The 128,379-nt window shown below is 46.9% G+C and overlaps 35 protein-coding genes across 35 annotated transcripts in view; 20 read left to right on the top strand and 15 right to left on the bottom strand.

Moving 5' to 3' along the window:
• The first annotated feature begins 7,465 nt into the window (after positions 1-7,465).
• GGS22DRAFT_107229 (uncharacterized protein) lies at positions 7,466-8,986 on the top strand. Its single transcript, XM_047957843.1, has one exon. It carries the CDS (start codon positions 7,639-7,641, stop codon positions 8,665-8,667), a length of 1,029 nt encoding a protein of 342 aa, XP_047821125.1. The 5' UTR covers positions 7,466-7,638; the 3' UTR covers positions 8,668-8,986.
• Positions 8,987-14,392: 5,406 nt separating this feature from the next.
• On the bottom strand, positions 14,393-17,028 carry GGS22DRAFT_178474 (long-chain fatty alcohol dehydrogenase; the record flags this gene model as incomplete). Its single annotated transcript, XM_047963582.1, has 6 exons — positions 14,393-15,046; positions 15,105-15,190; positions 15,250-15,334; positions 15,399-15,835; positions 15,943-16,583; positions 16,658-17,028. The coding sequence occupies 6 exons, from the start codon at positions 17,026-17,028 to the stop codon at positions 14,393-14,395; spliced, it is 2,274 nt and encodes a 757-aa protein (XP_047821124.1).
• Positions 17,029-19,602: 2,574 nt separating this feature from the next.
• On the top strand, positions 19,603-21,729 carry GGS22DRAFT_107197 (GNS1/SUR4 family-domain-containing protein). The gene is made up of 2 exons (XM_047957842.1): positions 19,603-20,615; positions 20,674-21,729. The coding sequence occupies exons 1-2, from the start codon at positions 19,866-19,868 to the stop codon at positions 21,370-21,372; spliced, it is 1,449 nt and encodes a 482-aa protein (XP_047821123.1). The 5' UTR covers positions 19,603-19,865; the 3' UTR covers positions 21,373-21,729.
• Positions 21,730-26,230: 4,501 nt separating this feature from the next.
• On the bottom strand, positions 26,231-27,633 carry GGS22DRAFT_107179 (FYVE-domain-containing protein). Its single transcript, XM_047957841.1, has 2 exons — positions 26,949-27,633; positions 26,231-26,802 (listed from the first exon to the last, which is right to left on the bottom strand). Exons 1-2 carry the CDS (start codon positions 27,414-27,416, stop codon positions 26,425-26,427), a joined length of 846 nt encoding a protein of 281 aa, XP_047821122.1. The 5' UTR covers positions 27,417-27,633; the 3' UTR covers positions 26,231-26,424.
• Positions 27,634-30,817: 3,184 nt separating this feature from the next.
• GGS22DRAFT_107126 (molybdenum cofactor biosynthesis prote) lies at positions 30,818-33,394 on the bottom strand. Its single transcript, XM_047957839.1, has 2 exons — positions 31,687-33,394; positions 30,818-31,572 (listed from the first exon to the last, which is right to left on the bottom strand). Exons 1-2 carry the CDS (start codon positions 32,999-33,001, stop codon positions 30,845-30,847), a joined length of 2,043 nt encoding a protein of 680 aa, XP_047821121.1. The 5' UTR covers positions 33,002-33,394; the 3' UTR covers positions 30,818-30,844.
• Positions 33,286-35,607, top strand: GGS22DRAFT_107131 (uncharacterized protein). The gene is made up of 4 exons (XM_047957840.1): positions 33,286-33,394; positions 33,470-33,668; positions 33,777-34,630; positions 34,684-35,607. Exons 2-4 carry the CDS (start codon positions 33,644-33,646, stop codon positions 35,383-35,385), a joined length of 1,581 nt encoding a protein of 526 aa, XP_047821120.1. The 5' UTR covers positions 33,286-33,394; positions 33,470-33,643; the 3' UTR covers positions 35,386-35,607.
• A 1,603-nt stretch (positions 35,608-37,210) lies between these two features.
• On the top strand, positions 37,211-38,776 carry GGS22DRAFT_178468 (uncharacterized protein; the record flags this gene model as incomplete). Its single annotated transcript, XM_047963581.1, has 4 exons — positions 37,211-37,315; positions 37,399-37,537; positions 37,597-37,907; positions 37,973-38,776. 4 exons carry the CDS (start codon positions 37,211-37,213, stop codon positions 38,774-38,776), a joined length of 1,359 nt encoding a protein of 452 aa, XP_047821119.1.
• Positions 38,777-41,782: 3,006 nt separating this feature from the next.
• On the top strand, positions 41,783-43,418 carry GGS22DRAFT_156626 (uncharacterized protein). The gene has a single exon (XM_047960400.1). It carries the CDS (start codon positions 42,214-42,216, stop codon positions 42,733-42,735), a length of 522 nt encoding a protein of 173 aa, XP_047821118.1. The 5' UTR covers positions 41,783-42,213; the 3' UTR covers positions 42,736-43,418.
• Positions 43,419-43,953: 535 nt separating this feature from the next.
• On the top strand, positions 43,954-44,814 carry GGS22DRAFT_186115 (cleavage and polyadenylation specific factor 5; the record flags this gene model as incomplete). The annotated part of the gene is made up of 2 exons (XM_047964409.1): positions 43,954-44,491; positions 44,552-44,814. 2 exons carry the CDS (start codon positions 43,954-43,956, stop codon positions 44,812-44,814), a joined length of 801 nt encoding a protein of 266 aa, XP_047821117.1.
• A 145-nt stretch (positions 44,815-44,959) lies between these two features.
• GGS22DRAFT_107060 (uncharacterized protein) lies at positions 44,960-46,067 on the bottom strand. Its single transcript, XM_047957838.1, has 5 exons — positions 45,572-46,067; positions 45,447-45,451; positions 45,329-45,391; positions 45,225-45,258; positions 44,960-45,166 (listed from the first exon to the last, which is right to left on the bottom strand). Exons 1-5 carry the CDS (start codon positions 46,041-46,043, stop codon positions 45,105-45,107), a joined length of 636 nt encoding a protein of 211 aa, XP_047821116.1. The 5' UTR covers positions 46,044-46,067; the 3' UTR covers positions 44,960-45,104.
• Positions 46,068-46,245: 178 nt separating this feature from the next.
• GGS22DRAFT_107058 (zinc-finger domain-containing protein) lies at positions 46,246-47,178 on the bottom strand. Its single transcript, XM_047957837.1, has 3 exons — positions 46,822-47,178; positions 46,597-46,764; positions 46,246-46,493 (listed from the first exon to the last, which is right to left on the bottom strand). The coding sequence occupies exons 1-3, from the start codon at positions 47,110-47,112 to the stop codon at positions 46,431-46,433; spliced, it is 522 nt and encodes a 173-aa protein (XP_047821115.1). The 5' UTR covers positions 47,113-47,178; the 3' UTR covers positions 46,246-46,430.
• A 252-nt stretch (positions 47,179-47,430) lies between these two features.
• On the top strand, positions 47,431-48,752 carry GGS22DRAFT_156621 (uncharacterized protein). The gene is made up of 3 exons (XM_047960399.1): positions 47,431-48,062; positions 48,148-48,527; positions 48,587-48,752. Exons 1-2 carry the CDS (start codon positions 47,583-47,585, stop codon positions 48,520-48,522), a joined length of 855 nt encoding a protein of 284 aa, XP_047821114.1. The 5' UTR covers positions 47,431-47,582; the 3' UTR covers positions 48,523-48,527; positions 48,587-48,752.
• A 5,314-nt stretch (positions 48,753-54,066) lies between these two features.
• GGS22DRAFT_107026 (LuxS/MPP-like metallohydrolase) lies at positions 54,067-57,790 on the top strand. Its single transcript, XM_047957836.1, has 4 exons — positions 54,067-54,433; positions 54,493-55,347; positions 55,398-57,033; positions 57,092-57,790. Exons 1-4 carry the CDS (start codon positions 54,158-54,160, stop codon positions 57,400-57,402), a joined length of 3,078 nt encoding a protein of 1,025 aa, XP_047821113.1. The 5' UTR covers positions 54,067-54,157; the 3' UTR covers positions 57,403-57,790.
• Positions 57,791-58,943: 1,153 nt separating this feature from the next.
• On the top strand, positions 58,944-64,256 carry GGS22DRAFT_186110 (UCH-domain-containing protein; the record flags this gene model as incomplete). The annotated part of the gene is made up of 4 exons (XM_047964408.1): positions 58,944-58,991; positions 59,070-59,781; positions 59,837-63,391; positions 63,451-64,256. 4 exons carry the CDS (start codon positions 58,944-58,946, stop codon positions 64,254-64,256), a joined length of 5,121 nt encoding a protein of 1,706 aa, XP_047821112.1.
• Positions 64,257-68,207: 3,951 nt separating this feature from the next.
• GGS22DRAFT_156609 (uncharacterized protein) lies at positions 68,208-69,342 on the top strand. The gene is made up of 2 exons (XM_047960398.1): positions 68,208-68,435; positions 68,632-69,342. Exons 1-2 carry the CDS (start codon positions 68,260-68,262, stop codon positions 68,720-68,722), a joined length of 267 nt encoding a protein of 88 aa, XP_047821111.1. The 5' UTR covers positions 68,208-68,259; the 3' UTR covers positions 68,723-69,342.
• Positions 69,343-71,982: 2,640 nt separating this feature from the next.
• Positions 71,983-75,054, top strand: GGS22DRAFT_106976 (HD-domain/PDEase-like protein). Its single transcript, XM_047957835.1, has 4 exons — positions 71,983-72,313; positions 72,368-73,243; positions 73,297-73,892; positions 73,956-75,054. The coding sequence occupies exons 1-4, from the start codon at positions 72,172-72,174 to the stop codon at positions 74,925-74,927; spliced, it is 2,586 nt and encodes an 861-aa protein (XP_047821110.1). The 5' UTR covers positions 71,983-72,171; the 3' UTR covers positions 74,928-75,054.
• Positions 75,055-77,357: 2,303 nt separating this feature from the next.
• Positions 77,358-82,056, top strand: GGS22DRAFT_198635 (Pkinase-domain-containing protein; the record flags this gene model as incomplete). The annotated part of the gene is made up of 3 exons (XM_047966161.1): positions 77,358-77,596; positions 77,926-81,053; positions 81,117-82,056. 3 exons carry the CDS (start codon positions 77,358-77,360, stop codon positions 81,380-81,382), a joined length of 3,633 nt encoding a protein of 1,210 aa, XP_047821109.1. The 3' UTR covers positions 81,383-82,056.
• Position 82,057: 1 nt separating this feature from the next.
• GGS22DRAFT_106930 (RabGAP/TBC) lies at positions 82,058-84,883 on the bottom strand. Its single transcript, XM_047957834.1, has 6 exons — positions 84,659-84,883; positions 84,468-84,585; positions 84,257-84,418; positions 83,683-84,209; positions 83,477-83,619; positions 82,058-83,418 (listed from the first exon to the last, which is right to left on the bottom strand). The coding sequence occupies exons 1-6, from the start codon at positions 84,679-84,681 to the stop codon at positions 82,232-82,234; spliced, it is 2,160 nt and encodes a 719-aa protein (XP_047821108.1). The 5' UTR covers positions 84,682-84,883; the 3' UTR covers positions 82,058-82,231.
• A 56-nt stretch (positions 84,884-84,939) lies between these two features.
• GGS22DRAFT_156597 (uncharacterized protein) lies at positions 84,940-86,174 on the bottom strand. Its single transcript, XM_047960397.1, has 3 exons — positions 86,025-86,174; positions 85,852-85,939; positions 84,940-85,778 (listed from the first exon to the last, which is right to left on the bottom strand). Exons 1-3 carry the CDS (start codon positions 86,043-86,045, stop codon positions 85,087-85,089), a joined length of 801 nt encoding a protein of 266 aa, XP_047821107.1. The 5' UTR covers positions 86,046-86,174; the 3' UTR covers positions 84,940-85,086.
• A 248-nt stretch (positions 86,175-86,422) lies between these two features.
• Positions 86,423-88,573, top strand: GGS22DRAFT_156596 (uncharacterized protein). The gene has a single exon (XM_047960396.1). The coding sequence runs from the start codon at positions 86,560-86,562 to the stop codon at positions 88,432-88,434; it is 1,875 nt and encodes a 624-aa protein (XP_047821106.1). The 5' UTR covers positions 86,423-86,559; the 3' UTR covers positions 88,435-88,573.
• Positions 88,574-92,472: 3,899 nt separating this feature from the next.
• Positions 92,473-93,727, top strand: GGS22DRAFT_186104 (uncharacterized protein; the record flags this gene model as incomplete). Its single annotated transcript, XM_047964407.1, has 2 exons — positions 92,473-93,534; positions 93,590-93,727. The coding sequence occupies 2 exons, from the start codon at positions 92,473-92,475 to the stop codon at positions 93,725-93,727; spliced, it is 1,200 nt and encodes a 399-aa protein (XP_047821105.1).
• Positions 93,728-95,045: 1,318 nt separating this feature from the next.
• Positions 95,046-96,962, top strand: GGS22DRAFT_156590 (UAA transporter). The gene is made up of 3 exons (XM_047960395.1): positions 95,046-95,453; positions 95,533-96,326; positions 96,408-96,962. Exons 1-3 carry the CDS (start codon positions 95,242-95,244, stop codon positions 96,647-96,649), a joined length of 1,248 nt encoding a protein of 415 aa, XP_047821104.1. The 5' UTR covers positions 95,046-95,241; the 3' UTR covers positions 96,650-96,962.
• A 186-nt stretch (positions 96,963-97,148) lies between these two features.
• GGS22DRAFT_156588 (dual specificity phosphatase) lies at positions 97,149-100,569 on the bottom strand. The gene is given in 2 exon segments (XM_047960394.1): positions 97,149-100,350; positions 100,364-100,569. 1 exon segment carries the CDS (start codon positions 100,306-100,308, stop codon positions 97,867-97,869), a length of 2,442 nt encoding a protein of 813 aa, XP_047821103.1. The 5' UTR covers positions 100,309-100,350; positions 100,364-100,569; the 3' UTR covers positions 97,149-97,866.
• Positions 100,570-107,187: 6,618 nt separating this feature from the next.
• Positions 107,188-111,085, top strand: GGS22DRAFT_106849 (uncharacterized protein). Its single transcript, XM_047957833.1, has 3 exons — positions 107,188-107,484; positions 107,653-108,914; positions 109,110-111,085. The coding sequence occupies exons 1-3, from the start codon at positions 107,436-107,438 to the stop codon at positions 110,979-110,981; spliced, it is 3,183 nt and encodes a 1,060-aa protein (XP_047821102.1). The 5' UTR covers positions 107,188-107,435; the 3' UTR covers positions 110,982-111,085.
• An 841-nt stretch (positions 111,086-111,926) lies between these two features.
• On the top strand, positions 111,927-113,293 carry GGS22DRAFT_106838 (uncharacterized protein). Its single transcript, XM_047957832.1, has 2 exons — positions 111,927-112,271; positions 112,427-113,293. The coding sequence occupies exons 1-2, from the start codon at positions 112,047-112,049 to the stop codon at positions 113,177-113,179; spliced, it is 978 nt and encodes a 325-aa protein (XP_047821101.1). The 5' UTR covers positions 111,927-112,046; the 3' UTR covers positions 113,180-113,293.
• Positions 113,294-113,406: 113 nt separating this feature from the next.
• GGS22DRAFT_186099 (uncharacterized protein) lies at positions 113,407-114,477 on the bottom strand (the record flags this gene model as incomplete). Its single annotated transcript, XM_047964406.1, has 3 exons — positions 113,407-113,840; positions 113,924-114,123; positions 114,224-114,477. 3 exons carry the CDS (start codon positions 114,475-114,477, stop codon positions 113,407-113,409), a joined length of 888 nt encoding a protein of 295 aa, XP_047821100.1.
• A 627-nt stretch (positions 114,478-115,104) lies between these two features.
• Positions 115,105-116,362, bottom strand: GGS22DRAFT_198633 (uncharacterized protein; the record flags this gene model as incomplete). The annotated part of the gene is made up of 3 exons (XM_047966160.1): positions 115,105-115,766; positions 115,840-116,039; positions 116,142-116,362. 3 exons carry the CDS (start codon positions 116,360-116,362, stop codon positions 115,333-115,335), a joined length of 855 nt encoding a protein of 284 aa, XP_047821099.1. The 3' UTR covers positions 115,105-115,332.
• A 176-nt stretch (positions 116,363-116,538) lies between these two features.
• Positions 116,539-118,417, bottom strand: GGS22DRAFT_156576 (uncharacterized protein). The gene is made up of 4 exons (XM_047960393.1): positions 117,912-118,417; positions 116,748-117,847; positions 116,621-116,666; positions 116,539-116,561 (listed from the first exon to the last, which is right to left on the bottom strand). Exons 1-2 carry the CDS (start codon positions 118,111-118,113, stop codon positions 117,057-117,059), a joined length of 993 nt encoding a protein of 330 aa, XP_047821098.1. The 5' UTR covers positions 118,114-118,417; the 3' UTR covers positions 116,539-116,561; positions 116,621-116,666; positions 116,748-117,056.
• Positions 118,418-119,584: 1,167 nt separating this feature from the next.
• Positions 119,585-121,116, top strand: GGS22DRAFT_156575 (coiled-coil domain-containing protein 55-domain containing protein). Its single transcript, XM_047960392.1, has one exon. The coding sequence runs from the start codon at positions 119,688-119,690 to the stop codon at positions 120,903-120,905; it is 1,218 nt and encodes a 405-aa protein (XP_047821097.1). The 5' UTR covers positions 119,585-119,687; the 3' UTR covers positions 120,906-121,116.
• On the bottom strand, positions 120,989-121,545 carry GGS22DRAFT_106817 (Tim10/DDP family zinc finger-domain-containing protein). Its single transcript, XM_047957831.1, has 3 exons — positions 121,364-121,545; positions 121,131-121,289; positions 120,989-121,071 (listed from the first exon to the last, which is right to left on the bottom strand). The coding sequence occupies exons 1-2, from the start codon at positions 121,445-121,447 to the stop codon at positions 121,131-121,133; spliced, it is 243 nt and encodes an 80-aa protein (XP_047821096.1). The 5' UTR covers positions 121,448-121,545; the 3' UTR covers positions 120,989-121,071.
• Positions 121,546-121,789: 244 nt separating this feature from the next.
• On the bottom strand, positions 121,790-122,519 carry GGS22DRAFT_186094 (uncharacterized protein; the record flags this gene model as incomplete). The annotated part of the gene is made up of 3 exons (XM_047964405.1): positions 121,790-121,958; positions 122,035-122,258; positions 122,313-122,519. The coding sequence occupies 3 exons, from the start codon at positions 122,517-122,519 to the stop codon at positions 121,790-121,792; spliced, it is 600 nt and encodes a 199-aa protein (XP_047821095.1).
• A 1,018-nt stretch (positions 122,520-123,537) lies between these two features.
• GGS22DRAFT_106812 (kinase-like protein) lies at positions 123,538-125,094 on the top strand. The gene is made up of 3 exons (XM_047957830.1): positions 123,538-123,761; positions 123,823-124,797; positions 124,848-125,094. The coding sequence occupies exons 1-3, from the start codon at positions 123,675-123,677 to the stop codon at positions 124,962-124,964; spliced, it is 1,179 nt and encodes a 392-aa protein (XP_047821094.1). The 5' UTR covers positions 123,538-123,674; the 3' UTR covers positions 124,965-125,094.
• Positions 125,095-125,218: 124 nt separating this feature from the next.
• GGS22DRAFT_186092 (peptidase M76 family-domain-containing protein) lies at positions 125,219-126,111 on the bottom strand (the record flags this gene model as incomplete). Its single annotated transcript, XM_047964404.1, has 2 exons — positions 125,219-125,446; positions 125,512-126,111. 2 exons carry the CDS (start codon positions 126,109-126,111, stop codon positions 125,219-125,221), a joined length of 828 nt encoding a protein of 275 aa, XP_047821093.1.
• A 181-nt stretch (positions 126,112-126,292) lies between these two features.
• GGS22DRAFT_156568 (glutamate 5-kinase) lies at positions 126,293-128,249 on the top strand. The gene is made up of 5 exons (XM_047960391.1): positions 126,293-126,490; positions 126,616-126,660; positions 126,733-127,031; positions 127,090-127,360; positions 127,416-128,249. Exons 1-5 carry the CDS (start codon positions 126,466-126,468, stop codon positions 128,153-128,155), a joined length of 1,380 nt encoding a protein of 459 aa, XP_047821092.1. The 5' UTR covers positions 126,293-126,465; the 3' UTR covers positions 128,156-128,249.
• An 18-nt stretch (positions 128,250-128,267) lies between these two features.
• GGS22DRAFT_156566 (60S ribosome subunit biogenesis protein NIP7) overlaps positions 128,268-128,379 on the bottom strand; it is an 861-nt gene continuing 749 nt past the window's right edge. Inside the window, exon 2 of the mRNA XM_047960390.1 lies at positions 128,268-128,379. This exon is cut by the window's right edge and continues 390 nt beyond it. The gene's annotated coding sequence lies outside the window, so the exon portion shown is untranslated.

The raw sequence follows: 128,379 nt of genomic DNA, 5'->3' as shown, positions 1-128,379 counted from the left end.
GGGCATGTTTCGTTGCTTCCATACCCAGAGAGGTTGGTCAAACAAAGCCTCTCCTGGTACACGTTTCCCACCTGCCTAGGGAGGCATGCTCTGTAGGATTCCCCATCAGTGGAACCTAACTCTATGGCTCTCAGTAGGTGTCCCCTATTCACGATTTTGGATCCTAAATCTTGACCTTTCCTCCCCAACATCCGATTTGTGTGCCTATTATCCAACCAAGCGGACAGAAGTCTAAGATCAAGAGCGAGAGGCATCATCGGTCGCAGCAGCGTATATGGCACAGATGCCATAAATGGTTCTTAATAAGGCCACCTTGTCCTCATGACTCATCGCTTGTCGATATTTTACTGATATCTCCTCCTATGAACCCCTGGATCTCTTGGTGGTCATATGATCGCATTGGAAGAGGGGCGGTGAATACCCCAGGTAAGTTGGGTAAGTAGTTCTGTTTTGCTTCCCTATCTCCAAGAAGATCCTCAACCCGAAGCCCGAGTTCTGCATATTGGGCACTCTTGGGCAAATCAGCGAGACTCACCGGTTCTCTCCGAGCACAAGTCGCGATTGTCCTTCTGACTCAGAGGATGGCGCGACCTAACAGGCCAACCTCGGTAGCTTCGCGGCGCGTTTCGAACCAGTCCAAGGCCCTTGCTGTACGGTCTATTGATTACCCTGGGGTAAACCTGCCGGGGATCGACTGACGCGGCTTATATTGTGATATTTGGAGATAGCCAATCGATAGATCAAAATCACATGGATGCGCTGCAGACTCCTCATTCAGATCCTCCGAGGTACCCGACGTACGTTCCGAGCTCTCGAGTGATTTTAGTAGGCAAAACGCCGCCTAATCATTGCCCATCTTGTCCTTCTGTTGTGGAAAACCTCTCGTAGATTGGTGATAACCGCCATGTTGAGGAGGCCTCCCGGTGTGTCCTCGCCGCAGACCGGGTCAGGCCAGTGGGCCGTTGACACGACAGGGCCAGGCAAAAACGCAAATACGTCAAGATGAGGCAAAATGGATTTCGCTATTTCGTTGAAGCGTCCGAGTTAAACGAATTGACAAATCCATGAAGTTTGCAACGTGGGTCATTTCGTGTTCATCTTGGGACGTTACTCTGCTGAATCCTGTAGTCGGGTTCGGATGTTCCGCATCCTCAAGGGCCAAATGTCCCAAGGTATGAGGTCATCGCCTCGCTTATGTATAGATGCCGTAGCTTGAATCTGTTGAACATGTTAAACCTGCAAGCGTGGTGGAGAATAATCTAGAAATTCTAAATCTTTGAGTCGTCGAGTCGGTGTAACAGCTGCAAGAGTTGTGGCTAATAAGTAACGTAGCGATGTGTTGGCAGCTTGGATCAGGGAATCTTAAGTAACACAGCTACACAGCCACATGCCACATGCCACATCTTCCCCAAAGTCCAGGTTTGGTTAAGTCAAAGAAGGGGGTATTCGTATGGGGGGGGTATTCGGCAGCCCCACTTTTGTGGTGAGACCTCAACCAATGAGAAGTGGATGCAGCCAAACGGACCACTTTATTCGATGTACCTTTTTCTTTTTTTCTTTCAAGAACCTTCAACCAATCAAAAGGCTTAGCTTTATACGCTATGCCTTATAAAGCTCAAAAAAGTAACAGCCAATTATCTTTAATTACACTATACCAATCAGGAAATATGGATTTTTAGACCTTTATCGCAATTGGCCCTTACCCCTGACCAATCTTGGCTTGGCGCAGGCGTTTAGCCAATAGATCGCCATAGAATTATTCGGCCACGCTTTATTTTAGCCCTAAAATCCACGCTAGTCCCCGCCTAGTCGAGCTCGCTGATTGGTTCGCCACTCCCAAGATATCACGTGACATTATCGGGACTAAAAAAAACCTTTGTCCGGGTTAAAGTTAATTGGCCAGGTTCAAGTCAAAATGCGCTAAACCAAAAGAAGTTAGCGGCTAGCAAAATAGGATATTATGCGCGCTAAACAAGAAAGGAAAAAGCACTGAGCCCATCTGGGCCTAGTAGTAGAATCTAATTGGTTGCTGCTGAGAAGCTATACCCAGAATGGTAGTTTTAGCTCAGTGGACCAATAAAAGATTGAGAATTTATCTTTCAGCTCCCAATGTATTGCGCTATACCATATATGATTAGGGTCTCACCACAAAAGTGGGGCTGCCGAATACCCCCCCCATACGAATACCCCCTTCTTTGACTTAGTGGTCGCAATTAGTGGGGAGCCAGCCACCGTAGGTGTACAATTATGGATTTGTATTCTGTACATTTAATACTTTGGGTTTTATGATCAGCAAGACCCCGCATAGATATCCTAATATGCACCCATATGCACCTGCATTAATTATTTCAGCTTTTCATGGATTTAGCCCTTGACTGCTGGAGAGAGCTTGAGACCGTGACCAACTTGACCTGACGAAAGACACACCCATAGCTTCGGTAATAATCGCCTCAAGAATCATGTGCCCTAGGTACGCTATCATTTGTTTCGGAACATATTGATCCTGGAAAAGAAGCAAGATAGGGCAAGATTATTGGTAGCCGAGTTTCCTTTCTGGGCATTCCGTCACCCATGTGGCTTACCAGAACTCGCAATTCCCACGGGTCGGTAGTAACTACATACGCTATCTGATTCTATGATTCTATTTACGTGCGGAGTCGTTGACGCAAGCTTCCATGATCTTGGAAATATCCCTACAGGGAAAGCAAGGGTTTAATGTTCGTTGTTTCCGGTTGTTTCAATCAGTACCGAGCTTGCGCCACAGTCGTAAAGATCTAGTCGATTTCGTGTTCTTATCGATGTTCGAAAGAGGCTCGGCAGGCGAACAAGCCACAACTGATGCAACCCTACGCTGTACAACTCCACGTTTTCTAAGTTCTAACACCTTGTCCGCCCAGTCACTATTTTGAGACGGGGCAAGCGATGATTGCCGGAAAGTATGCAAGATATTTGCACGAGGCTTCACCTTGTAACTGTCATCACCTCGGGAGACGGGAGCTCGGTAAAGAGCGGCGGTAAGTCATATGGATGTGTCATATTGTACGTATGTAGAATTATATTATTTTGACCTTCTACTCGGCCCTTAATTAATTCCCCTTATTCGTATACGTACGCGTGTATTACCTATTGTAATGCGACTAGATTCACAGGCCATCATCTTCCTAGTAAACGCGATGTTGCGCCCAGAGCGCGAGCGCTAGAGGCTTGTCGCATACCATGTACCATATAAATAATTGTTCGTATTGCGCGTCCCTGCGGTAAAAAGGGTGTTCAGGGTGTTCTAACATGCCATTCATAGACCCAAGATCCAAGCTCTCATGGAATTGAACAGTTGACCTCTTCTGGCGGCTGCTCTTACAAGTCCCGAATCCCCACTAATGCATGATAGAACTTGCATGTACATATGCACATGTAAACTCGCAGCAATCTGCCCTTAAATCCTGAGTCTAACGCTAGATGGGATAGACAATGCGGGTCATGAAGGCTTCGCCGTTGGTATTGGGTTGCCTCTTTTCCCGGCAGGCTTTCGTGCCTCATGTCTGCATTTTCTATAGTCTGCGGAGTCTGTAGGCTCTAAAATGATATTTTGTTGATTAAGCCATCTGCACTCCTAACAGCTTACAGAGCTCATTTACCATTAAACATCGGGGCGGATTCAATGGTAGAGCGGATAAGCGCGCATAGAATAATAAGCGACGTGGCCTGCTGCCACCAAAGTACCTAAGTATTAGAATGATAGAAACATTTGAATATTTGAACTTCCAAGTTCCAAGTATTGAAGTGAGGCGGCAAAGTGCGGATCACGGAGAGGCCGTTTCTAACCTGCGCTTGCAAGTTGCACAAGCAGCAGAACAGGCAGACAGGGTGTAGCAATACGTACCGATACCCGGGATCAGGATCTAGAAAAGTTAAATGCACAGACCACAGACATGGGTAGGTAGTAGGTACCTAGGTACACCTAGTATCCGGACCTTACGGCATCAGTCAAGTGACTTTCGGCTTCTGTCCCCTCTCTCTTGAACCTCTTTCCCCAGTATCTTGTGTCTCCGTGTCTCCGTCTGCTCCGTGCATCAACCCCCAATCATTAACTTCAGTCAAACACCTCGCCTCTTCGGCCAATTGTATCGGATCCCCATAGACCTCGATTGACCGAACCAGGTAGTCAATATCTCCCAATGGCTATTAGATCGGCCGTGTTGATCCTGCCTTGTCTTTGATAATGGCTTCTCAATCGTCATCCACATGACTGATCCTCTGCAGGAGGAGCTTAGGCTCGGCATTATATGAATATGCAACACGAATCAAGTTATGATGCCCGCATTTCGAGGAGTATCTACTGCCGAGGTGGGAGATACCGCGTTATCCAACAGCCGTTCACCCTTGGACGCGTTTCCCGACGTGATGACGGAGTCTCAACTCGCCAAAGATCGGCTTAGTGGGGGGTTTCCAGTAGACGATAGGTCGTTTCGCACTGCATCAAGTGACTCATGGGATGGTGATAGAGAACCAAAGGATATCGTTCAGCCTTTTGTATGGCTTGGTCTGGACTCGGAGCGCACCCCAACTTTGGAAGTCCTATATTCCGGCACGGGAACTAAGTTTAGTGCAAGTCGGTGCCGTAACGGGCGATAGCCATATTCCAGATGTGGAAATGACCAGATAAAGATCTCAGAGTAAAAACGACCCCTTTATGTTTTAATCCCTGAGCCTCTTTTAATGAAATTCGAGTCGAATTAAATTTTCTTAAATTCTCATTCGCTTGATTCTACTTTAATTTTCGTTTCATTCACGTCTAGACGCAGAGATCCCCGGGGAAATCGGTTTGGTGGTTCCCTGATTCTGACGATTTTAGAACCAATGGAAATTCAACCAAGAACGATAATTTCTCCACCCTAATACTTTTCCGGCTCACAAGCATCAACCAATCAAGGCCCAGAGAAGCCAAATTGCGTCGACACACCTCAACTCACCTTCTGCCGCTAACATGGATTGCAACCTTGACATATGCCATCGACTGGCTCTCATTCAATCTCGACATCGTTCTAGTTCTGGTCAGATGGATTCACTCTTCTGTGCTCTTCTTCATCCGGTAAAACACACGCGCAATGTGGACTCGATCTTATGATGCCTCATATCTCGCCCCATCGACTAGCTCCTTGACGCTGTAAGCGCCTCCGCGAGACTGGAAGATTACTCTCTTCCCTTGCAGTTCCTGGAACTCGCTGATACTGTACCACAGGCACAGAACCCTCGAATGGTCCATTTCTTTCTCTAATACTGGCCGGCAAGCCACCCGATGTGAACATCGTGTCTGCATCTTGCTCGAAGGGGAAGACTCCAGCTAAGCGCTAGTCTACTTCTTTGAGGCATATGTAAAAGCTCATCTGCTAGGTTTCAGGATCTCAATCGAGGCGGCGTTCTATCGAGTTAAGTCCTACTCGTTCGTATGCAAGTCATCAGGAGCTCCCCAGTTACTAACATCCAGCTCCGGGATGTTGGTGTTCCTTACTGGTCGATAACCAGGGTGTATATATTATCAAAGGGATATCATCGGTCGATCGGCATCAGGCAATGTTTACCATTGATTCCCCATCTCCCCATCTCCCCATCCTGCTCAACTAGTTTCAGCTCTCTTCCAATGGATAAGGAATCGTAGGTCGCATTGATACGCCAATCTCCAGTAATGATGGGAGAACTCCAGACAATCTCCCGGCAACGAATTGGACTTTTTCATATCGTCTGCGCTCCCCTAGATCAGCCCGGCTACCACATGGGTATATAGCTCTTCCTCCTAACTGGTAGCATGCATGAGTGCAACGGCAAGGTCCCTTCGGTCATTACGAGGGCTTCTGCTCATCAACATAGCCGTAGCCTGCATGGGGAAGAGTAGGAAGAGGCTAGCCCTGCACGTACATACGTTTACGGTTCCTTGGGTGAGCCTCATGATGTTTTAAAGTTGAAGACTAGTGGAAATGTCACTGCAGTCATTGGCAGCGGAGTCCTTGTATCAAGGACTAGTAGCGATATCACATCTCGGAATTTATTAATGTGCTTATGTATTTACTTAGTATGTTGCAATGCGACGTTAATATGTGGAATATCACACCTCAAAAGAATCACCGAGAGAATGGATTAATATTTTACGAGTCTCAATATGGAACTAGTGTCTATTGCATATGAGACGATGGAATAACGGCGATATCGGTACGTGCTCTCGGGTGAAACGAACGTACATACGCATAGTACCTCGGTATACGAATGATGGATTACAAGTTCAATGTTGGAAGTAATATTGCCTTCTCATATAGTTCAAATATGTACCTAGTTGTCTCCTTACTATCTTTGGTATATTCGCATAATAAATCACATGAAAATCTTAAGAAGTATACTTAGTAGGAGAATTGCTTCTAAGGGAAATCAACAACTTGTGCCGTTTCATGTTTCATGATGACGAAGTTCAATGTTGAGCCTGTATTGTAATATTGTATGTATGTACATACGTAGTAGTATCAGGCATGGCACGGCATGGAATGGCCGATGGCTAACACCTGTCCAAAAGGAATAGGGGAAACTAAGAAAAATGGATATAGGTTTCCTGATCAAGTACAGGGTACCGGATTGGATTGAAAAAAAGCTACATGGATACTTCATCCATGGTATGGGCATTGGGCATTTTTTTCGGGCTCGAGCTTCTCTCCAAGGGGACCCCTCTTGTACCTTGGCAAGTACCGGTACAAGATTTAGGTACAAGCGACCAGTGGCGCTGCACTGGCCACACTGCAGCAGTTTTCAGCTCTCTCTGTTCAGTAATTCTTCTCTTATTTGTCTACAACCTGTTCGAAATATGCAAGTCGCAACACAGCCCACTCAAGTCGCAGTGCAAGCCAAAGGCCGCACCAAGACTTACAAGGGCTACCAAGGGCTACACTGGGTCCTCTTTGCCCTTTGCCGCGCATGACTGGGATGGTCAGGATGCATCGGCCGTGGTATCGGTGGATTATTTTTTTTTCTGGATGCCTACCAAAAAGGCTACATACTACATCCATACTACATACTACTTGCTACATGCTACATAGTCCCTGTACTATGCGTAGCGTGTGGTGTGTGCGTTGCGGTGCCTCGCCTGCGGATGCTACCTACATCTGCGTCTGCGTCTGAATGATGGTGGTGGTGTTCCTAATGCACGACGGTGGGCCGTCCATAGGAAACCAGAACCAGGCCTGATCGAACAGAGCTAGGCATGCTCCGAGAGGGATTAGATGGGCTTCTGACAGTTGGAGGATATAATCCATCGCACACAACCTACCTACATGGGCATACAAGGGGTAGAAAGCACCGAAGACTACCGGAGAAGAGTATTGCTATAACAAACCCCCACCACCCAGCAACACGAGTTTCTTACACTCCTTCTTTCTTCTTCACGAGATACTCGTCCACCGTTCTCTTCTTCTTATTTGCGGTCCAAGGCGTACAAGCTAATTCCCCAGTATTGGGAACGCCTAGTCCCGGGTGCCGTCTTTTTTATTATTATTCGTCTTTCCCATCTGACTGAACCTCTCTCCACCGCTTTTACAAAAATATTCCTTGTCACTTTTTTCCATCTCTGTCCCCCTACTCCGAGAGCCCTAAACTTAGACGATGCCCCCACAACTACTACCGGCTTCGGCCGCCGCTTTCGCCCCCCGAGCATCATCCGTCAATATTGTCTTGGGATCAAAGGTCGAACCGTGGTTGACGCAAACTCTCAAGCGCATTAACAGAGTCAAGAGGCCGTTGAACAGTATACCGCAACATCAAAGATGCTTGACCGAGACGTTGTCGTCACCGAATGCTATCTGGACCCTGACTTCGCTGATGCTGGACAAGGCGCCCGAGTCTGAATTGCGCAGGGATTCTAACCCGTTAATAGAGGCCATCTTCAACTACCAGATTATACATGTCGAAGCTTATATCGTTCACGTCGATATGGTGTTGAGGAATGAAGTCGCTTATAAGTTGACGCCCGGCTCGATAGAATCGCTCATCGAGTATCACAAGGAAATCTACTGCGTCAACGCCAAGGCTGATACTTATGACTGGCCCGAAAAGGAGCAGCATGCTAAGAAGTTACACGAAGACTTTGTCCAGGCCATCAACAAATTTGTTTTCAGGACCCACGTTTCTGCGCTGGAAGGATTAGAAGAGGAGGGAGCTGGAGAATTGCTTTGTGGGAAGAGCGAGGAGGTCAAGAATAACATCATGGGATTGTTGAATAAGCCCCTGCTACCGCCGCCGCCGAAGATCGTCGATGTTGTCCGCCAACCGCCATTATTACCTAGCTCGCCCATAGGCGCAAACATTTGGTCACAGTCTACCCCTTCGCCAGCGATGCCCGCACCGGTTGAGCCATGGCGCGTGCTGCCTTCCAGTCCTAACGTCACATCTTCGGTAGAGTCAAATACGCCGATATGGGCCAATATGTCGCTACACGAAATTCAGGTACCTTCGCCTCCCATGCAATATAGCCAACCGTTTTCTACGGCCGGGATGTATTATAGCTCACCGATGGTAACATCACCAATTCCGGCCTTACCGCTTCCTAGCATGCTGGCGTCGCAATGTGGTGTGGGTGTTGGATACGGCGGTTTTGGTTGGGATCGATATCAAGAGTACACGACGACCATATGACAACCACCGTCCACCACAGGGGATCACCACCCGGTGGTGACAACCTCGTAAACGATTTTGGTTCAAGATTCCCCCAATCCAAACAAGGGATTCGCGGCATAGACCCTATCGCACCCCCAAGGCATACCGGCGTTTTGCATCAACCAGGAGCGACTCCCGATCGTTTGGCATATATATTAATCTCGGTGTTTTCTTATTTCTTATTTTCTCTGTGTTTAGCAAGCGAGCGTCTGATTTTTACTGGGAAATATATCCCCTATATAACAACCGCCAGCTCGGTCATAGGCTGTATTCCTTTCACCTCATCATGTCAGGGACTGGGTGGGTTATCTGATTGCATTTACAAGTTGGGCAGTGCCTCGAGATATATGAGGTCGGATTTTCTTTTATACGTTAAAATAAGAGGTATACGCAGCAATGCAACCGATCATCGCCCGGCAAAGACCAGGACTGGACAAGTGGATTTTGGATACCACAATTTTCTTTTCCTCGTTATACGGCATAAAGCGGCTTTCTAAGAAAAGATACCCCGAATAAATAAACGCGACAATATGGACGATTAAATTCGATCCTTCGGTCATCGCGCTCGCTCCAAGAAGATTTCTTTTTTTTCTTTTCCCAGGCCTCGGTTTCATGAGTTACGATTGTACGAACGACCTAATAACGAATAATTTCCCAACCGACTTAATGACGACTTCCCACGACTGAAAGGACCACTGTTCAACTTGACGTTGAACATCCTCTTCGAGGTACGAAATCTCATTTAAGCGACGACGGACTATTCGAAAGGAAGAATGCAAAGGACCGGGTCCTATACTTGCATTTCTTACACGGTCGATTCTACAAGCGTCGCATAGAAACCGACATGAAAGCAGACACTGGTTGTCAGACATGCTCAGGCGTTTTTGAGAATTTCGCGATCCGAACTGTGGCAAGATCGGCGACGATCCGGAAACTCAATAGCTGGGACTTGGAAGCGAGAGGGGAAAAGATCTCACGATCACAAAAAAGAAGCTGGGCATAATATGGAAGTCCCCGCTGAGCGGGGATATGCGGAGCCCTTTACTCGCCGTCTTGCCCACATCATTCCTAGGACGATCACGACATACCCCGGAACATAGCCTCTCCTGGAGGCCTAACTAAGCGCCGCGTCGAGCTGGATGCAATACGCGGCAGCTCTGCCAACTCAAGAGTGGGCATACATTGCGCGGACTGCTAGATATGCAGGAAGCCGCAATAGCCGACGAAGGGAGATGGTTTGTTCCTCCGTGGGGTAGATGGCTAGGAATGATGTGCGGCAAATGTAGCACCGTCTCACTACTTCCGGATCCTCCCGGCGCGAATAAATGTGTTCCCCGGGCTAGAGTGAAGGTGAGCCACACAGGGATACATTGCTGCGCATTGTATCAGCCGGGTGGCATGAGATGCTGGATTATGGTGTAATGTCGGCGGTGGCCCTGGTGGTAGTCTCAAACACCGTCGACGATTGTGGAAAAAGCTCCCCCCTGCATTGTTTAGTTTGAAGTCACATATAGTACTAGGTAGCTAGTTAATTGGACATTTATCAAGTTCATAACAAGATGTGCCACATGTCTTTCTCCGATGGTGACTTGTTTTCTTTTTTACCTCTTTCTCTTTCTCTCTCTATCTTTTACGGTTAGGTTCTAATGCTTGGGGGCGTGCATGAGTAAGAAATAGGAAGGGAACGTAACACTTCGTTACATGCGCCGTGCCGCTTCGACTCGGCCGTTGGGATGGGGTGTTTGGGACTTTCCTTTCCGGTCGACTTGGTCCCCGTTTTGTGGTACTGCGACTCCAAGTAGTAAGCTCTTTATAATACCCATGCGTGTCAGCAACATGGCGGGAAAGGTAAAAAACATGCGCAAGAAAAGAGGGAAAAGTAGATAACTAGGTACTAGGTAGGTATCAGATTGCTAATCGCTTTTTTTTTTTTTGAGTTTTTTTTTTTACGACGGTACACTGCATATCGCGCGCGCGGGCGCTGTCGCACGGGGAGGGATGGCATGGGGATAGTTTACCCGGAGTTGCTGTCGCGAGGATCGCTGTTACCTGAGTATCCATGGCGGGTTGAGTGATACCGGAACAACGGCGGGCTAATTCACGTCGAGACAAGCAAGTGTTGGTGAGGTTCTACTACCATTTCTACTACTACTGCTACTACGACGTATCTAGGTATGGAAACATCGGATTATTCGAATCCACTTCTCGGTCACTGATCCTGTGGTTTTACTACTACCTACCTACCTACTAGTTAGGTAGTGATGTTTAGGACCTGTTCTTGCGATACACCACCTAACATACTTAGGTATGATATTCATGGTATCCATAGACGCTATACTAGTATTACCTAGTAGTATGGATTCTTTACGCGTATATAAATCCGTCTGCCCGTGGGTCCGATGCGGCGCTGATCCCGCCCATAGTCAATGTACCGAATAGGTAGGTACTCTGTTTAGTTAGGTGCCGAGGTGCTGTTTTATTTTCGTTAGGGGAAAATGTGGGGGATCTTCAGGACTCCCTTTTTTTCGGCCGGGTGCTGTGTTGTAGGTACACAGCCTGGGCTGCTGCGTGGCTCTCACGTTTCTTGGGGAATACCTACTTTCACATGTGTTTCTCTGCCCGCTGCGCCACGCGGACGTAAAGAGTAGGTCCCTTAGAAGGGGTGCGGTGCTGGCTGCCGAGATGTTTGTCTCTAAAACATGGTCCAAACAATGACTTTGATAAGAGGTTGTCATGGTGGGGTATGAATGCGGATGTAGGGCTGCGGCAGAGGGTATGCATCTAGCATGACAATCTGCGCCGTATTCCCTATAAGGGTCGTTGTCCAAGACTGCATTTCCTTATTCCTCACCGCGACATGGTGCGACTACGACGGTAGTAAAACAGCCAGCAGGTATATGGCGCGAGATCTCGGCATCATGCGAAAACCATCTCTCCCTTTCTCGATATGTATTGTAATTTCCGTGCTGCTGTGTAATGCAGGCTGGTATATCACGGGATCCTAAGCGCCAGGTGTGTTGTAACGAATACACGCGGCGGGAAAAAGATGAGAGAATTGGCGAAGGAGTCCGGAGTAAGTGTATCATGGAAATCTCATGACCTTCGCGCGATTCCCGCATAATACATATGCTTGCTTACCATCCCACCCTCTCTCAAGGTGCTGACCGTAAGATGCCCAGATGCCCAGATGTGTGCCATATGCATCCCATGCGGATGAGGCATATTACAAGGCGGGATCATCACAGCCCTATCAGCCATCTTCCCGTTTTCTTGGGAAGATGGGGAGATGGAATATAGCCTGTTGGTCGCCATCGTTAGGGGGGGTTAGTGCGGCTGAGTTCCCATCCATACCCTTCTACTGATACTAGAATCCTAGATAGAATTCCTCCTTTTCTTCTGTTACATCGACCAACTCAAAGAGCTAGGCCGGTTTTTCTTTCTTTCTTTCATAAAACCGCATTTCGGGGATATGATCACAGCAGCGGACTAGGACTGGTGTCAGCAATTCCTATTGGATATCGTACGAACAGAATCGCTCAGAGCTTAGACTGCTTAGTATATTATGTAGCACCTCTAGCTAGGATATGTACCAGGTATGTAATATTTAATATGGATGCTCTTTACATGTGGGAAGGAGCTATTGCCTATTAGGTAGTCCATGGAAAATTTAAGGGGCCCGGAAATAGAAATGCGGGAAGGGCCGAAAGTTAATCGGCCGTGCCGCTCCTCATTCCAGACTATCGGGAAAGTTTAATCGGTCGATTGTTTCATTTTCTTTCTTTTTTAACCCCTTTTCTTCTTCTTTTCTCTTTATGGGCTAATTCGTCTCAGGGACTTGGGGGGGAGACTTGGGGGCTAGATGGTTTCGTCGTGCGCGCCATGCGTGCCACGCAGTAATACGTAAGGCTCTAGGGCTCAGCAGATACCTAACTCACCTGAGTCTATAGCGCTTCGGGGGCTATGCCGCACCTCCGCATGCCAAGCTTCACCGCATGGCAGCCGTTGGCGTTGCCTACCTACACCTCGTCTTCTAGTACAACGTAAAACGTATAAGGTATAGTAGGTGGCGTCAGTATCGTCACATCTAGATTTCGCATGGGGACGGCGCAGTAGCCGCGAAGAGGAAAAGTCCAATATAACCAACATTAGAAGTATATCAACCTAGCTGCCTAGGTCCTACATGATTCACCGCTAATCCGAAGGCTATAGAATATGTAGGTAGGTTATGTATGTACGGACAACAACGAACAGGTGTTCCCGGACGGGTGGCCGAAGCAAGGCGTGACCCTTAGGCAGGGGCGTGGTATCATTTAGATCATGTAATCTACATGTATGTTAGTCCTCTTAGTCCTCTAGCCAGCCCTACTTACCGAAAGAGACGCTGACCGTCGCATCCTGTGTGGAGTGATCGACCATAATGCCTTCACATCGGCAGCTGAGCAAAGACAACAAGCTAGGTTCAATTTCTATCGTAAAAATAAGTAAATAGAAAAAGACAAGGTGCACAAGTAATGCTAACGTGTGCGACACTTCATCCGGGCTACTTACTAGTTAGACAGCCTTGATACCCAATCTGTAAGGTTACCCGGAATGGCTATTAGAAGAAAAGGGGGGTGGACGCAAGACGCACCACACTAATAACTGAGCCTCCGGGATGTGCGTATGACATCAATATTAGCTTTCGCCTTCGACGGAAGTTTCTCCTTCCCCGGCTCTTCTTCGTGCCACCCAATATCTCACCTACTTACTCTAGTTTACTCAGTCCTGCCGGCTAGTAAATGTCTGTTTCAAGCTACCAGGTTTCGCGAGGGTAGGACAGCATGAGGTTGGGGGGACACGACAGCCTGATTGTTTCGCGTCTTTATGACGTTATAGTGAAGCCCGTTACGGGGGGTGGTTTTTAAGGATCTCAGCCCCCCAACCCCTATCGCGAAGTTTGACCGCAGGGACCGCAGGGAATCGGCAAAGCAGGTTCTATGGGAGTCATGATAATTAATCCCCATTATTCCCCTCATTTTTCTCTGCAAGGTAAGCTGAGGAGTAGCAGTGCATTATTGTTGAATCTTTCGATTCTCCAACTGTACTGTAAGATCATCCTGTAAGCGGAACCTGGTCAAGTTTCCCAACGACCCCTCTTGTCGCGACATGGCTACCGGCCTAGAATCGATAATCTCACTCACAAACGCCGGTGGCGAGGCGCTATCTCAAAGAGAGTAAATGGTCCGCAAAGCAGGCTGATGATTAATCTAACTTTCCATGCAGGACCTAGATCATTGGAGGTCTTATCTGACAACGATTTGAGACCTGTCAAATTCTAGGTTTGCCGATGTATGTGAGACTTTGTGACACATGTGGCGCATGTGGGATTCTATTGTCATACTATGTGAGTGTTAAAAATATTCAACTCAGTATGACCTGAAAACTTGGGAATTTCTATCCGCGTGCACACGTTATAATCTTCCCTGTATAATTATGTAAGGAAGAAAGCCCCCAGTAGGTAAGCCTGCGTTGAATTGACATGTGCCTCTCTCATATGATGGTACGCATAGATGTGTACACGTAATCAGATAGGTATAGACTGCAACGACTAACTCAAAGGATATACAATTTTGGTAACTTTTTATGAGTTGAGTTGCAATGTCTTCCTTCTCCAGATATGTACCAGGTACTAAGGTACTAGGTAGGTAGATAGAAGTCAGACATCTTACAACGCGGCACGAATTCGACCTTCTCTCTTCAAGTCCCGTGAGATGCCTCTGGCAATCCAATCCGCGATAGCCATGTTAGTTATCATGGGGTTTACACCGCTTGCAGATGGGAAGACACTGGCGTCACCCACATACAAGTTCTGCGCCTCCCATACCCTACCTTCGGGGTCGACGACGCCGCGTGATGGGTGTGCACTCATACGGTTAGTACCCATCTGATGCGCCGAGGTGAATGTCGCGTCCGGAGAGCTCAGCCCAGTGTGCTCGAGTTTATCGATCCAGGCAGCGAATTCGGGGTCGTTAATCCCTTGATCAATGTCATCGTCTTCGCCCCTTTCCGTAGTAGGATCGGTCGGCTTGGAACGCCGTACGAACGATGGCATGCTGTGAACGAAGGCCCAGATTTCGGTCGCACCCTGGATGTAGCACATCTTTGCTAGGGCAACAACACCGGCTAGTATATGCTTGCGGTCGAAAGCTGACGGGTGATAATCGACGATAGGTCGACCGTCATCTGGGTCCGGATACACGCGGCCGGTGTCGCGATCCCGAGCTATGGAGATGTAGGTATTCATCTGTCGACAGCGGAGCGCGTCAAGCTTCCACTGTAAGGCATTATGCCACGGATGTTCAAATAAAAACATATCTAGCTATAATTCAAAGATATTTGTGAGCTGGTGATTGTTACGAAGGGTAGAGCAACCTTACAACCATGCTACTCGGCTCGAGCTTAACTCCGTGCCCTTTACCGTCGAGATTCTCAAAACTAGTACACACGCTCGTCAAAATACTACCTACATAATATGATTAACTTGATATCATGTGATTTATACGTGAGATAAATATTGCTCACCTTCCCAACCTTTGACATCCTTGTCAAAAGCAGCATTGAGGTGACTGACGGGGTGTATGTGGAGATTCTTGCCGATATGGGGATTCTAGTGATGGGTTAGCTTGACGGAGTCCACTGCGATTCTCTGTATTCGTAGTTCTGGGTCTCACCTTCAATCCGCTTCTCATCAATAGCATTGGACTTTGGAATGTGCCGCACGCTACAATTACTTTCTTCGCCTTGATTCGAAGTTGTTTCTGAACCCTGTCCGACTCAGGGGTATGGACATTCCCATCCTTATCTCGCGATGTCCATGTCCCCAGCACTCCGATTGCCTGTTTAGACCCGCGCGTCTCATCAAATAGTATCTTGTCGGCCTTGAACCCCTCAATAAATCTTGCGCCCGCCTGACTGGCAGCCGGAAGCCAGCTTACAGTTGTGCCGCGCTTCTCACCAGATCCGCAGCCGAGCGAACACCTGCCACAATAATGTTCGGCACCTCCGGTATTTTGAGGGCACGACTTAGCAGACCAGCCAAGCTTCGTTGCCCCCTCGAGGATAACTTGTGCTCCGTGAGTATGTCGTATGTGAGCATCGCTAACACCCACTGCAGTCATAGTTAGCAAACCCCTATTTCAAAACGCCAAGACCGGGACGTTTTAAATGCCAACTGTCTTGCTCATCAATAACTGTCATGAACGAGAGAGTGCTTACTAAAATCACACACGCGATCAAGACAATTCTGGAACTCCTGCGTCGTGAAAAAGCTCAGTCCCTCATCCGCCCATTCCTGCCGCAGATACCCCTGAGGCTGCAAGCAAACGCTCCAGTTCACAGTCCCGCCGCCTCCCCAGCAACTCCCCGCAATCACATTCGTGGAGCCATCGGCCGTCATGGCAGGGCCGCCCTCATAAAGATATTCATGGGCCGCTTCGACGGTCATCGGGAGTTGGGGAGGGGGGAAGTAGTAGCCCTTATCAACGACGATGACCCTGTGGCCGGCCTCCGCGAGGACCTTAGCGCATACTGCTCCTCCGCAGCCGGAGCCGACGATTACGACGTCGGTCTCGATTGTTTCGGGCTCGGTTCCGGCTGAGAATTGCATGAAGTTAAAGTCGAATGATGGCCCGGGCTTGTAGTCGTCGACGACATCCTTGTAGTCGCTAATTTCGTGTAATAGGGGGTCCGTTTTAGCGAAACATACCCGGGCTAATTTGGTGATGGTCTTCGCGAGGAACGGCCAGGCGCTGATCCAGGATTGGTTCCATGCTCGGATGATTGATTCTCTGATATGGACTGGCTGTTCTTGCACGGGGGTATAGTAGCCCGTTGCAGCTAGACTACCAGTATGGGTCCTGTTTATGTCGTTAGCTACGCTATATGCTATGGGAAAGGTGAAGTGAGAGGCAAGTAAGTAGGTATATTTTACGCTATTATATTCAGGATACGCCCTAGTTGTCTACGACTGGTGAGTGGGAGGCCTTGTATGGTGCGTTTAAGCAATCGTGCAAATCGTATGTTGTCTAACGCGCTCGCTTCCATATATTGACGGAATTTCTCTTGGCTTGGTGGATATTCCAGAGATCTCTGGGTGTGTTCATAGGCTTCGTCATACTGGGACTGGGAAATGCACAACTGGGCCTTCCGGTCTGTCACGCTTGGCTCGGCAACAATCGACGGGATAACGGCGTCGATTAACATGAACAAGACCTGCCATTGCGTTTCAGAGAAGTATTCATCGGATTCAAGGTCGGGAAGTTCGGTGGGGATAGGGGCCGCAAGATGATGAGTGGCAACCATTATAGATGCGGAAACTTCGGAAACAATAACATTTGATGTAAGGGGTTGTCAATTCTGGTGTAATAGAAGATCGACTCTGGGGTATCCAATTTCATAAATCAATATAGAAACGTCCAATGTTGCTAGATTCACGTCGCGTATGGTACGTATTATGTAACAATCATCGAATCTTTAAATCTCGTAATTATATTATAATTATTTCACGATTGACTTCTAGGCTCTTTTGGACCTTTGAAGTTGACGACTTCAGGAAAGAGTGTTGAATCATCAATGGGTTGCCGATTGAAATATCAACGGTAGATCATAAAGAAAGGTGCCTCGGCTCGTTAGTCATCGCACTCCTTATAGTAGGTATAGCCAATCATCGTCAACTCGAGAGTCAGGGAAAAGCTCGGGTCCTCTATAAGTAGCCTCATTGCGGGGTATTGGAGGCATAGTTATTATTCGCTGCTTTTACCGACGCCTATGAGCTAGAATTAGTCAAATAGTTGGAGCTATTTAGTTGTCACCTGAATAGTGAGGTCGGCCGCAGCTGCAGTTACATAGAAGTAGACTTCATATAAATTTATCGTAGCAACTGTTCACAAAACTGATCATGTGCCGTTGCCTGTATGCCAGGAAGATCGACAAAAGAAACGATAAAAATGAGGCGTACATCCGAATATGCCGAAGATTAAATTGTTAATGGTAAATCTATTGAAGATACACGTACCTTCTATAATTACCTAAAGTTGCACCTGAGCCCTTATAATTGTTCATGGTGTGTTAAACGCGTAGTTTTACTGATGATATTATTCGGGATCCAATCGTTGGAATTCTGGCGTATGAAAAACAGAAGACGATAGCGATAGCCTCCGAGTTATTCGCATAAAAGCCTAAGACTCTGAGACCAAGATTCGCAGGTTACAAATTTGTTGGGGGAGGGGCAAGATATTGGAAACTTATTGGAGACAGCGAAAATCGCCACACTGATCCAGGTACTTTTGCTGATTACGTATCTTCCAGTGTACAATAATTATGAACCTAATTCGAGGTTTCAGTTCTTATGAATATTGAACATTGAATTCTTTTTATTTAAGTTTACGGTTGTACAAGCATGTCATGTTCCTTCTCTGGATCTGTGCATACCTATCGCAACCGCTTATCTAAAAACCTAATGATCATTAGATTGGTACGTATCTGTTGAAAGATCGTTTCCTAAATCTGTCGCGTCATCCCGCCTGCTGGGTTCCCCCTAGACCGCTTCTTGGCATTGGACCCTGGAAGCAGAATTAAAAAAGATAAAAAAAAGTTACGACACGCGGGGCCAATGAGGGGAAGGACATGGTTGGCGTTTTGTTGGGAAATGGATCTCGGAAAATCGAAGCTTGATTGCCTGCCAGATAACGTAGCAACATACCAAACGGGTTACATCGACAACCCCTTGATGAACGACTTTCCTCACGTTGAATATCGGCTAATCGCCCGAGACTCGAGCTCAATCGCAGACATCGAGACTCCCACCGTTTTTGAAAGCCATCTCAGTAATACATGAGAATGCTTACTGTTGCACACAAGCACGAAGCGATATATAGACAGCGCCTTTGGAAGTCAGCCACCTACATAGCAAAGTTTCCAAGTTGAAATTTTCAGAAACTTCCTCGTATATAAAGTTATATGATTTTCACCAGCATGTCTCACTTCACGTCACTCGTGGTTTCAAAGGTATATCCCGAGCTGCCGAGCTCACCCGTTGTCAACATTTTGAGTTTGGTGATCGCCATGGAATCTAGCCCCCTCTCACCGAAGCAGACTTTGCTTGGAACTTGAGACGTCCCTTGGACCGGGGAGCCTCTCGCCGCAAAGGCCGCCTTTCGCTATCCAGTTGGATCTTAGATGATGTTTGTTAATAGATCCACCAGGACTGGGCATAGGAAGTTCCTCGGCATCCTACCTACACTGGTATACGAGCACATGCCACTTCAAAGTCGGTCAGGGGAAGCAGATTGGTTCCTACAGTCTACAGCCCTGGAGATCTAGAGATGTTCTCGAATTATTGCTGAAATGTGTCAAACGTTGTCTTATTAACGCATCGCAGGAAATTAGCTCTGGTGACACCAACACCAACGCCAATACCAATAAGATGGAGGGAGACGCCGCGTCAAGATTCAATATTCCTACTGCAGAACTAATATTGTGTTGTACAATGTACAATAGATCCCGGATGACGGCACTGGAATTGAGTTCCAGTAGCCCAACCCGAAAACAGCGCTTTTATACCCGATTTGGCAGGGCCATGAGTGAACGAACCAATAAGAATGAAGCGGGTTAGGCTACCCCTTCAACTGTTGAGCCCTGTGGCACCTGAACGGCGGAATGGTTAGCGTGGCTACCTAGTAGCGACTATCACTGCGCAATTGCCATTGGCCTCAACCCAGCCCTAGCGCGTTCCAGGGATAGATTTATGCCGCGGTCCAATTGCTACAAGCTACAAAGCTGTTGTGTAGCAGCAGTTCTCATTTTTTTTCTTCCTACTTGAAGAAATTGCAGAAAAAGCCACACATATTTGGTAGTATCGAGGAGGGAAACATTCCTTTTTGCCCTTTTCCATTCATCCCTTTTTTGGTGTATATCCTTAATCACGGCTTCTTTCGAATCCTTCGAACTCACCGTTCTGATTCATCGTTCGATGTCTTCGTAGACCTCTGAATCAGCCCCTTGTCACTTACCTTAGAGCTGGTGCATATATACATAACGGAATTGTCGCGTGTGCGGTCTGTACTACCTCATAGCTATCTTTAGTCTCTCAAATTTCACCGACCGGAGTTGAGATCAAGCCCAAGATTCAAGTTACAAACATGGCTGCGCCGATTGTGTTCCTCTCGCCTCCTCCGGCCAACCTTTTCAGATTCCCACCGCATTCAGTGCCGGAAGCTATCCCTCCTCCGCCTTTTGATCAGCCCTTCACCATACCGGACAACTTATACGTCAGCGCGTTAGACCCCAAAGTCCCGATTACGATCGCAGCTATCTATGCAATCTCTGCCAAAGTGTTGAACGTCTATAACAAGTCCACCGGCAAGAAACCCTGGGCTATCAGCAAAACCAGGGCCTTCCATTTTTTCGTTGTTTTGCACAACGTCTTTCTCGCCGTTTACTCAGCATGGACTTGGATTGGCATGTTCAACGCTCTTCGCAGCACGGTCGTGAGCCCGGCTGGACCTGATGGATGGGCTGGTACGGTCGACAGCCTCTGCAAGTTTCACGGGCCTACTGGCCTAGGCAATGCGCTCAACTACAACCAGAACCATAGAGTATGGGAATCATTAACTGGCTCCAATGTTCTAGCAGCTGGGAGTTTCCCCAGCCGGACTGAAACTGGACGACTCTGGAACGAAGGTCTAGCTTTCTATGGCTGGCTGTTTTATATTAGCAAGTTTTATGAGGTTGTCGATACTCTGATTATCCTTGCTAAGGGCAAGCTGAGTTCTACCCTTCAGACCTACCACCACGCAGGTGCTATGATGGCTATGTGGGCTGGTATGCGTTACATGTCGACTCCTATTTGGATCTTCGTGTGCTTTAACTCCGCAATCCACGCTCTAATGGTGAGTTCCCAACCGCAAGACTAAGTTAGAATACCAGCAGTTACTAATTCTATAACAGTACACCTACTACACAGTGACCGCTTTCAACATCCGCGTACCTACTCTGGTAAAGCGCTCCCTCACTTCTCTTCAAATTTCGCAGTTCATCATTGGCGCCTCTGCTGCCATAATTCACTCCTTCATCTCGTACTCGGTTCCGGTCCAAGTGAAGGTTGCCACTTCCGAGGCCACTGCTGTCGTTTCTAGCATCGCTGCTGCTGCAACTGCTACTCCTAGCTCTGATAGCTTCCTCGAGAACCTTAAGCAAACACTCTTCGGCACCGCTCAAGTCGCTGGAGCAGCTGCTGTGGTAGCCGACTCCGCAGACCCATCTGCCAGTTACGTAACCCGATACCAAAAGGTGGACTGTATCACAACAACGGGCGCCACTTTCGCAATCTGGCTAAATGTCTTCTACCTACTTCCTCTGACCTACCTGTTCATGTCATTCTTCGTCGCAAGCTACCTACGCCGCAGCAAGGCAGAAGTCGTACGTGCTAAGGTCAACCCCAACCGGCGTCTTAGCAACGTCATGTTGGCAGAGAAGGCTAGCTGGGACGCCGCGAAGGGTCTTGAGCGTGAAGTTTACGGCGAAAGCAACGAAGGTGCTATTGTCGAGGATAGCGACGACTCTACCGGCAATGACAACTTGCACCCATCATCTGCTGGCCGATTTAACGAGAAGACGAATGGCGTGTTGAACGGCAAGCATTATTAGAAATATACCCAAAATATATATGCGTTAGACGTTTAAAAACCGGCGCAAGTCGAATTTGTGGGAATTACTAATAACATAGGTAAGTACCTACTCATGGGGTACTACAGCGATACTACGCCGGCGCCCCGGTGCTATAATTAAATCATATCCGGAGTTTAGGGAGCCAGGAAAAGGGGTCGCTATGAAAAACATGTTGCATGAAGGGAATAGGCGATGGTTTCGAGACCAAGCCTATGATGAAGTTTGGATCATTGAAATGAGTGCTGAATTCAGACTCGTTGTATATATTTGAAATAAGCGTTATTGCTTAAGGTGTAGATATAGAACACGTTTAATGATCATGTGTTTGAACCTTAACTCACTTATCTGCTTCATGATAGTTATCTCAAGTGGTGCATGTTCGTTACATAGGACAAATAGGAGTGGCCCCACTATAGGGATGCGATTGCGATTCACAGGTGCGTTGTACGGATTGAATGATATAACGAACAATAACTTAGATCATTCATTTAATCACACTTGCAAGACTTGAGGTTGCTTATTTAACACCTCGTATTCAACTAAAGTGATAGGATATGTTCTAACCATGAATAGCCTTCTCTAACAACGTAATCTTCTCACATCAACACAACCATTTCTTTACTATTCCATCAGTTGCTTTTCTATCAAAAGAACTTCGTCACAGCACCGCGCTTATGCTCTTGTTTACGATTATAAAGCCCCTTGGGTTTAGAGAGGATCTACCTGCGGAGCTACGATTAGAACCCGCCGCCGGCTTCTTTGCGAAGAGCGAGATGAGTTTCTGTAATATGTCTAGCAAAGTCGCGACGGACCTATGTGAGTTCCATTACATACATTGATAATTGGAAAACGAGATGTGTTTATGAATGACGCCATCAAGTATCACAGCCGAGGTCGATAGTGGTCCACGTCTACGGCCGTACCTAGTAGGAGCGCTATGATAGCTAAGAAATCCTCGCTGATAGATACCTACCTACTAGGGAGGTAAAGATATGAAACATTGATGTAGTAAGATAATACCTACGTCTCTCTTAAATAACTAGGTATGAATAGTTTATATACAGAAGGGAATAAATCCCAAGGTTAGCATTACTGCTTTTAAAACCAAGTTGCAGGAGAATAAAATAGAGCTAGGGGTTTGGCCCGTACTTGAAAACTGTCGCAAAGCAAATGATACAATGAAGTTGCTGGTACATCAACCCCTATTAGACTCTGGCAGGTAGGGACTAAACAAGATATCGAACTCATCTAGCATAGTCCTTAAGCTATTGCTAGACTAGAGGTTGTCTCTAGATAGACTTTGAGACGTTTGCTGCTCAGCTGACAGATATACATACTCCTAGCTGTTCGGGATCCAACTCAGCGGGCTGTTGCCTATGATAGGAGACGCAACATGTTTTAAAATGATTTCAACAATTGCTCCCCGGAGGAAATCGTCTGGAGTTTATTCCAATATAAGGGGTAAGAGATGTTACCAGCAAGCATCAGCCAGGTATGCGTTATAGAACTTGGAAATGTCAATGCCTACCTACTCAACTCCCGTTTTTCTTCTTCTCAGGCCATTCTCTTACCAAGCCGTGAATAGAATAGAGCATAGCTGAACCGCCTGTATATGCTTCTCTGACTCAGTTTCGAAGAGGGAATTGGGGGCTTTATGCACGAATGATCTGATGGCTGCTTCGAGTGCTTAGAAATATAGGGGTATGCTTGGTTAGTCCTGCATAAAGATGCCTAAGGACCTCCGTGTAGTTATAGAAAATAGACGTACATATAGGCTCACAACCACATTTGCTTTGTATTTGATAGTGGTCAAAGTATTGGCTAGCATTATACATTACCTGATTATTCTCATGTTTAGTACTGTATACTTAGTACTAACCGGCGAGCTAGTTACACAGCTTCTTGACTAGACCTCGTAGCTAATAGCAACATTCCCTAAGGCATTTTCGACTCTCCAATGTGACCTTTCGGCAATAATAACCGCAGTTGAGAGGTAGGATCATTCAAGCCGAATATTGTATTAATGTAGGACTTGTAAAATTGAGTACCTAGTAGTTACTCTGTCCTAAACGACAAGTTCTTACTAGGTAGGATGCAATCCAGTCTCAGTAAACCTTCCCATAGCACATATCGTGGAGTCGGTCATAAGGCTAACATCTATACCTTGAGCCCAGGGGTAGATCGGAACATATGGCGGAGTCACCGGGGATGCCATAAAATCTGTCGGGTTTCTGTAAAGTTGAATTATCCTTGATGCTAAGAAACGAATATGCACCCTAGGTATGATCAGCGTGTTGAAGCAGCAATCAGATCACTTTCGGATTATATTTGATTTGTATATTAGCAAGTGAAATAGAACTCTACCGTTGTGGCATTCTCCTTCGCGAGAGCACATGGGTAGTACGAACCGTACTGCAGAGGATAGTGGAGGAAGTGAGTCGTCGAATGCTGATATATTACGAACCATGATTATTGAATTAGTTAGGTACCTAGTAAAAGTTAAAGTCTTTAGGGCGAGACGAGTCTTGTGAGCATAGAAGGACCATTCTGCGTCTCTCGGCTTGTGTGAAATGCATTGACGATTCTACCAGTCGGGTTGGTATCACCACATTGAGTAACACAACTAGCAATGGAACAGTGTTGTAGCAGAGTGGCTCCTCAAGAAAGGGAAAATCTGAATGAGACGAACACGAGCCCAGAATACCCCACAAGTCTCACATATGGCGGCTCCATTGCCCTAATATTGTTTCAGTATGCCCACTCGAATGCTACGTTAGTCCTACAGCTACCCCTTAAAATATCACGATCCAAAGTAAATATTCGACGATGACTAGACCATGACGATGCGCATGGTAACCTACCTAGATTTACACCACGGATATAAGTGAAGACGCTGCAGATGTCGGGAACCATATCGCGGATGCTAGAGCACTACTCCATCGAATTCTCACGATCTTTCTAGTCCTCTTGCATCAAACTCCCTTGCTGCCCGCCCCCCGCACACAAAGCGGCGGGGGACGGACATCGTGAGGATCTTCCCCCTGCCCCTGCTCCACATAGGGCGCATCCCTTTCCATCGCAGCGAATTCGGCCAAGATCACGCGCCTGCGCCTGCAATATCATATCATACTACATAGTAGTATGTATGTGCCGCAGAATCGATTTTGGGTCTGTAATACCAGGTTCCTGGTCTGATCCGATTGACTGTCCAAACCGATCTACCCATTGGTCGATGCGCTCAGCGGGAGACCTGCGAGAATATGCTTGACAGACGTTGCCAAGAGGCGCACCCGGCCTCTTTTTCTCTTTCTTCGGAAGACGTCCTACTTACCCCGCCTCTGAAGGAGGAGGGCGGTTAACGCCCACAACAACCGCCCGAAGATGGTCATTAGGATATTAAGGTAAAGGTACGTAAGGTACGTCTATGCATTATCACACCGCTGTGGTTAAAGACTTAGACGCGGCAAAGTAGCTTTTTCATCGAGTTTCTCGGACGCCGATATGTCCGCCGTCGGTGGCGATGAGAAATTTTATGTTGGACTGCGCTGCCGCCACGAGGCGATAGTTGCCGCAGCTGCGGCCAACTGATAACCGAGGGGCTTGCCGAAACGGGATCGGGAATCCCGGAAAGGCAAAGGACTTCATCATCGGGCGCCGGAGCATTGAATTGGCACCGCGAAACTTGACCGGACATACCTGACTTTATTATAAGCACATTGGCGCGTCAACTACACGCAATGGTACGTAGGTGAGCTAGAATAACCAATGCGGTATCTGGTCACGTCCCAGATGTGCGTTCGACCGTCTCGCAACCGAGGATGTCAATATATTGGATGGGTACGGGTGGAAGACTGAAAGTAGGACAGAAAAGTACGTGGGTACTGTATGTAAGGTTACATACCTTCTTTTACGGCTACTGCCGGTTCCACCAGGTCGGGTGGACCCAACGCTAAATAGGTTAGGTCACCTAACCTTACCTTACCTGCTTACTTAGAATGTATCTAAGGTACCTAAGTGGAGGCTAGGATCGGTCTTGCCGCTCACATAGACTTTGATTGCCTAGATCGTCATAGCCTCACCGAGCGCGGTACATGCTATTACGTATTTTCGCCTGCTTGCGCCGGCAAGCCCAGGAAAGGTAAGCCGCTAGTAGAGCAGGGAAGCTACCCTTTGTACCTAGTTCGGTGCCAGGAGGAGCAATTGCTACCGCGGGATTGGATAGAAAATCAGAACATCGATTACTTACATTACATAGAAACGACGAACTGCCACTGGCCCCGGAGTAAGTCGGTTAAACTAACGACAGGTACACATCTCATCGGAAATGACGATGCCGCGTTTCGGTTGGATTAGGTAAATTATCATGAAAATCAAATCCGATTAATCCAGATACTCGGCTAGAAACCTCCGTATCGTGAACGCCGTGTAACCAAACCGACTAGGCTCAGCACTCCAGCATCCAGTTTCCAGTACCTAACACCCAGCACCCAACATTCCAGCTGTGCTCATCGAAACTCCAAAACTCCAGGCCGAAACAAGATTCCTTTCTAATGCCCCGATATGCACACCCCGAAAATCCCCTTTCCATTTATTACCCAAACTCCCTAAGTCACCTGACTCGAGGATGCAGTTCGTAAATGACATGCTCCCTCCCTTATACGTTATCTCGTCTCCTCCCCTCCCCTTTCGCCCGTCGCCCCCCTCCACGCAATTATAAATCGGAATTAGTCCACTAAAGTCGGGTATCGTAGCCTGAAGGGAAGTGCAAGACCGCCATGCTGTCCGTATAACTCGTGCAAATATGGGATGGGTATGGGCCGTGTATATCCAGTCTATCCCAGAAACGTCTAATCTATATATGTGAATGTTGTATGTTCTGGTATCGTCGGAAATTTTACCGTCGTTATTAGGTGTGTTGTGTCGTGTATCATCATAGTTACGTCGCCAGAATTCGATTCTGGAGAGTGCTCAAAGAATGCCCAGACGTGTCTGAAAGCATTATTCGGCGAATTAATATAGTTCCATCCTTCTTTAAAACGTGCTCCAATTCCAATCTCGGGGAACACTCATGGCGACGTCCTGATGTTGGCCATTTTGGCCGTTGATGGGCGTTGAGACAGCCGGGCTTGTAGGTACCGTTTGCGAACCTACGTGGGTGGAAGAGGTTTCGCTGGAAGCTTGACTATTTGTCCGACTACGCCAAGCTCTGAACTCCGAAAAACAATGGGAGCATGCTCGGCTAGGCGTGCCTCGCGGGTTGTAGTTCGCGTCTTGATCGAGAGGGACGTCGAAAGCGGAATGCGAATCACAGAAGATATTGCCACATTTTCGGCAGTGGTGTCGGCGCGTCCAGTAGTTGAAGTGGCGCAAACAGGATGGTTCGTCGCACATTGTAGACTCTGGGTCGGGCTGGATTGAGATGTCAGCTGAGGTTCTTGTAATACTATGAAGAACAAGAAAAAAACAGGAAGATAACATGACTTCATCATGTGGGTTGAGGTGTCGCAGCCTACAGGGCTGCATATCTGAGACACGGGCTGCGGATTTAGGCTTACCTTCCAGTGTTGTCGCGTGGGTTGCGCCGTTGGTTTGGGGAACATATCCAAGTCCCAATCGCCATCTACCCACTTCCCACTGTCGCCGGTGGTGCGACGGCTCAAACGGCTAAGCGCGCTCAACCCGCTCAAGTTGATAAAGCTGTTATTAGGCGATACCTGACTGTCATCATCTTGTGCTTCCGTCTTTCTCCCTATTATCTTCTTTGACGGATGCTCTGTCGGTCTTAAAACAGCGGGCATGTACAGAGGTCGTAATCGCTGGCGATGATAAGGTTTCGGAGACGTTGGCGAAGCATTGTTAGATGTGCTTAGAGGCGAGATCTGTTGAGATTGGTAACCCTGAGATGGGTAACATTGCGACGGGTAAGTCGGGGATTGCGATGACACGGTAGATTGCCCATGGTATGGGAGGAAATGCGCCTGTGGTTGTTCATGTAACCGGGGCATGATAAAATCGGTCGCCATCCTCCTTTAAAAATGTCGTGGGTTATAATTGTATTACCAGCGTCCAGGACAATAGTAGGTGGGAGGGTATCCAAAGAAGAACAAAGCGGGTTACTATAAGGATGGACGGTCGAAAACTGGCGAATGTTGGGGCAGCGATAAGCGGCGTAAGCCGTCGCGCGACCAATTTATTGTGTAATAAGAATTGCTCAACCCAAACACCCTTAATAAAAAAACCCGGGATCAACAAAAGCCACAACCGACTTTAACTGGTAGAAAATAGGTATGAATCGTAAAAGTTAACTACCAAGTTAACTAACGGATGGTGAGGGTATCGTCGGAAAGTTTATGACTTTTGGCTCGGAGGGTGTTTGAAGGCCTAGATCATAACTTTAAGTCGTTACTGCGCGCAACTAACTGTCTTAGGTAGTGGGAGAACGCTTGTGATAAGACGGTTATGGACGAGTGCCGGCAGGCAAACTGTCCAAGTGGGAGTGACGATTGATAAGAGACGGATAAGAGTAAATATAAAAGGTGTAGAGAGTTATGTCAACTCTATCTAATACCCAAATATGAGGGATTAGAAAAATATTACCCTTTGTATAGAGGTATGTAAGGGAGAATAGAGGAAAAGAGGCTAGAGTTAGTATAACATGAGTAGTAATAGGGGAGAGAAGAGAGGTAGGAGGGATGATGATAATAACGTTCTGTCAAATACCTACCTACAAAATACCTTCCTAGGTACGTCCTTGCCTAAGACCGTAGTCGAACCGGTCGCTGTGGCACCTTTGCTGCTTTGGTGGACCGGGAGCCCCTCGATACATCCAAGCGCGTCCACTTACACAGGACCGTAGTATCTTCTTTCCTTCTGATTGGTCAATACACATCAGCTAAGTCCATAATATTCAATTCATACTGTGCTTTACTCTTTTAGGTACATTAGACATACAATCTGTATGCACGTCGAGATAGTCCCATCGAATATTCTTTTCTTGTGAGGTGGTTTTTTTGGAAATTCCTCTACAATGCGCAACACCTATTTCTTTCATCGTTTATTCAGCCAACACCTGGAAAAGAATTTAATAACAGCTATTGCTAATACGGTCGCATTCCGACATAACCGACCAAAACCTATTATACCTAAATGTAACAGAACTGCATGAAGCTCATTGAGGTCTCACTTATTCATAGACCTAGGCTGCTAGGTCCCATCCAGGGTCTACGATGTATTGTACATACACAGTACAGTAACAAAAAATGGGTTCTGCTTGCTCGCCTGTCCTCTTGCCCAATTTGTTTAAGGTCGCTGGATACCGATCTTCGGCGGTTTAAAATCCGTCGACTTACGTCAGGTTTCTCCTCGGACCCTTCCAGCCTTTATTTTTTCAGTCACTGTCTCATCAAGCGTTCTAGGATCCCAGGTTAGATATTTCTCCGCAACTAAACACTAAATAACGGCATACTAGCAGACTAGTAGTTAGCATCTTGAGGATCGAAGCAAGTAATCCAATGAAACGACAAACTTTAAGCAATCATTTTGTCGTTCATCATGAATCGAGATTAAGTAACCTCGAACCAGATTTCCAAGGAGAGGACCGACTGCCTGATACAGTTGATATCCAAAGAAAACCTCGCATTTTGGAGTTGTCTGTACTACGCCGGCGCGCCAGCCCGTTCTTTATTACGTTTGGCTACTACAACAGCTAGACCCCGGAGCAATATATCGCGATGTAACCGGCCTTACTTTATTGCAGGCGGATTTCCTGCACCATTGTAAATTCCCTGCCGATTGTCATGTCGATAAAGATCTGGAAGGCCTGTTAACGATGACTTCACATTCGTCACAATCTAACCGTGCGTTGTTTTTCTCGAGATCCGGTCGGACGGCAAGATCTACAATCTGCAATACGTAGCGTGTAGAACCTAGACTCCTGGTGGCTCCACCGACGAACCGACCACCCGCCGTACGCTGCTTTATTCATGAGCAAGGTTATCCTCGACTCCTGTCGTAAGAAGCTGAAGAAAACCCGACAGCCCGTCAACCATTTCGAAAAGCTGCCACTGCTACCACTACTGGCACTTAACAATATGATGATGCAAGCACCAGATTTCCATATTTACAACCTTATGCAAGACACCCTAAAACCCGGAGATCTTAAAGCAACGACCAGATCTAGGAAAATTAATAACATGAACTCTAGTCTGACGGCATCCTCGATGTGATATTCATACCTTAGCCCCTCCAAACACTTTAGCGCGGCGATAGGAGCGGCACAGTCTAGCACAGTGTTTATCATGCTGCAGGTTTATCTTTGAGTGCCCGTTGATTGGATGTTACGAGTTCACTAATGCCTGTGCGTTAGGATCTACGTCCTCAAGTCGAGGCTCCTTGCTCCTTGTCCTACTAAGTACGTACAGCAGGTTGTCAAAGTTGCTAGGATCTTTCTTGACCGCTGAATTGGTTTGTGTACTGTGGTACGCACTGGACTCGAATGGCTAACGACCTGGACCTGACGGCTGCCATGGCTGACCACCTCTTTTGCTACCCTTTTATTTCTTATTTGACCTGCCACAATTTCTCACGTGTCAATAGGTACTCCCCATTAGATGTACGAGGACTAGCTTAAGCACAGACTGGCACTAATAACGCAAGCCTCGTGGTTTGACATCATACAGGAATCATATTTATCTGGATGTCTGGACCATCAATGACACCAGGGTATCACATCACTCGCAAACACACGCAAACGCTGGAAGAGGAGATTTGAGTTCAACCATCCCGCCGATCAAGTAATATGCAAGATCTAGAAGATCAAGGTCTCTTTGCGATTCCCGTTTCTCATGCGTCTTTTCTAATATGCGAAGTGAACTACGTATGCACCTACTACATAGCGCATACGACCTCGACTTTAATTGGAACAATCCTCAGTCCCGAGTTCCACACAGTGAGACACCAAATATAGCGTATCTACGTATGTACGTTGCCCCGCGGAGCTTGGAAAAAGGGTCCTCGAAGTGGACCGGACCTCGACTTTGTTATCGTCAAAGCCTCATTGGCTGGTCCGCGACAGCTGGGCAAAATATTTCCAACTCAAGAGATCTTCAGCCTGGCGGGGTTAATACCGGGATCCCGAACTGCCCGAGTCAGCTTCCGCAACCCAATTGAAAACACTGCGTACACAGAGACTCAGTAACCATCGCATGCGGTAGTACCATTGACGATGGTGGGCGGCCTCACATGCTATGAGATGAGTTTGCCAAGAATAGTTGTAGAAAGCATTTCGATATTATTAATGATAGGTATTTGTTCATGGTGTAACGTGTTAGTATAATCATATAGATGAAGATCCCGGGCATCTGGATCACTTCCCCGTTCCCCGCGGGGCAATCCCTATGCATATCACGATCATTAACATCGAGATATCTGAAGCATCATTTAACAAATCGTATTATTCATCTGGGCTAGTCAGATCGTCCTGGACGCCATCAACCCATCGGCCACTCTTGCCGCCCTCTTTGAGAACGACTCTCAGGCCTTGAATGCTCATCCTTTTATCTACTGCTTTACACATATCGTATACAGTGAGTGCTGCCGTAGAAGCAGCTGTTAAAGCTTCCATTTCTACCCCTGTCTTGCCGTCGCAAGCTACAGTTGCCTCAATATCAACTCGGCCACCTCCATTCTCTTCTTCGTCGTTATTATCGTTTTCACGTACGACAAGGTCTACAGTAACTTTGGTGATCGCGATAGGGTGACAAAGCGGGATGAGATCGGATGTTCGCTTTGCGGCCATAATCCCTGCCACACGGGCAACCCCTAAGACGTCTCCCTTCTTGATCTGATTCTCTTTGATGAGCTTGCAAGCGATCCTATTGGTGAAATGAATACTGCATGCTGCCTTGGCGATTCTCTTGGTCGGCGTCTTTTCTGATATAGATACCATGTGAGCAGAGCCAGACTCGGATACATGCGTCAACTTGGCAACGTTGCTCTTCTCATTATGCCGTAGGCTCGTCTGTGAGAAGCACCGCAGGTGTTGTCCGTGTACGATGATGTTTGGCGGGGTAGGTAACCAAGAGGCCACCCTCTTAGGAGCTGAAGGTATGACAAGAGGATTCCTCGCAGCATCGAAAGGCAAGATTTGCGAACGGCTATCCGGAATGAATCGCCGCGGACCTGCCATGTGCTCGTTCAGTTCGAGTTCCTCTAGTTGCCTCGAATCGGAATGGCAGGCGTTTATATGATCCCTTGTAGGTCTAATCGCTCCAAGGGATAGGAGTAGTCACCCACCTATGAGTATCATGGGTCTATTCTTCATATGTTCCAACTCGCCAATACCAGCATGCTTGGCCTTCTTCCTCTTCACGGCCATACCGATGACCTCTAGAAGTCTGTGCTCACTAGGGGATAAGTGAAGGGATGTCGGCTCGCTTGATATTTGCTGTCGTCGGTCCATCTCGATCTTTTTCATAGTCTCATAAGCTTCCTCGTCAACCGGTTCTCCCCCGTTAGATTCTCTTAGGATATCACGCAGCGAGACCTCCGAGTTTCCAAAGAGACAAACTTTGAGGTTGCCATCGCTTGTGATGCGAAGACGATTACAGGACCCACAAAAGTTGTGTGTCATGCTGGTGATAAAGCCAATCTTGCCAACAAATCCAGGGATCCTGTAGGTCTTGCTCGTATCATTCTTGTGATCCCGTACTTTTTCTATACCAGGAAATTTCTCCCGAATACGATCCAACATCTCTGAATAACTAAACATTTTACCCTCGTTCCACTTATTGCCATCGAACGGCATATATTCTATAAACCTTACTTCAATATCTTTCTCGCGGGTCATCTCGACGAAAGGAATGATCTCCCGATCATTTATTCCCCGCATGACGACCGCGTTGATCTTGAGCTTGATGCCGGCTCCGTGCTTGTTAAGCTCAAATACTCTCTCGATGCTTTTCATAACGGCATCGAAGCCCTTTCGCCTGGTCATGATCTGAAACTGCCATGGGTCCAGTGTATCAAGGCTCAAGTTGACGCCGGTTAGTCCAGCTTCAACCATACCTTCGAGCTTTCGATGGAGCGCTATACCGTTGGTGGTAAGACAGAGTTCCCGCAGACCATGCGGGCGAAGAGCACCAATCTGTTGCATTAATGGCAGTATATCCTTTCTAATGGTAGGTTCCCCTCCTGTCAGACGGATCTTGTTAACCCCCTGAGAAACGAACAGAGATGACAGCATAACAACCTCAGGGGTTGTTAGCAACTCTCTTTGAGGAGAGAGAGGGACACCTTCCTCTGGCATACAGTAAACGCATCGAAGATTACACCTTTCGGTAAGCGAAATGCGTAAGTAGTCGTGTTGCCGTTGGAAGGTGTCCGTAAGGAAGTCCGAAAACGGCTTGGCATCTTTCAACAATTGCCGCCGGGAAGGCTGAGCGGGTGGCGCCTGGATCGGACTTTCGGACTCCGAAATATTTGGTATTGCCACCGCCGCCGCCGCTGTGCCTATTCGCCGCAGAGACTCAGAGCGATATTTCCCGGTCGGGGTACGCAGACCCCAAGATACGGCCCGCACTAAATTCATCGAGAAAGTTATATGCGTCATCTCGATAGGCGGTTAAGATGTTTCGCCGAACAAAAGTTTTTATGGGATACGATGCATCATGTCTTATATTGGCGGGTTGCTTGAAGTTTGAACAAGTTAGTTGTCAATTTGGAGAACAAAAGAGAAACAATGTCTTAATTGCCACGATACGCGGAGATGTCACGGGTACCAATGTGTTGTACCTGCCTTATGAAGCTGAGATGAGTCAGCACAGCTACTATCGCTGGTGGAGACCTTAAAAAGAGATAAGCGTAAATGGTGGATCGCGGTGGGGCGCATTCCGAAGTCGTTGCGGTGTTCCACTGGGTCGGAACCCTGAAAGATTGGAAGATTGAAAGATTGACTTTGTACATCTGAAAGTCAACAAAAACAATACCTATTAGGTAGCTCAAGGTGAGGCTCCATTTTTTGTATCAATGAGCTGATAATTCGAAATAGTTGACTGGTCAGTCAGCTAATATCACATAGACCTGTATCGTTTTATGATTGATCATCGGTTGCGACGGTTAATTCTGCCGTATTGAGGCGGTTATGACCTAAAAGTCTTACGATAGCATTCTCACCGGTCTCACCTCACGGCTTCAAAATACCTAATTATTCATGATACTCAGTACCGGATTATTCCGGCAAATTTAATATATCATGCGCTTCTCGAAGGCCCTTCAGTGTAGGAATTCACCCCAAGACTATATAACTCTGCTCTTTAAATTCTTGCCATCTGTCTACCCATTTGAGTTGCTCGGAACCAGAAATAGATACTAATGCTCACAATTAGCATCGCCTCACTCTTGCCCAAGCCCAGATGGTGAACTAATTGCAACCCTCCTACCATCAAGTATCGTCATACGGACTATTATATCTCTGGACGTACTCCGAACTATAAAACTTCCACAGGATCTCACGACCGGTGTGACGACCAGCTTTCTCTGGTCACCTTCCTCTACGAGGATCTTAGTCGCTATCACGGATCAGATACATGTCTTCTCGGCCAGAAGCGGCGATTTCCATGGTGTTATTAGGATTCCGCCGTCGATCGGTAGGTCAACCTTCATCGATTTTGGAGCTACCGACCATGAGGTGTGCATTTGGTCGCCATTCGGTATCAAATTAACACTCATCAATCTTACGAGCTCAAAGGCTGTAGAAATCACAAACCCCAAATTCTACAGCGCTGCCACTGCAACTAAAGGGATTTCCTTCCGCCCAAAGACAAAACACCTTGCCCTGCTCACGAGAACTTCTGGGAAGGATATGATCAGCATCCATTCCCCGGGGACGAGAGAGCTTCAACGGTCCTGGTACCCGGACACTATTGATGCTCAAGGACTGGTCTGGACCGCGGATGGGAGATGGTTGGTAGTGTGTGAATCATCAGCTCAATCCCCCAGGGTCCTTTTCTATACTTCTGACGGTCATATTTTCAAGGATTGGAACGGTCCCCTCTTACATGCACCTCAGGACATGGGTCTGCTTAGTACTGGCGTGAAAGCGTTCACGCTCAGCCCTGACTGTAGACTCGCAGCAGTTGCAAACAGTTCTCCCTGCATATGCATCCTAAATACGCCATCCATGGTAGAAGCAATGCGGCTCCATCACCCACAAGTTATCCAGCCCAAGGATACATTGCAAGTAAGTTACCCATGTAGTGGGGACTGTAGGAACACAGGTTGCTGACCGTGAAGATCTGGCAAGAACAAAACACTCTTCCAAATACTGGATCAATTTCCTCGCCAGGGTTCATCAAAGCCACGCAGGCGGTGACGCCACAGTGGACTACGCCGAATAACCTTCAGGAACCTACATCTGGTTGTAATCTTGTCAAATTCGACTGTTCTTCGTCTCTTTTAGCCACGAGGCTAGAAGACGCCCCAGGTACGATCTGGATCTGGGATCTCCCTAGTTCCGATCTTCGGGCTGTGCTCATGTACCACGCCAATGTAACAAAGCTAGAATGGCACCCAGTCCATCCAGAACTTCTCCTTATGAGGTGTGATGGGGACAGGTATGGAAGTCTCGTGTTTGCCTGGGACCCTCTGAGCCAGGGCCCACGGTCTATCGACATGGCACGCCAATTTCCAGAAGCCTTAAGTAGTAAGACTTACGCCGCATGGATACGGACGAGGGCAGAGTCTGCAGCACTATTCTTCACTGACCACGCAACCTGCATGGTTATTTCACTTGCAGATTCTGATGGAGAAGCACTCCCCTGGCACGAGGACGATTCTGCGCCTGGTAGCCCCATCAGTCATGGGAGCGATATAAATATGCAGTCATCACCAAAACTCGCATATGAATTAGAGGATGCAGAGGACAGTATCGATATTGACCCAGATGACGACTATGCGAGTGAGCTGGATGACACATTTCAGTTCATCAGCCGCTAAGCCGGGGACCTGCGCAAGGGTTCTGTCACATATCAAGTTGATGGGGTATGAAATTTAGGCACCCAGTACCGTGGAATAATAGCCATTAGCTTAATCCCGGAAGACAAAGTCAACTGTCCCGAATGCAAGAATGGCCTTTTAGTGACTTCAGAGTCGCAGGGTATGTTCGGATCTCATACTGTTGTTAGTGAACCGATGAGCTCGATCTACAACGTACGTTTTGGTTACTTGGTTGGGCGAGAAAGATAGGAAGACGCTAATAAGAAAGAAGTACTCGGTGTGGAAGACATCATCAACTTCGCTCAAAGATCGTGGGTTGATCTCATCGACTGGACACCGTTAGGAATAAACCAATCACATAAGCTAGTTGGCTAGAAAGCTAGGAGGGCAGCCGTAGTTGCAGTCGCAGTCGAAGAGTCAACGGGCACTCGGTATGCCGGGCAATGATACCCTTGCTGTGTTACGACATGCACGAAAACATTCTTGGAAAGATTCTAGCCTCCTACGACGTGTTTGCCAACAACAGATTATCTATCCTGGACAAATACCTAGGTAACCATTCAATACAGATACCTACCCAAGCATGTACTAAATTCACGACGTTACTTGACGCTAGTACGACGCAGCATGTTGTACCTTGGGGGTTTTTATGGGCTGCCATTCTCGAAAGAACTCGATGACCACGGGTGCGGCAAATTGAAGCCGTTAAAAACGCCACTTAAGTAGGGAACCACCTAACCCCCTTGTCTGCATATCGCATGGTCTTCCCCAACTCAATAGCATCGTCAAAAATACCGATATTATGATACAGCCAAAGCTCGAAGTACGACCTGAAGACATCTTAGATCTATCGATCTCCACCAGCTTCCCGCCCCCACAGAATATTCAGTGAGCCTCAGACACGCAGGCTATCTTTACCGTCTACTAGCATGTACCTATCTACCTAATTACCTCCTAACCTATCTAGGTAGTAGGTAAAGTAGGTAGGTAGGTATCCAAATCTTACCTAGCTTATGGAATCAAACTAGGTCTTTAAAATCGAATAACGTACCCCGTAATAATAAGCTAGATTATCTTTAAGGACCTTTCTCAATACATCCATCAACCCTCTTACCTCAGCTACTCCCCTACCTACTCTACAACGAACTCTGTCACCGGGTACCGAACAGTTTCTTGTTGGAGCAAGGGTCATCGATCCTCTTCCTAGGTTGCAAGCCTCGACTGACTTTTATGGCTTGATCCCCGCCGAAGATCAAATAGGAGAATATACCTTATTCAGCAATGCTGTCAGATTTCGTAACAAGGTCATGGTCAATGACTGTGACTGATGGCTCGCGTTATCATGCAGGTAAAAGACTGGTACCAACTACTACACGGCAGTTTCCTATTGGGCTACGCGTGGTAGAAAGTAGCACATTCACACAATCTACGACCGTGTCTCGATATACATATCTCCGGAGCCATGGGTGCCCTCATCGCTGACATCTCTTGACCCAATCGGTGTACGGGTTGCATGGTTGCTGGCTGCTGGCTAAAATATACGCATTGGTCGTACCTGGCACGGCACGATCCTGCATACATCTACCTGGGTAACTTACGATATATACCACCGAGTCTCAGACTACCATCTTGTGTAACTTCTATTAGGCTTCGTCTTCATTGTCATCGCGTACATTCGGACCATAGATATACTCGTGCAACATATAAAGAGCCCCATCGGATCTTTCCTACTGTTGTGTTCGTTTCACACGATTCTCTCGCCAAGGGTGCTCCCTGCCAAACATTTTTGAGTAAACTCTTTGAGAGCTGCAGCTGTCCGTTCACGATGTCTTCGGATGCCTTCACCCATCAAGTCCCCATAAACGGGACTATGCAAACCAAAGTCTTGCCAGGAAATCAAACGAACCTGTACTACATTTTGGTGTCAAATGTGAGCTCAGCGTAAATTAGCTTTGAATCGTGCAACCTCCCTCTTTAAATGGCTTCTTCCTACTAACAATATACCTACGAAAGTTGCCATGGCAAACAACTTGGAGACAGTTGAAAAACCATGTGCGGGCAGTATGCATGGTTGACCGAGTCGAGGTGTTCAACGAGAGCACGTCTGGTTGGGTTTCTGTTTGGGGTAGGGACAATTATGATGCAGCTCTCCGTAAGATAATCTCCGAGAATTAATTAGATATTTTAATCTTAACTGGAACTTAATTATAGGGCTTCTCAACGGAGGTATCTTCAACGGACGAGCACTCCTGGCCGATGGCAAGAATATCTCCGAAACTATCATGATCAGGGAATCCGTGGTTCCTTCAAAAGCGGCCACGGGTTCCTCGAAAACGGCCTCTAAGGCGGTTCCCAAGACCGTTTCCAAGGTGGCTTCCAAAACGGCTTCCAAAGCGAGCTCGAAATCGAGCGGCTCTACATCCAAGACCACTCATGCATCGAGATTCAAAACACCTCCCTCGACGCAGTATGCGGCTAGCACACCCCCGTTGATGTCACCGCATGCTACTGGGTACGGGGAGGTAGGTTTCTTCAAACTCGAATAAGAGAGAATCTCGTATTATTTTTGGTTGCTAACCCCTTCTAGTGGACTTCTCCCGCAACCTCTTCTCTATATACAGCTACTTCGTCAATGGAATGCGCGCCTTATACTGCGTCAAGCGCCATGCCTCCTGATTACAGCGAGACGCCTAATTGCTACACCTACGATACTTCAAGTAGCAGCTACCTAGACCAATCAACCATGGTTTCGCCTTCCACGATGGTACAATACCCTTATGATACAGGCTTCTCCCAGCAATATCAAGTGAGCGGGTATCAAAACAACGATTACGCCATGTATAACAGCATGCCTAGTCCGGAACCCATAACGCCGATGCCAAATGATCCTTCCAATAGCATGGTTCCAACGAAACAACGTAAAATCATTGTGAAACAAATTCAACCTTCGATCAATGTCAACCAGGTACAAGATCTCATCCGAAAGAAAGCCGGATCCGATGCTGATAAAATTCAGCATGTTGACTTGCCGCTAACTGAAGGCCAAGCATCAAACAGAGGCTACGCTCTTGTCACGTTCCAGAGCGAAGAGGTGGCCAGCAAGCTGATTCGGCGACTAAATGGGTACAAGTACGAAGGTCGGGAACTGAGAGTTGATTACACCAAAGAAGGCGTATCCGAAAACGAAAATGTCAAACACCGATCTTCGGGTCATAAAGAGCGGCGAGACGACAGGGAGAAAAAGTCGAAGAAGGAGAGCACTCGAGAGCCAAGTTCACACGACAAGAAAAACAAGTCACACAAATCAGGCGTTGTCATTGCTTACGGCACATCGTCGTCTTCTTCTCCAAAGAAGCCGGACTCGAAGGAGAAGTCAAGCAAACGTCACTAGGCTAGCATGATCGTACGCAGTGGGTGATGCTGGTTCACAATTTTGGAGACACATTACTGCTTGGCTATGGTTTCCTATTTTCCAGGTAAAAAGACCTTCGCGAGCGTTTCTTGTTTACTTTTCTTCATTATTTCGATATACACGGCGGGGGCGGTCTGCTTCTGGTTGGAATACTCATTGGGTCGGCTCAACTGTCCTTACCGCGATGTATCTACGTAATTGCAGACATCCATATGAATCAGGTCATTCCTTGATAGTATCGGATATGAATCCTGCGATGTGCTGTACAATAAACTTGCTTCTACCTTTGTCTGATCTTGGGCGGTGTAGTCGTTAGCCGGAGAGGGAAGAAAGGGGCGTCGTCCCCTTTCCGGCCAGGCATAGAGGCTCTTGGCACTCCTTGTATATGCCTCCTGCAGAGCCTCATATTGATTGAATCCAACTAATTTTACTTCACCATCCGTTGCGGAAAGGGGACTTACATACATGCAGAAAGCAAAGTGCTTCACGCTCTCGCCGGCGCCTTCGATGGTTGTAGACATCGGGATATGTGCTCATGCTATACCACATGAGCTATCATTTCGTGTATATCCTCGTTATATAATATCTCGGCGTAGCCCGTCGTTTGATTTTCTTGCTCATACCAGGTATCTGAAGCATGGCGTATGCATGCAGAATATGCCACCAGCTGCAACGTATATGCAACGCGCCTCAAGGAGGCCTTCATCTTAACCCGTTCGCTCCTTTTACAATGGAACCATACATGCCTAGTACCTATCCATGTCTGTGCAATAATTTACCCCGGTCTGATGTTCGCCATGTACCGGCCAAGTGTTACACGGCATCGTCAGTGCATGCTGCCCCTACCCGGTAAGAGAAGCTTTTGTTCGCTAACTACCTCCCATCTCCTCCCACGTAGACATTTCCCCGGCCTGCCCCTTACTGACCCCCCTTTTATTGACCCCCACGTTAACCCAATGTCTTATATAACCGGTCAAATAAGGGCCGCGACAGATGCCATCCTTATGGTCCTACATGAACTGCAGGCTCCACCGCTGAGGTATGTAGACTACTGCGCCAGCGCTGTCTTCCGCTTGACCCGAGCTGCGGTCCCTTATTAACGAGATGCTTCGCGTTTGCCGGGTCTTGCGTACGTGCATGTGATCATCCCCTTCCACAAGGCATGCCGATCCCCGGCCGTCCCCTGTGAGATATGGCTAGAACGCGTGGGGTGGGGTCTGCAGAAAGGCAGTGTAGAGGTCATCGTGCGTGCCAAATATTGACGCCATTTATACATTTTCCCCATCCCTAGGGTACGTAGCCCTCCTGGCTTCAACCAAAATGGGTCCGTTGTCGCACGATGTCAGTAGATTCCTCTTAACACGTTGCCCTCTCGCTGAGAAAAAAAGGGCGCTATATGCGATACCTAAGCTACGATGTGTTGACCGGTGTAAAAAGCAGTTTTCGGTTTCCTCGTAATCAGGTAGACTTGTGGCTTTTGACGAATCTGACTGGACTAGGGTGATCGCCTCGACTAGCGGCTATTGGGCTATCTGTCGCTATAGGAACACGCAAATCCTCATAAGCCATCGGGTCACGGCGGAAGGGAGATTAGGTATTGAGACAACGCCGTGGCGTCTTGGTCAAGCCCATAGTAATACCAAGCACGCCTACATTTGTCGTTTCTAGTAAAGGACGTGACGGCGGACTTGGATCCGGAGATGGGAGACCGGATAACATCTTCTTCTTATTGCTTATTTCTCTTCAGCGCTCCCGATTCACCGATCCGACAATTGGTGTGAAGGGCAACGGAATTCAACTGGTCGACAAGAGCGCGCTAGATGCTCTCTCCCGTTTCCAGGGGTATGGCAGATGGCTAAATCGTTTCTGCAAAGGACTGATCATAATTTCGACCTGACACAGATAGAACCGCAGGTTGCGTGGAGAAGAGATAGGTACGTAGGGTATGATCTTCCAGCCTCGCCGCGAAACCAGCCGATCATCAGCTAAAGAGCTGACAGGCCGCGTGAAAATTCCCATTCAGGTAATAATAGATATATGTGTGGACCCCAAGCCGGTCTAGGTACTAAACATCGTCGACGTGCGTATGTGGCTGTCGAGTACGTACTCTCATATTCTAGATTAAATCATCGGATTTTCCTTATTCTCCTCGGATTTAGGCATAAGGGGCTGCTGACTTGGACGAGAAACTTGCATATAAAGAAAGAATAAAGTGACACAAAATGACGAGTCATAACTTATTTTCATGATTCAGGCAAAAGTCTCAAGTGTCTCTATCGCGTATCATGACACTTAGTCATCTGGACCTGACGTTGCCGCGTCCGCGTTCCGCCTTCAAAGTGATTACTGACCAACCGGATATCTGCCTAACAAACCGGACAACGACAACGCATAGGTAAACGCCTCCGTACGGTGTTAGAAATTATCGGGCTTGTCTGCCCACAAATTTCCGAGACGGCCACCTAATATACTCACCGTTGAAGGCATTTATGTGTGTAGGTACACAACATGGAATTTCTTTTTCTTGTGTATTTCAATCCGGACAACGCCAACCCTTACAAAGCCACATGTTTCATAAAAGTCGGCCGAGAAATCTATGGTAGGTGCGAAAGCCCTCTTCTTTAATATTGTGGGATAAACAACATCTGTTTCTATTTACCTGTAGGTATTTATTTAAGCCGAGAAAATAATGCCGGTGATATAGTTACGATCTATTCACATACCTTTAATTTCTCGTCTGCAAAGCCATCACATTGTGAGGTTTATGATACCATCGGTTCATTCTGCCTACCTACAGATCGTTCAAACGGCATAGTCCATCGGGCGGGCTTGGCTACCATTGCCGTCCTAAGTTAGTATTGCCACTCTTCAAGTGATGGGGTAAATCATTTCAAGAATAGAGAGGTCATACTCATGATATCACAACCTAGCTCTCTAAGACTCAAGAAGACATACATCAATAATCAACACAGCCTGGCTATCCAAGGTCGAATTAGAGTTCTTACGTGTATATGTCAGTGGCCAATATCACCTCATTGGATAAAAGCCATACCAAGCAGAGTCCCCTGTCATCGCCATCAGCGGATAAATCTAGACTCTGAACATGGATAAATCTGCGTCCCAACATTGTCTGTTCAACGGAACCGGTAGTCAGATATTTAATATCGATCAGTGGAGACATGCCGGTATCGCCCAACAAATAACATGTGAACGTCGCTCTTTCATGATGTCGTGATGAGGCCACCCTGGCCTGCCGTCGCGGTTGCAGCCTGATAGCGCGGCAGCAAGGGACGATGCCTGAACTTGCCCCTTCTCAACGGCAAGAGATGAATATCAAGAGAATCGCAGAGCTAGAAGAGACACGCAACCAATAGAACATCTACACCTTCCTAGATGAACATCTGACGAAAAAGACGATGAAACGCTTAATATCCCAGAAAATCCTCCTTCTCCTCACCCTCCCCAGCCCAATCCAAGCCCTGCTTCTCCTCTCCCGCAGCAACACCGACTTAGCAGACGCGTCCTCAACACAATCCGCACCCGGAAACGTAGAATGCGCCACAGCCTCCCTAGCAAGCACATTCAACCTCAGCTTCGTCAGCTACGGGAACTACACCGCGCTCCCCGGGCAAGGCGACGACGACGGGGGGTTAGTGCCGCAGCAACTGATCTCGATGTCGTTCGCGGTGGCGAACGCCGCGAACGGGATCTACACGATATGCGCGTTCCCGCTAGGCCATCTCTCCAAATCCGGGAATGACTCCGATGCGCCGGCGCGGTGGGTCGAGGACGCGTCGTGGCAAGCGTGCGCGGACCGCAAGGACAATGATGGCAAGCATCGGTTTACGATCGCGACGGGGGCGGCGTTTGCGCTGGGGGAGGGGGGGCTGAGGGTTAATCAGACTTGGTTCTGTCATGATGATGCGGGACGTTTGTGAGTTTCTGCTTTCGCTTATACCTATCCCAATCCCTATCCCTACCTACTTATACATAATATTCCATGACCCTTGGAAGAAAGGAAATCACATCTGCATATGTATGTGTACCTCCCGACCTAGGGAGAAATACATGGAAAGGAGATTCCCGTAGTAATGGTGATGGAGGAGATGTGATGCTGAGTGATGAACACCCCCCTTTCCATTGTAGACCCCTAACGTGGTCTAGGGTTGCGTATACGGGAGTCGCGAATGGGACTCTGGATATGGCTTGCGCCGATGGTGGTGAGATAGGCGGATATCATGTTGAGAATTGTACGTCGGTTGACGTGTCGCTTCCGATAACGTTGTTGTGAGATTCTACGACGTTGGTCTAGCTTGAGAGATATCTGAGAAATTCAGGGGTTTTATTTTGTCTTGGGGGTTACCTATTTGCACTAATTGAAGGACAGCGATTTGGATGGATATGGGAAATGGCTTTGGCTTCTTTATACTGAGGTCTGTAAGTTGAGTAGCTTAATAGTTTTTCTAGTATGTAGCTATAAGATTAATGAGCTGTATTTTGATTGTGAGATTCGAATTGCTCTACGACTTAGGGAATCTCATGAAGTATGTAGTGTATGTGCTTTAAGGATCTGACTAGTTGCCATTATATTATTCTTTTAAGGCATTTGTGAAGAGATGCTGTAGATTTTACAATATCTTCCTACATTTAGTTCCATTACATTCCAGACTTGAATGCCTGCTGAAAATAAATATAAAATAAGAGTAAATGTAAATTCAAGTAATAGATATTGCGATATTCTTATATGACATATAAATTCATGACTAATACAAATTTTTACGATAACGATAACTGCACAGTCATCATAGGTCACCGCCTTCCTTATTGGTGCAGCTTCTATATTTATGGTGTTCTGCTAACCTGGAAGGCAAGCTCCTGAATGTACCAATAATTACTCGGATTGATCTTTTGTTTTCAAGCACCGTCGTTCAGTTGAGCTGCAGGTGCCATAACTCCTCTATAATTGACATTACCTTTCCCACAAACATCGTCAATCTTTACGAAAGAAGCTCTCAGCCTTGTCTGCTTAGTCTCATCACAAACGTAGCGTGCGTGTCGCGTGTCTTTTAATCCTTATTAGATTAGGTTGTTGATTAAATTGCACCTTTCTCTTTCATCAATTTATTCGTATCACAATTCGTAGGCTCGCTTCTACTATGTCGACCGTCACGGTGACAGCGCTTCAGAGCGCCTCTCCTCCGATTATTCCGCTCTCCTTCAACTCGAACCAACCTACTACGATACGATTGTATCCTCTCTCAAACTACACATTCGGGGTGAAGGAGACGCAGCCGGAGGAGGACCCCTCAGTCATTGCCCGCTTGAAGCGACTCGAAGAACATTACAATGCCCATGGTATGCGCCGAACCTGCGAAGGTATCCTTGTGTGCCACGAGCACAACCACCCACACATCCTCATGTTGCAAATTGCAAACGCATTTTTCAAGCTCCCCGGCGATTACCTGCGACCAGAGGATGACGAAATCGATGGATTCAAGGCACGTCTAGATGAACGGTTGGCGCCAGTGGGCAAGCTGGGCGAGGGCGAGGAACCTGGCAACTGGCAAGTTGGAGATTGTGTTGCGCAGTGGTGGCGCCCTAACTTCGAGACGTTCATGTACCCGTTCATCCCAGCCCACGTAACGCGGCCGAAGGAATGCAAAAAACTTTATTTCATCCAATTACCCGAGAGCAGTAAGTCAAATTCTATGCATCCAGGTGGAAATTTCCCTCGCTAACTGCAGTCTACCATAGAAGTACTCAGTGTACCCAAGAACATGAAGTTACTCGCAGTTCCCCTGTTCGAACTTTACGACAACACCGCCCGATACGGCCCCCAACTCTCCGCCATCCCGCATCTCCTGAGCCGGTACAACTTCGAGTTTGTTAATGAAAGCGGTGAAGTTGTTGCTGCGACCCCTGGATCGGGACCTGAGGGCTTCAACTTGAAGACTCGAGTCCTCGCGGGAGGCGACGAGATTATGAATGACTTTAAGGAGGGAAACGGCATCTCGTAGTCGTGTATTAAGGGATTACCTAGAAACCCCCTATGCTCGAGAGGACGGGAATGGTTGGGTTTAGGAAATGCGCCATGATACTTCAAAAAGTCTCCATGAACTATCAAATCACTAGGCGACAACGTGATTACGAGATTTGAGAAGATCACTTCTACTACGATTTCAAGCTCGAATATCCATGGATGAGCATGATCATGGAATGGCGCTCGGCGTATGGACAAATCACGCTTGTACTAAATAAAACGGAATGAAAATTGCCTTCTTTCATTATCTTATATGCTCCACGTTACTCATGCCTTTTCGCCCTGAATAGTTGCTACGACCCGTCTCGTATGCTTCACTTCGCGAAACTCTGCAAATGACACTATGTTAGAAAGTAATAATTTGAATCATAATGTTATTCAACTTACCGAGATACCAGATTCCTTGCCATGTTCCCGTTGCCTTTGTTTGACTCTAGTAAGTTTCTTTCTTCGATATCGAAGATATGAGGCGGATAATATAAATGACTTACCAACTTTCCGTCTTTTATGGGAATCGTGACGCTGGCGCCGATGAGTGCGGATTTGACGTGTGCCTGTTTTAGTTAGCTACCAATTCTTCTGTTATATAATTACTCGGATAATGTTTACCGGCACTGTAGCAACGTAAGTTAGTAAATTCTTGCATAAAAGTGTGTAAGAGCAGTAACTTGCTAGTCAACTCGACCAACAAGTTCCAGCCCCCGAAACAGGAACAAGCTATAAGGGCAACATACTGTCATCAGGACCTTCTGCACTATGTCTATACAGATCTTCCCCTTTGGGTCCTGCTTCGGGAGCAATGCGATCCAGCGCATCACTCATGTCCGCGCGCACATCGTCGTCCCAATTCTCGTTCAAGCTCAGCGCGCAGCTGGTGTGTTGAACAAACAGATTGAGCAATCCGACCTTATACTGTCTTATCTCCGGAATCGAGCTGACTATGTGGTCGGTAATGAGGTAGGAACCGCGCGACCGTGGCGGAAGCGTGAACTGCTTCTGGATCCACGACATGGCGGGCGCTGGTGGGGTTACAGTGGCTGTCGGCGCGTGGGGGTCGGAAGAGTGGCTCTTAGAAGCGATGTAGGAGAACGGGAGAGTGTATATGTAGTGAAAGGCTCCCGGGAAGAAAGCTATCAGCAGGACGGAAAGCAGGAGAACGTTGAAGAAGTTGTGCTGGAAAGATGATGTCGATGCGGATGACGGCATGGCGATCGATTTGATCAATTGAAGTTGTTGCACTTGCAGCTTTGGTGGGGTTATATCCCTGCTTGCCAATTTAGATGTCGTCTTGGTTCCTTTGTACCTACCGTATACCCTTATTATGCAATAATAGACATTTCATATTCTAAGTAAGAGTATTCAACTAATAGAATTCAGCTAGAGATATGTTTTAAGATGGCTACAAAGCTCTTGGGAATATGAACTGCTTTTACTGATATCTTCATGAAGCTAATTTTAGGTGTCTAAACAGTCGATAATAATATATACATAGCTGAATTAGCTCGTGTCTATGGCCGATCAAACCTGAGGAACAGAGCTATATCAATTCGGTGCTAATTCATGGCTAACTATTCGCCGGGTGATTTCACCGTTTTATGCAAGCGGATAGGAAGGTTGTGGCAATGATTCCAGATGCTCTCGGTGGTGTTCGTTTGCCTGTTGACCTATATTAGTTATTGCCTCACATGAACCATATCTGTCCAATTTGCTTTTCGGGTGAAGTTGAGATTGGTTTCTCGAAGCGGAGAGTTAGACTCACAAAAGGGTTGCCGCAATAGCCGCAAACTGCGATCTCCGGCTTGTCCGTGTTGATGAAGATTCTAGGATGACCTGCCGGGCCTCCTCCGCCATCACATGCCACTACTCGATCGTGAGTCCATGCTACTGGCTTCCTGTGAATGAGCTCAATTGCTGCTTGTGCTTGGGGCTGCATTGGTGTTAGTCACAGGCCGTCTGATCGTATACAACAGCTACGGTATCGTACCTGGAGAGAGAAATCGGTTTGCTCGAATCTCGGGCCCGTCATGGCTGCCGCCCTTGGCCTTTGGCTCCTTGACCAGATCTCTTTTCGGTTCGGCGCCTGCTTTAAGCCTCTCTCTTCATTCTCTACCACGCCCAGCGAGTCTTCTTCGGTTTTGGTTTCTGGTGTAGTTTCGGCCTTAACCGCGGCGGTGTTTGCATCGAGTAGACGGGCTGAGTTTGTAAAAGTGCGCTGCGTAACGCACATTCGCTGAGGGAGCTGTAACGCTCTTCGGGTGGTTAATCGTGAGAGCATCGTGCTGTGTCGTTGTTGTCGTCCTCGATTGAGAGATATGATCTAGGAGAGCGTTGGATTACGATGATTTGAGGTTGATGAGTATCTAATAATTCCTGGTTCGGGATTGGCTAGAAAAGGAGCTCGGACCATTTTGTGCTATTAGCGCTGGAGTGACACAAAGTAGTTTTTGATTATGTCATAATTACTAGATGCCCAGTGCAACGGAAGGTACCTGGGTACGTATCTCTTAATAGGGAACTCAATTTGAACTGGAACCTTGAAATATTTGAACATCAGACCCACCCTCATACCTTCAACTTTTGTACATTATTATTATCTACACCAAATTTTGGCGACTTGCCACCTGCGCCCATCAACATAGCGATAGCTATTACTTTAGCAACAACTCAATTCATTAGGAATAAATCACTCACACCGGACTGCATTAAAAGACAGAAAGATAAATCGAAAAGAAAGGTTTTGGCGAGATGGCGACGCCTACGCCCCCTAAAAGCATGTCCTCAAGACTACTAACTATGAAGTTCATGCAAAGAGCCGCAGCTTCTCCCACCTCTTCTTCTCCTTCCACACCAAAACTAGACGAGCAGGCTTCAAAACGACGCAAGGTGGTACACAACCCTACGACCAACAATAATATAAATTCGATCGCACAAATCAACCAGGCCGCGGTACAGGCCGCTATTGCTGAAGAAGAAAGGAAACGACAGGAGGCTTTGGTACATCATGCTGCTGAGCTTGGAGATGCGCGTTGGGTCCTTGATATATCGGACGAGGCCGCAGGATCTCCTAGTGAAATTCAAACGCCTCTGAATGTGGTTCAAGTTGGCTTTGCTCAGATTGATTCTCAAATTGACTCTTCTGATACTGTTGGTCTTGATGATAGCGAATCAGCTGACACCTCACACGCCAGAACAATGGTGAGACGGTACAATATGGAAACCAAAAAGGTACTGAATCCTCCATTCTATCCTCGATCACGCGTTTCCTAAACACGTTCGCGGTCTCCAATTTTCGTAACTTACTCTAGTATAGGTGGTAAAGGACGATAAGTCCGGAAGTGATGATTCCAGCTCTGACTCTGACTCCGATTCGTCCTCGGAAGAGGAAGGGGCGAGGCGGAAATCATACGGTCAAAGATCAGAGGCACATTCAGGTTCTGGTCCTTCTCGACCAACCTTACAAAGAAAGAAAAGTGCCGAGTGGTCTAAAGCTAAGCAATTTGCTGAGGCACGGAGAAAGAAGGACGTCAATTTGAATAGCCCTAGAGCACCCTCTACGTCCGGCGGTTTGTTATCGATCTCCTCGGGAGGTGGCACCCCACTTCGCCAATCCGCGAGCTTCACTTGTCATCGTTGTGGCAAGCCTGGTCATAAAGCCGCGGAGTGTCCCAAACGGTCAACACGCTGAATCATGTATAATGAGTAGTCATCTGCCCACCTTGCTGAACAGTGTGATAATGTGCTGAACTTAGATTCCATACATAGCTATACCCGTGGAGTCAAGGCAAGTGTATCATTGAAGCACACTGCCACATATCTTCCATGGGACCGTTTTCATACGAATTTACGCTTTGCGGAACTTTGCTTCGACCCGGATCACCTGATCAATATGTGACCTCCCACCTGGCGAGAAAAAAAGACCTACTAGAGACACGAAGGAAGTAGAAATATATCTCCTAAAGTGCGAGATAGCATCACGTAAGTGCTTTGTGGAACAACTAATTAGAACTTATCTTCACCAAAAAGCCCTAAATTTGATTAGTGAGCATCGTTATCAGGTGCATTGGTTTCATTTGAAGACATACTACTTCTATTTCCACTATACCATTTACCACCAGATATAATACAGCACGTGTCAGTTTCTAGGCTAGTCTACAGTCGATATAGAGACACAGGAAGCTTGGAGACTACTTAGGTACCTAGTAGGTATACGGCACAGTGGCTTGTGAAATGACCAGAATCCAGTCATATCCCCCCGAGTCTCCGGCTCCTATCCCGGTCTACTCCGCTTAAGCCCTAACCAACCCTCCAACGCCACCCAGCCATTTTCCTATAATTGCTTAACCTACCCCTAGGTACCTTTCTATTCGTCGGCATAGCAGCGTGCGCAGAACTGTATACAGGCCGCGGTGCAACCTCGCTCATCTATTGTGCAACTCCATAGTTGTACTAACGACGCAATATGCATGCCCTACTCCTAGATCTCACTTCTTCTTGTGAGAAATCCATACGAATAACAAGTTTCGATCGATAACACGCGCCTATATCCTGACGGCTTTATCATGTATCTTTACGTCACACAACAGAGGTTTTCTTTTCGTAGTAGGAAGGTATAAGACTCTTTGGGATAGCGATGTCGTAAGCAGCATGGAATATTTTGTCCTACATAATATTGGTTTCTTGTTATGGGATCCGATGTACTGATACGTGTCAATTGTCCGTTGCACTTCGGCCGAGCACATACAGCATCTCCAGGATATCTTGTCAACATCGAGATCGACACTTTTTGGATCATATCGTGTATAATTGGGTAACTTCTAGATCAATTATAGAGCAAACATCGGACGAGTGGATAGGCAGGCGAACCACGGTTCAGACGGTCTGTTTGCCGGCAAATGTTGCATAACATCCTATGATGCACAGCATCCGTCTTCTACATATCCATATGTTCTAAGGCTAAAATGTAGCGGGGTGAAGAGTTGCTAATTCGAATCAGAAGCGGAATAGATCGAGCTCTAGCGTACAAGTCAGTTTTAACGCCGCAAAGGCCGCGCGGTTCATGCGATGACTTGTTTCTTTAGGGTTAATATTGAACATGAAACTGAGACTACGAAATAGACTGCCCCAATGATATGGACCTAATGTAGTCTATAACCCCACGTACCGAGGTTTTCGAGGGAGATATATAGACCCTCTTACGGATCCATATTCATACATATATACCTAAGTAGGAATGTAATCGGGTTTGTTATACCCACACACGACTCAGTTGGGCTGAGGAGCCAAGAATCATGGGCCAACCGGAAGATTCCAAGACGCCCGGACCTATGATTTGCGGTCAATCCATGCAGAAACGTGGAGGGATGGGTTTTTCATCTTTGATGCCACCCTACTTAGGCTCTCCTATCCCGAAAGCTACTACTAGTTCCCTTCGATTATAGGTACGGTGAAAGCTCTCCTATCTTTATGACAACACAGAACCTTCTTGGCTTTTACTATCTTTACAGAAAACTCGCAATTCCGAGAACAGATCACGTCGTTTTATCATTCACTGAACGAATAAGGATATAAAACGACGAGATTTACAATCAGATTTTGTCAGTGTTAAAAGCGTTTTCCTTTCTTTTGTTTATCTAAGAAACTAGTTAACTATGTAATATTTATACCTAGTTTCCAATTTACCAGACCAATTCAATATGTGTTACCTTTACCTATCCCAGCAAATACCTAGGTACATATATAGTAAACATCCATGAATAGGCCCGCAATCTACCTTGGAAGTTGTTACGATATTACATAGTAGAAGGCATCGAAGAAGTTCTTAGATACAGAACAGATCTGGACCTGTCACAACCCCGAGAAGGGTTCCACAGTTAGTTTCCTTACCCTTTTTCTATTTGATCTGCTGCCCCAGCTAGTGTAGTCGGCATTGAAACATACCGCTCGTACCCACTGAGAAACAGGGTTACTAACCTGGTCTGCTTGTTTCTTACCTTACCTATTGGACTATGAGCCCCTACATCCGACCAGATTTGAAGTTGAAACGTTGTAATATCAAAGCTCAGTATAACGAATGAGGATTACCTATGTGAGCCTTTATAGTCATGACGGAGTATCTGATCCCATGACCGCTGAGGTGGTGACTGTAGACATATGTAGGACCCTGACGCCTGATTAATCCTACTGAACCTACATAGGTAGCCGTCAATATCCATCTAGAAGAAACATTGGGTCGTCACTAGTGTCCTGTACACTGTCTGTCATATCTGTCATAGTAAATCATGACTCGATCCCACTCATTTCTTCATATGGTATCAAAAGAAACAACCAAATAGCTCAAATCGATGAAATCATTTTCCTATTTGCCTAGACTGATTGGTTTAATATGATTAATAATACGTACCAGATGCGAATAAGTTCGCATCAAATTTGGTCACCGACCTCGGGGTCCTCAAGGGTCCTCAAGATGAGTGGATTATCACGACTCTTCATTCGTCGATACCATTCTTGAAAAATGACGTCCACCCCGAATTCTGACATCTCCATGAGTGTTTTTTCTTCTTCCTAGGTGGTGGCGGAATAGCTTGCTCCTAAACAAATTAGTCTTCACCGCGTTTCCAACAAGACCTTGTCACGCCATTAACTAATTTTCTCTTTTTTACCTATACCTACAATGTGGGTAGTGTTGAAGTCAATGGGTCTAGTTACATTTAAGTTGAACTTGTATTGGTTAAACGCCGGCATCCTTGAAAAGCGCATGGTTATCCAATGATATGGAGCTGGGACAATTAGTTGGTATATTATAACAGGTCGGCAAATTCGTAACGATGCGACTTTCCCGTGCTACAAAACTAGATTCATCCAATGTTTTTTACTCAGTTGCTATGGGTCAATCGCATATCTTATATGTGGATTTGGCAAGTGTGATACACTGGGTATGCATAGCAAGGGAAAGTACCCGGCATACATACCTGGAGGCTAGATAATAGTACCAGACCTAACCCAAACACTGTTACCTGTAGGTAGTAGGTAGTACCTACCGGATGACTTACCTCCAGGGCTACCAGACCCATTAAACCCCATATCTACTAGGTACAATATTTAAACACTTAAACCCTTGCCGCCAACATTGAACCGACTCCATTCCCCCCACATTCCTCAACTCCCTCTATTATCAACCATACCGTTCCAGGTTGCCACCGATCTTCTCCAGACATCGATTGGGATTGAGATTGAGACATCTAGGGCTATACCTCACCTTACTTACTTACTAATTTACCTCCCTATCTAGTACTAGGTACCGTACATGCTACCTACTAGGTAGTATCTACGGTTATTCCTAATTTTATTTTATTTCATTTCTCGCATTCTTTTTCCGTGGCCCGCCTCTCTTCCCGTCAATTGTCGTCGTCGTCGCCGCGAACGGATTTACATATATCGGTTTATGGTACTAGGTAGGTAGGGTATGAATACGTTGGATGCCTTACCTTACTTGACCTAGTAAGAAATCACTTGCTTACCTATCAATTCGACCTAAGGTCACCTAGGGTAGTCATCTAGGTATACGCACATGCATATGGATACATAACACCTACATGTATAGAAGTTATTGTGTCTTCCTATTCGGGCTTTCCCTTCCGGCTGCATCACAAATTTTTTCCTATCCCGTCTCCGAAATATCGACAACCGGTCTTAATCGTCTGTCTGGGTACCTAGTGATGAGACCTTGCTAACTCGACAGCGACGCCGCCTGCAAGGAGTACGTCACAAGCTTCGGATTCAGAACATCACCCGTTCCCGTCCCCTACTAGGTATACCGCTTGGACATTCACTTAGGTACGTACGTCAGATGTATTGCGTTGGGTAGCCAACCCCCGGCCATGCTATAGAAATCTACTATGCACTCCACGGCGTTTGCGCTTATCCTCACTCTCACTCGCACTCACGCTTAAGTCTTGTCCGTGTACCGCCGCTTCATTCGAGATTGAGATTGGGTCTCGTCACTGGCCGCTTATCGCGTCACCTGTTCAGCCCAGCGCGCATTTCTACTTGGTGCATTGCCTACTACCTATACCTATATACATATATACATATAGACTTTTCTCCATGCCATTGTCATGAAGTATTGTCAGATTGGGGAACTTTCTAATAATTGCGGCCCGATGTAGGATCCTAACCATTGACCTCGCTATTTCTCAATTCACCAATTTCCGAACCCGCCATTTTCAGTACAGCGTAAGTAAACAACGTACATCAAAATCCATGGCATCCATGGCATTCATGACACCCCAACGTTCCATCGTCGATCTATACCGCTATTGCCTGTTTTCTCTAGTCTAAAAGTCTATCAATCCATGTTAATATTGTCAATATAGCGGAAACGCGCTACTGGTGTTTCGGAGAGCCCACCGGATCTCAACCCGAGTCAGTCAGCTTCTTCATCCCTTCTTCACAACAGTCTGCCCAGCGATATACATTCGATGCCCAGTGACTGACAACGATTCGCAGCTGTATCTTCCGCATTTGTCCTTTATTCACGAGCTCTACCGAGTCTCGGACTCTATTTGAAGTTAATTCGGAAGAATCATCGGTTAGTTTGGACTTGAAATTTATCATACATCAGGTATCTGGGGAAAACTATAGTCGGCTATTAGAAGGACGCTTTGATCTTCTTTCAGCCTCACTGCTAGAAGATCTAGCTCTTTAGATACTTATCAGCGCCCTCTTTTTTTCATCCAAGAGTCATCTTTGCGGTCGGGCCACCACTAGACTTCAGCAAAGTTGCCGACAGGAGCTGAATTCGTCTTACAGTTGCACGGACGACCAAATTCAGAGTCGGCAATAGCCTCTTTTCGGCAGAGGCTGTCTTTTTGCGTATCGGCAGGCAGAAAGTCAGCATCTTACTGCACCCACCATTGCCGGCCCGAATCAAATACCCGTGGAACTTCAGACGTCGTGCTACGAACTGTCGATTTCGGAGTACGAGCCGATCGTTCTAGACGTTGGTTAAGGGAAGCGAACAAGCGAACAAGCGCACGAACTGACTCCCACATTAAACTTCCTTTCCAACTCTCTGGTAACTGAACCTGGTCCTGGTCCCACGTTAGCGTCTCCACCAATACATTCGCACAGACGTGCATTTTTTTGTCAGCTTGTGCTATCTTTCGGCATCTTTGATTAAAAGTCGTCAACTGCTGAAGCCTTATTATCCCACCTGGTCCCCCTCTAGCTTAGCGCTACCCAGGACCTCTCCCTTTCCCCTCCCGAAGCAGCCATATCACAACTCCCGTGCCTTGGTAAATCCAGGCTATTTTTTAATCATCATGAGCTCTTCGAAGCCGTCACGCGATACGGCTGCATCGGGCGTCGTGATGTCGGACAGTGATCATCTACAGCAACCGGTCGAGCGACTCGCCGACCAATTAGAGGTTCCTTCCTTAGATGATCGGACATACCGCGTTATACGTTTACCGAACCAACTAGAGGCGCTTTTAGTTCACGATCCCGATACGGACAAGGCCAGCGCCGCCCTCGACGTTAATGTTGGTAACTTTAGCGACGAAGATGAAATGCCAGGCATGGCCCATGCCGTGGAACATGTAAGTCTTATTGAACAAGGTCTAATCGTTAGAGCACTAGCTGATAAAATACACCCCAGCTTCTTTTCATGGGTACGAAAAAGTATCCGGTAGAGAACGCATACAACGTGTACCTCTCTTCGCATTCAGGGAGCTCGAATGCATACACTGGGGCCACTTCGACCAACTATTTCTTCGACATAGCCGCCAAACCCAGCAATGGCGAGGAACCTTCCGCGACAAATTTATCCCCCCTTTTTGGTGGTTTGGATCGGTTCGCTCAGTTCTTTATCGAACCCCTATTCCTATCGTCGACGTTGGATCGCGAGTTACGCGCTGTAGACTCTGAAAATAAGAAGAACTTGCAGAGTGATCAATGGCGTCTCCACCAGCTAGAGAAGTCCCTGTCTAATTCCAAGCATCCTTACTGCCATTTCTCAACGGGCAACTTCGAGGTTCTGAAAACGGATCCCGAATCGAAAGGTATAGATGTGCGACAAAAGTTCATCGACTTCCACGAGAAGCATTACTCAGCCAACCGCATGAAGCTCTGCGTATTAGGTCGGGAACCCCTCGATGTCCTCGAGAAATGGGTAGCTGAGCTTTTCTCCGGTGTTCCGAACAAGGACCTTCCGCAGAATCGCTGGGAGACTGAAGTGCCGTATGCCAAAGAACATTTAGCTATGCAATGTTTCGCAAAGCCGGTGATGGATTCCAGAGAATTGAATCTCTATTTTCCGTTTCTCGACGAGGAGTTCCTTTACGAAACCCAACCGAACCGATATATCAGCCATCTGATCGGTCACGAGGGTCCTGGAAGCATAATGGCCTACTTAAAATCCAAAGGTTGGGCTAATTCATTGAGCGCCGGTGCCTATCAAATATGTCCAGGTACCCCAGGAATCTTTGATTGCCAAATTAGGCTGACGAAAGAGGTATGTCATTGCTATTTTCGTAGACTACATAATGCTAATCTGTAGCCTAGGGGCTAAAACATTACAAAGAAGTTGTTAAAGTATTCTTCCAATATGTATCACTTCTCAGGCAAACACCACCCCAGGAATGGATATTCGAGGAACAAAAGGGTATGGCAGATGTCGACTTCAAATTTAAGCAAAAGACGCCAGCTAGTCGCTTTACCAGCAAGGTCTGCGCTATAATGCAAAGGCCATTGCCACGAGAGTGGTTGCTTAGCGGACAGAGCCGTCTACGTAAATTTGATCCGGAGGCTATCAATAAAGGGGTACAGCTCTTACGACCTGACAATTTCAGAATGACCATAGTCTCTCGAGACTTTCCGGGCGGTTGGGATCAGAAGGAGCAATGGTATGGTACCGAATACAAGTCCGAGAAGATTCCTGAAGAATTTCTAGCCGAAATTTCTAAGGCATTAAATTGCACTGCAGCAGACCGCCTTCCTGCCTTACATCTTCCTCATAGAAATCAGTTTATTCCGACGAAGCTTGAGGTGGAGAAGAAAGAGGTCGAGCGACCTGCCTCTGCGCCTCGAGTAATCCGTAACGATGATGTAGCGCGAACATGGTATAAGAAGGACGACACCTTTTGGGTACCCAAGGCGAATCTAATCGTGAGCATCAAGAACCCGAGTATCTTTGCCTCTGCAGAGAATTCCGTCAAGTCGAAGTTATTCACGGATCTTGTACGGGATGCTCTAGAGGAGTATTCATACGACGCTGAGCTTGCTGGGTTGCAATATAACGTTAGCCTCGATTCCCGAGGATTATTCATTGAGGTATCTGGATACAACGATAAACTACCCGTCTTGCTAGAGCAGGTTCTCATCACAATGCGAGATCTTGAGGTCAAGGATGAGCGGTTTGAAATCATCAAGGAGAGGTTGACCCGCGGTTACAAGAACTGCGAATTGCAGCAGCCTTTTACGCAAATCGGCGACTATGTTTCGTGGCTCACGTCAGAACACGATTATGTGGTTGAGCAGTTGGTAGCCGAGCTTCCTGGAATCACAGCCGATGCTGTAAGGCAGTTTCATAGGCAGACCATGTCACAGCTGCATATTGAAGCTTACGTACATGGGAATGTGTACAAAGAGGATGCTCTAAAATTGACGGACATGATTGAAAAGATACTGAAACCTCGTATCTTAGCAAAGGAGGAGTGGCCAATCATCCGATCTCTAGATTTCCCGGCAGGGTCAAACTTTCTCTTCCAGAAAACCTTGAGGGATCCTGCAAATGTCAACCACTGTATCGAGTATTATCTTCATATTGGAGACAAGGGGGATCGTATGGTTCGCGCAAAGACACAACTCCTTGACCAGATCATCCACGAGCCAGCATTCGATCAGCTCCGAACTAAGGAGCAGCTTGGTTACGTGGTCTTTAGCGGTTTACGTAGCTCCGCGACGACGTACGGATTCCGCTTTATAATACAAAGCGAGCGTACTTCAGAGTATCTTGAATCTCGTATTGATTCCTTCTTAGTTACCCAGACCGCTTCTCTTGAGAGTATGAGCGATGCAGACTTCGAAAGCCATAAGCGAAGCGTCATCATCAAACGCCTCGAGAAATTAAAGAACCTGGACCAAGAAACAGGGCGGCACTGGGCCCAGATCAACAACGAATACTACGACTTTGAATCAGGTACAGTGCAACTACCTCCCTTGAAATCATCTACCACGTTTACTAACAATATGTACAGCCCAGCGAGATGCAGCCCAGGTAAAGCAACTTACAAAAGCAGAGATGGTGGAGTTTTACTCAACCTACATAAAACCCACATCACCAACGCGAGCAAAATTAGTTGTGCAGCTTATTGCGCAAGGTATTGGTCCGAAGGTGACGGAAGCCGAAGAGTCGAGCAATGGAGACACGACTACTATCTGGTCGAACGGTACAGAGCCACTATTGATTCGAAACGTGCGAGACTATAAGGCAAGGCTTTCGGTAACAGCAGGGGCACGTCCGGTTAGAGACCTCAGTGAATTCGAAGAGATAGACTCAAAGCTCTGAAATGATCGCGGGAGGGAGCGTTGAGTAGATGATAGAACGCGAGGAGCCATACCCCCTTTTGCATGGTACATTGCCGCGCTTCTCAACTCCACGTTTGGAATGGCTGAGATGGTGCTCTTCAAGACGATATTGTATTGCTCGAGTAGCCTAAACGATGCCTTCTTAACCCCACATATGGCTTAGTCAAGTCTTTAGTCAAGTTCATCTATGGTCCTGATGGATACCTTACACACGTAGGTATACTGTTGGCCAGAGACCGGAGGAGACATGGAAAGAGCCTTCATCGATGTGTGAAACTGGAAGTGGAAGAAGGTACGATGTTCATTAAGACACCTACCTAGACGGAAACGACAGTACTAGAAAATAGAATAATAAATGTATCTGTGAAGTACCTACATAGTGTTTGAGAGATGATCCATGATGATACCAGGTGACTGACTATCCTTTTTTCTTTATATTCTATTTACCTACCTGGTAGTCTATACAAGTTTTAGAAATGCACTTCGTTGTAATAAGGTGCACATAGGCTTAGTCTAAAAGGTTGCCTAAATACCTCGAGGTTCCAGTACCCTGGAGGTACCTACAGGTAGTTCCTAGCGCCTAGAGATGGCGCTGCTATTTTTGTCTTCGCGTACAAACGGCAACTGCCAATTGGGAAAATTTTAGTCGCAACCCGCTTACCAAACACAACTTTCGGGAACACGCCTTACCATTTTACAACTAATTTCCCCTCCACCTTCCAGCAATTATAGCATCAACCTACATCATTCATACAACGCTAGACTCATTCTACTCCACTCTCTTTTGTTTCTTCATTTATTTACCCAATCTGCCAACCTAGAAACATCTATTTGGGCTGAACCACACCAATTGCCAAGATTTACTTCTATTCTGTTCTTCGCAACAGAATACCAGGTACCTCCACATCTTGCATTGCAATTTTTGCAACCCAGTAGCCCAGGTAGTAGCTCCGCTGCTAGCTGTTACTGCATCACCTTAGTGGCGTTAGGGTTCGTACAAACGAAGTACTCAGTACTTTCAATTTTTGTAAATTGCGACCAGTTCCGGGCTTGGACAGGTAACCAGTACCCGAGAATAAATAGGTACATTTCCTTTTTTTAAGCATATGTGAGTAGGTACCTATCTACCTATTGCCTCCACCCGCAACTTTTTTTTCTCTCTTAATAGCAAATCCGAAATCGAATATTAGATGCGCCTCACCATTCATATTACTTTCTTACACCACCCACATTCATACGTATACCTAGCATACTCACAAAATTTAGGGTCACGGCATATTTTGTTTATGTGAATCAATTCCTCGAGAAAAAAAAGAAGAAAGGTCAAATAAGTTCATTCACCTGAATAGACTTGTCTACCTTTTTTAATTAGTCGGAGAAGATTCCAGCAACTTATCCGATTGCTGAATCGCCCTGCCACGCGGATTCACATGGGACTTACAGCGTGTCTGACACTACCTCTAGGTAACAGCACAGCACAGTCCGCACGGAACTCGGAGTGAAAGGTGCCCATGGTACTATATGACAACCAATGAATACCCCGGAACAAACGACTATTTGACCATTCGTGTAAGATTCCTTCACTACATCTTCTACACGACCTTTTGCACATAAATATACCCCCCCAATCATCGCCAAGTTTCCTAGAGCTGCGAAAGGCAGCTCGCCGTCAAAACGTCTTCCTCAAAGAAAAGGAAGATCTCATCTCGCCAATCCGCCACTACAGAAGACAACTTTCGCTGCAGTAGTTCTCCTGATACACCACTACAATCCTGTGAACCACTCGAAGACACCGACCCAAGTTCTTCCTTCTCGCTCCCGTCCGAACCCCCCAATACCGCCTTTTACCGTGCCGATTCCATCCCTCCGGCCTCGAGTTTACCACCCCGATTGCAGACTTCCACAAGTTACTTAAACAATTCTTCCGAATACGCTTCGTCCGCTGCGAGTTCTCCATCGGGTGCATACGCTGAACTCACCATCCACAGCGATCGTGGTGCCGACACGCCGGGACCCGATCCCAGCTCTGCTGCCTCTAGTTTATACCCTCCCAGAGCCGGTTCACCTTTCACTAAACCCACCCTTCACCGTGGTGTTATGGGCGGCGCGGCCGATTTTCCCGAGAGAGCTTCTTCACCGTTGAAACGACGAGCCTCTAGCATGGAGCCCGATGTAGTAGATCAAGATGCGGCCGAAGATGTCGATATGATTACCGCACCGACATCTGATACGCTAGACGCATCCAAACCCGAGCATCTTACTAAAGAAACAGAAGCTAGTTCGGCTCACGCCGCTGACGGCCAAGATCCTACAATAGCAGACGAAGGCACGAATTCGATGGACATATCATCACCACCAGGTATAATTACTCCAAATTTGGTATGGGAATATATTTACTAACTCTTAAATCATAGCCCGTCGACTACCGGCATCAATAGAGGCTCATGTGAAGGCTATCAGAACATTCGTGGAGGAGCAAAACAGCCACCCACTTACAGAAGGACAGAGGTGTTTCTTGGTCTCTAAAAATTGGTTGAAGAATGTGCCTGACGATGTGTCTCCGAAACACATTGTTGATGACTGGATTTCAATACCAGAGGTAGACAACTCGGATATCATCTTGGAGGTTATAGATGATCCTTGCGTTGGTGATGGCCTGGATATCCTTAAGAGGAAGTATGTTCGTTTGAAGAAGGGTTATGACACAGAGCAATTTGAGGCATTCCCACCAAGCGCCTGGGAATTGCTTACAGAATGGCCTGGATTGAAAGACGGTCAAATTCCTATTCTTCGCACCGCTCATGCTACGAAGGACGACGGGACAAATATCATATTCGAGTGGCATCCGCCCGTGCTCAGCATTTACCGACTCTGGTCTGCAAATAGTGAGCTACCTATCGATGCTGCTATGAAGAGTAGAAACCCACCACCTGGAAGACTCGTCCGCAGTCGTACGAAAGAATTCCAGGCCTTCTTAAAACAAGCTAAGAAGGTAGTAGGAATAGACCTAACGCAGAGGGTTCGAGTCTGGACTGTCTTGAACCCACCGATTGAACAGAACTCTGACAGCACGATGCCAAGTCCGCCTGCCTCCGGAGATGGCTCAGAATCTACTCCACCTCAGCCATGGAAACATCTCCTCTTAGATGTCGAATCGTTCTTAGCTCTCGAGAAGGGCTCGGAGAGAGAGTTGATCGGGTTTGGCGACCTCACTACTGATAATTCTAATTCCGGGTCGCACAAAACGCTAGACTACTTCGCCATAACACAAGACCAAGCCATTGTTCTAGATCCCCACGAAAGCGGCACTACTTGGACTTCTACTCTCGTAACCTCACAGGCTCGAACATCCGTTGCTTCGTTACCTTCCAGGAATGGCGCCACCAGTCTAGCCGTCCAGAATCGCAATGCCAGAAGCGGTCGCACCAGTCCTTCAGGCCCTCTGACACGTGGCAGGTCGCAGAAAGCTGGTCGAGTTCCTGGGTGTGTCGGGTTAGCTAATTTGGGCAACACATGCTATATGAATGCCGCCCTTCAGTGTGTGAGAGCTGTTGAGGAGTTGACCAAGTACTTCCTATCGGACGAATGGGAAAGAGAACTCAACAAGGACAACGTTCTTTCGCACAACGGTGATGTAGCTGCAGCGTACGCATATCTACTGAAAGACATATACAAAGACACCTCGCCAAGTTCCGTTTCACCCCGCCAATTCAAGAATACCATCGGCCGTTACTCGGTAGGGTTTTCCGGCTATGGCCAGCAAGACTCCCAGGAGTTTCTTGGTTTCTTGCTAGACGGTTTACAGGAAGATCTTAGCCGAGTCAAGAAGAAGCCTTATATTGAAAAGCCTGATTCTACCGATGAGATGATCAATAATCCTGATGCTATTCGCCAAATGGCCGAGAAGGTATGGGACATTACCAAGAAACGCGATGACTCCGTGATTGCGGACCTATTTACTGGCTTGTATAAGTCAACGCTGGTTTGCCCGGAATGTCAAAAGGTTAGCATTACGTTTGACCCATTCAATAATTTAACCCTGCCTCTACCATTGGAAAATAAGTGGACTCACACAGTTAAATTTTTCCCGCTGAACGGTCGACCGATTAATATCAGAGTCGAGCTTGACAAGCACGCCAGCATCAAATCTCTCAAAGAATTCCTGTCTACAAAAACAGGAATACCAGCTGAGCGCATCTTCGGTGCCGAAGAATGGAGAAGCAAGTTCTACAAAATTTACGCCGACCTTGCCTGTGCATCTGAGGAGATTGCTACCAACGACAATGCCAACTTCTATGAACTAGAGGCTAAGCCGACTAATTACGGCTCCAAGCCTCAAAAACAGCAGAAGCTAGGGGTGGCGGTTCGGTCTATGGTCGACGAAGAGGAGCACAATGCTTCGGCCCAATGGGACGACGCGCAAGCCGAGAGACTACTTGTTCCCGTCATCCATCGTCGACCTGCGAACGCGAAAACCAGCTTCCATGCTCCTAAGTGGAAAAATGCTTGTGTTCCTCACTTCATCGTAGTGACGCCCGAAGAAGCCCGAAGCGAGGATGCTATCTATCGTAAGATCCTAGAAAAGGTCGCGACATTATCAAAGCACTCCTCCTTCTCTCGAACTGAGGAGTCTGATAACTCTGACGGTACTGATCCCGAGATTGTAAGAGTGGGAGATTCTGACGCCGGTTCCTCCAATGAGGGCAGAGTCATTGCCCAATCCGTGAAAGGGGAGGACGACATAGTTGATATCCAGATGAATGATGCCAATGATACCAAGTCTAGCCCTCCCCCGAAGCAGCAGTTTTGCCACAAGAGACCCTCTTGGGTGGATCCTGGAAAATTCCTCCCTTCGGAATTCCAGAATCTATTTGATATGTGTATCTACTCGGAAGCAGGCACCTGGTTACCGACCGGCAATAATGGTCTCGCCGAGGATAAAGACTACCCGAAGCTCTCTCTCAGAGCTCCGCCGGAGTCCCCGTCATCAGAAGACCAGTTCGATCATGCAACCAACGGCACAGCCTCGAACGAGGAGTCTAGTTCTGACGAAGCACCCCACCGATCTACAGGACATTCTCTCACACGCATGACTGACGAAAGTGACGACGACATCAACTCAGTCACAAAGGTACGGAATACAAAAAGAATTCGAATCATTTTCTATAATGTTAACCCCGATGAGAGTCGTAAGAGTAGACTAATGAATAACCAGCTTGCGCCTCACCGGACCAAGCCGAGTAAACAGACGAAATCGAAACCCAAGCTAAACTACGGCCAGAAGCCACTCAAGACATATAAGAAAGGCAATAGGAAGAATAAACGGCAACAGCAACGGCAGCACAAAGAGAGGCAGCAAAATTTAGAAGCTGAGGAATCTTTTACTACAAACGAGATTGGTCCCGACGGTGGCCCCCTAATCCGTCTAAAGGAAGCGATCGTAGTTAATTGGTCTGGCGCCGCATTCGATATGTTTTTCGGAAGCAATGGCCTTTCTAGCGACAACTCCCTCGAAGCGTGGGAGGGATGCGAGACCTTACCCGACGCCGACTTAGATAGGGCTCAGGCTGCCCGGACCAAGCGTAAGAAGCATGGTATTTCTCTGGAGGCATGTCTTGACGAATTTGAACGAGAAGAAATCTTGTCCGAACAAGACATGTGGTACTGTCCCCGCTGCAAAGAACATCGTCGAGCCAGCAAGAAATTTGATCTGTGGAAAACACCAGATATCCTAATCATCCACCTGAAGAGGTTTAGTTCCAGCGGGTTTCGAAGAGATAAGCTAGAGCTTTTGGTAGACTTCCCTGTTGAGAATCTAGACATCACATCTCGCGTTCTCCAGAAGGAGGATGGGAAACTGGAAATCTACGATCTCATAGGAGTCGACAACCATTGGGGCGGCTTGGGTGGGGGTCACTATACGGCCTTCGCAAAGAACTTCGTAGACAATCAATGGTATTCATACAACGGTACGTGCTTCTTAGCCTTTAATTACCAACAGACCCGCCGTTGCTAATAATTCCTGTAGATTCAGCAGTAAACCGTACTTCCGCGGATAGGATCGTGGATTCTTCGGCGTACTTGCTATTCTACCGTCGACGGTCTGAAATACCCTTGGGTGGTCCTCGCTTCCAACAGATCCTGGATAGATTTGTAGAAGATGCCTCTGATAACGAACTCCCGGATTCGGGGGAAGGTCAAGGTCTCGACGAAGGCTTCTCCCCGATTGGGTCGTCGAGCGCCTTACAAGGAGCAGAAGCTACTCCCCCGCACGATAATGTCAACGGAACAGGTGGCGATTTGGCCCACGGAGAGAGCAGGACGATCGATAATGTTATCGATCCCAAGCTACGTGGCGTCCATCGAAGCATAGAAGAAGACGAAGCTATCGACCTAACAGAAGATACAGCACCGTCAGCGAGCTACCAGCCTTTCGGTGGCGGCAATTCTTGGAGTTTTGACAATATCATGGGCAATAAGGACAACGCCCCTGTGGATAGTCCTCTCGATTCCGATGCCGCATCAGACGAAGCGCAGCACAATTCGTCTGGCGATGACGAAGGAGTGGTCAGTCCCCATTTCGAACCAGGCCCCGACCCGGAATATCCAGGCATGTCATGCTACGAATTACCGTCCCAACCCGAGGTTAACCCACTGTCGTATAGTGAAGCTCCTCCCCCCGAGTATAGCGAGATGACCCGGGATGACATTAACCGAATTTGGGACGAAAAGCACACAGTCCATAACGTTCCGCCCGAAGGCGAGGCCGAACAACGATCCGAAGCCGCCGCGGAAATTCACATAGATGAAGACGACAAGATCAAACTAAGTTAGGTGGTATCTAGGTTTGACTGGTAAGACAACAAATCTCATTCTAACGGAGATATGGCACCTTTAGAAGACTTAACTCGGTCCTTGTCTATTAACAAGACAACCTGTCTTGACGGCAGCCGAGGTGTCCGGTGATGAGACATGCATCCGTACGTATTTGGCATAACACATTCGAGGTGGATCGGACCAACGCTGGTTTCATGGGAAAAAGCATCAAAGCATCTAGACATAGATCGCCACCTGTTAGTTACGATTGGCATGCATTATGAGGATAGGCAGTAGGTAGCATTACAATAAATGCGAGAGAAGGGGGTTTGTGTGAAGCATCTTACAAATCCCTACCCGGGTATGAATAAACGAATAACTTGGGCGTCGGGAATTAGTTGCATCCTTGGTCACATTGGGTTGCGATAGGGCCTATTAATATCAAGGTTTTTTACATGAGGTTTTCTAGACCGCTTTGCATCTATTTGTACTCTCCAGTCATACCGTTAACACAGTATGTCAATTGCATATATTAAGCCATTGCTATGAATGAGGGCCATGGTATGTTCTTAGTAACCTTGGAATCCTTGGCTTAGTCCAAGGGCGGTGAAGCAGTAGTTATTCAGCTGTCTCGGATGAGGCTGCGAGTACGTGAGCGCGCTCGCGCTCGCGTAATAGAGTATATGTACGTGATCCTAAGTTCTTACATCTTATCTCATCTTCCACCATCCGATGCTCCTATGGATATAAAAGAATGTGTTACTAAGCGAAGATGCATACATGCGGCGTCAGGAAGGGATCTCATCTCATACTTACCAGGCGTATATTATATGCCTATTATATATATTATATTTCAGACCTGATGACTCGGGCTTTGAAACGAAAACCCACAGCGTCACCGAACTATACCCATACCTACTTACGAGGACGTAAGCAAACAATCAGACTGGTAGGACAGATACCTATTCTACGGGTCAGGTTCACTTTTCAGATTTAAGGATTGCTGATAGTCATTGCGTAAGACTATTTTCTAATCCCTTGTCTTGGGTCAAGACATATCCGTCGAGGCCGTGCCGTGCAGAAAAAAGGAGATGAGATATACGATACGGATCATTACCTATATCCACGCTTGGTGATTTTTTTTTTTTTTTTTTTGGATAGAACACCCCCGCCCCTACCCGTCCCCAGAAAAACAAGTTTCGCCCGACCTTCTAGAAGGGGACGTGGTCAAGCCTCCTCATGGACTTTTGTCCAGAGGCTTGACGGGAGTTACCTAAGTAGGCTGGCAGGTCGTCCCTCGCCGCGACATGACGTTTTTTGGTCGCGGCTGACTACACACATATACACATGGCACGAAAACGCGTGCGTGTGTGTGCTTTTTCGTTGCATGTTAAAAGAACCTTACATTGTTTAGGTATACGTGGACGGGCATTGGCTCTGGGTTTATAGGTAACTGATTAACCCACCTGCTTGGAATGGGAATCTCGACTACGTAGACGTATGGTGACACGTGCTTCGTTACTGTTTGGAAGCAGTACCTAGTAGAGAGGGCTTGTAATATCTCGACCCTGGTTGGCGAGTTTCTGGGGGTTATTTCAAATACGATGGCGGTTTCTGGAGTCCCACATTTCGTATCTTTGCTAGTTAGTCATAATGGTTTGTTCACGATATTCGTTTCCACATGGTCGATGATGTGCATATTCGGCGAATTTACGGCATTCGTAGATTCTGGGGTATGGGGTAGACTTTGTCTTATTGAGAGTTATGGTTGTTGTTGTATGTAATAGTAAGACGCTATATTTTTAACACAACTGATGTTGTGATCGGTATAGAAATCTTCGACTATACAAACTTCACTGTACAAAGTCTTTTTAGACCGGATCATGACCGAAGTGCCTCCGTATCTACCTAGTACGTAGGTTGTGATTCTCAACCTAACTAAGCTTAGAATAAACTAGATAATCATACCATTGAACTGATAACAAGTTAGACTAATGATCTATTACGATTCGGAAGTTGTCGCACAGTTGAGTGGTACACCCGGGGGCTATAGCATAGTGATCAACACATTTATCAACATTTTGATTTTCAAAGCTCGGATATCCAATACTTAGCACATCTGCCCTTCCCGAGTCGGTATACCTTATCGAGATGCTACACAGGACTCGGTGAGCTATTCTTAGGCGACTCAACATTCGAAGCCAAGGAAGCACAAGTCCTGTGGCGTAAAAGTGTAAGGACAATAGGACCTCGCTGCGTCGGCCGAGTCTTTCGTTTTTAAGCCCGTTCCCAGTCGCGGCAGTCGATCATATACGCGGGATCAGGAATACAACTCTAATCACACGATGCTCGCTGGTATGCCGGCGCTTCAAGTTGGGACAAATATAGAAAGCCGCGTTGACGGGCGAAGAAGCGCAAGACGATTGGTAGAAGACGATGGTGGCCTGCGGTACTGGGTGGAAGCCTTACCTGACCTCGGGGATATTTCTTGGCTGCGGAGTGCCTTGATTATTAGCAAGTCGGACCACATTAACAAAGGCAAACAATAGGCAACCGGAGTGGGTGCGGGATATTCCGCACATGTATAATCATACATGAAAATGCAGGTCTGAGGCCCGAAACGGGGATGGATCGTCCGTGGCGTTAAGAGAAGTAGAGTGTAGGGCCAATCTCCTCGGCAGTCAGATGCTAGTTATTCCTTGAGGCTAGCTTTTTCGGACCTTGATAAGAAACATAGCTCCGGCTTAGACTCGGGGATTTCGGTGACCCGAGAGGAAGTTTCATACAGATAAGCAGGAGTATGAGATTGTAGTAAGGCTGGAGGCTGAGCAAAAAAAAAGGTACCGGCGAAGGATGACCAATATTTCCCCTAAAATTGTTGACACTAGAAACGTCGTCGTCGTACCTGCGGCACTTAGATGCATGCGATGAATCCTCAATATTGATGAGGCTCATTATCTAAGTCAACGTATCGCTTTGACTTTCATCCCCCATGCACGGTAAATGAGACGAAGGATGCGGATTCGGGATAAGCAGGGAAAGGACCTTGCCTACGGACATTAAAGGCTGCCGGACCGGCAGGAAATTGAGTAATACTCTCACCACGTTGTCTTGATGCCGTGAAACCTGGGGAAGGGTTCCGTCGGGACGACCCTGTCGTTCGAACATATCATGACAGATGACAGGTAACAAATACCACTCATAACCTGATATCCTGATCAAGGTAATGTGGTAGCGGGTTACAAGTGTAGGTGGGAATAGGGCTTGTGCGTATCTGAGGGTAACGCTTTGAAGGTGGAAGCCATCTCGGAGCCCAGATAGGCTAGATCTTGCTTTTGCGTAGCCTTACTGCTCCGTCAATCGCGTCGTATTCCGCCAATCCGGTTGTAGCCCCCGGACCAGATAAAGAAGGTAACTGAAGGGGAACGCGGCCCTCATGGAATGGACGACGGCCTAGATAGAGTCTAGCCACGTAAATAAGTGGTGGACCGAGACAGGCAGGTTAGACGGCTTGGAAGATTAGGAAGATGTACGTGTGTATGTGCGTATGTACGTGTAAAAGCAGAGCGGTAGGAGAAGCGTAGATCTTTCTAATCGTTTAAGTAAGGTTAAGTAAGCATTTAAAAGCTTGGTTCGAGCAGGGAACAAAACGGATGGACCGTCTCTGTTGTGCGCATTAGTTTGGTTATGGAGAATAGATCCGATAGCCTCGATTCGTGGTGTTTCGCGTGGGTGGGGATTGGTATAGAACCAACAGATCTCTTTATTTCAGAGATTGAGCGATACTACTGTAAGAGGAAGGTCGTGAAAAAGGATGCGGCAGAGTTGCTGTTTGGGGATGACACAGCCGAAAATGACTAATACTAGAAAGGGAGAAGATCATTGATATCGAGTAAAAAGGGGTAAAGCCTTTAGTGTAACGCAGGGGTTGGTAATTCAGGGACTGGAAGGAAGACATGCGGTTAAAGGTTTCTATATGCCAAAAACGGTGTATTGAGAATCAAGGATCCAAGTACAGCTCATGTACCTACCGGTCTACCTACCAGCCTACATAATCACCCCGGCCTGTCTGGCAGTGCCTGCCCAGCGCCCAGGCTACCTGGCTGTGGCTGCCTCGGCACGAACGAACGAACTCAACCCAACCCAACTCATCAGCTTCGAAGGATTCGATAATCGACATTTGAGACAAATATCTACCTAAATACTTATTGGATGTGTTACCATCACAACATCAAAGCATCATGACATGTTTATAAATGGTGGTTTTGCTTATTTCGATTTCGCATTCACGAAAATGGATTCAAAAGATCGCAAGATAAACCTTGTTCTGGAAACGTAGCTGCGTAGCCCATGGGATACGGCGCTGGTGGAGAAAGAAGAGAAACCAACATACTTTTGAAACTTGCATCTTGGGCTTGCCAAGTGTACACCATTCGTCATTTGATGATGAGGGAAAAGAGTTAAATGTTCATCAACGTCAATGACTCGTTGGTCGCTCATTAAGCTCGACGAGTATGTAAACTGTAGACATATCCTTTGGTAATGAGTCACCGAGGCCACCACTCCTCATCTCAGATCTCCCCCAAGCTGAGAGACCCAACTAAGACGGATCTAAGATTCGGAGGCGACCCTAGCCTCGAAGAGAGAATTGTCTAGACCACGTAAGTTGCCGTCGGCTTTCTGTTGCCCGCGCGAACACGACAGACGAGACGAGCGTCATGATTTCAGCATGATATGCTCATCCGCATCGACAAATACTATATCGAATTTCCATCATCTTCATCATCCAGATGATCTTCAGTTTGAGGCTGCTTCAGCTGCTACATTTAGACGGTAATACGAGTTAGGGATGACCTGACAATGTCACAATTAGTCCCGAGCCTCCCGCTTACGGGGTTCTTAACCAGCTGAGCGGTAAAAGCTAATCAGAAAGAGGAAGTGGACGGAACCGAATTGATGATGAATACGTGTTTGTAATGAATATGATATCGGCCATCGAAAAAGCTAAGGCGATTTTTAATCTGAGCCACGTTGGAAATCAATGGATCTATCGAAGGCAAGGAAGGGTTGGCGTGGGTTGCGTGGTTGCGTGGTTCTGTGGGCTGCGAACTGCATAAGTTGATGAATGATTGAATGATCGACACAACTAGAAAGGCAAAAGACGACGTGCTTGTGTAACTCATTCCGTACTGTACGGATTTCGGAGAGGAATTAACGCATATCATTGGTCGGATGAATCCACCTTTTCCCGCTATGTCAATAGTCTCCACTTTCCCACTTTTTCCTTCTTTTCCCTTCTCTTCCCTTTCGCCTTCCAAGGCTCCTTCGTTACAGGCTTCCATCAGGCTTCTGGAAGCCTTCGAAGCCTTCGAAGCTCCCCTCCTAGAATCGCCAAGGGTACACACACAACACACGGTTGCCCGGCCAGGCAGGGGGGTCCCGGACCACAAGACCCGCAACGCAGGGAACAGCAGCATCGCAACCAGTCAGGTCGATTCCTTCCCTGAAGCTTGTCGCCTCCTTAGCGGACTTTGCTTACGATGCACGCACGAACGCACGCACCGCATCGCATCCATCCCATGGCAGCCATGGCCATCCCATGCTGCCCATGGAACCCAGAGACGCAAGAGACGTAAGCAGAACCTGAGTCGCTCTTCAACCGCTAACAGGGCGGCAGCTCCGAAACCGATCGTAAGGTTGGAACTTTCGCATTCACCACTTTTACCGTCTATTTCGCCATCCCTATTATTGGCTGTGATAATCACAATTATTAAACAACCTAAGCTATCTTCCCATCAGCCGCACGGATCAGGGATAATACTATGTAGACTAATAAAAGCGTTCCCACTTACTCACGCGCGCGAGTATGTACGTATGTTCCCCTAATGTTATCGTGCAGTAGGTACAGTAGGTATTGTACTATAGGTACCTAGTACCCAACCTTAAGCGTATCATCGCGCCTAGGTACACCTAATAATGTATTTAGGTATACGTTTCCAAGCTCAATGTTGCGTATCGTGCTTGTTGAAACCACGATACAACGATACATGGGTACCTTCTGGGTACATATTTATATAAGGCATGTACAAACCTCTGAAGAGGGCAGGTCAATCTTGGTCGGGAAGGTACCTACTGTCAAGATATGAGGGGTACTGGCTGCCTCGTATTATACATGGCAACATCCGCAGAACTGTATCTGTACATAGTACATTTACATACCATATACCACACAATCTTTCCGTGGTACGAACCTCAATGTTTCTTGTATTGATGTCTGGTGTGTAGATGTGATGGATATTGTCGAATTCCAGATGCAGTGACATGTCAATCCTCGCACACGAGGGAAAGGATGATTGATGGCCCCCAACTTTCGCCGCGTCTCCAAGACACATTTTCGACCCAAGACTGTGTGCTACAGATGCGACCAATATCTTGAAACCGACCACAACACGCAACGGCATTTTACATCATCGATCCTTTAAAAAACGTTTATCCACTGCGTATTAGTATCGAGTTTCTCTTCCGCGAATCTAAGTCCTTTCATGACTTACATAAAAACTATCACTGACATTACCTAAAAAAAGGATACCCACAACGTATACATAATACGCATCAATAATACACACTTTCATATACATACATATCTACAGGAAAAAGCACGAGACTTGAATCGACATACTTCAAATGCTATTGCGTTACCAAAACATTACCAACCACCTGAATAGACCCCGTCCAATACACCCGCCTTGCCCGCGATCCTACCGCTGGGGTTTTAGCATTTTTAGTTAGTGCCTACGTACCTACATATGTACTTTATATGTACCTTTTTTAGTCACAGTAGTCTAGTGGGCCTTTGGATTCCAAGCAAGCACCTTCTTCACCCTTCAACCCTTCACCCTTCACTGCCGTCGCACTAAAAATGACACCCGATTAATCGCAAACTTCACTTGTTCCTCTTCTTCTCTTTCTTCCCTCCTATTGTGCAATCCGCATAGGGATTTTGTTTGGTCTACACCTTTCTCTCATGTCCATCGCCTGATCTTCCTGACGTCGTTTGTTTCCTCGACAACTTCGAAATACCTACTGTTATTCCCTTATTTTATTATTCTATCGACACGACACATCGTCCCACGGCTGTACATGCAGCAGCATCCATTCACAACCACTTATCGACGACCTTTGTATTGGCCCCCAGGTTCTCGACTTCGATTTTTAAAGTAGTCTCGAAGATAGGCTCAAAACAAGTAGTATTTCTTTTCTCTTAAGACTTGACTACCACGATCATCCTTTCTTTGCGGTGTCTAGAAAGGGAAATAGGAGGAAAAAAGGAAAGGAAAAGAAAAGAAGAAAAAACATTCTTAGACGAACCGGGAGTCGCAAGTGTTGCGAAACGCATTGTCATTCCCCGTTCGAGTGTAACGTCGTTCCTTTCTCCAGGGCCTCCAGAAACTCTAGGACTTCGCAGCCCTCTATCCAAACACGTTCGATCATAGTCGCACGTATATGTGCGTCTTCGCTTGCTCCGAGTCCCATGTTACTAATCCGGTCCACCATTCCTCGACGACTCCCTTCGAAACTGCATAACCAATAACTTTCGCGCAAATTGTAGTCTGTCGCATGCGCATTTCGTCTTTCGGATCCTTTGGATGGTTGTTTCTATTTGAAGTGTGACCTGATTTGAGTGGCTAGCCTGTCGAGGTATCTTCAAGTCCCGAGTACGACCTTTGCGCCTCGACTGTTATTGCCGTCGCACACACGATATACCAATTCTATCTCAGGCTAAGACAGACATTATACAACCTATACGTCCGACCCAATTGAATTATTCTCCTTTATACAATTACTTCTTTACGCAGTCGATTACAGTTGCGACAACAAAATTAACTCGGCGGAAGTGCTCCGGTCGCCAGGCTGGATGCCATAACCCGCCGTGATGGATAGTGCAACATGTAATGTCATCTACGTGGACCGTAACGTGCTCGAAGACCGAACACTTGGGTCCGACGGCACGGAATTACCGGAGACTGGCGAGCTTCGGGGTAACTTAGGACTATTGCTCGATGCCTTCGGCGACGGTTAGTACACAACGTCAGCTTCTACACCTTTATATCAGCTAATATGTGACATAGTACATGCGTGCGCAAGTGGCGCTGCCTGCATATCTAAGCTGTTCCACTTGCATGATACATCTATGGTAGAGCTTAAACCAACGCTTGTACTGATCGATACGCCGTACGACGAGCAATCGTTAGAATCACACTCTTATGAACGTGATCATTCCCCATGCTCTGAATTGTCGCGGGGCGAACTGACGGAGGGCGACTTGGTAGGAGAATTGTACGGATTGAAATTACTGGAGCGAATTGTCTACGAAACCCATCTAAGGAGCCTTACGAGATTAGTCGTACCTATTCCTATTATTAGCTTTCCCTCACTGCAGAGCCCGCCGGCGAACGATGGTGCAAACGATGGCGCGAACGACGAACCCGTAAAGTCTGGTTATTCCGGCTATCTCTCCGAAGCTCCGGGTATAACTAACAAATCGTTATCCAGCCGCGCCCTGTTGAGAAGGTGTTTGGACTCTGGTGCTGTGGATGTGATGGCTAGTCCACTGCATATTAAAACCCTCCCAACACTTGAAGTACACGCGTACCGGGCTCATAAGCAGGCCGCTAGGGAACAACAAGCAGCGTTGGAAGTTTCGAGAGGTCGTAAGAGGTCATGGGTGGGCGTAAATGAGGGCCAGCCTTATTCGTACCTTAGAGAGGCTATGGTATCTGGGTTAATGAAAGGGATTTGCCGTTCAAGCACAGAATCCGAAGACCGCATTGGGAGCGTCAAAGTCAGCGTTCCGTCCGAGCACCGATCCGAAATCGCCGAGGCTGTCGGCAGGTGGCATTTTTGCGCTCATGATTTTGGTGATGACGCTCTCCTTATCGCAGCTATCCTCATGTTTAAGCATGCCTTTATGATGCCCGAGCTTGAGCATTGGCGAATACCAACAGGTGAGGATTAATTCATATCCCCATCGTGCCTGGCTAACAATTAAAAAATATAGATCAACTAACGTCATTCCTCGTCGCCACGCGGGCTGCCTATAATACATTTGTTCCTTACCACAATTTTAGGCATGCCGTCGACGTCCTTCAGGCTACTTTCAACTTTCTTGTTCAAATTGGAGCGTTACCGCCATATCCCTCTCGGTCCGGACCTCCTGTCACACCAACCGAGAAATCTCCGCTGGCATATTTAATCAAGCCGTTTGAAGCGTTGACTCTTCTTATAGGAGCAATCGGTCACGATGTTGGCCACCCCGGCGTCAATAATGGCTTCTTGGTAGTACTTAATGCACCGTTGGCACAGCTGTATAATGACCGGTCCGTTCTCGAGTCCTTCCATTGTGCAGCATATTCGCAGATTCTTCGGAGATACTGGCCTAGAGTCTTCGATGACACGAAAATGCGACATCTTTTGGTTAGCTCGATTTTAGCAACAGACATGGGCCTCCACTTCGATTATATGAAAAGACTCGGCGACCTTCAAGAGAAGTTGAAAGAGATTGATTCAATCGATTGCTGGAATGGACGCATGATAGAAGAGCAAACAGCGTTCGTGTGTTCTCTGCTGATCAAATGCGCTGATATCAGTAATGTTGTACGTATTATCTTTATTGAATTCCTAATCTATGATTTATACAGTGGCTGACTATGCTACTAGGCCCGAGAACACCAGACCGCTCTCCAATGGATGTATATCCTCTGCGACGAGTTTTCCAGACAATCAACGATGGAGAACGACATTGGTATCCCATCTTCTCTGATTGCGCCACCAAAGAAGGATTTCCTTTCACTAGCCCAGGCTCAGTTGGGGTTCATGAACATGTTCGCCATCCCGCTATTTCAGGGGATCGCTGATGTGCTACCCGCGATGCAGTATACTGTTGACGAGCTTGAAAGGAATAAATCTCTATTCGAGAAGACGGTAGAAGAAATTCCAGGCATGGGAGACGAGCGAAAGAAGAGATTAACTGAGGGTATACTTTCACCTCGTTCAGTGAGCCTAGCGATCCAGCCGGAACGAGTCGGGTTACCGAAAGATTCAGAGATCTGTGACCTAATTCCGAACCATGCCGAATTGAATAAAGCCGGCTCACATACTCCTGACCAATCTTACCACATTCCCAGCATTCCAGTGGAATACAAAGAAATCAATGGCGTCTCCCCCGGCTTTGACAACATCGCAGATTTTGCCGCAAGCGATCCATTTGGCATCAACGAGTCGGAAAATAAATTGATTGGGCACAATGGGAAGCAACGTTGTAGCGAGACTACAGATGGGAGTAGCTCGGTACCGACGGGAGATTGGCAATCGCAAGCCACTAGCGCCACCACGGGCAAGATGCCTCTCTCACCGAGCACTCAGGGCACCAGCATCGTCAGCCAAGAATCCATGGAACGCGAGCGCCCGTGCAATCTACCCGTCACCACGATCACGGCACCTGACTCCCGTATGATAGCGCCGATGATGGGTTTCGACTCAGCCAATTCGGAGGAGGATTCTAATGGGAATACCCTTAAACCTGAACCCGAGAGAGCACTGAAAAAGAAGGGCAGCAGATTCAGGATGAACGTTTCGACATTCTTTCGTAGGAATAAGGGTGCGAGTTCGCCATCATCCGGTGGTTCTTGAATCAATCTAAACATGATACACCAAGCATCAGGGTGCTACGAGGTACGAACAAACTTTATTAATCACATGAGTCGAACGACGCGACAATATCGACACACGCTTCCGAATATATATACACACATATATTCTCAATCAGCTAGATGGTTTCCGATGGACCGCGCCGACCCCGCAACTATGCAAACGAGTTGCAAAATGACCGAAAGGGGAGTACCCTATCAGTCACGTATATAAGTTGTATACTAGGCAGTGAGGAATGAGGGCAGGTTTTCCGTATTCTACTAGAATACTAGATGTTCTAGGAAGCGGCTGGGGTAGGGAAGTCCAGGAAGGAAATCATAGGTGGCGGCGGCGGTGGCGGCAGGAGTTACATTATTACAGATGCATGCATGGCGTTAAGGGGAAAAAACGGGCTTGTGTGGAATCGGAATGTGCAGGCTCCAAACGAGAAGAAGCATGCAGGTAGGATGGGACAAACCGCGGAGTTTTACGTTCTTGGATTGGGGGTTATATACTTCAGGAGGTAGCTTTACGGCTCACACGAGTCCCCTGGAGATAAATACGGAACTTTCTCACGAAGCGGATCTCATTGACTATACTTCTAACGAACCTATTAAATAAGGTGACTCTCACTACTCTCATTCATGTCTAGTTTAGTTGACGCTATGGTGTAGTACGTGTGTAAGCGTGAGAATTAAAAAAAACAAGTAGGGAGGGGTGAGGTGAGAGAGTACCTATCTACTTAAGCCTACCTACATGCTAGGTACCTTAGTTTCATACTGTTTCGAAAAAATCAGTTAACATCCATATTGCTTGAACAGCCCGTGCATGATTACAAAAATCCAAAACGAGGAGCCCCTAGCCAAGCATAATGTATAGATATCTATGTGTCTACGGATAACTACATGCAGCTATTCGGACTCAGCTCGCCACAAACAATGATTGAAATTTGTAAAGTAGCGTCATCGCTGCTGTATGTCATCACTGTGGTCACCATCTTGCAGCCGCCAGAGGCGCGCACTTGTGGGAAAACTAACCAGAAAAGGGGAACCGGATTATGCAAAGCAACCAATTGGTAGTTAGGACTATTGGTGTATATCCTGCTGACTGACATCATAGGCGGTAGTTCGATATATGTACTACCAAATGGATATCTTTGAATTATTCGGTAATATATATGTGCGAAAATATGTGCCGAAAAAATGCATATTTGTATAGTCACGTACAAATATAGGTGCAAACAGCTTTCATAATCGTGAGAGATGAGGTTTTTATTAGAGCACCAAATATTAAAGGCGTTCGTGATATCCATTGCCAATGGTAGCCCGCATTAGCTTTGGACTTGGAGAATTTGTACTACTCGAAAAAAGAGACCCTGAGAGTTCGGACCAATCTACGGTTGTGTGACCCCAAATTCATTACATCAGTCAATTGGCAGGAACCCACTCTATTTTAGGTGTTGTACTTAGGTAGTTACATAAGAGAATGCAAACATTCCATCTTCAAGTCAGATGAATCTCTCCGTCTCTCCCTGTGTCGATTGTTTCGGTAGCTATTTCTTCTTTTCATCATAGACTTATATGTACTCACTTAAGAGATAAGAGAGGGAATATTGATTTGAAAATCGGACAAAGAAGGGTGTGTTGAAGCTGGAGGCAACCTATCAGCCGCCGATCAAGGGTTCCCCAGCTTTCGACAGCACGCACGCCCCAGTTGACCAGTACCGTAGCACCTGTTTAAACGTGCTTGGATCTGGGCTGTTGGAAGCCGAGAGTCGGCAAGCAGAACTTAACCTTGAACCCCCACTGACATCAAACCAACCCGATTGCAGCCCACTGTCACTGGTGACTGCCCACAGTCCGCAGCCCGCAGCCCGCAAAGCGCAAAGCCTAAGGTATGTTGTACCTCCTTAGGCAGTAACTGCCACTTGCCTGTCCAAACTAACGAGCATTTTAAAGGTTACCTAGGGAGAAAGGAAAAGGCTATTCCCGACCCAACAGGTTTCCACTCGTCCCAATTATTCCAATCTTTATTTTTTTCTCTTCTCAATCCATCTGGCAGTCTTAACTTGAATCAATCAGATTGATTAACCCCGCGCCGCCTCCCGCCTACGCCTACGCCTGTCAGCTTACTTTAAAAATAAATGTACAACACCCTACATTCATAAACATACCATACCATACGCATACGTCTCTACCCAACCATTTTTTGTTTTACGATATCCCAATCCCATAAAACATATCAATTTTTTTTCCTTTTCTTTTCTTCTTCTACTTCTTTCCTTCGCCCGCAGTGTCCATTCGATATTATTGCGCGCGCGGGTCGTAGCACAAACATTCTATTGATATTTGTCAATTATGAAACATATTCATGGTGGAAACCAGGACTGTGGTGAGTTTCGAGGTTGAAACGACGCATCATATTCTCATGCCCATGGCCACTGATCCCACTGTCCACCTACAAGGCGACGAGAATACAAATCAAGATGGAGACCCAGAACCACAACGCGGACGTGGCTCCACGAGGAGTAATAAGCTCTCCGCTCCGTTGCGACTACCTAAGAACCGCAGCACCGGAAACCTCGCTGTTGTGGGTGAATTTCCTGAGAGGCCAAGGTTGAGGTTTTCTTTCGATACCGGATCAGGTGTGGCAGAATCTGACCAAATCACAAGGTATGTCCTTTAGTATGTACCTCTTTTTGATGTGAGGCATCCGAGAATAGGCACACGGCCACAACGGGGAAAGGATGATATCCCTACCTACGTACACCACCCTTTCGGCAGCGTCACATGGATACATGCTCAGCCGCCTCATTGCATACACACCGAAACTCCCGTCTACCAACGCCCTCTAACGCCTGCCAAGCAAAGTATTTTAAAAAGGAGAGGGAAAAAAAGAAAAGAAAAAAGAAAAAAAGAGAGACAATAACAGCCCACAAGATAATATATCAAATAAGAATAGGCCAATAGTTACTAATATTATGAATGTTCCAAAAAACCAGATCTCCAATTATCACCGAACATGACCATGGATTGGGCATATCCGGTTTACGACGCATCCGTCAGCATCCTACTCCGCGTATCCCTACCATGCCCTCAACCGCCGTTTCTTCGCGAAGTCCCTCTACCGGTCTTGCTCGTTCCACTTCCATGACCATGATGCTGCCTTCCGGACAGCAAACCCCATTAACACCCGGCCCCGCGTCTCCCAATTTCTCCGAAGACCTGTCCCGCTTTCCTTCCGAATCTTTACACTCTTTTTCCTTCGCCCATCAGTCCGAAGAGTTCATACATAACCGCCAGAATGTGTTAAAGAGATCTATAGAGTTTATGAAGGATCGCATGGGGTGGTCCATGTCCTCGAATGCCGCCGGCATTGCTAGCGCACAAGCCAGAGTTTCCGGTGATGTAGAGACACAACATATGCTTGATTTACTTGCTAGGGCACAGCTCGTTGGAGCGGGGAATCTACCAAATGCCGATTCGTCTATTCCCCCAGGACCGTTGACCGGTCCTGCTCGGGTTTCGATTGATAATGTGTTCGAGAAAGACTTCATACCCATACCAAGAACAAGCAGTCCCGAGTCCTTCGTAACCCCGATGGTATCTCCTACAGATACTCAAAAGCCTCCTGTGAACCAGTTTTCTCTTACCACCACAAAACCTACAGGGAGCGAGGAGGATAGGCCCATGCCGAAGCAAGTAGACGTTATACAAGACCAAACGGATTCCGAGAGCTCCTCGAGAACACCGACTAATGAGAGTGGCACCACGGCTCAGACCTCCCCACCGGTGTCCAGACGCCCAAGTCTACGGAGAACTTACACGGATGTAGTATCTGCTGAAATGCAACAGAAACTCATGGATACAATGGCGCAGCCATTCCTCGCCGCATCATCCGAAAGGTATACCGAGGCGTTAGTGTCACCAACCCTTCCGCCTTTAGCCATGGGCTCGGCACTTACACCCTCTTTGGGGCCTTCGGTACATGGCCATGCAACTCGATGGGTTCCAGCAGCACAAGCCATCTTCACAACCGAATCTAAACCCCCGTGGACGATATTAGCTGCTAACGATTTAGCCTGTCTCGTCTTTGGTGTGACGAAAGCAGAAGTCCGCAAGATGGGCATTCTCGAGGTTGTACAGGAGGAGAGGCGTTCTTGGTTAGAGAATAGACTTCTCCGTGCTGATCCTAACGACGTAAGCCAGGAACCCGCGGAGACTGCACCTCCGCCCATTCCTTCAGCCGGCTCGTCTCTGCTCGGGGGACGTGGCGGCATCACAGCGCATTTATTGAGTAAACCTAACTCTCGATCACAGCGCCCGAAAGCCCCGGCCCGGCGTGCGCAGACCGTTCATAGTGGAGATACAACACCATCGAAACCTCGAGGCGTGAACCATCGCAATTCAAAGTCTAGAGGAGTATTGCTCTGTGGCGACGTAGTCCCCATACAGAAACGCAATGGGGCAACAGGTTCCGCAAGTTTGTGGGTCAAAGAAAAGAAAGTAGGCCTAATCTGGGTTCTTGAAGAAATTCATGAAGATGTGGCCTTGGTGAGTCTTGATGAAGACGGAGTTGTCACCAAAATCTTAGGAGATACGGGTCCAATATGGGGAGAGGAGAATCTACGACCCGGTATGGACGTCGGCAAGCTAATACCTCGCATTCCTCGTCAAGGTATCGACCCCAGATATGGCGCCATTGACTACGCACAAATCGCGAAGCGCAAGTATTTCACTTGTCGAAACGGTAATAAAGTCAACGTTCCTACTATAGTCTCTCAGACGAGGGGTCAGCCTGAGCTTCGTATTTCGAGCTTTCCGCATATTGCTGGAATCATCGTAGTCTCGCCGGATACCCTCAAGATCACGAGTTCAAATTCCGCATTCTGTGGAGCGCTTTTCGGCTATGAGAAACCAGAAGGACAGTCGATATGTAATCTCATACCGGACTTCGACAAAATCCTCGAAATATTGGTGGATCATGATGGAGTGCAAGTTAGGGATGGCATAGTCGTACCTGAACATAGCTTTCGGAAAGCATCTGTTTTGTTAGCTTTGCACGACAGCAGGCCAGACGCCGCTGCCAGTTTCTTAAATTCCGATGGTCTTCCAGCAAAACACCGCGACGGCACAGAACTAAAGATCGATGTTCAGATGAGAATCGTCAAGAGCGAGAAGAAGTCCGGCAACGATTCAAGTTCAAGTGACGACGAATCTCAGACCAGTGAAGGAGTTTTGATGGAGGTTGAATCGGAGGTGGTTTACGCGTTATGGATAACATACTCGAGACACTTGCACGCATCCGTCATAAAGTCATCAGTCACTCCTAAATCACCAGTGCTATCCGGGGCAGTTTCCCCTTTGCACCAGCCTTCTCCCGGTCAAACCCCAGCACATACGCCGCAAGATATAGGCTCGGATTCAGAGGAGACAAAGTCAAGACCCTCTTCTACTGCATCCGCGTTGTCGCAGCAACTCAAAGTTGTCGCGATGAATGCGGCCGCAAAACTCACTGGTGTATCAAGACAGACAGACAAGTCGCCACCTGTAACCGCGGTGTCCCCAGCTGAGGCACCAGCGCGGAAGAAAACGATCGACGATTTCGTTATACTTGAAGATATGGGGCAGGGTGCTTATGGTCAGGTGAAACTAGCACGGTATAAGTACGGCGGTGGAAAAAAGGTGGTTCTGAAATATGTGACGAAGCGACGAATTCTTGTAGACACGTGGACGAGAGATCGGCGGCTCGGTACAGTACCCCTCGAGATACACGTTTTGGATTACCTCCGACGGGACGGTTTCAAACATCCCAACATCGTAGAGATGGAAGATTTCTTCGAGGATGAGGTGAATTACTACATCGAAATGGCACCCCATGGATATCCTGGGATGGATCTATTCGATTACATCGAGCTCCGGACAAATATGGAAGAGGATGAATGCCGAAGCATCTTCGTCCAGGTCGCACGGGCAATACACCACCTCCACACGAGAGCGAAAGTAGTCCATCGCGACATCAAAGATGAAAATGTCATTCTAGACGGTGAAGGAAATATCAAGTTAATCGACTTTGGAAGCGCGGCATATATCAAGAGTGGACCCTTTGATGTCTTTGTGGGTACTATTGGTATGTTCTCCATTTATACCGCATTTTATGTTGTGCATGAACTAATGTAATAATTTTGCATAGACTATGCAGCTCCAGAGGTGCTGGCAGGAAAACCGTACGGCGGTAAAGAGCAAGATGTTTGGGCTCTAGGAATACTCCTCTACACCATCATCTACAAGGAGAATCCATTCTACAGCATCGATGAGATTATGGATCGCGATCTGAGAGTGCCCTACGTAATCAGCGACGAGAGCATCGATCTCATCCGATGCATGCTCGATCGCGACGTTTCACAGCGGTACGACATCGAGCAAGTAATCCAACACCCGTGGTGCCAGACGGAATGAAGACATGACGAGGACAGTTAGGCGTATTATCCCGTGAGGTCTAAGGGAGGGTTGGGGGGTTGCTTTAAGTGCGGGTTTGTACGACATGGCGGGTTTACAGGCTAGACTGCACTAGAGAATAGGGCAACATGATTGGGGAATGAAGACAGAAATTTTACATGATACCCAGCTCTTAGGAATTATTGCAAATTCGGGAGTAGGAAAGTAGCACGAAGATATACGATACACATATGGAAAGCAAGCAAGAAGCATGGGGTTTTTCTTTACCCTCCTTTTTAAAGTCCCATTTTCGTTTTCTTTTTCTTTTAGAGAAGATAAGCTACATTGGCGGGAAATCAGCATATACACTTTCTGGCGCGGAGTTTTGACGAATCTATAGGTTACGATATAAAAACCTAAGAATGGCTGGCTTTTCGGTAACACGATTTTTGGGATTTTCTCTCCTTCTGGGTCTTTGTTTCCTGGGTTGGGGACTGCTATGATTTGGTTTCGGTGTACCGGCGAAATTTCCCTCAATCCTTTTTTAAAAACACATTTTATTGCAGTGGTCATTTTTCAAGTCTGCATACTCTTTTCCTCACGTTTATCTGACATGGCGGGTTGTTGAGGCATGAGATACTTAGATAGCTCCTCACATATGCGGCTATGGGAAACGATTATGGCTATTATCAATAAAAGTATATGTTGAAAGACTGCACCAGATCCCCTGGTGACGTAATATCACATACAACATGAATTGTATAGCAAAACACGCCTATTCATATATTCATATCATATAGCAACATCAATCTTAATACATCTAGATATGGTATATTTATCTGGCTGAAACAACTCCAAGCCCAGATTAGTTCACGTCTTCGACTTCCGCATCTCCTCCAGGTCGAATATATTTTCAGGCAGTACGGCCTGCCCGCTCTCGTCAGCGGATACTTCCCCGAATAGGAACGCCGTGCGCTCGTGGCTCGCATTCGCGGACGGCCTCTTGCGATGCGAGCCGGTTGATTTCGACGGGAAGATGGGCGGTTTCTGTGATGAGGACGAGCTATCGGACTCCAGCATCCAGGAGAAGGAAGATTGCGCGAGGCTTGATCGTGTTGGCACAGGTGCTTGTGGACGCTCTGTCGTTTTATCTACTAGTGTCGACGATGTTCCGGAGTCTAGGGGATCGTCGGTGTCCATTTTATCCGGGTCTGCTATAGGTGGATCGGCCGATGGGGAGTTTGCGCCCTCAATATTTTGGACCTCAGTTGCGGACACGGGTGGATTGAGAGCCATCGCGGCAACAGCGTCGCTTAGCGGCGGCCCCGGGTCGGTATTAAGATCGCTGCTGGACGGTGTCCCTGGAGATATTGACGATACGGGCTCTTCTTCATCTGGAAGAGCTATGGTGGAATCCTCCAGATAGATCTTGATAAACTGTATCCTTGCGGCGGCGATTTCAAGAGCATCTTGGACTTTCTGTTTGTCTTCTAGATCAGAGCTCGAGAGATTCTTTAAAGACGAGATCGGTTCCTCCAACAAGGCCGCTAGCCGCCTATTCCTCCGATCGAACATCGCTACGGCTCGTACTGCTGTGTTGCTGGACCCCGGTTCGGCAAAATGATCACGACTGGCCTTCATAGAGCTCTTAGCTTCTTGGACATTACGACGTATTTCCACCATAGCATCGCGCACTGCTTGGTTAATGCCGAGCTTCTCTCCCCTTTCAAGGACGTTCTTAGCCGCGCCTTGAAATAGAGCTTCCATGCTAGCCTGGGGTGGCTTGAAGCGAGAGGGGGAGAGAGGCGATCTGGCACCAGCCAATCTTCGCCTTATATTGGAGGTTGAGCTCTTCGGGGTAGACGCGCCCGAAGCTGTTCCCGACGGCGAAGGGGGCTTTCCAGTATACTTTACTATTAGTGTAGAGCCCCCAACCGGATCTAAATGATCTTTTAAATAGACCGCATCATCGACAAACGTATGGGGACCGTGACTCGGTTGCGGAGGCGGATACCTGAGCAACAGTTGCAACGCCACCGTGTAATCAGCATTAAGGACTATTTAGTATTAGAGATGAATCAGTTGGCATTACGTGTTGTGGTTCAGAGCACTTACGATCCCACCGAATTCTAATTAGCATCGCTGTACAAACCAGGTCTATCAATTGAAACGAAGGATCTACCGAAAAGAGAGTATCCCAAAGTACAAGTGTCTGATCAAACGGAAATTCGCGACTAAATAGGAGACGGATCCATCGGCTATAATAGATCGCGATTCCCGTTAATAAAAGAAACCCGGAATAGAGAAGAATGTAAGCTTACATTAAGAATACTTGGGGTAGAATTTCAATATTTTTGAGATGAGTTGAGAGTTCCGGATCCGCTTTATATAGACAAACTTCATGTATATACTGGCTTTTTTCGACGATAGAGGACGTTGGAGAACGCTGATCCGACGTTGTGTGAGAGAGATTTGCTGAAGACTCGCCTACTTCGTAGAAAGGTCTTGCTTGGTCCATAACCCTAGAGAAAATAGCGAAGGAATCGTGTTCAACGAACGAGGAGTCTAAATTTTCTAACATTCTGGGGTCTGCCGAGGGGTCGGAGGCGACATTAGCTGAGTCGATAGCATCCTGCTCTACGACATAGACAATAGGCGCCAAAAGCTCATGCATACCCTGACGGTATCCGCCTATGACAGGGTTGAGCTTGCAATATATGAAAAGAACATCTAGAATGAGCGTCTGTATATGAGTTTGATGGTAGAATGGCTCATCTGGTAGCCGTTGAACATCCTGAAGGATTTCGGCCCTTAAAGCTTCATCATGGCGAAAGGTATTCCAAGGAGACTAAACCAAGTTAATATCTATATGACAAGTTTATCGATTGTTCTTACATTGGCATCATCTGCTAAAGGATCAGAGGACACAGTTGTGAGATACTCAGGATTCTTAATGTATTTCAAGTAGTGATCTCTCAATGAAGCATATGTCCCTCGTGACTCTAACATAGTATTGGTCCAACTTGTAGGATCGGTACTCTGGCTTAACAGGAAGGCCTGATTCCAAGTTAGGTCAGATCAGATCCGATTAGTTAGAGTAACTAACCTTCCAGCAGATGGATCTACATCCCGAAATACAGGGGCTGCTCGGGCCATTGTCTTTAACAGCTCGCTGTAGATCTGTAAGGCTGGTACTATACTTAAGGGTTTCTTGCCATCGTATACTATGAATAGTTAGAAATTATGTTGTCTGGAACAGAGACTTGGGCATGAAAAGTGGTGAGTGGCTAAACTTACGTCGCTTCGACCAAAGTTCTCATTCTGGCCACTATAACCACCCTATATAAGGCGAAAGGTTTGAATTAAATCGCAGTATTAGTTGCATGAGCCCCTGGATGCCTAGGGTTAATATATGTATAATCTAAATATATAGGGGAATAAGTATGTTGTTCGGGTTCGGAAAGAAGCTTGTCTGAAGTTAGAAAGACTGGCGGCCAGCTGACAGTCCCAAAAGCCGCGATTAGATAAGATCCACCGTGCTCTTTCTTCCCCCACATCACCCCGCAGCGATTTCTCAAGTCAAAGTTAGCTTCTGAAATTCAATCATGGTAGGTGCGAATTGATTCGATGAGAATTAGGTCTTTTAAACTCAAATCTACCTAGGTATAGTCCGATCCAAATGAGTAGAATATACATCATATTCGTTCACAATACATAGCCTAGACTTATAAGTCGACAACTAGTGGCTCTTCGTCTCGCATCGCTCGCCATCGGTTGGTAGACTCGAGCAATTTCCAGCAACCTTTCACAAGAAGCGGCCATTTCTTTATAAACCCTTCCGTTAACTCCCAGCCATTTGTATCCCAAGGTGTGTCCCAAGCCAACATTCCGGTCATCTCAAGGAGTTTCACCTTGCCAAATAATAAACCTGTCACATCATCTTCGACATCCTCTCGCGTAACTACGCCTATTAAGAGAATCGTGTTATCGCGCATCTGTTTGTCTGGGATCAGGTCAATCCATGGCTCATGTGGCGTGCTAAGCTGCAGGGCAGTCGGCTGAAGAGACTCCGGGATGCCGGAGGGGGCTGGGAAGAGCGGCATGCCAACCCAATGTCTCGAACACTCTGGAGGGAAGGCGTTCTGGATGCCCAGAATTGCCATATTGGTCAAAACGCCACGGACAAAATTGTATTGCACTAGTGTAATTAAGTGGTCAGAGGTTAATGGAAAAAAAAACCCAGGGCTATCCGAAGCAATGCGTTCATTCAGTAATTTTAACTTCAGGGGCTTCCGTTGCCGTGTTCCGTTTTCCTCTAGGGGAATATACTGTTGGACTAGGCTATAAGGCTTATGTCTCGCAGAATTATTGGACTCCGTATGGGCTTCAATAGCCGAATTTATGGCTTTTCGCCGTCCTATAAACGTTTAAGATGAGTGCTGGAGCAGGGCTACACTAGCTACCTTCTAGGTACCTAAGTGATCACTTACGATGAGCGCGGACATTTAATCGATTTTGTAACTTGCGTCTCGCTTTGGCATCTTTCAAACCAGACCAATCTTCATCGGGGCCATGTGCCTATAACCTCGTCTTATATTAGTAGTTTATGTCTCATTTCCAAATACTCGACAAAACATTGCAGGACCCGAAGCTTGTTGCTTACCTCTTTCAACACTGGCATCATTGCCTATTTCATCAAATTATACAGTCCTACAGGATGCTTTATGAACGTTTATATACCCAGCAGACATGATACCTACTAGATATATGTACCTAGGTATGCAGGCAAAAGATCCATAGGTAATATAAGGACGTCGTTGCCTACTTGAGCGCGGCTGATGCACCTAGGTCCTGTGTATTTGAACGTATTACACGCATTAGGTAAGAACGTGGCACAGTGGATACTTAGGTACCCTAGGTAGGTACCAAGTAAGTACCTACTCTTTTTGGTTAGTGACCTTTCCAAGCCCTGGAGGTTTCCGCCCGAAGCCTACCGACATCCCTGCCACCGATCAAGACCGCTAAATCAACTCTATTTCTGGACTCAGCCTCACCGATCATACCATCTTCTTAACCTTTCCTACATCTTTCTTATGTTTAATGAATTTCGGGTGAAATGTACTCAAATTATTCTACTAACACGCGTTCAACATATTGACTGTCTACCCGATCGTCCACATGGTATCTAGGACTTAGATATGTCCGCAGATCTCTTCGCTGCGTTCGAGGATTCCTCGAAACCTGCTCCACCCAAAGGTCAAAAGGGGCAACCGGCAAATACCTCCAAGCAGGTTTCTTCTTTCACGCCCGACCCCTTTTCCTTCAACAACCCTAAGAAAACTAGCGCACAAATAGGGCAACATACGAATCCTATCACCCAACGTTGGAGTACTGATACATCTTTACGGAGTGGTCAGCTGCGAAATACTCAGCAACCGTCTGGTGTAAATGGCTGGACAGGTGCACCGTTTCAGTCTACTCAATCAAAACTCCAGGATGCTGAAGATGATGATGATGGTTGGGGTGACTTTGAAGTTGCTCCAAACGTGAACCAGCCGCCAAATACTTCAGTAATAGCCACTGCTCCATCGAGGACAGTTGTTAAAGAACGACAGAGTCCACCTCGGCGGACAAGAGTTGTACGAGCGTCGACAATAGATCTTATGTCAAATAATCTCCTTGATCTTAATAATCCATCAGCACTACGGAATGATGCGAGGGTGCCATCTTGGATGCAAGGCCAGCCTAAGAAGGTCAAAGCGCCGACGCCTCAAGTTGCTTTTTCAAAGCCACCCAAAAAGATCCCCAATGTTAATTCAAATGTGTTATTTGACGCTGATGATTTTCATGGGGAGCAGCAAGATGGTGGCGACGATGATGATGATTTTGGGGAATTTGAGACAGTTGCTTCACCAGCCCAACCGGAACCAGACCTTTTATCAACTAATTTCTATTCGCCTCCTACAACAACCAAAATGCGGCCCTCTCAAATGCTTTCAGGCTTGAATCTAACCTCACAAACATCATACCCGCAAGCACCACGGTCTCCATCATTCCATGAAAGAAATCCTTTCCCTGGGCTCGCTGTCGCGCCACCTTCAGCGCCAGAGAAGAAGCCAACCAATGAATCAAAACCATCACCAGTAACTGCATGGCCATCCCTTGACGCGAATAAGTCCGCGGGGAGTAATGGATTAAACGAAGACTGGGGCTCATTTGATGATTTACCTACAGGAAAAACGGAATCTAATATGGATACGAATAAGGCTGATTCAAATTGGGATTGGGACTCAGAAGAGCCGGTCCAGCAAAAGCCCGTAAAGACAAAAGCACCGGTAGTAGCGCCTGAGCCTAAAGACTCGTCTTGGGATTGGGATCCTGTCGATGCGGATACCGAGCAACAGACCGAACAAGTAAAGGATGAGTTACCTCCAACTAATGTTCCCCCACCGTCTATATTATTATCAATATTCCCACAGCTGTTCGATGAAGCGAACACGTCGTTGTATAAACCTGTTAGCGGACAATCATTCTCTGTAAAAAACCGCATCCTATCTGACCCGAAGACCGTCGAATTTCTCAAGGGATACCTAGCTTTGGCGACGGTGGTAGCTCGCGTTATCGCTGGCCGAAAGCTGAGATGGCATAGAGACAAATTTCTTTCCCAGAGGATGACTATATCAGCCGCAGGAAGCAAAGGAATGAAACTTGCTGGCATAGATAAGGCGCAGACTGCCCGTGAAGACCGCGAGGCAGCTGATGTCGTAGCTCATTGGAAGGAATACATCGGCCGTCTTCGGTCCGCCGTTGCTACTGCTAATTCGTCTATCAAGAACAGCACAGAACAACTCAAGATCCCCGAGATCTCCGAAACAATGCCGATTCAGACCGAGAAGCTAGTTCCCACGGCGCCCAAGGCTTGCATCGTGTGTGGTCTGAAGCGCAACGAGAGGATCGCGAAGGTTGACTATGAAGTTGAAGATAGCTTTGGCGAGTGGTGGATTGATCATTGGGGGCATTTGGAATGCAAAAGATTCTGGCTACATCATGAGGGCGCTCTGCGACAGAGATGATTTTCACAATTCATCTCGAAGAACCAGTTACATATCAGAACTGTCGCTACAGCTATCTAATATTAGTAGACTAAGAGACTGTCCTTGACCCTCGTATTGAAATGTTTGATACCAATAATAACCGAATATCGAATATACACGCAATATTTATGCTTACCTAGGTAGGCCTCTACCACCACCAAATGTATTGAGTGTTTTAACATATTAGATGCCATAGCACTGACATCAGCCCCCCTCTCAACCACAGAATAGATATAATACCTACCTATGAACTACACGGATTTACCATCATTCCATGGCTATATTTTGAGCTACGTCGTAGCAGCTCTACGTCAACTCTCTCGACATGCGGTATCCTAACTGGGTGTTTGAAATTTACCCCACAGCCATCGACAAATAGTTGCTTGCCTAGCTTTTGCGTTGACCGATTGGCGTATTCTCAAGGTATTCCTTTCGATACCATGTATCACAGCAAACACTTTTCGGAGCTTTTGCCTTCATCGATTTGATACCTCGTTAACTGCCACGGTAGACGGAGTATATCGCTAGTTTAACAGAAAGGAATCTTGCCAGTCACCATTTCTAGGCCATCCGGCCGCTTTTGCCGCCCTAGGAAATGTGCAGAATCTGGTCACACAACATATGCACCATGACCTATATTCCATGGATCTGCTTGTAAATAATTTAGTAGGTGAGTAAACCGAGCTCGATGATGAGTGCTAGGTCGATCTCGGAGTCTGGGCTAGGAAACGGGTAATTTCCCCGTATGATATTACCGCACAGCCGGTATCCTGTGTCAAACCTGAGCTGGCTATTATCTAGACACAACACATATATTCAAGATATAAATGCCAAGTTCCTAAGTCTATCACGGCGTCTATTTTCAGTCTCACGGGTCTAGCCGGTATGCTCAAGTCTTGATCAGAGTTCTCCTACTGACAATATGAAGCTGACACCTAATAATTGGACAAGAGGTATACCACAAGGGTTACTGGAAGTCTCAGCATCATCCGCTGTTTCCGTTCATACGGATGACCAATCACAACCACGACAAATTCCGACTTGCATATCAGGCGTGAATAAACAACAGGATTGGTTTTGGGATTCCCCTTGAATCGTGGAGATGCGACCAATACCACGCGCAATCCGTTACCATTGGACATTGGCGAACTGTGACATTCTCTTTGCGGGGGAGCCGGACTGCGCTTTGAAATTGATCAAGTTTAATAAGTTACAAAGAACGCCGCCATCGCTTGCTTCTGTCAGCCCTGAATTAGCATATGGCTCACATAGCTAACTTCACGTCCATATTAAAACTAATTCATGGACACAGAGACCACGTTTATAGGATACATGGGTATTTAGATAATAATATTACAGGACGGCCCATCCTTCGTAGACTTGATATATCAATTGATATAAGGTTCTGTAGTTTATCTCATGAATATGGAGCTGTGGCGAACAGACATTGTGCTTGAAATGGCACCCTTAGTACCTAGTAGTCAAGTCAGCCTTCTAAACTTTACTTTCTAAAACCGTATGAGAAACTGAGAAGGCCTAGGCGTTTTGATAAGGGAGGGTATACTAATATATACCCTATACTTGGTGAGGTAGAAAAGAAAGTGTACCCATTAAGCGTCTAGTTACTTACCTACCTATAATATAACCAAGTAATTATAGTTTCAAACCGTGAGATAAATAGGTATACATGCACACATCAAATATATTTTAGTCTTCCTTGTACCTAGTAAGTAATACCATTCAAATTATATCCCGCGCGGACCCCGTGGGGTAGAGCATATACAGACGCATTAGCAACAACCTTGGAAAGTCTAGATTATGGTATTGCGAATAATACAATACCTAGGTAAGTACTCTTACGACCTGTAAGATTTATGACAAGCGCTTATAGCCTGTAAAGATCGCCTAGGTAGTGATTATAGGTACACTGTATTGGGATGCAAGTAGAGATATCAAAGAAGTAATCGCCTAGGTACCTGTACACTTCAATGAAGTGGAGTAATGCATGCAAGTACATGTATACATTCCTAGGTACATATCAAATGCAGAGTTGAAATTCATTAGTCTAGGTACACACATATGTAGCTTCCGTTGGCCTATCCCTGGTACTAATCGCGGAAGGGACCGATTATCTGCATCGAGGCTTAATCATGAGACTTGGGAGTAACAGGTATCATCAAGGTAACTTCAAATTCCATGTTGACTCATAACCCTCTAAATACCTACCTACCTGGTGTTCTCTCCGTCATAAATCATTTACTCAGAAACGTAACGAAGTACCTAACATGCTCTTCATGTTGGGTGCTAGGCATTGATGTGATCATTGATGGTTTACATAAGAATATACTTGAACCCCTCTTTCTATGTCCGAGCTTCCTAATGGATGCCTCTTTCTGTGGCTCCAATAAGTCTTAATGCTTGTGCTCGTCACCGGGATACATTTACGTCATCGGTTGGGTTAATGGTTTTAAGCACCGCAACTAACTGCATATGTGGGTGGTTGTTTATATTAGGTAAGGACGGCATTGAAAGAGGTATCAAGCTGTACCAAGGTAAGAAAGTGTGCATGGGAATTATTGAATGTATTGTACCGTACCTCCTCTACATTGGTTTGATAGTTGAATAGCACCTGGCGCGGTACTTAAAGTTATTGCATTAGTACTAGCTCTGGATAGTACTACCGAAGCAAGAACGTGCTTGCTGCACCCGACCTTGTCCTAAATCGTCAACCACGAGTTACCTTAGCCACCTTAGTGACCTACACCTCTTTCTTGCAATTGCAATTGCAATGGCATCCCACTCTTTCTTAAACTGATCTTTCAATTCTTAATGTGCCTTTTCCTCACTTGTTTCAACCGGCTGCTAACTTTTTCAACTTTCCCCCAACCAACCATCATCCTCTTTCTCCCATCTTCACCTCACCTCACTTCAACTTCCATCAACCTTCATCAACCTTCCCTCCCCTCCTCTCACCTTCGTCCTCGCACCCTTCAACTCAACTCAACCCAACCCGTCTCATCAAGTCTTTCAACACATCACCTCCTTCTTCACTCCTCTTTGTTCTACCAGGGACAGCTTATTTCACGAATAAGACACCGCCTACCAATACTCAGAATAGGTACCCTCATACAATTGGACCTTACTATATTAGGGTCCATTTCATCACCGCTTATCTAACCCTGGTCAAACGGCACGCACCCTTACCTTACCTTACCAATACCTAGACCACTTTGGCCACCCCATCAAGACCCGGCCGCTTAGTGACCACGGTCAACAGACCTTGTCTCCATCTAAAAAAAAAAATATTCCCCGTTCTCGCGTGGAAGATACCAAGACCCTAGGTGAGGGGACAAGCGAAAAAAAAAAGAGGGAATTAAAAAAACACAGAAAATTTCCACCCCGCAAGAACCAAAGCAGTGCCGGTGAGAGAGCACAGTAACTTCCTTCAAAAGATATTCTGCGAAGCACAGACTCTGCAGCAAAAGGTCAGTCAATATGCAGTGCCCCGCCTATTCAAGCCCCCGTTTCGCATAATAACCTTCCGTTTCTTCCTAATATTCCTGCATTTGGCTGTATTTCTATTTCTATTTTCTACAACCACATGCCGAAACCGTGCAGATGCAACAGCCTCTGACAAGATAAGATCTGTTTGTTAATCTCGTTTCAACCGTTTCTTGGCTTTCTTCCCTCATATCAGCCTCACATCCCCTTCCCTTACATGACCATTCACGGGTTACTTCCCCGCAGCAGCACCTGCTTATCAGAGCTAACTGCGTGCAGCCCGTCTTTTAACGCCAGATCCGGAGCTTATAGCAACCCACTCCCGTACCACTTTTCTACGTACACCCGCCCCCCATTCAGTGTCAGCCAACAGGATCTCCTGCGCGCAAAACTTACTCTAGTTTAATAAACTCGGGTGATATCACCGAGTCAGTCATAGCTGACATAGCAATACCTCCAGCGCATCCACCCTAACCCTCTCGCATCACGCATCTATCAAACACGACAGCTACCAATATGTCTGTTCCCCAAGACTCCCTCCCTCCTAACGGAAACGATTTACTGCCTTCAATGGACCAGATGAAGCTCGATGACAACGAGCCTCGTCTAGGACCAGATGGCGAACCCGCGCCGAAGACAGACGAGGAATACGCCGTAGCTCAATTGACTCTTCGCGCTATTGTCTCTTCCAAAGAAGCCGGCGTCATCATTGGCAAGGGAGGTAAGAATGTCGCCGATTTGCGAGACGAGACCGGAGTAAAGGCTGGCGTGAGTAAAGTTGTGCAAGGTGTGCACGATCGCGTTTTGACCATTTCCGGCGGTTGCGATGCTATTTCTAGAGCGTATGCGATTGTCGCTCGCGCACTGTTGGAAGGCGCTCCTGCGATGGGAATGGGTGGTGTTATACAAAGCAGTGGCACCCATCGTGAGTCTTATCATCGCGCCGGCTCTCCCAAGCCCCGATCTAATCAGCAATTTCGCTACACAGAAATTAAACTACTCATCTCACACAATCAGATGGGCACCATCATTGGTAGGCAAGGTATGAAGATCAAGACTATCCAAGACAGTTCGGGCGTGCGCATGGTTGCGCAGAAGGAGATGCTGCCGCAGTCGACCGAGCGAATTGTCGAGGTACAGGGAACTCCCGATGGCATTCAGCGAGCCGTCTGGGAAATTTGCAAGTGTCTGGTTGACGACTGGCAGCGTGGCACTGGCACAGTGCTCTACAATCCTGTCGTTCGAACTGCGCCTGGTGGAGCGGGGTCTCTTGGTGGCCCCCCTGGCACTGGCGGGGTAGCTTACGGCTCGTCCGGTAGAGACAATTATGGTGGCACCCGTGTGATGCGAACAGGAAATGGCGCCGACTTCAGCAATGGAGGTTCGCGCCCGTATAACCGCCGATCCGATTCTGACGCAGCTACACGTGGACCACCTACTCATGATGAAAATGGCGAAGAGATCCAAACGCAGAATATCAGCATTCCCGCGGATATGGTTGGATGCATCATTGGCCGTGCCGGTAGCAAGATTAGCGAGATTCGCAAAACCTCTGGTGCCCGCATCTCTATTGCCAAGGTAAGATTGACTTCGACAGCTATCTAGGTAAAGCGCGACTGATAATCTTTTATAGGCGCCGCATGACGAGACTGGTGAACGTATGTTTACTATCATGGGAACTTCGAAGGCAAACGAGTCGGCCCTCTTCCTTCTCTACGAGAACCTCGAAGCAGAGAAAATGCGCCGCAGCCAGGCGCAATCGAATGAGTAATTGGCATGCGCCCTTCCTCAGACTACGTAGCCATCACGAAGAGGCTAGGAATTCATACAGTACATCTACCCGGATTATTGCTAGTGTTGGGTCTGATACAGCGACGTACCCTGCGATTAGGGGGACACTTCAGATTTGACTTGCCGCGAGGCTGACCTCCCTTGGTTTGGGTGGTTCCTACGATATGATATGACGACGATTTTCTCCTTATTCCGAGGCAACCTTCATTATTGCCTCACCACCATTTCCCCTTTCCTTTAATATTTCCTCGACGAAACCAACATCTTATGGACACGTGGGTCCCTACATATGATGTTGGTAGACTCCCGACAGTCACTTAACACCTCGACTTCGATACCTACCAAACTGGGTGCTGCTCGAGACCTTTCAGAGCTCTTATTCACTTGACACATCCGCCCCCATGCGTCAGCATCCCTGTTGTATCGACTTCCCCCCTCCAACATACAACACAACACACGGCCTAATCTTGTGCTTCTAACAAACTTCGATCATAATCACACGTCACTCTCCATTTCTTACGCAACGCCGATCTTCCTCTTGTCACATCGCAAAGATTACTCCCTCCTTTTAACCCTTATCCCACGACCAAAAAGAGCTGGCGGCCCTACATCGATTTTCCCAACATCAGAACAACGAAGAAACCTTGGAAGCTGTACCTTGACCACCCGTTCGCCAGCATATTTCCACCTGCTCAGGATGCCACGTACCAAGGCTTGAGTGAAGGACATTTATAAGGCTACTTATGCATGAGAAGTTCCAACATGGCCATTAACTTTTGATGACTCAGAATCTGAGGTGCGTCAATGATGGAGGTAAGCTTTATGGATGAGTTGTTTTTGAGGTTGAGAAAGGGGCATCAAACTTGCAATGCGCTTTAGTCATTAATCATTCCTTGAACTTCGCTATCGAGGAACGGATACAATCTTCTGTAGATGTCTAGATAAGGCGTATCTAGCAGCAGACAGAAGAAACTTGACAAAAAATTCATGCGCATGGTCATCATCGAAGTTGTGCTTGATCGTTTTGACGTGAGTGAGTGATTCGTTACAGACCTGCGTAGCTAATGTAGGTACCTATAAGTATACTGTGTGTGATATATTTCTCGAGGCGGTTAGTCGATTTCAATTTAACTTTAATATTAACTATTAAGAATAGTACAATTTGCGGGGCGGAACTCACCGCCTGACTAATTAGGATCTTGTTTGTAAACGGTCAAGTGGCTTCTTCTCGTGTTTTAATTCTGCCGGTACATGGACAATTTACGAGATAAAAGTGGTAAGTGGCCAATCTGTCATCAGTTATTGAGTTGTAAGCTCGTTACCGTCTCTCATTTTCTGTTTAGAGACCTGTATATTTCTCCAGCATTATGGATCTTTCATAGATTGAATACTTATCCACTTACATACATAGCTAACTTAGAGATAGTCAATCATTTTCGTCACTTCATTTCTCTCTGTGCCTCTCTCTAATTTCCAACTTTGCGAACACCTATCATGGCGCGTACCAAGCAAGCCAAACCCGTCGAGCGCCAACCGTCATCCGAATACGTTACACGCCAGACATCGACGCCCTCTAAGAAAGGAGGTATTACCGCGCACCAATCTAATGGAGTTGCCAATAAATCGCTGCCAGCGCCGGCGCTGGCGAAGAAGGATGCCGGCGTAGCGCAATTGGTGGTTGCCGTCGCTGGTATCTACGGTTCCTTGTACGTACAGACTGAAACGTCGCAACATGTCGAAACGAGAGTCAATTTTTAGGCTAACGTAGAAGTCATTAATTTGCAGCCTCACCTGGGCGTATCTACAAGAGAAACTCACGACGACGCCGCACGGCGCGGCCGGGGCCACCGAGGTGTTCAAGTACCCGGTATTCCTCAACACGATCCAGTCGCTGTTCGCAGCGACGACAGGTGCTTTGTACCTATATGCCAGCACGCCTTCAGGCCAACCCATACCGCCGGTTATCCCATCTCGCGCGATCCTCGCACCACTACTACTCGTCGCGCTGACCAGCTCGCTCGCCAGCCCGTTCGGCTACGCCAGCCTCGCGCACATCGACTACATCACCTTCCTCCTCGCCAAGAGCTGCAAGCTGCTCCCCGTCATGCTCCTCCACGTCACCGTCTTCCGCAAGCGCTACCCGCTGTACAAGTACCTCGTCGTCGCCGCCGTCACGGCCGGCGTTGCGGTGTTCACCCTGCATTCCGGCAAGGCGCGCGGGAAGAAGGGTGGTGAGGTCGCCGGGAACAGTGTCTGGGGACTGCTGTTACTGGGTGTGAATTTGTTGTTCGATGGCTTGACGAATAGTACCCAGGACTACATCTTCGGCGCTTTTCAGCCGTACTCGGGACCCCAGATGATGTGCGCGAATAATCTTATGAGCACCGCGGTTACGGCGGCGTATCTGGTTCTTAGCCCGTGGCTCGTGCATACGGGTGTTGGCGAGTGGCTTGGCATGGACGTCGCGGGCGGCGCGGGGGAGCTGGAGGCTGCGCTCGGGTTCATGGGGAGACATCCGGGTGTTTGGGCTGATGTGTTGGGGTTTGCGGCTTGTGGTGCTGTTGGTCAGGTTTTCATCTGTGGGTTTTCTTCCCCCTTCCCCTATCCTACGTCCTAGGTTTTCCGTTCGGGAAATGGGACAATGCTAACCGATAAAATAGTCTACACCCTATCGACCTTCTCGTCGGTACTCCTCGTGACGGTAACGGTGACGCGCAAGATGTTCACCATGATCCTCTCCGTCGTCGCCTTCGGCCACCGCCTTAGCCGCATGCAGGTCCTAGGCGTCGGTCTCGTCTTCGGCGGCATTGGCGTCGAGGCCGCCATTGCACGTCAGGAGAAATTGGCCAAGGAGGCGGCGAAGCGGAAGGCGGTCGCGGAGAAGAACGGGAAGGCCCAGTGATTTTTTTTAACAAAAAATCATCTACTTTTATTATATCTTAGGACTCAGCCGTTTGGTTTTCATGTCGGCAGTATTATTAGTTAGTTCCAATGAGTCGGCCGGAGGCAGCCCCCGTGTGTATATAGGAAGGGAAGGGACGGGGCTGGACCGCTGTTATGTAAATATTGCTTTTATATCGTACGACTTGTCGACCTAAGCGAATTACGTTACACGAGAAGGCGACGAAAAGGGGAAACGACAAAGCCACGGAGGTTTGCTAGATAGTAGCAAGACTACAGATAGAAACTCGAATAATGAGAAGACGGTTCCAATATTTTTCTCGTAGGTTTACTATTCAAGATTACAAGAGACATCCATCCTGCCTACTAACTTCCTACGATGATAAAGAGGGAAAATAGGTAGGAGAGCAATATTCAGATAAAGTACCTAATGAGATTAGAATCAGAATATCATATTTCACAGCAAATAAATATGGCACAGCACGTAAAGCAAGCAGAAGTTCGTGAACAGAGCATGTGATTTGCATGCCGTATCGCGTTGGCAGGACATTGGTGAATTATATGTACAAGATGCAATAGGGGACTTTCCTTAATCTGTCCCATTGCGCGTAGAATTACTCCTTCTTTTCCTGACTCCATAGAACGCCTATGCTTGCTTGTGTTTGCGAGCTATTGGTTCCAAAATCGGGTCATCGTGACTTGTTAATGTGTCGCGTGATACATGGGAAAGGGTGGGTGTCTTCGGTGATTATAGCAACGAGTGCTTAGTGATCTTCGGGGTAATCCGATGGTCAGTATGCAAATGCATAGAGAACTCGTCCTAGCTCGCGCCAGGGCGGTCTGCGTCCTTGGAGTTCTCCCGACCCTTTTTGGTTCCTATTCCATATGTACTCCCCTTCAACTTTTCTTACTCCCTTAATTATCCACTATCTCCATATGACTAACGCAAAATCAACCGTACTAGCTCTCCAACCCGTAAAGGAGGCTGTTACATTGTGACATCCGGGTATTTTGGTCCGTTCCAGTGCTGCCTAATTCCACCCTAGCCAGAACGGCGTACAAGTCCAGAAAGAACGCAAAGAAAAACGATGGTGTTTAATCCGGTAAACAAATGAAATGTAGCGGGTTGCCCGAAGTTTCACTTGGGGTCAAATGTTTGTGAATCTCGTCTCGTTCTTCGCGTATCACATTATTGACAGATGGTCAATATACTAATGGTTATAAAAAGTCGTCGATGGACCGGACGATAGGAGTTTCGCCCTTTGTTGGGGGACTTCTAGGGTCAGCCGTTTGAGCGGGTCTTCCGAATGGAAATAAGGGGTCTCGGGGAAACATAGACTGTCGCGGAGAAAAAAGCCCTTCGCTCGGCGTAGGGGGTACCTCAACAAACTTCATGCCAGCTAATTCCGAATAAGAATCATGTAATGGGTTGCTTGTCATGGTCTCAGCCCTCGGAGACATCAGAGCATCATCGTCATCCGGTAAAGCGGGTGCGATTGTCAATTCCTTTCGACTACTGGGTCGTTCATGGTGAGACTCGATAGGACCAAAATTCAGGCTGGAGAATCCAAAGCTCTGAGGTCCTTCACCGAAACGACTAGCTCCGAATCCCGGGGAGGGAGGAGGCCTAAAGAATCCAGGTGAGGGCGGTGGCTTGAAGAACGATGGCGAGGGAGGAGGTAGCGATAATGTTTGACTAGTCTGTACTGATGGTTGCGGTTCGAAGAATCTAGGAGGCTCGAGGGAGTTTCCGAAATTGAATCGGCCATGCTTGCCTGGATCCTTCTCATCTTCCATCTCAGACCAAGAGAAGCTCGACGGAGCGGATGATGGGCCAGGAGATATCGCGTCTAGGTTAGGGGTGGATTTTCCACGAGAATGGTTTGCAAGGCGCTCATTGTTGGAGCTATTATCCGTTCCCTCCTTTTCATCTGGCAACGGCGCAGTCATTGGTTCCTTAGGTTGCATATCGATGGCATTCGCGGATAGGGTAAGCCTATGTTTTGTGGGGCTTCTTCCACTTCGTGGTCCGGCAGCGGATCGAGGGGGCAACCTCTTCTTGGAAACCTCCTTCTGGAAGTCCTGCAAACAATACATTAATCGCATATTCGGGCTAATCCATCTGCTCTTGGATTGCGCGGCGTAATAGGCGTCGTTGACGGTTAGGCCAGGGTTTTGGTAGAGGCCATAGGCAATGATTAAACTGGCCGAGCGGCTTGCACCCTGTTGGCAGTGAACGAGAACCTTCTTTCCATCCTTAGTGCGCTTTTCGATCATCTCGCAGAGCATCATTAAATCTGTCGCGATGTCGGTATTGTGATCCCATGGCATGTGGATATATTCAGGTTCCGAAAAGGGATTTGCTTTCGGGGTTGTGGGTGTCTCCATAGCGTTCTGTTCCGAGGGAGGAAATTCAAAAGCCGTCGCAAAGCTGTCACTGGTCATGGCAGTATCTGGAATGGGCGACTCTGTTGGGATTGGTCTCGTATCCATTGGATCTGGGCCCATGCCCATACCTTGGAAAGGATTGGTTACCTCGCGGGCGACATTGATAACCACATCGAATTTTGCGGCCTCTTCTGCGGTAGGTTCCAAGTATAGGTAAACATTGTCCTCGTAGATCGCGATAGGACCATCGGGATAACCTGGCGACTTCTGGTCTTCGTTATTTTCAGGCTCTATGAAAGGCTCGAAGTCCATCGCAGCGCGATTAGCAAGCTGAGTCTTGATAGGGGAATCCTCCTCGAGAATAGTAGTGTCATAGCCAGGACCACTGCTTCCTAGCTTTGTTGGTCTCAACACTTCAGATAATCCTGAAGTTCCCCGCTCGAGTACTGGGGGAAATGTCATGCCGCCGGATGGGCCGAAGGTCGCCGACTTTAACCCATTTAAGCCAAAAAGCATATGAGGCGACGACGTCGAATGTTTGAGAGATCTTCGCTGGAGGATCGGAGGAAGAATGGGCGATCCAGGAACCTCTAACGTAGTGGGTCTGATGTTAAGGCCTGTAGAGTCGGTCTTGAGACTGAGTTGACTGGGTTTGCGCTTCATTGCGGGGATCTTAGGCTTGATGAAATCAGGCGATGAGGGTTCGGAGACGAGCTGAGAGGATAGCGAACTCGCGAAAGGTGGCTGTATCGACAATCCTTTCATGTTTCTACCGCGTCGGGGAGAAGGCGATGTCATAGGTCGCTCCCGTCTACTGGAGTCGTTGACAGTGAGATTATCCATCGTCGAGGGTAGACCACCGAAATTAGTAGCGGGAAATGAATTTAAAGGTATTAGATTGACGGGTGAATCTGGCGAAGAAGACGGTGATGGGTCAGAAAGAGAAGAAGTGTCTGTGGTTAAAGTTGTAGTGGGGGAAGAATCTGCAGACTCGGAATTTTGGGTTGATGTACTATCGTGGTGATGGTGCGCAGGATCGTTTGGTAAAGGTCGCAAAGTGTGTTGTGGTAACCCACCAGCAAGTTGACCGGTGAATTGTCCAGGCCCAGGCAGTTGCCCAGGTGCACACTGTGACTCCATCTCCATTAACTTAGGATCTACCACCGTCACTAATCCCCTTTCGTCAATGCTATTGTCTGTCTCGGGGTCGAAAATAGACATGAATGAGGGTATTTGGTCCTCGTACAGTCGTCTAGCGGTGGCGGACGGCATATTTGATGACTCCCCAGACCAATTCTTACAATTCCTACTCTTTTTTCCTACTCTTCACCACACTGTTCACTGTCAACACTGTCTGAATCTATACCGTAGAAACTTAGACTGTTTGGAGGGTGTCGTATCGCAACTTGGTCCGTCCAACCAAAAAAATAGAAATAAAAAAAATCAACAATTCCACAATGAGTGACGTCTTTAATGAATGGTGCCGTAATTCGACGACGCTTTGTATCGGACAGCGCTGCTGTATCCTTTTTTCTACTCCTTCAATCTCTGCTTTCCTTCTCTTTCAATGGTGCAACAACCAAGTCGATTGAGTTTGGTTATGTATAATCTTTACTTGTTTCCTAACGACCACATCTACAACTTCTTCCGCGACAAACAACCACCTCGTCGTAGGCGGTAACTGGGAATGCTTTCGTATTAAAATAGGTAGGACAATACTAGACAAGCCGACAGGATCAAGGAGAGGGAGGAATGAAGTTTGGAAGAGTAAAATGTATCGCGAAATATTAAAGGAAGTAGAGAGAAGTGTGATGTTTGTTGTTTAGAGGTAAGTTTGATGACTAGAATTCGGCCGCCATCAGGATGTCAACACATTCTACCAACTGCCTAGTATACCATACGGACGGGTAAACAATTGACTGTTTGCAAATAATGGACAGGTAGTGGTGGCGGTTGGCGATACGATCTCGACAGCGGCAATGTAGGATACGAAGGTAGGTGAGAAGAATCGTTAGGATAGAATTAATCAGAAGATGGACAAGCGTTCAGAGAGACAGAGACACCAGCACCTGTGTACTCTCACGCGCAGTCTCTTGAAACAGCGAACAAGGGGGGTCAAAGGGCTAAGAAAATCCCCCGGGGTGGGCGCAAAAGGTAAAAAGTTAGAAGGAGGAAGAGGATTTGTGGAATTGGTGGTGGTTGTATGTGTTGTGTGTATGTTGACTGGTGAATGGGTTGTGAATTTGGAGGGAGGAGAAGAATGGGAATGGGGATGAGATTGAGATTGCGCTAGACGGAAGCACTTAGGCCTTAGCGCAAGGTCTACATGGGCAGTAGAACTGGGGTACAGCCACTATGGGAAATGGCAGTGTTCGAAACAAGTTCGCTACTTCTCCTCGGCTCGATGCACTAACAAGCTTGACTTTGTGGGTCCCTCAGCTTCCCATGTCCCCCTACCAGGTATCCTACCTATCGTGTACCGTAGGAAGGTACATGTTCCCAGCAACAACCGGCAACAACCAGCAACAAAACTTACATTGGCACTAACCACTTACACCAAAACATGCCTGAAAATCCCAGCGGCGGCATTCATTCTCCTGTTTACGCAGTATCTACATATACATGTTAGGAAGGGAAGTATGCGTGGATTTTACCTTGGATTGTCCACAGGATGCGGGTGGCTCGTTACGTCGCTAACAGTTGAAGCGTGCGCTATTCTAAGTGGTTCTTTCAGACAGGGGCTTGCCTTTGCGAAACGAGACACTGGCCGAGACAGGGATGGTGATGGTACTATTAATAGACACTTGCAGCTAAGTAGGCGCCAAAGCATAGCCAATCAGAATGTCAATGTCAAATTTGGTCTTGCAGCTGATAATTTCACCTCGCCAGCAAAAACCCGGAATTGGCCTTGGCTTTGGAACTTATGAAAATGCGGCGATATTCCGTACATATTATGACTTAATATGTACCATACCATGTGCGTACAACTGCAAACGGCTCTTCAATCTCAGGCTACATATCATAACATGTTAAAGTTAAAGCATTTTACTCCTTTAGATGATGCCGAGATATCTATTTGTTTGAGATATCTGTTTGATATACCTACGTATCAATTGTGTTTTTACCTACTTAGATACCCCCTACCTATAGTAGTTCTGAACAAAGATCATTATGCTTCGCAGCTTGAAAGGTATCAACTTGTACGGTTCCCTCTCTTTTCCTTTTTGAGACTCGGACCCGTCATGAATGATCAGCCTCTAGTGTATCTCCCAGTTAGGAACAAGGAATCTGAGATAGGTATACGAAGACCTCTAAATACGTGTGATAGTTGTTTTCGTACAATTACACTGCAAAACGTGGCCGAATATCTCCGAGAAAAGACGCAGATAGGAATCTTGATCCCTACGAGTCGAACCGTATGGACCTTGTCCTTAAGCTTTGTATACTCGGGTTCATCGGATCTATTAAGTTTTGAGTTTACCATCCCTTGAGGCAAAAGAAAATGACGAATCCTCATTTACCTAGATTCTATTTAAAGCTCGGTGCACTATTTTATTTCATGGTGTTAGATATCTCATACCCTGTCGCGACACGTGGGTAATACGTCCTTCAGATGGATGCATCGTCTACTTACACGATAGACTTCCGATGGTGGTTCGGAGTAAAGCACAGATTTCGAGGTGAAATCAATGCGCGAATGGATTCTTCCTCATGCTAAGTTAAATTATTAGAACTAACACGAACTTTCTCACTCGTACTTCTATTTTTAGAGAACATTCTATGATTTACATGTGAAGAGGTTAATATATATTTAGCTAGGTGAATAGCCACTGGCATCAACTTGAAATGATGATTGTCGCGATGTACGTGAAATTGCAGAGATTGGAAACTATTCCATCAATCGGCCGCCGGGTGACGGCCGGACTCGGCGCAGGCGCTTGCTAACTGCTATTTTAGACTAACGGATCCTAGGAGGACCTGAAACGTCCGCGTCCGAACCTTCTTTCTTTGGCCGTTGGCGCGAGGCAGGCGCTGAGGGAGAAATGGAACTCGCTTATTTCCCTACCGACGCAATACCGCGGCGCTAGTCGAAGCCTCAAAGAGCGTTTATTTATTACTTACAACTCACAACATCTATTCCTAGTAATTGTCCGCGTCTCTGATCCACTTCATCCATCTTTGTTTTGAACTTATGATCTGGTTGCCGTGCCATTGTTCATCTCATATCCATGACTTACCGATTAAAATCCCAGACATACCAGATCCGAGGTCCACATAATCTTTTAATATCAACAAAACGTCGAACTTTGACCTCCTTGTTTGAAGTTATCGAATGACAAAAGGCTTTCCAACTTGCCAACATTCGACTCTTAGATCTCAAGCGGGGAAGTTTCGAAACATCGATCTACAAATAAGCGATAGCACTAGCACTTTGCACTTTTTACGATACACTAACCTTAAGCTGCCTCGTGGCTCGGTAATCGTATCGCACACCCGAGATGTCCCAAGTTGCGTGATGGCCCTCTCAATTACAAGCCTTGACATACATACAAATTCAATAGCCGAGACCGCTTTATTTTATTGGACAGGCCGCGAAAGTCCCTCAGTCTCAAGTTTTGCGCTACATATCTCGAAGTGCAAGGCGTATCCATATCCCCAATTGATCACTACCACAGTATGGAATATTCTCTACTTCAAGTCGCGATATTTGCGCAGGTCTTCTATCGAATCGCCGCATGATTTTGACATGAGTACTTCAACTCTCATATTGATGACGTAGTAACCTAGGTATTTAATAACTACAATTTATACGAAGCCGAACTATGAGGGGATTACTCACAATACGAGCCAATATCTACCAAGGTAGGATGAAGTAAGTACAACATATTTTATGTACATATCTAGCTTGACCAAGATCTCCAGAAACCCGATTATGACCAACTTAATCCCCGAATGCAAGATGACGAAGCTTTGGAGGGTTGATGAAGTCGATATGCGGCTGAACGCCGGAAAGCTGACCGGCCAAGACTTCACGAAGCAAAGTCTCATCCAAGGGCCGTGCTCTGCGTATTGCCTAGGTGATCGTTTCAGGGCATGAACGCGTTGTAAGTCACGCCAATGAGAATTTATTATTATTGATCAAAAAACCACAAGCCAAATCTACCTCATCAAGACCTGTTGCTCCGTATTCGTTCATGCTTTTTTACAAATTAATTGGTCTCCGGCTGTATGGCACCGTCGGGTTAGTTTGACATTTTAGGTAACTCGATATCGCAACTTCGGGCAAGACTACAAGCCAAGGACACCGATCATAAACGAAAACCACCAACAAGTCCTTCAGGGTGTTGGCACAATTATACTAAGACATGAAGCAGAGTTCGATTGAGCTGACATTGGTTCAACCTATCAACAACTCAGGCTACATAGCATTAACCTGTTAAAGAGTTTCACCAGATCTTTCATTTCAACACGAGGAAAAAAAGAAGAAGGGATGGTGGGTGAGGTTTAACTTTGCATATATTCTGAAACATATGGAATTGTGAGAAAGTTTGATTAGATGGGTGATGCTCGTGCTGTCACGGACTCCATTACCTTAGCTAAGCGTTTGATCTGCTCCAAGCTTCAGGGATAGGTACCCTGGTATTTCCGCTTGCGGCGCACGCAATTGCGGTTTGCGATTAAAGTGCCCGGGGATCCCTGTGATTCCCCGCCGTAAACGACCGCCGATCATCCATGGTAAATTGAGAGATTAACAAATTGACCGAGAATCCTCTGCGCACGTCCAAGATTGCCCTTCTCAAGATTGTGCGTACCCGGGTTCTATGGAATCTAGTGTAACCACCCGAAAAATAGAGAAAAAAGGAGTTAAAGTCTTTAAACTTTGGAAACGACAAAGAGAGCCAAGACATGAATGGACAAACAAGATATGATCAATACAAACGATATTATCATGCTGGGTACTCGAAAGCGAACTGGTACATAATTACTTCCAGGCGAATACAAAATTTAACCCCGCAATGATCCGCCAGACCAACATCGAATTCCTTGCATCAAAACCACTGTCCAATACCAGTGCCAGTACCAGTGCCTACTAGGTTAGCTATTCGCTTCGCTTCATAGGCAATTCTCTATTAGTGCTTACCAGCCACAAAATGCAATGCACAGCACGACAAAACAGCCCATCGTCCAGTTTGGTTCAACATCAGCATTCGTTCATCAACTTTTGTTGGTGGTCCAGAACCATGCAGAGAGTCAAGGGGGCTTGAGAGGTTTGAGAACTTTATGTGCAGCCTGACCTTGATTTCTTGCAGGACTCCGCAAGCTAAGATCAAAACGTGACTGCATACATACACAAGTAATATGTAATACGCATTGTGTGTGTGTTATCCGCGCATCTTAGGCGCATTTTCAGTTATGCTGGCCATGTCTTGAGCTAATAGAATACTACGTAGCGCTTAATGTGTTCGATGGAAAGAACAATTGGGTGGCTAGTAATCTAGTAGCTACATGTACTAATGTGATGGTAAGAGTATGCATCGTGGACGCATCATGGATGTAACTTCAATACATATGACTTGACGGAGAAATCACCGTCGGCTAGAGTACAGTATGTAGCACATCTCTTGGTAAATATCCGATCAGATTTCACATTTCTTGACAGAGATTTACAGCGTACAGCGACGACTACTACCGACAAGCTGTCAAATAAGTTAACTTCACCTCACCTACTAGGTAATACCTAGGTACCTGTAGTTAATACCTGAGCACGAGGTCCACGTCCCACCACTTTACAACAGCTACCCCTGACTAAATCAGCTAAATTCTGTCGCTCTTTTCCATGCCTAGACCATCTTTACAAGGCTAGCCTGAAAAGCTTGGAAGAGCCTCTCCGAAACACTAAACTTTTTCTAATGCAGATGGTCGATTTTGGGGATTTTTGACCAGCCTCCTCACGAGATAGCCGTTGATAATCTCTGGTTGGCTGCAGCATCTTGCACAGTCGAACCTACTGCAGCACAACGGTAGTAGTCGGCAAGCACCCATTTCAACCCTATCGTAATCTTTCGATTGGTATTTTTTCTTTCCGTGCTCGCTGATTTTTGTCTGGCATGAACCGCTGCAAACCTAAAGCTTCCATCGAATATTATCTATCGTCTTCCAAGGTTCTATCTAACATTCTATGCTCACCGCCAACTCAACCCGCAACTGAGAGAGTTACCAATAAACATACCTAGGGTTACCTAAAAAGCACTTAGCTCCAGCTTGGAGATGAACTAAGAGGAAATTCTCCGTAAAACACATCCGTCTTCATATATATCTGTGCTTTTATTAAAGGGAAGCCCCTGAATTGTACCAGTTCCTTATGCAGATCCCATTATTGGGAGATCAACCTGGGAAGCACAGGAAGCACAGACGGACCCGAATGCTAGGAGATACGTACAATAATACCAAGTATCCATCCCAGGCTCACGGACCTCGTCTATTAGATCACCCATGCATCTACCCAGTAAGTGGCATTCGGTTGCGATGTGTGGTTGCTGCGTGGCTGTTTTCCAGCGGGTTGGAGTCCCACATCTAATCGGCTTGTTAGCGCATTTGATTCACTGGCGCCCGAGGCCATTGCTGCTACTGCTCTGACTACTGCGAGTCGACGTCCTCTACGTCTAATCAGAAGTCGTGCCCTAGCCCCAGTCAGGAAAAGAGGAGAGATGAGGTCAAGGAAGGAGTTAGCAAAGAACTAATTAGTAGAGGTGTGAGGTCTGTGAGCTCTAGGTAAATAAACCTTAGTCGGTAGGTAGTTAGTTAACAGCAGTATCTTCCCTTGTAGATACCAAGTCGACTTGGGGTTGGCTTCCGAGGGCCATATCCATACCGTCATCCATAACATCCATATCCTTCCCATACACCCCGGTACACAGACTTGGGATTTTCGGGCTGCTACCCTCTTTGCCTGTCTTCCCTGTCCTGGCCAAATCGCAATATGATCGAGGATCCCGATTCAATTCAATAAACTTCTCCTGAGACTTTAGCAACAGAGGCACAACACACCTAGGTCTTCTCTCACCATAGTCACTCTTTTTTCTTTTGCAATACTTTTCTCTTCGGCTATTGTGGTGCTTCTTCTCGTGATCACGACGATAGAGCGATTGTTATTCTATTGGGCGCCGGTTGAAGCAGAAGGACCGAGCTTGACATCATTCAATGGATCTCCTTGTTGTCATATTCATGCAAAAACACCGCCTAGAGCCCTTGCGAGTCTGAAGACGGAACTAAAACAATACATGCCGACCCTGTTCGATACCGTAGGTAATACATACCAATGGTTTGAAAGTTGTGGACATAAAGTACCTATTGAGTTACGTGAGAAAAGAACTTGAAAGATTTGAGCTTGGGACGATATGGATTCAAATTCAGTTTCCGAAGCAGTTGCTGCTTCTAATAGAAATGGTATAGTAATTGCTCATTTTTTAAAGTTCCCCCGGTCTAGACTCCTCAATTGTCCCCAGTGCTCCAGCCCGTTGCCCAGTGTTAGTTGTTCGATATTGTGCAACAGCATAGCGCATAGATAGCTACTTCAGCAGGAGCGAACACCACTAATAAATTTATGCCTTCCAGTTATAGGTGCAACGGACCCATTCGAATCCCTTTCGTCTTCCACCGCAAAAACCACAACTAAAACCACCACTGCGCCCGGGACCATCACCGCTACAACAAATCAAATTAATCACACTAACCCAACTTCCACTTCCAATCCCAAAACAACAATAACAACAACAACCACAACCTCCTCACCGTCTAATAATAGGCATTCTACTATCCTGCACGCACACCGACAAAGTCATAATTCTTCTAAGCTCCCCGCCTATCGCTTTGCCGATCTGAAGAAAGAACCCATCGCCTTGCCTTCGCTTCTGCAAAGTCATCAGATTCCACCTTCGCCTGTCTCACCTATTTCGGATTCTCACACCGGAACGCAACCAAACACATCGAGGGAAATATCCCCACAGCCGGAGCCAGCGCATCAGAGTCAGCATAAACATAATAGCGACCATACTAGCCCTGTCTCACAAGAACAATCGAGAATTGAAAACCTGAGTCCAAGGTCTCGGGCATCCACATTTCAATCCCCCCGCGTCCTATCGACCGCCACATCTACATCATCTGCCAATGCAAAACGCTCAACTTCTCTAGATTCGACCACCGCCTCCGCCTCTGCTATTGGAAATACTAATAAACATACGCCTATCAGAGCTAGCGTCACGTCGCCCGCAGATTCCACCGACACCGTTGCCACAGCACGGCCCCGACATAGACGTGCGCCTTTGTCGGGTAATTCGGCTAGCGAGACGTCTTCTGGCCATCGAATGCACGCATCTGACGATAGTCGGGGTGCGTCATCAGGAGAAGAGATAAGTAGGGAGTTGGCGCACGGGCAGCGGGAACTCCTATTACCAAAAACAATTCAGAGAACCGCGACCGATGACAGGAGGAACTCTGTGGCAAGACGACCACCCGTATCATACAAACCACCCGTAAACTCTAACGCTTCGGGCGTTACTGCATCTATCCCGCCAATTCGATCATTTCGGTCCTCCGGCGAGCGGCGGCGGAGTCTCGTGCTCGACATGAATGCCCGCTCGATGCGCGGTTATGAAGGGAGTGAGGATTACGGCGATTCAAACCACCGCGACAGGACATTGCGCGCATTAGAGGGGAGACGTTTTGACGATGCCTCACAGATAACACCGCCCGATTCAGCAGGAGATCGTCCGGACGGTGATGATAGTGGAGATCTATTTCTTAAGATCGCGCGAGAGGACACATTACGCCGCAATGCTGACAACAATGGAAACTATGGAGACAGCCAAAGTGCCCTTGTAAGTCAACCTATTGTTTGCTTCCTCAATTGTTTCAAGAGACGCGCATTTGCCAAAACACTTATACACTCTCCTGAGTTTGCATTGGACTAGCAATTATACATTGTGCTACCAACATTTAGACGGCGTCACAGATATATCTGATTTAAAATAACTCTACAACCAATTTGAATTTCTAACTGAGGTGTAATATAGTCACGAGTAGCACGAACCAATCGACGACCTCTCTCCGTAGGCGTCTCCTCATATCAACCTTCTTCACCTCCCCAAGTAGTTCGTCGCATGTCAGATCAGGAGACTTCCAGATCTCGAGGTTTTGAAGACCAGCCAGGAGAAAGAGTCGCCCGTAGTCTTACTTACAGAGGCATATCCAGAGACAAGCAAACCGACGAGATGAAACTCAAAAGTGCCAGCAATACTCCTCTTCGCGCTTCTCCATTGACCCCTCGATCGATGGTATTCCAAGATGGTCTTTCTTCTGACCAAGGGTCTGTCTCCAATCGAAGAAGACAGGCTTCAATCGACAACGGCTCTAATCACCCATCCCGCATGTCATCGCTGAAGCAGGGTAGCGTTAATTACAGTCACCCTCGTACCTATAACTCTTCGCCATTGGTACCCAAACCTACAGAATATCAGAAACATGAATCCCAAGTGGACGACGCGAATCACGGCGTCGAGGGAACAAATTCGACGGCTTCCACCGCCGCACCTTCAACTGTATGGGATGAACTCGATGACCTTAAATCTCGCATACATCGCCTTGAGCTAACTGGCAAGCTTCCCCCAACATCTGGCGCCGCCATATCACGAGCATCCGAAGAACGACCGCCGACCGCCCATACCAATGCAACGACTCTGTCAGCTTCTCCGAAACGTGGATCTGGGGGTGCCGTACAAGCACCAGAGATAAACATATCAAGAGACGGTCACCCATTATTACATTCCGCTCTAACAAAATCTAAACAATTCCTCAGCGTGGAAGTTTTCGAGGCATTAGAGACAGCTGCCAACGATGCGCTGTCTCTTTCTACGATGATGGGCACTCCTGGCCAACCAGGCCCCATTTCGAGCGGTGCAAGTAGCATTGGTGGTGGTGGCAGTGGTGCCACCATTACTGATCGCCAACTCAGACGAAAAGCAGATAGTATCTGTCGCAGTCTAACCGAGTTATGTCTTGCCCTAAGTGAAGGGGCAGCTCAGCTAAAGCCTCAACAAGCTCCGCCAATAGTTCCGGAGGATGTCACGATTACAAGCCCCACGATCACGAAATTTCCCGAAACAATGACCAAGTTCCCGGGAGTAGCTGCTTCAAGGCGACCGAGCGCCGTAGATCGTAGCCTCGCATCGATGCACAGCAGCCCTAGAGCTTTGTCCCGTTTTGAAGATAGACGGCTCAACACAACAGTGACGAGCACACTGCCCGCTCCTCGATACAGCACCACTGTTCCCGTTACTCCCACAGATGATATGGTACCTTCGGCCGGCCGGAAGACAGCGATGCTGATATCTCGTTCTCGTCGAGCCGGAACAGAGGATCCAGAGGAGGGGCGCAAGTCTTCGCTGTTGAGAACTCGTCGCGCTACAACGGAGGAGCCAGAGGATATGTCGGATCGCAAACCTTTATTAATCAGAGCCCGTCGGGGAACGGTAAACAACGATGACGAAGAAAGTCGTTTCCGCGCTCCCTCGCGCGCTACTACTGAGGTTCAGGGGGGTAGATCTGGAACCCGTGAATACACATCGCAGCTTCCTGCACCTCCTTTGAAAGAATCCGAGCCCTTGGCGTCTTCGGCTCTCCCTAGAAGGCGTCTTGGGTCTTCGGCACTCAACACTAGATTGGTGCTCCCGGCGACATCATCACCAAACATCGCTACACCTCAACGGCGATATTTCGACCGATCAACGCCGGACCGTGAAACTTACAACAACATCGGAGACAGAATTGTCGAAGATCGGCATCAACGCCAATATTCCGTCGTATCTCGCGCCGGAAGTTTGGACAAACGAGCCAACCGTGGAAGTATGATTGCCACGAGCTCTCCCGCAACGGGCGGCTACCGATAATGCTATAACGACTATGATACGCTCATGACATTGTAACAATAGAAAGTCATTTGGGCCAAGGCAGTCCCCCATTAACACGAACTTTGCATAGTTAGACGGTTTTTATTTGTCTATTTGTTTCGAACCTTCTTATTTTTTTATAATACCCCCGTCTGCAAAAAGTTTACGAATTTCTTCTATCGCCTCTCCCGTCTAAAGACGAGCACTGATGAGTGCTATTTCCTGTATATCGACTAGGTACAAAAGGCGAAAAAAGCCACGGAGTGTTATGGAGTGGTGTGGCACGGAAGGACGGTGCACTCCAGGAGGGGTTCTTTTGATATTTATCCTATCTAAAAGGAATGGAAATATCGCGTATAGCGCGGCCGCGCCGAAGGGTTCCTTTGTGTGGATTCGATATCGAATAGGGGCGGCGGACCTAGGGGACAGGGAGCCTTATACCAACCCTTACTGGCGCTCGAGTGGCAAATCGATCACCGGCTGTACTATGTAAATAGATCACCAGAATACGGTGATTAATGTATGAATATTAGGTTTTGCAATGAACATAGTTTTACCATTTTAAATGCTTTCTAGTCTGCTGTGATTTTAGATTCCTCATTTTATATGCGATAAGCTGGAGCTTCTTGATGATCATCCGGGATGACGTTTTGACTCAGGCACCATTGACTCAGGCCGAGCGGGTGGATCCCTAAGCTTCTAGGTACTACCGGCACGGCCTTAAACAGCGCCGTTCCACAACCGTTTTAAGAGCAAGCAAGCGCAACCTCAAATTCCAATTTATTGATATTCAAGCTGCCAATTTAAAAAATCAAACGCAATAAACCCAATTCATAAGAGTCTTTAGCTATTACCTACCTTCCTTCCTTAATATTACTGCATACGGAGGTATCCCACTCCGTCATACCTCAAACCCTGGCGTTAGCTTTCCCGCGGCTCGTCGCAGGCAGGTCTCTACCTTCTTTTTCCCACAGCGGCTCAGCAAGGCGCATCTTGAGTGCTTGGCCCGCGGTTCAAGGTAGGCACTATACCGGAAGGGGGGACGGAATAAGCCAAACTTCGAACATGGAGGACGAGTACGAAGATACGGCGGAGAGAATGGAGGGTTTGGCGCTTAGGGGCAAGGGCAGGGGAGGCCGTGACCGTCGTGGTGGAAGGGAGGGAGGTGCTGGACGTCCTCAGGACCGCGGGGTTGCGATCTCGAAGGCGCTTTCGTTGTTGCTGAGACATCGGGCTGTGGATGCGGGGGTTCAGATCGATGCGGAGGGGTTTGCGTCGCTGGATCGGGTGGTGAGTCCGGCTTTCATTTTTCTCCTTTCTTTTTTCTTTTTTAACGTGGCTGTTATTATGTATACGTATATGCCATGTGTGGTACAAGACGTGGGCACATGCATAGTGGCGTACACAGGACAAAGCAAACGATTCTAACATCCCCCCGCCATAAGATGCAATGGCCGCGTCTGAAGTCTCTCAACCCGTCTTTCGACGAGATCCGCGAGGCCGTCGCCGAAAACGCGAAGCAGCGCTTCTCCATGAAGCCCAAGGACCCGGGCGTCGCGGACGCAGAGGCCGACCCGGCTGCTTGGCTCATCCGCGCTAACCAGGGCCACAGCATCGTGCTTGCGGACGAGAGCTTGCATACCCCGGTTACCCTCGAGGCGGGGAATATCCCCGCGACCGTGGTCCATGGCACGTATTTTGCCTTTTGGCCGGCTATTGTGGCGGCTGGGGGGCTGAAGAAGATGGGGCGGAGACATGTGCATTTTGGGACGGGGTTGTTGGATCAGGACCGGGAGGGGCTGGGGGGCGGGGGGGAGAAGGTGGTTAGTGGGATGAGGAGTGATGCTGAGGTGTTGGTTTTTGTGGATGTGGAGAGGAGTCTGAGGGATGGGGGGATTAAGTGGTGGATTAGTAGTAATGATGTTGTGTTGACGGATGGTAATGAGGAGGGTGTGGTGCCGTTGAAGTATTTTAAGGAGGTCAGGGGGAGGAAACAGGGTGTTGGTGAGTTGTGGAGGGATGGCGAGAAGGTCGCTGATTTGCCGGAGGGGATCGTGGCGAAGGTTCCAATGGGGAAGGGGAGAGGAGGTGGTGGAGGAGGAAGAGGAGGAGGAAGAGGTGATGGAAGAGGCGGCAGAGGGGGCAGAGGTGGACAGAGAGGTGGGAGAGGTGGGAGAGGTAGAGGGCAGGAGAGCTAAGTCTTGTGGGCTATTAAAAGAAATTCAGTCGCCTCATGGGATAGCCTGGATCATCTAGGAGTCCTATTCCCACAATCTGGAGCTCTTATTAAACACTAACTGAAAATAGGGATAAATAACCCTTCAAAACATTACTTCCAAGTCGGATATCAAAAAGCCCCCCATGCGATTCAAAACCAAAGCCAGTTTCGTCACTACTCCCCTTTCTCAGCCTACGCCAACCATCCTTATAGACCCTGTATATGACGTCTAAACCCAACACCATCCGAGCTCGGGTTAAAGGTGACAAATGATGCCTGGACAGTCGTGTAGAGGATGGCGCTGATTCTCGGGGTAGGAGTAGGTGTCTCTGTGACCTTGATGCTCACCAGGATAGTGACGGGAGATACTACGGTTTCTGTTGCCGTCTGCGTCACTGGCTCCTGTGTCATCACGTGGGTTTTCGTAACAGTGACCGTCGAGGGTTGTATAGAGGTGCTGTTGGTGAAGCGTGGGGGGCTGATTGTTGGACTGATCGTAACGTTGGCGAGCACAGTAGCTGTAACCGTCGTCACGCTGCTCACGGGAGGAGTCACATTCTGGTAGGGTAGGGGGTTGTCGATTGTTTGCCCGGTGAACTCGAAGCATCCGAGCGTACTGTTCTTGACGTAGATCGACCTACCTATAGCAACAAGTTAGAAACTATTGCCAGTATTGTGGGTTTGTAGGGAGGAAGGTAATGAATCATGGAGAATATAAACTTACCCAGGCGAAACATGCTCTGCTTCGGTGTGTGATCATCGTCTATAGCTACCCAGCAGGTGCATCTGAGATAGACACCTTCGGTATCTCCGTCAATCGACAGAAAGGCGAGGCCGCAGTTGTGGCATGTCTTTGAAAAGGGACCCGTGTAGTAGTCATGTGGCTCTGAAGAGAAGAGATCCCCTTCTTCGTTATACAAACATCTATGAAAAAGAAAGGTGAAAATAGCTTTGTTAGTTTCGATATATAGGTATTTAGGGTTGCGCCTATGGTGATGGCTCAAGGATCAAGCCGTCCACTCACTGGTCGAGGTTCAAGCTGCTCGTGCGATACTGTGAGGTATCACTTCCATCGGAGCAAGTAGCTACGAGCTCGATCGTCAATGTTGAATTGTTGCCGGTTTCCCTGAGATAATACTCTGGGCATGTGTTCGTATCAAAAGCTGGACCCCAGGCTGGATTGTATTCCGGGTCGGCGTCAGGTCCGTTTGCCGCTGCGAGAGTCGCGACCTGAAAGCAAGAAATAGCAAAAATGTAGCAAAAGTGAATGGCCCTCATCGTTCATTAGGTTTTTCGCATATTTTCTGTCCGGTTAGTAGCTGGAGATGAAATTGGTATTGTTGATGTTGTGAAGTGGTGATGGTGGCAACCGTAATTTTTAGAAGTAAACAAAGAACATCCTAGAAACAACAAGGCCACTTCGAATTTGAGAAGGCACACCATTAAAACATTTTTCTAACACCCCCTCCAATACAGCAACATGATTCCATTTTCACGGATTACCAGAACAGTCACTCGTCATGAACTAAATGACTGGATGTGGTATGCGTGCATGATTTTGTGAGTCGGAAGTCACTCACAGTCAGACACAAAGCAAATATTCATTTTTGCATAATTTCGATGTCACACTCAAATAAAAATGTTTACTCATATTCCGCATTGTGACTCGACCTTCCGAATGTTGATGGAAGTTGTTTGATACCTAATCCTGCGGGTTCAACTCAAACCTATGATAACAGAATGGCAAATATTTAAAGCATCCCCTAAAGCATTATTAGAATATCTATACCATGGTCGATGGCACCTGCGATTAAATAGGTGCTGTATTAAAGAACCATATGAATTCATCTATTCTTTCGCAAGTCATCCATCAAGCTTCTGATCCCCAGACTGCCTAAACGGTAGGTAATATTCGTAAAATAGGGGTATCATATGGTGACCGCAAGCCCTTCCGGGGTAAATAAACCGTGGTGCCTGCCACCTATGTAGAAATTAAGAAGAATAAGGTGAACCAAATATTCCTGCCCGAGACTGATATAAAATGCTTCCCATGCAATGTTTAGCCAACTCCAAACACATCATTCCCATATCCAGTTATGTGCCTCTGCCAGCGTAGACTATTAGAAAGCCAGGCTACTTGTTGATGGTCGTAAAATCCGCCACGACAGTCGAGTGGAGCTGAGCATCTATCGTGGGCTTCGGAGTGGGCGTCACCATAATGCTAACCAGGACTGTAACGGGATGCGTTTCTACCATTGTCGTGGTGGCTGTTACCTTATGAGCCTTTCCTTTACGAGTTTTCGTGACCGTGACCGGGCTGGGCGACTGGCAAGAGCTGATAACCGTGGAGATAGCCGTTTGAGTAGCGGTATTGAAAATAGTCGCATTGGAAACAGCTGTGCTAATATTGGTAACGGTAACGGTATTGTTGGCAGTTGCCGTCGTGGTCAATGTTGTAGTGCCCGGGGGCGGAAGCATGGCCGGATTGGCGTTAGAAGAATATGGAACTTCTGACCCTGGGTAGTTCATACAGCCTAGAATGCCGTCGTTGACATTGATTCCTTTTTCTAGTTTCGAGAAAATGTTAGAAGAGAGATCCGCTCTCGTGTTCTTAAACAGGGGAATATAATGTGGGCTTACCGATCTGGACGGATCCCCAACCAAGCCCCATATGTTTAGCACAGATACAACGTAAAAATACATGCCAGGTCTTCCCGTCGTCTCCATCGGGTCCCTCAAGATCCAGAGCACAGGCGGAGCACGTCCTGGTAAACCTTCCCGGCTCGTTGGATGAGCCGGAAACGGCTGCTTCAAGGTCCCCGTTATGGTTGGTAAAGCATCTACACGAAAGAAAATAGAAATTTTGTCGTTAGCCACTCTGGGTATATTTAATGTATGATGGGAACTCTCCAAGAATGAGAGTACTTGGTATAGAGACTTACGGGTCAAGGTCCAATCTGCTTGTGCGATACTCGTTGGAAGTGGTGTTGCCGGTAAAGCAGGTAGCAGTAAGCTCAACGACAGGATCTTGTCTGTTATCAAACTTTCCCTGACGGAGGTACCAGGAGGGGCATATGTCGTGACTGAATGAGGTCGACGCCACAACAGAAGCGGCCCTCAAGCAGGAGAGAAGGACAGCATAATTGTAGATTGCGACCTTCATGTTGTACTATCTATTGAGATAAGTCTTGAAAATGTTGTCGTCTCCCAGTCTAGATCGATTATGGGTATAAATGACCCGGTTATGTTGATAATTATGGCGAGACCTGAGAATTTAAAGAGAAGAAAAGAGCGGATTTTCGATACAAGCAGAACATTTCCTATTCCATAAGTATTTGTTAAGTAAAGAATTATCCTAGAGGCTCGGTCAGTCAGCTATTCATATGTCCAACTCACCAGCTTCGTTCGACAAGTTACCTACACACCTGGGGACTTAAGAGGTCTTCGAACACGTGGGTTTGTATTGACTGGAGATGGTTTAGTAACACTGACAAGATGAACCAAGAGTGACATGTATCACAGGAAGTTATGATGAACAGAAAACGTACCGTCTCATTCCTCATCAGAGCATGATTTGGGTTAGTTGAATTACGAGAACTGTTATCCTTAATATGGCTCATGTAGAATATCAGATGAAGAGAAGGAACAAATATATATACTCATGTTTTCTTTTTCATTAAGAAGTCGTAGCATGTACACCATGTAGCCCCTCGCCCGTTGAGTTGCCACTGGATATCATATTCTAAAGTTGAACCCATTCCCGTCCGTGTTTGTAGTCTAGTCATTCCAGTCATGAAGACTCAACACACCAAGTATAACACAAGCCGCACCAAGTCATCCCTTAGCCGCGCTCCTGACTAAGCCGGAACTTGCACCTCGTCCTTCTTCGACGGTAGGTTTTCTAGATAATAGCGCTTATCCGCTTCGTCGTGTTCGGCGGCTTGCTTACGTAACTGTACCAACAGTTGCTCTGCAATCTGCTCCTTGGCCGCTTTTTTGCCTAAGACGTTTTCCACGCGGCCGGCGCCTATGGGAAATTTCGTGCTCAGTATGCCTAAGTCCGCATAACCGTTATAGAACCCGCTCTCGGAGCCCTCTGTGATTCTATACTGAAGGTGGCCAGGCATGCCGAGACGGGCACAGAGTCGATCGACCTCGACTACGGCTGATATCTCATCACTGTTGAAGGGGGAAGTGGGGAGCACCGGTGCTCCATTGAGCTCGGATTTGGCGGTGGCGCTTGCGGGATTTTTGGGTGAAGGTGATGAGAGCTTCGGTTTCTTCTTTGCCGGTGTAGACTGTGGTGTAACCTGAGGCCTCGGCGGTTGAGGAGGTTGAGGGGGTTGGGAGGCTTGAGAGGCTTGCGTAGATTTCATGGCATTGGTCTCGGATCGATACATGTATCCGTTTGTCTTAAGCCATTCTACCGCACATTTGGCTGCGTACTTCTTGGCGTCTTTCTTACGCCCAAAATAAGGCTGCTTTCCGTTTACTAAACCACCATTTGGACCGGGAAATGGCTCTGCGTTCTCGTCGATCTTCACCCGGCAGTACCATTTTAATTCGCCACCTACGGTTGGACCTGGCTCTTCCATAAAGTCACCTCCGGGAATGCCCGAAGGCAATTTTTGGCGAGCAGCTCGGTATTCTGAGTAATGTTAGAACCGGGAAGCTCTTCGCAAGACTGTACTTTGGGGACGAGTAATATATACCTTGTAGAACACCGATCCAGTTAGGTTCACCCAACTCCGGCTCTGGCGTAGGTGGCATCTCCGGCGGTAAGGAGATCTCGAGCTTCTCTAGCAGTTTTCGTTGGGCCTCTGTCAATGGGGCAGGCTCTGAGTGTGTTGCCTCATATTCTTGCTGTTGACTGATCCAATCCTGGATTCTCTGATAAGTTTTGGATGATACCATTGCTATACTGCTTAATACGAGTGAGAATTAACAAAGAAGTTTTTATCCCGCAGTTAGTATCACCATTGATGGGGGAAATTTTGTATTAAAGGGGAATATGTAATATATCTGCCTATTAGGCAGGGAAACGTCAAGTTACATGAACTCCTAGGAAGCCTCGGCCGGTGTTTGTGAGATTAGGTGGGGTTCTAGTTCGTAGCTGGAACTTTCTTTCCTGTCAATCTGAGCTGTTGCATGACGCTGTAGGTCTCATCATATGTCATTCCTTATTGCTCGGGGTTCACAATCGTTAATCCGATACATAGGTAATTTGTTGCCTATACATATTCAAGTATCATATTTTTCATCCTTCAGAGACTTCATCCTTCCTATTATATTTCTCTCTTATTACCTATCCAGTTTTTGAATTAGATTACCGAGGAGTATGTTAGAAAGGTTGTTAAGGAATTAAGTATGCACTTAGATACATGTATATACCGCAGTGGTAATATATGAAATTTAAGAACGGTTATTAAACTAAAAAACGGCTAACCCATTAATAACGTTTTAATTAGGGGATAACCGTTTTTACCTTGATAATGGTTTTTTAATCGATAATATTTTTTTAATTAATAACGTTTTTTTATTTTAATAACGATAATTTAATTAAAAATAAAAAAATTTAATTTATTATTATATTTAAAATTTATATAATTATATTTATATAAAATAATTATTATAAATTAAAAAATAAATAAATAAATAAATTAATTTAACGTAATTAAATTATTAATTTATTTATTTATTTATTTATTTATTTATTTATTAATTAATTTAAATAAATTTATTTTTAAAATTATTTATATTTAAATTAATTTATTTTATTTTTATTAAATTTAATTTATTAAAAATATTTTATATAAATAAATTTAAATTAATTTAATATAAAATTAAATTAATTTATTAAAATATAAAATTAAATTAATTTATTATAATATATATATATATAAATTATATATAAAAAAATAATTAATTATTTTAAAAATTTTTTTTAAGTTTTATATAATTTTTAAATTTTAATAATATTATTTAATTATTTAATTTTTTTATAAAAATATTTATTATAATTATTATAAAAATTTAAATAATTATAAAATTAATAAAAACGTTATTAATTTAAAAAAACGTTATTAATTAAAAAAAAACATTATTTAATTAAAAATAATTATTTTTTTAAAAATAACCGTTATTTCCCTTTTAAAAATAATTTCATAATAATAAATAACCATCTTTAAAAACCATATTTTCCCTTTATGGTATATATGGAATTTGTGTATTTGTAGGTACTAGGTACATATACTTAGTATGTACATATGTACATAGTATGCACACTGATAAGATTAAGCTTAATCTTATCTAATCGGGGAGTCTTTTGTACTGTACGCGCTGCAAGGTATGTACAAACTTGGAAGCTTCAACATCTCTCTGGTCGTAGTGGTCATTTCCGGCTACTTAGTAGGAATCGATTTAACAAATCCAATCGGAACATCTTTGCTACGTAAGGTATTCTAAGAAGATATCTCGGAGATTCAAATATGAGCAAACCAGGCTTTTCGTTTGGCCTCAATCGCGCCAAGAAACCCGGCGCTTCAAAACCAGCTCCCCCGAAAAGGAAGCCAATGTTTGGTGGTGATGACGATTCGGACAACGATGCGAAAGATCCGAGCACTGGACCCCAAGCGACCAATATATCTGAAATAGACGATTTTACGACAGAATCCCCGAATTTACAGTCAACCAAAAAGTCGCTGTCTAAGTCGAACAATGGCCCGCCGTCTCAGCCCCCGAACGGCAAAGGCAAGAAAACACAAATATCAATGTACGGCGATTTATCAAGTTCGCTAGAATCGCGCAAACACCAAGAAGCCGCAGAAGAATTAGATCCTGGAATATACGACTACGACGCGGTCTACGAATCGCTAAAACCAGAAAAGAAGGTCACACAAGAAGATATCGAGAGGAAACCGAAGTATATGAAGAACCTCATCGCGTCCGCTGCCATACGAAAACGCGACGCCCTGATTGCCGAAGAGAAGAAGATTGCGCGGGAACGGACAGAGGAGGGAGAAGAATACGCCGACAAAGAGAAGTTTGTCACAGAAGCATACAAGAAACAGCAAGAGGAGAATCGGCGCATCGAGGAAGAGGAACGTAAGCGCGAAGAAGAGGAAGCTAAGAAGAATAAAGGAGGCGGCATGACTGCTTTTTACAAGGACCTACTAGAAAGAGGCGATCAACAACACGCAGAAGTAGTTAAGGCGGCGGAAGAGCGCGCAAAGGCAGGCCCTAAAGAGGACGAGGCGGAAGAGGAGAAGGTCAAGACCGATGCGGACGTGGCGAGAGAGATCAACGAGAAGGGCGGTTCTATTGCCATCAACGAAGAGGGCCAGGTAGTGGACAAGCGCCTGTTATTGAAAGGTGGTCTGAATCTAGGTGCGACTAAAAAACAAGAACCCCGAAAGGAGACGAGCAAGGGGCCAGATCGCAGAGACGACCGAGGTCCGTCGCGCGGCTTTGTCGGCGCTGGCGGGAAACAAGCTATGCGTGAAAGGCAAACCCGGATGCTCGAGGCGCAGCTCGAGCAGTCTCTCAAGAGATCCATGGAGGAAGAGGAGGCGGAGAAGCAAAAGGTCGAACGCGCAGCGAAGAGCCGCAAGACCGAGTCCGACGTCTCGAGCGCCCGGGAGAGATACCTTGCGCGCAAGAGGGAAGCCGAAGAAGCCAAGAAAAAGGCGACTACAGAGAAATCATAAGCGGAATCCATATACCCATTCCGAATCTAATCAAGACAGAATATCCATCTTGAAGTCATTGCCTCATGTAATGTACACTCTATATCCCCACTGCTCCGAAACCGTAAGGTCGCTCGCTTTTCGTCACTGGTTTTGAACCGGAACGACTTGGCCATTGACTATGGATCTAATATATCACGATTAGGAATGATCGGGTGCAACTAGATGTTTGAAAATGCAACTTACTCACCTTTCCCGCTGCAAGCGGGTGATGTGTACCGTGCTAATCAGATTCCACGCGTTCAAGTATTTATCCATGCATGATGTTAGACAAGTCTTCTCGCTGTTCGATAACGTCGTGCCTGGCTTGGGTATGCATTTTTCGAAGCAGTGTTCGTTGAGTCTCTGCGTCGCAAGGTATGGTTAGTTCTCTCGCATCGCAAAATGTTGCTGGTGGGGCACGGAGTTAAGATGCATACTTCTATCAATTGCTTCGCATTTTCAAGATTATGTGATTCCTGGACTTGATGCTTAAGCTCTGACACAAGTGAGTCGGAAGTCATGGTGGCGTTTCTTGAGTAGGGTTGGTAAAACCTATGGTTATGCTTTGATGCTCTGAACTTTCTTGAAAAGACGAAGCTTTCGTAGATTATCTCAGCACCTTTATCGATAAACGTGGCTAGTGAATGGGTGTGGCTGTCTCTGTATTTCTATGACGTAGATGTGGCTTCGTACATATGGGCGCTACGCATAGGCTCCTACGATGTCTCCCTTTCATAAAAATCATTTAAGCATTGTTGTCTCATATAGGAATCCAGAGAATACCTAGTAATCATATATCCAACTAGGCAGCCTATATAGTATACTGGCTTGTGTTATATTCCACTGAACACCGACCCCTTCCGCTACCGAGATCCAGCTACCGCTTCGTACGGAGGAGGTGCTCCAATGGGTCCTGACATATCATCTCCGCTAAACTGACCGAGTTCTATGATGTAAGTGTCCTTCTTCTTGTCCTTATAGAGGTTTCGTAACCGCAACAAATCCATACATATTGTTAGGGTGATGAAGACACTACAAACGATGAAGATTAGCCGGGCCCCTGGACAAATTATGATTAACTGGGGAAATAGTTAGGTTAGACACTCACCTGGCAATGGAAGCTGTAGCACATATACTATTACGATGAGCCAAGCCTGATTTCACTGCAAGAGCTATATCGGCGACAAGGACCAGCGAGAGGACTGAGGATCCAATTAGGACTGTATTCCTGAATGGCCCAATCGATCTCATGAGACGGCGTTGCCTGTCGGGACCATATGTTTTCCACAGAGCAATAAACAAGACGATGTTGAAGAACGTTGTGGCAGCGCCCTGTCGACTAGTTAGTTCTGGTCTAGTGATTTCGGGGACCATCTAAGTGCTCACTACTGCTGCAGATACCCAGGGTATCACGGTGCGGTGGTCGACATCGTCCCAAAACTCATCGTCAGATGGAATATGGCCATTGTAGTTATTTGGCCGAGTGAAGACAAAAGATACAGTGCCGACGACACACAAGGCGAGTTGACCTAAGATGGCGAGTATGTGGGCTGCCGCCCACCAGTTTATCGCGTCGCTAGTTGGTGATCCCATTCGAAGTCGCTATCATGATATCTGCCGGTGGTTGTATTCGAGAGCCGCGAGAATATCATGCACATGCAGGCCGGCATCTCTGCACTCCACAGTGGTTTACCCATCTTTTAAGTAGTAGATCGTTAATATTAATAGAGGCACCGAGCACATGGATAACTAGCACCAATTCAGTGACCGCTGGGAGAAAAGTAGGCTACACGCCGCAGGATGGCACTAGTGGGTCATACTCAGCCATGTAAGCGCATCCTCTTGAGGGCTCAGTAGGCATATTTTCTCCCTAGAAATCATCGGGTACCCCATCAGGGTTAGGTGTTTTAAACTTCGTTTATCTTGGCCAACGGCATTTCGGTAACACTGATATTATCTGAATTAAGAATCCGCTATGGTTAATCCGCCAGGATTATGGAATAATCGACTAGATCCGTACATAGACGACGAGATAAGATTGACTATATCAGGGGAAATCGTGTAGACCCTGTATTGTTGATGAGATAAAAAACGACTTGATAGATTTTCTTGAAGTGATGTTTTTCTGTTGGGTAGATGAAGTCTAGAAAATCAATCGTTGTGGAAGATCCCCTGAAGACGTCCCTTGATTTAGGGACTCGTGGGTTGTTGCTGTTTCAAGACTTCCAACAGACGTTCTTTTAATACTAAGGCTAGTTATCCTCAATCCCTGGTATTGTTTGTCTGCCTTGCTCGATCGACAATAAAAAAAGGGTGTGGCTCATGTTTTATTTATTGTATTGGTGATAGTGGCTTAGATAGAGCTGGAAGTTAGGAGATTAGGAGATTAGGAAGCAGGAACGGGCGCTATCTACATCCAAATAAGGGACCAAAAATGGGTGCATGGTGTCAACTAATAGCGGAATTGGTGATTGGTTAGCTGGGTGGATTCAGTGGAGCCACAGCGGTGTCAGTTGCTGGATCAACCAAAGCAAGGGTTCCCCTCAAAAACAATACAAACCACTAATTTAATGGACCACAAGCTCAATGATCCCCAAACTTTAATTCTGTTCGTAACTTTCCGCTACTTCTCTCTATCTACTCATCATTAACCTTCGAAATAAACTAAATAAATCACCAATATACTCTTACATACAGATACGCTTGGATCTCTTACTTATAAGCCAACCGGCTTACCATTTGAGAAAGATGGCTGCTCGAACTCTAGAGGCTTGCTTTGAGCGCATGTCCGTTAATGACGAGAACGAGTTGGAGATTCAGAACCAGAAATCCAAGGTAAGCTAAAGCATCACAAAATTGTATGATTCTAGTGATTATGTTTCTTATACTCGAATAGACTACTGTGACGACGACACAGCTTACAAAAAGTTCGAGTCGTCCGAATCTATACAAGGTCGCTCTGCAATCTCAGGGTGCAAATACCGTCACCACCGTCACTCTCCCATCCCAAGCCGCGCAGCGTAAAGGTGCCCAGCCTCCCTCACCTACGAGAAAACCACTTCCTACAGCGAGTGCAGCATCCAGAGCATCAGATGAAAAAGCACTGGTCGAGCGAAAGTCAGCTAGTCTGATTGAACAGGTGCTCTCACCAAAACAATTTCACCTAGGCATGTTTGAGATAGGGCGGCCTCTAGGAAAGGGAAAATTCGGAAGAGTTTATCTCGCACGTGAACGCACGAGCGGTTTTATTTGCGCCCTCAAGGTTCTACATAAAAGCGAGTTGCAGCACGGCCGGGTGGAGAAGCAAGTGAGGCGAGAGATTGAGATTCAGAGCAACCTGAGACATCCCAACATTCTACAGCTGTTCGGTCATTTCCATGATAGCAAGCGGGTCTTCCTTATTTTGGAGTTCGCCGGAAAGGGTGAATTGTACAAGCACTTGAGAAAAGAAAATCGGTTTCCCGAATGGAAAGCCTCCCAGTACATCGCCCAGATGGCGAGCGCGCTGCGATATCTACACCGAAAACATGTTATCCACCGAGACATCAAGCCCGAGAACATCCTCATGGGGATTCACGGCGAGATCAAGATCTCCGATTTCGGCTGGAGTGTTCATGCACCAAACAGCAGACGACAGACGATGTGTGGTACTTTGGACTACCTTCCACCAGAGATGTTGAGGCCGGGTAGCTCGGATAACTTCTATAATGAGAAGGTGGACCTGTGGAGTCTGGGGGTGTTGACCTACGAATTTCTAGTCGGTGAGGCGCCATTTGAGGATACGCCCGTTATGACACAAAGAAGAATTGCCAAAGCAGATATGTCTATTCCTTCGTTCGTCAGTGCTGAGGCGAGGGATCTGATCAAGAGGGTGAGTTGCCTTAAATCTTTATAAAGATATATCTGCTAACGAACGTATAGTTACTAGTTCTTGACCCTGAGAAGAGAATCCCATTGGATCAAGTCGCGAGCCATCCCTGGATTACGAAGCACTGCATCAAGGGGGAGCGGGCTGCAAATAGGGAGAGATCGCACTAATGATCACCAATGAGATACGGAATGCCTTCACTTGTAAACTTTAGCACTAGGCGTTTGGACAAGGACAATCTGGCTGGGAAATCTGCATAATGGGAACGGAGTCGGAACCTATCAAGCATGTCATTCTCATTGTTAATAAAACGATTAATCATTACTCATCACTTCGTATTTTACCCTGCCTTAACTCCTGCCATGGAGATATATGTTGTTACAGGTAATAGTTACAGAGATCTTTCGAATGTTTTCGCCCATGCTTATCTGTAGACTTCGTCAAATGGCCGAGTATCTGAGAAGCATGAATCCCACACTTGATTCACCACTTTGACTGCTTGTACATCGTCCTTACACTTCGGCCGAGCTAAGAGAGATAGTACTGCTCTTTTCCGTACGCAGTCCTGGAATTGCTGTGTCAACGTCCAATTCCCCCTCTTCCACGCCTCTCTCGTCCATCTACACTCGCCGCTAAGCATCGCCGCTCGAATCTGTCAAAGCCGTGTTAGAACACTCTCCTAAATCATGAGTAGAGAGTAGATAATAGGTAACCAACCTCCGTACAAGCCGCATGCTTCAACCCCTTCTCCGCCATGAAATCAACCTTCCACCTCAGATGGTCCCAAGCATGCACCATCTCATGAGACAGGATATCCTCAAAATGGTGGCGATTCGAGACCTCGTTCGCGCAGATCAGGATGCCGTGGCTGGGGTGGAAGCCGCCGCTCGAGCGGTACACATTTCCGTCTTCCGTTAGCCGCGTCGGACACCGCTTGCACGAGACGTTGCTGGCGTCGAGGTTCCCGTTCAGCGCGTTGATCTTCTCGTGCAGGAACCGCACCGTCGGCGAGTACGCGAACGCCCAGTCCCGGAACTCCTCGCACCGCGCGCAGTCCCGCGCTTCGTGCTCCCGGTACCGCGATTCCCGGTAGTGGAAGGCGCCTTCTTTGGTCATCGACCCTGTCAGGATCTTGAAGTAGTTTATCCACCATGCCGTCTGTGGGTCGAAGCCTGTTCGTGCTGGGTCGTTGGTGAGGATGCGGGGGAAGTTGTCGGGTTGGGAGGAGTCGGGTGAGGAGGATGATGGGGCGGTGGGCGTGGAAGCGACCGGTGTCCCGGCGACAGGAGGTTCTGACGATTGCGACGGCGACGACATCGTGGGCTGGTTTGTTGAAGGTTGGTAACTTTTTAAGTTGTCTAGCTGGTTGAACCTTGCAACTGCAATTGACATCCCCAAGTGCTAGCTAAAAATTGCGGGCCTTTGCGGAGCAAAAAAGGTAAAAGTCAGGCTTTTCTAAAAATTCCGATTTCGGCCGGGGTTACACCGTACAGGTCGTCGCCCAATTAGAGCTTGGAAAGCTTCGATTATTCCACTGGCATGTACGCAAACTAGCAGCAGCAACCGGCCAGTTCATTGCCCTTTTAAGAGACCTGTTGCCGTAAAATACCTTGGGCAAGCTCCACATCGATCCAATTCCCCTGCAGCACAACGCACTCGCGCCCTACCGCCATGGCAGAGCCAGGGGGTACGCCTTGTAAGTGACCAGTCCACATTACGTATGGATATGTAAAATGTCGGATTCTTTAAACGAGTTGTTTTGCGAAAATGTTTGTTGAAAGTTGTAGTTGTCATAGGTAGCTAATGTTGTTGGAATAATAGCAGATATGAAGGGTCCTAAGCCACTTACTGTTGTCATCAAATTAGGTGAGTCAAAACTTCAAATTCATGTAACATTGTACAGGAAAATCTTTAGACGGTGAGCTAACTTATACACAGGAACTAGTTCCATTGTTGATGAGAAGACTCATGAGCCTCTCTTATCAATTTTAACCCTCATAGTTGAGACAGCTGTTAAGTTGCGCAAAGATGGACACAAGGTTGTCATTGTCTCTTCCGGCGCCATTGGCGTCGGTCTTCGACGAATGGACGTCGACAAAAGACCAAAGCATTTGTCTAAATTACAGGCACTTGCTGCAATTGGACAATGCCGCTTAATGAGCCTATGGGATAGTCTCTTTGGACATCTCCGTCAACCCATCGCTCAAGTTCTCCTAACCAGAAACGATATTGCGGATGTTAGTTAAATCTTCTACTCCAAAGGGTTAAGGGGTATTTACTAATATGATGAAATAGCGAACAAGATATCTAAATGCCCAGAACACCATGATGGAGCTCCTAGAAATGGGTGTTATACCAATCGTTAATGAGAACGATACTTTAGCTGTGGCTGAAATCAAATTCGGAGATAACGATACACTCTCAGCCATCACTGCAGCCATGGTACACGCCCATTTCCTGTTTTTAATGACGGATGTCGATTGCTTGTACGACAAGAATCCACGGACACATCCTGATGCTCAGCCTATAGAGGAAGTGGAGGATATCAGTGCAATCCGCGCCGATGGTAAGTGACCCCCTGGAATAATAATAAAAAAATCCTAAATTTAACGTAACCCCAGTTTCTAGTGCCGGATCTTCCCTGGGAACTGGTGGCATGAGTACAAAGATTGTTGCCGCTAGGCTCGCAACATCTGCTGGTGTCACTACCGTTATCACCCGATCGTCATCGCCTGGAAATATCGTAAAGATCGTTCGCTATGTCCAGGCTCGCAAAAAGCATACCTCGTCACATCACTCGCCGACAGCTAGTGAAGATGAACATCTATCCCGATCAACGGCGTCGCTGAATATTGATGCACTAGAAAAACCCCCTCTGCATACACGATTCCTCCCCTTCTCCCATCCAATTAGGGATCGATACTTCTGGATTCTTCACGGTCTAGCCCCACACGGTACGATTTATATCGATGCTGGCGCACACCAGGCCCTTGCAGACAAAGCCGGACTGTTACCGGTAGGCGTGTTGGACATAGAAGGGCATTTTGCGCAGCAAGAAGCCGTCCGACTTGTTGTGGTAAAGAGATTATCGGAACCCGGACCAGATGGTAAATTGTGGGAAGGTCCGGGGAACGAAGTTGGGAGAGCGTTAGTCAACTACGCTGCCCCTGAGATCATTCGAATAAAAGGTCATCGAAGCGCACAAATCGGGACGCTTCTAGGCTACGCCGACAGCGAGTATGTGGCGGATCGGGAGAGCATCAGCCTTCTCCATAGGGAGAGCCGACCCGTTACGCCTGTTTTGGAGAAATTGAATGAGAACGGAGGGGTGGCGGCGTATGAAAATGACATCAATTTATAGGGATCATGAATGAACGGCGTCGGAGTTATAGGAAGTACAAAAATGATCTTGCTGAACACTCAGCACTTAGATAAGGCAAAATTCACTAATTGGCATTGGAGTAATATAGAAATTGGACAAAGTCATAGATTACTTGTAGATAACCTTGAACGCCTCTGAAATGCACACATCTCAAGCCAATCCCAAACTCCGGGCCTTTTTTAGCCTTTTACTTTTGGTATCTA

Source organism: Annulohypoxylon maeteangense, assembly GCF_022496945.1.
Source record: "Annulohypoxylon maeteangense strain CBS 123835 unplaced genomic scaffold GGS22scaffold_4, whole genome shotgun sequence".
Taxonomy (NCBI): domain Eukaryota; kingdom Fungi; phylum Ascomycota; class Sordariomycetes; order Xylariales; family Hypoxylaceae; genus Annulohypoxylon; species Annulohypoxylon maeteangense.
The sequence above is the reverse complement of the archived record's forward strand: the minus strand, read 5'-3'. Positions and strand labels throughout refer to the sequence as shown.

Bases quoted from the DNA above. Each gene is read 5' to 3' on its own strand.
- GGS22DRAFT_107229 (XM_047957843.1), top strand. From the start codon at position 7,639: ATGCCCCCACAACTACTACCGGCTTCGGCCGCCGCTTTCGCCCCCCGA.
- GGS22DRAFT_107197 (XM_047957842.1), top strand. From the start codon at position 19,866: ATGGCTGCGCCGATTGTGTTCCTCTCGCCTCCTCCGGCCAACCTTTTC. The intron at 20,616-20,673 runs GTGAGTTCCCAA...ATTCTATAACAG, and splicing joins CCGCAATCCACGCTCTAATG to TACACCTACTACACAGTGAC.
- GGS22DRAFT_107179 (XM_047957841.1), bottom strand. From the start codon at position 27,416: ATGGCGACCGATTTTATCATGCCCCGGTTACATGAACAACCACAGGCG. The intron at 26,803-26,948 runs GTAAGCCTAAAT...ATCTCAATCCAG, and splicing joins CCACGCGACAACACTGGAAG to CCCGACCCAGAGTCTACAAT.
- GGS22DRAFT_107126 (XM_047957839.1), bottom strand. From the start codon at position 33,001: ATGACGCATATAACTTTCTCGATGAATTTAGTGCGGGCCGTATCTTGG. The intron at 31,573-31,686 runs GTGGGTGACTAC...AGCACATGGCAG, and splicing joins TAGACCCATGATACTCATAG to GTCCGCGGCGATTCATTCCG.
- GGS22DRAFT_107131 (XM_047957840.1), top strand. From the start codon at position 33,644: ATGCGCTTCTCGAAGGCCCTTCAGT. The intron at 33,669-33,776 runs GTAGGAATTCAC...GCTCACAATTAG, and splicing joins CTTCTCGAAGGCCCTTCAGT to CATCGCCTCACTCTTGCCCA. The intron at 34,631-34,683 runs GTAAGTTACCCA...CTGACCGTGAAG, and splicing joins AGCCCAAGGATACATTGCAA to ATCTGGCAAGAACAAAACAC.
- GGS22DRAFT_156626 (XM_047960400.1), top strand. From the start codon at position 42,214: ATGAAACGCTTAATATCCCAGAAAATCCTCCTTCTCCTCACCCTCCCC.
- GGS22DRAFT_107060 (XM_047957838.1), bottom strand. From the start codon at position 46,043: ATGCCGTCATCCGCATCGACATCATCTTTCCAGCACAACTTCTTCAAC. The intron at 45,259-45,328 runs GTAAGTCATTTA...AGTCAAACAAAG, and splicing joins CCATAAAAGACGGAAAGTTG to GCAACGGGAACATGGCAAGG. The intron at 45,167-45,224 runs GTAAGTTGAATA...TGTCATTTGCAG, and splicing joins GCAAGGAATCTGGTATCTCG to AGTTTCGCGAAGTGAAGCAT.
- GGS22DRAFT_107058 (XM_047957837.1), bottom strand. From the start codon at position 47,112: ATGCTCTCACGATTAACCACCCGAAGAGCGTTACAGCTCCCTCAGCGA. The intron at 46,765-46,821 runs GTACGATACCGT...ACACCAATGCAG, and splicing joins AAACCGATTTCTCTCTCCAG to CCCCAAGCACAAGCAGCAAT. The intron at 46,494-46,596 runs GTGAGTCTAACT...ATAGGTCAACAG, and splicing joins GCTATTGCGGCAACCCTTTT to GCAAACGAACACCACCGAGA.
- GGS22DRAFT_156621 (XM_047960399.1), top strand. From the start codon at position 47,583: ATGGCGACGCCTACGCCCCCTAAAAGCATGTCCTCAAGACTACTAACT. The intron at 48,063-48,147 runs GTACTGAATCCT...ACTCTAGTATAG, and splicing joins ACAATATGGAAACCAAAAAG to GTGGTAAAGGACGATAAGTC.
- GGS22DRAFT_107026 (XM_047957836.1), top strand. From the start codon at position 54,158: ATGAGCTCTTCGAAGCCGTCACGCGATACGGCTGCATCGGGCGTCGTG. The intron at 55,348-55,397 runs GTATGTCATTGC...TCTGTAGCCTAG, and splicing joins AAATTAGGCTGACGAAAGAG to GGGCTAAAACATTACAAAGA. The intron at 57,034-57,091 runs GTACAGTGCAAC...CAATATGTACAG, and splicing joins ATACTACGACTTTGAATCAG to CCCAGCGAGATGCAGCCCAG.
- GGS22DRAFT_156609 (XM_047960398.1), top strand. From the start codon at position 68,260: ATGTACCTACCGGTCTACCTACCAGCCTACATAATCACCCCGGCCTGT. The intron at 68,436-68,631 runs CTAAATACTTAT...AAACCAACATAC, and splicing joins CATTTGAGACAAATATCTAC to TTTTGAAACTTGCATCTTGG.
- GGS22DRAFT_106976 (XM_047957835.1), top strand. From the start codon at position 72,172: ATGGATAGTGCAACATGTAATGTCATCTACGTGGACCGTAACGTGCTC. The intron at 73,244-73,296 runs GTGAGGATTAAT...TAAAAAATATAG, and splicing joins GCATTGGCGAATACCAACAG to ATCAACTAACGTCATTCCTC. The intron at 73,893-73,955 runs GTACGTATTATC...CTATGCTACTAG, and splicing joins GCGCTGATATCAGTAATGTT to GCCCGAGAACACCAGACCGC.
- GGS22DRAFT_106930 (XM_047957834.1), bottom strand. From the start codon at position 84,681: ATGAGAACTTTGGTCGAAGCGAC. The intron at 84,419-84,467 runs GTTAGTTACTCT...ACTTGGAATCAG, and splicing joins GTAGATCCATCTGCTGGAAG to GCCTTCCTGTTAAGCCAGAG. The intron at 83,620-83,682 runs GTAAGCTTACAT...GATCTATTATAG, and splicing joins CTACCCCAAGTATTCTTAAT to CCGATGGATCCGTCTCCTAT.
- GGS22DRAFT_156597 (XM_047960397.1), bottom strand. From the start codon at position 86,045: ATGATGCCAGTGTTGAAAGAG. The intron at 85,940-86,024 runs GTAAGCAACAAG...ACGAGGTTATAG, and splicing joins TGATGCCAGTGTTGAAAGAG to GCACATGGCCCCGATGAAGA. The intron at 85,779-85,851 runs GTAAGTGATCAC...AAACGTTTATAG, and splicing joins ATTAAATGTCCGCGCTCATC to GACGGCGAAAAGCCATAAAT.
- GGS22DRAFT_156596 (XM_047960396.1), top strand. From the start codon at position 86,560: ATGTCCGCAGATCTCTTCGCTGCGTTCGAGGATTCCTCGAAACCTGCT.
- GGS22DRAFT_156590 (XM_047960395.1), top strand. From the start codon at position 95,242: ATGGCGCGTACCAAGCAAGCCAAACCCGTCGAGCGCCAACCGTCATCC. The intron at 95,454-95,532 runs GTACGTACAGAC...ATTAATTTGCAG, and splicing joins GCTGGTATCTACGGTTCCTT to CCTCACCTGGGCGTATCTAC. The intron at 96,327-96,407 runs GTGGGTTTTCTT...CCGATAAAATAG, and splicing joins TGTTGGTCAGGTTTTCATCT to TCTACACCCTATCGACCTTC.
- GGS22DRAFT_156588 (XM_047960394.1), bottom strand. From the start codon at position 100,308: ATGCCGTCCGCCACCGCTAGACGACTGTACGAGGACCAAATACCCTCA.
- GGS22DRAFT_106849 (XM_047957833.1), top strand. From the start codon at position 107,436: ATGGATTCAAATTCAGTTTCCGAAGCAGTTGCTGCTTCTAATAGAAAT. The intron at 107,485-107,652 runs GTATAGTAATTG...TATGCCTTCCAG, and splicing joins TGCTGCTTCTAATAGAAATG to TTATAGGTGCAACGGACCCA. The intron at 108,915-109,109 runs GTAAGTCAACCT...GGTGTAATATAG, and splicing joins GAGACAGCCAAAGTGCCCTT to TCACGAGTAGCACGAACCAA.
- GGS22DRAFT_106838 (XM_047957832.1), top strand. From the start codon at position 112,047: ATGGAGGACGAGTACGAAGATACGGCGGAGAGAATGGAGGGTTTGGCG. The intron at 112,272-112,426 runs GTGAGTCCGGCT...CCCCGCCATAAG, and splicing joins TTGCGTCGCTGGATCGGGTG to ATGCAATGGCCGCGTCTGAA.
- GGS22DRAFT_156576 (XM_047960393.1), bottom strand. From the start codon at position 118,113: ATGGTATCATCCAAAACTTATCAGAGAATCCAGGATTGGATCAGTCAA. The intron at 117,848-117,911 runs GTATATATTACT...AACATTACTCAG, and splicing joins CTGGATCGGTGTTCTACAAG to AATACCGAGCTGCTCGCCAA.
- GGS22DRAFT_156575 (XM_047960392.1), top strand. From the start codon at position 119,688: ATGAGCAAACCAGGCTTTTCGTTTGGCCTCAATCGCGCCAAGAAACCC.
- GGS22DRAFT_106817 (XM_047957831.1), bottom strand. From the start codon at position 121,447: ATGACTTCCGACTCACTTGTGTCAGAGCTTAAGCATCAAGTCCAGGAA. The intron at 121,290-121,363 runs GTATGCATCTTA...CTTGCGACGCAG, and splicing joins ATGCGAAGCAATTGATAGAA to AGACTCAACGAACACTGCTT.
- GGS22DRAFT_106812 (XM_047957830.1), top strand. From the start codon at position 123,675: ATGGCTGCTCGAACTCTAGAGGCTTGCTTTGAGCGCATGTCCGTTAAT. The intron at 123,762-123,822 runs GTAAGCTAAAGC...ATACTCGAATAG, and splicing joins TTCAGAACCAGAAATCCAAG to ACTACTGTGACGACGACACA. The intron at 124,798-124,847 runs GTGAGTTGCCTT...ACGAACGTATAG, and splicing joins CGAGGGATCTGATCAAGAGG to TTACTAGTTCTTGACCCTGA.
- GGS22DRAFT_156568 (XM_047960391.1), top strand. From the start codon at position 126,466: ATGGCAGAGCCAGGGGGTACGCCTT. The intron at 126,661-126,732 runs GTGAGTCAAAAC...ACTTATACACAG, and splicing joins TACTGTTGTCATCAAATTAG to GAACTAGTTCCATTGTTGAT. The intron at 127,361-127,415 runs GTAAGTGACCCC...ACGTAACCCCAG, and splicing joins CAGTGCAATCCGCGCCGATG to TTTCTAGTGCCGGATCTTCC.